This window comes from Onychomys torridus, chromosome 8 (genome assembly GCF_903995425.1).
Source record: "Onychomys torridus chromosome 8, mOncTor1.1, whole genome shotgun sequence".
NCBI lineage: Eukaryota > Metazoa > Chordata > Mammalia > Rodentia > Cricetidae > Onychomys > Onychomys torridus.
Genome location: NC_050450.1, coordinates 62251739 through 62395917, shown reverse-complemented (window position 1 = coordinate 62395917; position 144179 = coordinate 62251739). Strand labels below are relative to the sequence as shown.

General features: G+C 40.7%; 9 protein-coding genes and 1 pseudogene across 10 annotated transcripts; 8 read left to right on the top strand and 2 right to left on the bottom strand.

Moving 5' to 3' along the window:
* The first annotated feature begins 16272 nt into the window (after positions 1-16272).
* Positions 16273-17211, top strand: LOC118590317 (olfactory receptor 1D2). The gene has a single exon (XM_036198230.1). It carries the CDS (start codon positions 16273-16275, stop codon positions 17209-17211), a length of 939 nt encoding a protein of 312 aa, XP_036054123.1.
* An 11691-nt stretch (positions 17212-28902) lies between these two features.
* On the top strand, positions 28903-29889 carry LOC118590236 (putative olfactory receptor 3A4). The gene has a single exon (XM_036198125.1). It carries the CDS (start codon positions 28914-28916, stop codon positions 29847-29849), a length of 936 nt encoding a protein of 311 aa, XP_036054018.1. The 5' UTR covers positions 28903-28913; the 3' UTR covers positions 29850-29889.
* A 12542-nt stretch (positions 29890-42431) lies between these two features.
* On the top strand, positions 42432-43379 carry LOC118590263 (olfactory receptor 139-like). The gene has a single exon (XM_036198156.1). It carries the CDS (start codon positions 42432-42434, stop codon positions 43377-43379), a length of 948 nt encoding a protein of 315 aa, XP_036054049.1.
* A 10332-nt stretch (positions 43380-53711) lies between these two features.
* On the top strand, positions 53712-54423 carry LOC118588704 (annotated as a pseudogene).
* Positions 54424-61306: 6883 nt separating this feature from the next.
* LOC118590431 (olfactory receptor 139) lies at positions 61307-62254 on the top strand. The gene has a single exon (XM_036198427.1). The coding sequence runs from the start codon at positions 61307-61309 to the stop codon at positions 62252-62254; it is 948 nt and encodes a 315-aa protein (XP_036054320.1).
* Positions 62255-79436: 17182 nt separating this feature from the next.
* Positions 79437-80381, top strand: LOC118589431 (olfactory receptor 1L4-like). Its single transcript, XM_036196719.1, has one exon. The coding sequence runs from the start codon at positions 79437-79439 to the stop codon at positions 80379-80381; it is 945 nt and encodes a 314-aa protein (XP_036052612.1).
* Positions 80382-85656: 5275 nt separating this feature from the next.
* LOC118588703 (olfactory receptor-like protein DTMT) lies at positions 85657-86607 on the bottom strand. The gene has a single exon (XM_036195255.1). It carries the CDS (start codon positions 86605-86607, stop codon positions 85657-85659), a length of 951 nt encoding a protein of 316 aa, XP_036051148.1.
* A 15932-nt stretch (positions 86608-102539) lies between these two features.
* LOC118589436 (olfactory receptor 1-like) lies at positions 102540-108326 on the bottom strand. Of its 2 annotated transcripts, XM_036196728.1 has the most exons (2): positions 107402-108326; positions 102540-102559 (listed from the first exon to the last, which is right to left on the bottom strand). In XM_036196728.1, exons 1-2 carry the CDS (start codon positions 108324-108326, stop codon positions 102540-102542), a joined length of 945 nt encoding a protein of 314 aa, XP_036052621.1. The 2 variants fall into 2 exon arrangements, with proteins under 2 accessions (XP_036052621.1, XP_036052622.1); XM_036196729.1 differs by lacking the exon at positions 102540-102559 and having other exon boundaries at positions 107364-108326.
* A 12677-nt stretch (positions 108327-121003) lies between these two features.
* LOC118589475 (olfactory receptor 1468-like) lies at positions 121004-121942 on the top strand. The gene has a single exon (XM_036196790.1). It carries the CDS (start codon positions 121004-121006, stop codon positions 121940-121942), a length of 939 nt encoding a protein of 312 aa, XP_036052683.1.
* Positions 121943-130554: 8612 nt separating this feature from the next.
* LOC118589460 (olfactory receptor 1468-like) lies at positions 130555-131493 on the top strand. The gene has a single exon (XM_036196764.1). The coding sequence runs from the start codon at positions 130555-130557 to the stop codon at positions 131491-131493; it is 939 nt and encodes a 312-aa protein (XP_036052657.1).
* The last annotated feature ends 12686 nt before the right edge of the window (positions 131494-144179 follow it).

Genomic DNA, 144179 nt, shown 5'->3' with positions numbered 1-144179 from the left:
TGTAAAGACAGGAGCTTGGTCCTTTCAGCCAGAGGATTTGGTAGAGGTAAGAAGTCCCTCTAGTGGCTGGCTTCTTTACTGATCTTTCAGCATTTACCCTGATATCTGGCTCTGGGTTTTTATTATTAAGACCAATTAGCATTCATGCTACAGTGGTAACTATTGGTGCCTAGGTAGGATGAATAATGTTCCAGATATGAGTCCAAGACATCATTTTTATTAGTAATAGCAACCTGTGGTTAATAGCCTATTAAATAATGTTAAATCATACTTTCAGCTTCAACTTTTGAGGTAACTTCCTCATCATTCTATTCTATCTGCCATCTACTCTCATCACAAAGAAATACAAACATGTTCTGTGGGAAACTGACTTCTCCATATTGATACCATATTCTTGGCCCTTATCTTACTTTTCTATCACCATGACAAAGGCAACTTATATAAAAAAGCATTTAATTAGAGCCTTACAATTACTGAGGGTTAGAGTCCATGACCATCAGGGCATGAAACATGGCAGCAGGCAGGCAGACATGGTGCTGGAGCAGTAGCTGAGAACTTCTATCTGGTCCACAAGAGTGAGGAAGGAAAAGACAGAGCTAACTGGGAATGGTGTGTGCTTTTGAAACCTCAAAGCCTGCCCCTAGTGACATATCTCCTTCAGCAAAGGTCCTCCTTATCTTTCCCAAGAAGTTCCACCAACCAGGGACCAAACATTCAAACACATGAGCCTATGGGGGCCATTCTCATTCAAACTACCACATCTCCTGCTTTAGTATATGAATGCAGACGTTTTTCATTGTTCAGCAATATTTTTTTTTCCCCAAATATAAAGCCAAAAATACTATGGTGAAAATTGTCAATGGCAGCAGAGGTTAAAATATCAATACAATTCATGAGGAAACTAAATATGCTTTCCTAAATATTCTTGAGTAAAAGGGAAAAAAACTACTGCTACGTTACTTTATAAATGTCCTAATATGACAAGCCAGTGACGAGCCGGATGTTCAACTTAGGTTACTCTTGTACTGGTCATTGGATCTAATTATGCTTTGAATCTGAAATACACCATGCAGACTTATGTGCTTCAGCACATGGTCCCTAATTGATGGAGCTATTTTGGGAATTTGTGGAATCCTTGGAGTGGGAAGCTGGTTGACTTTGGAGGGTTGTAGCCTGATTCTACTACTGGCCTAAGCTTTCTGCTTCGTTAACTGTCAAGAAACATATCACAACCATGCTTCAAGCTTCCCCAGGCTTGGATGAAGTTATCACAGCCTCTATGCTCATGATGGAACTCTGAACAAAAATGAAGGAGGCCAGAGTCCCACACATCGCTGACCACTATGTATCTACTTCCCTAGAAAGTGTGCTCTGAGATAGCAGTGATATACAAATCCAAGTCCAAGATGAGTCTCTCAGATTTCCCTAACGATCAACTCCTAAGTGTTTCGACAATGAAATGTCAGAACTCTGTGAAGGACCACTGCTAGGCTCCCTAACGTCCTGACATGTGGCAGCAGGTGTGTTTTTAGCTCTTTCCTGAAACCGTGTGCTTGTGTGAGTGTCTATGCATACAGCACACAACACAGACAGTGTTACTTCCAGGGACAGATAGTGCTTAGGACTATAGGAAAAAACTACAAATGCCACTCTTGGTCCTGTGTGTATGGATAAATCCCAGGAAAAGTGTGGTCAGGTGGGGTTCTCTCACTCTGCCTTTGGTCCACCAGATATAGAGACTGCAGATTCTGGGGTGAGGCTGAAGCTTGTGTCCCAGTTTTCCTGTTGCCCCTCTGTGACTTTGGCCTTCATTTCACCTGATGAAGGACCTCTAATAAAAATGGCATGATAATTCGACTTATCTTATGGGGACTTTCTGGAGGTAAAAGGAGAGGATGATGGGGATGCAGTTGTTAGTACTCTGCTGCTTTAAGCCATGGCCACAGATGCGCCTTTCAGAGTCCTCTGCCTTATCTGATTGGATGTCATGAAGTGTCCTGGCAGCTGATCCAGAACCTACTAGCATTCCTTTTGGGGGCCAGCATGTGAGAAGTATGTTAGTGCTGTGTTTGAAGTGGGTTCTAGTTTGTGGCCCATGAACAGAAGGAACAGAAAGTGCTGTCCTGGGTGGAGCCTGAGGAGGAGAGAATCTCCCAAATGGCAGCCAAATGTATCTTAGTGTAAAGACTGGGAACCAGACAGCAGGTTTTAAAGTCTCCTGAGACATCACTCCCCAGGTCTTCATTCAGGTTTAACTCACAATAACTCTTGAGATTCATGGAACTCCTCTGCATGTGCCTTTAGGGGACATGTGGCTCTCAAGAGTGATTTGGAGTTTCCTGGAGAGAGTGTCTCTAGGGTTCAAGCTCTGGGTTGACCTATTCCAGCCTCTCTGTTGGGATTTCTCTACCTCTGCTGTTCAGACTCTATTAGGAGCCACTGCTTGGGGGTTGCAAAGACCCTGGTATAACTGAGATCTGGTATTTCTGTAAGCCTATGTATAGGTATTTCTGCTGTTTAGTGTTTCAAAGAAAGAGAATTACAGTCCATCTTTTCACTAGGATTTGACCAGAGAAGCTTTAGAGCGCAGCTATACTTTCTTTAATGTGGCATGCTGGTGGCAGATCTCCAGATTTTCTAGATTCTGAGAGATGGAAAGAGTCTACAGATATCCAGACCAGTTTATACATATGCCACCTTTATAGTAGCCCTAATGATAGTCCTATGATTTAATACCTCCTGTGGCAGAAAGAGCTCTACCTTCTGCAGAAGACAATGGGAAGACTGAAATTGCTACTTCCCAACTGAGACTGACATTGGATTATTGTTTACTTACTGGTGCATCACTAAAATGGGAGTGGTTGCTGATTATTACAAGATCATCCTTATAAAGTTAAGACAATGGGTTGAATTAATATCTGCAAATTTGGAAATCTGTGCCCGGCACAGGGTTAACACTGAGTGTAAGTTAACTGTCATTTTACCTTTTAACTAACTCTGCATTTAGAGACTTAGTTATTTCCTCTTTCAGTTCTACTCATGGGACAGATGTTCCTTCACATATGCTGTCAGACTCTGCACATGGTAGATGTTTGAACATTTTGTGAGTAGCATTTTCTTCTAGGTCCTTTTCAGGTTACACCATCCTACTGGCTTTTTTTTTTATTACTTGTCCTGTGTCCAGACAAGAGTTCTATACTCAGTACAAGCAATCTAGATATAGATTAAAGGGTAGCCAGAATAAGCATTTCCTTCCTTGTGATTACATTTAGTAGTGTTGACACCCTTCTCAGAATCTCTCACTTCTATGTTTTGTTTGCTGAGAGTAAAGGGTTGAGTGTGCAAGTGCATAGAAGATACCAGTAGGAAAACAGCATTTTAACCTTCAAATACTTACCGATATTTTCTGTAGACAATGACCACAACTTTCATTGGCTTACTAAAGACAATTTTTACTTTCTCCTGTAAAAAATGCTTAAAGAGACTAAATGAACTGTCTCTGTGCACAGTGCAGGCTTGGTTAATTTCATTCTTGTTGATCTCCTTTTCACAATGAGCAATGATTAGAAACTATATGTACAGAACAAGAAAACACGAAACTATGTCAAATATTTGGAAGTAAACTTTAATGGTAAGTCAAAGTGAACTGAAAACATGGAACTATTTTTAAGTGTTCCTAGGACAGACATTGCAAAAATGAAAGCAATTTATATGAGATTGAAGCCAGTCTGGAAACAGCAAACATAAATTAACACAAAGCAGGGAAGTTGTTTAAGTTGAAAAGTTAAGCAGCACTGATATTGCATAAAAATAAATTCATATGCAAAACAGAATTCAGAAGAGTTTCTGAAGGCAAGGGTTAAAAGACAAATAATTTGTCATTGTTTTTCTCTGCTGAGTAGTACTCCATTGTGTATATGTACCATATTTTCTTTATCCATTCTTCAGTTGAAGGGCATCTAGGTTGTTTCCAGGTTCTGGCTATTACAAACAATGCTGATATGAAAATAGCTGAGCAAATGCCCTTGTGGTATTATTGAGCATTCCTTGGGTATGTGCCCAAAAGTGCTACCTTGGGCTTACACAGGGACACTTTGCTCAGCCTGGAAGGAGGGGAGTGGACCTGCCTGTACTGAATCCACCAGGTTGAATTGAATCCCCATCAGAGTCTTGGCCCTGGAGGAGATGGGAATGGAGGGGAGGGGCTGGGGGGAAGGTGGTGGGGGTGGGAGGGGGGAGGACAGGGGAACCCATGGCTGATGTGTAAAATTAAAACACAAATATAATAAATAAAAAAGAATAATAACAATGTTAATTAAAATTACAATATTAAAACAAAAAAAGACAAATAATTTAAGAAAATGAGAAATGTTGGTGAAAACATGCAACTTTAACATCACAACAGGAGATAAATTGGGAGAAAAACAGTCAAGTAAAGAAACACAATTAAAATAGTATTACAAAGAACGAAAAAACCTAAGATTATAAATTGAAAACCTCACCATACCCTGCTGTTACTGGAGTGCTACTGGAAATCCCAGCTTCAGAGAACCTCAAAAGATGAGTCTTGGTCTCTTGTCTGGAGACAGTGGTTGTAAAGGCAGGAAAGTAGCTTTATCAACAGTGTGGCCACTGCAGGAAGAAGATGGTGAACTAGCATCTGTCCTCCATGTACTTAATGTCCAGCCATCTCAGTGGCATATGGAAAAAAAGAAACAAAGGCGGGATAGGGGGTTTCTGGACTAGCAGTTCTGGCCTTAATTTGGCCGTGGTCTGACTGATCATTACAGGACATTGTCATCTAGGGATGCCATGCAGAGCTTTGGCAGTAGCAGTAAGGTCTCTGGAGAGAAGAGAATAATTTGGCTTCCTATCTTAAGATATTCATCAATTGGGCTGTTGTTTCTGGGATTCAAAGTAGAATAGACTCAGAGGAGCTCAAAGAAACAAGGAAAGAAACAAGATGGAGTTGGAAACAAAACAGTTAACTAGGTCGGTGATCAGATTCTCTCCATGGGGAATACTAATGAAAATATATATCATAGGCAGTTGGAAGCCACCCAAGCACCTGCCCCGGGTCCCACAGTGGGTGTCATTATAATGAGAATATGTAATGGGGAGATGGGAAAGGTGGATAACTTGGTGGAGAGATGGGAAAAAAAAGTGAAGCAGAGCAGTTACTGCCCTGTGTAGAGAGGTACAACTAGAGACATAGTGGTGGTAAGGAACAGGTGGCTATGAGGAGCCTGCACAACCACCTGAAGACATGGTGATGTCCCAGCTTGGGCTGCTGCCGAGGGCCATGTCTGGGTCTGTGGTTGACCATAACTAGGGTCTGTATTGATGTCCATGGCCCATGTTGCCACCAAAAGCAATACAGATGGATCCATCTGGTTTTTGTCTATAAGAAACACAGTTCACCAGACCCAGAAAGACAAACATGGTATGTACTCACTCATAAGTGGATACTAGATGTAAAGCAAAAGTTAACCAGACTAGCATCCACAGTTTCGGAGAAGCTAGCTAACAAGGAGGACCCTAAGCGGGATACATGGATCACCCAGGGAGGAAGTAAATGAGATCTCCTGAGAAAATTGGGGAACTGGGGGGAAAATAGAGGAGAGGTGATGGGGGGTAAGAACATGAGGGAACTGGGTTGTTAAACTGGGGAAGGGATGGAGTGGAAGACCAATGAAAGAGATATCTTGACAGAGGGAGACATTACGGAGTTAGGGAGAAACCTGGTGCTAGAGAAATTCCCAGGAATCTGCAAGGATGATCCAGCTTACACTACTAGCAATAGCAGAGAGGATGCCTGAGCTTGCCTACTCTAGTAATTATATTGGTGAATACCCTAACTGTCATCATAGAACCTTCATCCAGTAACTTATGGAAGCAGATGCAGAGATCCACAGCCAAGCACCAGGCTGAGCTCTGGGAGTCCAGTTGAAGAGAGGGAAGAGGGATTCTATGAGCAAAGGGGGTCAAGATCATGATGGGGAAATCTACAGAGACAACTGAAGCAATCTCGTGGGAACTTATGAACTTTAGACAACAGCTGTGGAACCTGCACGGGACTGGACTAGGCTCTCTGCACACAGGAGAATGTTGTATAGCTTGGTCTGTTTGAGGGGCCCCTGGCAGTGGAATCTGGATCTATCCTGATGTACCCCTGGTGCATGAGCTGGCTTTTTGGAGCCCATTACTTATGGTGGGACACCTTGCTCAGCCTTGATGCATGGGGGAGGGACTTGGTCCTGTCTCAACTGAATATATTAGGCTTTGCTGACTCCCCATAGGAGGCCTTACCCTTTTGGAGGCAAGGATGGGTGGGTGGGCCTGGGAAGGCTGGTGTGGGAGCAGGAGGAGTGATGTGAGGGGGAATCTGTGGTTGGCATGTAAAATGAATAAAAAATTCTTAAAAGATTTATATTCAATATGCCTGAGACAGAGGAAAAAATCTTACAGTTTATTAGATTAATGCATCTTAACCTTGGTAAAAATGCAAATATTTAATTGAGTAACATTGTTGTGCATTTTGAAAAATTAAAACTGAAGGTATTTGCTGTGGAATAATCCTTTTCTACACTGTGAATATGTATTACTCTCATTTGCTAATAAAAAGCTAGTTGGCTGATAGCTGGGCAGAGAGAGATTGAGCACAAGGACCAGACTAGGAGAATTCTGGGAGGAGAAAGGCAGAGTCAGAGAGTTGTTGGCAAACACAGAGAAGCAAGATGAGAATATTGTATTAAGAAAAGGTACCAAGCCATGTGGTTAACCATAGATAAAATTTATGGATTAATTTAAGTGTAATAGTTAGCTAGTAACAAGCCTCAGCTATCAACAAATCATTCATCATCATCATCATCATCATCATCATCATCATCATATAGTTCACCATCAAAGAAAGGCAGAACCCTAAGGTAAATCACCGGGAAATGTATTTCAAGCACATGGAACCAAAAAAACAAGTATTCACCATGATTCATGATTCGCATATCTAAAAAAAGAAGACTTCAAACCAAAACTAACAGAAGAGATAAAGAATGTCACTTCAGATAAAAGAGTGATAAATAATTACAATTAGTGATGATAGTATAACACATGTAATATGATAGAAGAGTGGGGAATACTGAGAGTTAAAGGTTTAAGGGATGGAGAAGATGAAGGAGAAAGGGGGTGTGTTTTCATACATCTAAAACCTAGAATGTGTGAAAAACCCTTATTGAAGTCCACTAGTTTGAAAACTAATTACAAAATTATAATTTCTTTTTTAAAAATGAGTGTGAACAGAGGTACCATATATGGGAAGACAGTGTGGTTTCCAGAAGACATGGGTTATCAAACAAAAATCTCAGTACCAGGTAGAGGGTATCTCCTTACAAGTTCTTGGTCAGGGAAGCCTTGGAAGCAACCAAAATAACAGAAGATGCTAACATTGTTCTTTATTGCCTTTCATAACCAGATGGCAAGACTCTACTTCTGAAGGCACCATACACTTCACTTGCAGTACAGAAAAGAATCAATCTCAAACCAACTGAGAAATTTCCTCTCTGCTAACCAGATTTCATGGTGCTAGAAAGAGTTATTAAAGCATCCAGAAGTCAAAAAGAAATCAATGATTATTACCCAGTTCTGGCCCCTAATACCATACCATCTTTCAAGGCAAGGTATTTCTAAATGCTTAATAGGGCATAACTGTTATGGAGGAACCAACCACTTTCTGATTGGACTTGAGTCCTTCTCCACGTGAGGAAATTTCATTTCTGGCCCTGTAAACCTGGTCAAAACTCCATGGGTGGGGATATCAAAGGTCTTAGGTAAGAACCTACTATTGTTATTTTGCTAAATAATCATGTTGTTAAAGAACCTTCTAAATGTGTTTATATTTATAGATATGGGCTTCCTTCAGTCTTGGTAGAGAAGCTTTCTTTTACAGTGATCAGTGATTCATGGAGTGATACATAGCTGATCAAAGTGCTAAGAACAAGTGATTGTGGGTGATTAGCCCTACATAGAAAATCAGTATCAACAACCCTCTACAGCTCTCAGGAAACATCAGTAAAGAGTGTGTAAAAAGTATGAGAGGGGATATAGTACTATGCTATGTTATCTTCTAATCATGACATGGTTGTTGTACTCATCATCTTACGGCAGCTTTGGTTACCTGCATAGGACCTACACAAGATCAAGACAGTCAAAATTACAGCATGGATGGGGAGAGACTCACAACCCTTGCCTGAGGCTCTATTGGCTGTTGATAGTAGCTGGAGATGGATAGTCACTTTTCTGTGGGGACTTAACCACTGGTGGACAGCCCATGGTCTAGTGGATAGCCCATGAACTCACAGTTTTTGAATGATGAATGGGTCACAAATAAAAACAAGAATGAAATCAAACATTCTAGAACCAAATGAAAATGAAACACAACATCAAAACCTACAGAATACAGTGAAGGGAGTTTTAAGAGGAGAGTTTATGCACATGGGGCTGAGTCAAAACATATATTTACTAGGAAAGAGTCTTATTCAGTACTTTCTAGATTCTATCATCTTACATAATACTTAAATGACTTTTCTTGTACATTTCTCTTTGGGGGCATGAGTAAGGGTATAGTGATATTTTATTTGTATTGAAATGTAATTTTATTTGTATGTTAATAAAGTTGCCTTGAGGTCAGAGCAAGCCAGAGCAGAAGCAGGGCGGTAGTGGTGCACACCTTTAATCCCAGCACTTGGGAGGCAGAGCTAGGTAGATCTCTGTGTGTTCAAGGACACAGCCAGCATGGCAGACACACACCTTTAATCTCAATACCAACCATAGAAGACCTGGAGGTCTGTACAAACAGGCAGTGATGAGGAGGTCATGTGGCTGGGTTTACAACCAATGAGAAAACAGAACAGAAAGTCTATAAAAAAGATAGGACACACAGCAGTAGGTCTCTTGCGGAGAGGAAGGATAGCAGAAACAGTAAAGGGTAAGGTTTTCCGCTCTTGCTCTGACCTCGTGGTTTTTAACTCTGCAATTGGTTCTGTGTTTCTTATTTAAGAAGACGGTTACATCTACATAAGGGTGATCTAGAACACATAGCTAAGAATGGATTGTTGGAAGGAAGGCTATATGGACTTCAGATCTTACTAGTGGATACTGTGGGTATCGTTCTCTGGCTGTTTCACTCACCCCACCCTCAGCTTCTCTGAGAATAGCTTATAATTTCCATTTCTCAGGCCTGAGAAGCTGAACAACTCTCCTTGTGCTCATTGCGCCAAGATGTTGTCAAGCAATCCACAGCCAAAGACTAACATTGAGTTCCAAAGCTGGCTTCTTGCCTCCAGATGAGCCTGACTCTATGAGTGTGACCTTTGCCCCAGAGCAACTCTCAACACCAGGTGAAGCTGCAGTGCAGAGCCCACACCCTTCTTCATCTTCTGAGAGCATCCACTCTTCAGTACCCATGGTCTCCATCCCCAGGAAGCACTCTGCTTCTGTAATCATGACAATGTGTAGAAGGATAATTTAATTGGGCTTACAGGTACAAAGGATAAGAACCTACAAAAGGCAGAGCAGGAAGCAGTAGCCATAGCATCAGGAGCAGGAAGCTAAGGGCTCACTTTTGGACCACAACCGTGAGCAGAGAGACTGAACAAGAAATGGCACAAATCTAAACTCTCAAAGCCTGTCCCCAGTAGCATACTACCTCTAACAAGACAACAAATCCCAAAGCCCCCAAACAGCACCATCAATTGGAGATCAAATGTTCCAATGTCCAAGACTATGAAGAATACCTCCTTCAACACACCACAACCAGTATTGACAAAATCTGTCTATAATCTTTGAACCTGAGTACAGTTGAGCTGAGTCTAAGTTAAGACTAAGGATGAACAAACCATTCAAAGAGTTTAGGGAAGAGATTTGGGGCAGGAACAAACTCCAAGACAAAGTCCTCATTGTTTATAACCCACACATGGGGACACTCAGTGCTTGTCTGTCCATGCTTTCTTTGTTTGATTTAACATAGTCCAGTTCCATCTACATTGCTGTAAGTGGCTGGATTTTAGTTTTCTTTACAGCCTAACAGTATCCAACAGTGAATATGGATCACATCTTCATTATTGACTCATCAGCTGATGAACTCTTAGACTATTTCCAATTTTTGGCTGCTGTGATTGGTGCTTCAGCAAGTAAGGACGTGAACAGGAAGGACCAGAATGAACACACTGATTTTTTTTTTCTAATTGTTCATGACTGTTTGGTTTATAAAACTTTTTCAGGTTCATTGTATTCCCTAAGCATCTTTGCTTTCCAGTCTTGTCTGGCACTTACATCATCTTAATTCCCTATATGCCTTCCAGCACTGGTTCATGCTTTTGTGATCTTACTTTCTTACCTGTTTACTTCTCTTCTAATGCACTCTACATACTATGTTTAAGAGAACAATCAGAGGTCTAGGTGACTTTATCTCCTCTGTGTATAGTATTTTGCTACCATATTGTTTCTGAGGTCTCTCTATGTGATTTTGACAAGCCTTGTACATGATCCTCCGGCTTCAGCATCATCTGTGCTGAGATTGTAAGCATGCACCACCATATCCAGCAAAGACTCAGCAATTTCTATTCAAAGTGTTTAGAATCAAACCCAGGGCTCCATGCATGACAGGTAAGCACTCGACCACTGAGCTACAGTCATGCCCTTGATTTTTCAAAACTACCTTAACTTAGTACTTGAAGTCACTAGAGATTGAGGTTTTCCAAACCTCTAATGGCTCAAGCCAATTTTAGAACATGTGAACCATTTATTTCGGGCTTAGCCTTATTCCTAGGGAAACTTGAGGGTTTCTGTGTAATAATGATTTATTTCACTTCCTGTAAACAAGATTCATTTCCCAATTCCTTTGCTGCCAGATATTAACATTGGAGCAATTAATTATCCATGTTCATCTCAAGTAGCTATCTTGGGATTGTCTCCCCAAGGCCTCCCCAAAACTAATAAATAACCCTTTTCAGCCCCTTTCTTCGTGAACCTGAGATTCAAGCATCAGTCCTTGCATCTGCTGGACCAACCACAGCACAAAGAGCCTTAAATTCTGCCTCCTGATTTGTAGGACTGAAGACCCAAGGAATGAGCCACTACTCCCCAGTTGTAGCCAAGAAGACAAACCACAAAGTCCTGTTTTAAAAAGTAACAGACTGAATTTTCATTCTATATATGAAAAGGGAAGGCAGCAGAACCAGAGCCACACAGAGCAACAGGTAAGATCTAGAAAGCTCTCTCTCTCTCTCTCTCTCTCTCTCTCTCTCTCTCTCTCTCTCTCTCTCTGTGTCTCTCTCTCACACACACATACATACACCATCTTCTCAGTCACACTGTCCCTCACATTACAGCACTATCACATCCCTGCATGCAGCTCTCCATCCACAGGAGGGCTGCACAGATGAGGCAGGGAAACCCCTAACTGTGTTTCCCTGCTCACCATCATGCTGCTGAGGAGAACAGAGGATGGGCCAAAACCTGTTTCCTTCTGGAGCCTGGAGTTCTTTTTCAGCTCACCCTACAGTTTTTCCACACACAGCCGAGCACACAATAGAAGAGTTTAAATCTGTGAGGCCATCTAACCACACCCACATCAGGATCTAAAACTTTTGTAGACTCAGAGTGATGTTTTTCAAATTACAGGAGTCAGAAGCACCACGTGCTTTCTTAAAAGGACTTGGTTCCCAGCACAGAAACAGTACTTCAAGGAAGGGGCTCCTTTCATTGACCAGTTTCCAAATTGTCTCCTTCTTCCTGCTTGTAGTCTCATACAAAGCAAACAGACAGCACAGAATGCCAACAACCCGACCCCTGTCTCCTGGCTAGTGTCTGCCATCAGTCACCAAGTGACCTTAGGCAGTCACAGCTCAATGACACTGTCAGGCACAGTGAGACCTACTTGAGCAGCCCTACAGGCTGCAGAAAGCTGTGGCAGTGTCTGAGCAGATCCAGAAGACCACCCTTGCCCATCCACAGTTGGGTACCTCTTCTATAAAGAACCCTGAACATCACTTACTTCATTTCAATCATCCTGCAGGCTTATGAGGCTTCTCTGGGTGCCTTCCAGGATGAGGAATCTCCTGACTCCCCAGGTCTCTGCTGGCACCAGCACTTGCTTGGGTACCCACCTCCTTCTGACTCCTTACCTCCTGACCTGAACAATCTCTCCTGTTCTGGGGAAGCTCAGGAGAGTTCACCCCCATACTCCTCTCTCCTGCACTGGTGTAACTCAGGGTCTGACCCAGACTGGTCACCACTTCAGCATCCCAGGCCCTTCTGTGAAGACACAGCATGAGCTGGGGTTGCTTCTGTCTAAGCAGGGAGCAGAGCCAGCAGAGCCTCAGCTGGAGAGGGCCCTGGAAACCCTCTTGCTCTCCCTTTCTCCTGCCCACTGCAGAGTTCCCTACAAAAATTGGGTGGAAAATATCAGAGTGTTGAACTGTTTAAGAATAGATATCCCTTAGCCCTTTCCATAGAAGCCCCTCCAGTTCATAATCGTGTTAGGGTTGGAGAAATGTGTCAAGTATGGCAGGCATCTCAGCTCTTTGTCCAGAACTCTAGGTGAGGTACTCACTACTACCCTGATTTATGTATGAGGGATCAGTTGGGGTAGAGGATTCGGAGGCAGAGGTGACACACATCAAATTCTAGCCCCACCAGTTATGAGTTGAGAAAATCCAGAAAAAACCCATTGGCCTTCTAAACAGTTCTGCCCCCTCATCTATGGGACAGAGGAAATGTCTGTTGCAAACTGAGTGACTTAGCATCATCTAGCCAAATGGAAAGGGGCAATTTGTGTGTTAACAAACTAGGGACTTTAACAGCAACTGTGGTGTTACTCTGGAAGCTCCCTTAGTGAGTTTAACCCTTTCCCTCCGCTCCCTCAGTTTCTGATTTTGTTTTTGTTTTTCAGTAAATTCTGAAGAGATTTTTTTCTCTATACCACATACTTCTGGCTTTTGTTTGATCTTGGCTTTTGTTTTTGTCTGCTCTCTTGTTAGTTTGTTGTTTGGATCAGGGTCTCACTGTGTAACTCTGCAACTCACCATGTAGACCAAGCTGGACTCAAACACTCTCTGTCTTCTGAGTGCTGCAATTGAGAACTAAGCAAGCCACTAGGTCTGGTTCTGTGTTTAGTTTTGTTAACTTTGTTTTGTTGACTGTCTCTGTTGCTGGTTTTTGGTTTTGTTTCAGGAGAGAGGTGTTTTGGTTTGGTTGGTTTGCTTTTTGAGAAATGATCTTTTTACGTAGCCCTAGTTGGTCTAGAACTTGCTATGTCAACCAGACAGGTCTCAAAGTGCAATGAACCTATTGCTCTGTCTCCTCAGTGCCAGGTCGCACATACTGCTTTGTTTTGGCAGGCTGGAGATCAGATCCAGAGAGTCCCATATGCTGGGCAAGCATTGCTCCCACTGTGGATTCCTATCCCCAGCCCTTGCCTGCTTTTCTTCCTACCTCTTCACTTCTGTTGGAATGAGGACATTTTAGTAACTCACTGTAGTACTTCAGGGTCTCAGTCTCCTCTTCTGGGTTTGTTATTGTCATTTCCTTATTTGTTTAATGTCCAAAGTTACCAGGAACGGACACTAGTGACACCAGAAGGGCTTTATTCTCCTTCCCTGACCACACTCATCATCAATCTCCACTCATTGCAGCTGACAGGTTTTTTTGTTTGTTTTAGTTTTTTTTTAAAAGAATCCTCTAGACACTGCAAAGCAAACCAGTCCCATCCAATTCAGTCCCTTGAAGAGATGTTTGTTGCCATAGATGGTCTTGTCCCGGCTGTGGTAGATTTTCGTGGTCTCTTCTGTTCTCTATCTTCTTGCAGTCTGGACTGTGTCATCACAACTCTGTGAGTCTCCTGGCAGCTGCCTTTCTCCACATCCTCTACTGTTCTGGGCACCATGGGGTTTCAATGTCTCCATGTCCTATTGCAAATGAAGCTAGTTCCTTTGGGAAGGGATCAAGGACTCTCTATTTTGGGTCTGTTTTTGGAAAAGTCTCCCAGATAAAGCACTGGAACCAGCTGTGAAAGAAGCAGTCTTCCCTCCTAGGGAACCTCCCCAGGGCAAAGCATAGAGGATACGGAGACAGCAATCTTAGGCCCAGTCAGTTTTCCTTCCTTCTACAAAACCAGGAGTTCAAGCCTAGTCAAGCCTGGACAGACCCCTCAATCCTCAGCCCTCCACACTGAGCTAGAGCCTCCATCCCACAGGGGACATAACAGAAGGCAGCTGCCTCTCTTCTACTGCAAGACTGAGGCTTAGCTCCAGTTGGAGGTAACTGAAGGGGAGGGAAGAAACACACACACACACACACACACACACACAGACACATACAGACACACACAGAGACATACACACACACATACAGACACACACAGACGCAGACACACAGACACTCACAGAGACATACACAGACACACAGACATACACAGACATACACCCACACAAAGACATACACAGACACACAGACATACACAGACACACACCCACACACACCCACACAAAGACATACACAGACACACAGACATACACAGACAGACAGACAGACAGACACACAGACAGACAGACACACACACACACACACACACACACACACACACACACACACACACACTGAGGCTATGGGAGAAGGATCTGTGTATCCCAGGTTGCTGTAACTCAAGTGGACTCTCTTCCATGGCTCTTCCACACTCTCATCTTCGTCCTTATTTCCCGTCTATCTACTGAAACAGCTGCTTAGGATCATTTCCAGGCTCTTTCCATCATTTATTTACATTTTTTAACCAATCTCCCTGAACAGTGTTCCACATCATCCTGTCAGAAGTCAATTGCACACTCCCATCTGTTTTCAACTTTATTGATCCTGCTTGTTCATGCAGAGGTTAGATTTATTGAGAATGGAGATGGCCCTTTGGCAGATGCAGTACATCCCTGCCATTGGTATCATTCATTTGTAGTTTAATTTTTATCTTTTCCATAAAGAAAGACTTTTGCATTAAAGCAACATTAATCTAATTACTTAGAATATTTTTGTTTTAAACTATTGAGTCCATTCAAATGAGTAGTTTAAACTGTCTTTTTATTCCAAGGAAAAGATCAGTATTTGCCATGAATTCTGTACAGCAGGTAAGCTAGACTCACCAAAATTATATGCTAATTAAATGGTATTATAGTTATAGTATGAATTATACACAATAAAGGAAAGAGGCTTGGGATACATCTCAGGGTAGAACATTTGTCTAGCATACATGAATGAGGAGCTAGGCTAAAACTCCAATGCCAAAACACAAATAAATGAATAAATAAATACAGAAAAAAATGAAATACACTTGTTCTAAGATAAGAGAAGATAAGAAAAGAGATAATTTTTGGACAGGAAAGACTGCACATCATCAAAATAAATAAAGGAGAAATACTACCTGATAGAAATAGTTTTTTTTAAGAATAAGAAAGGGTCAGGTGTGGTGGCTCACACTTTTAATACCAGCACTTAGGAGGCAAAAGCAGGCAGATCTCTGAGTTCAAGACCAGCCTGGTCTGTAAAATGAGTTTCAGGCTAGTCAGTGTTATATAGTGAGATTCTGCCTCCAAAAAAAAAAAAAAAAAGAAGAAGAAGAAGAAGAAAGAAAGAAAGACAGAATGAATGATTTGAGGTATAAAAATTAAGTTACTTGATATTTAAAAAAGGCATTAACTTATAATATTAACTTAAGGAATGTTTCCCCAGCACATTAAGTGAATAAGGATGATGGGATAAAAAATGAAAATGTGAACACTGAACACACTAAGGCAGTTGTGTTTGCTTGGGGATATTTGGGGGAGATTTTCCCTCTCAGTACACTTTTCTGCATTTTGTGTGTGTGTGTGTGTGTGTGTGTGTGTGTGTGTGTGTGTGTGTGTGTGTGTGTGATTATACAGTTGGAAATGTAGGTCATCAGGAAACACTTGCCTAGCACACACAAAGGACTGGATTCAATCTAGGTGGGAGTTTAGTTTTAGGGATGGGGTTGGCAAAACCTTGTTACGTTGTTAAAGCTGACTTTAGCCTCCTAGGCTCAGGTTATTATCCACAGCAGCCTCTTGAGCAGCCAAGATTATGGGCAAGTGGATTACACCTAGCTCTAAGTTACTTTTAATACTAGGAAAGCAGTTGGCTTTGTTTATGCTCCTTCTCCATCTAATTAAGAACACTTGGAGAGCATTTCTTGGTGCTCACATTGCAGAAAATTGGGAAATGAATGGAGGCAACCAGAGCAGAGACTCTGAGTTCCTACTCCTGGGGCTCTCAGAGGTTCCTGAGCATCAGCGCATCCTGTTTTGGACTTTTCTGTCCATGTACCTGGTCACAGTGGTGGGGAACGTGCTCATCATCCTGGCCATCGGCTCCGACTCCCACCTGCATACTCCTATGTATTTCTTCCTGGCCAACCTCTCCTTCACTGACCTCTTCTTCGTCACCAACACAATCCCCAAGATGCTGGTGAACCTTCAGTCCCAGAACAAAGCCATCTCCTACACAGGATGTCTGACTCAGCTCTACTTCCTGGTGTCTTTGGTAGCCTTGGACAACCTCATTTTGGCCGTAATGGCATATGACCGTTATGTGGCCATCTGTCGTCCCCTCCATTACTCTACAGCCATGAGCCCTAAGCTCTGCATCTTGCTCCTTATCTTGTGCTGGGCCCTATCTGTCCTCTATGGCCTCATCCACACCATCCTCATGACCAAAGTAACCTTCTGTGGATCTCGGAAAATCCACTACATCTTCTGTGAAATGTATGTCCTGCTCAGGCTTGCATGTTCCGACACACACATCAATCACATGGTGCTGATCGCCACAGGCTGCTTCATATTCCTTGCTCCTTTTGGATTCATGATCATATCCTATATCTGGATTGCCAGAGCCATCATCAGAATTCCCTCCGCCTCTAGCAAGTACAAAGCCTTTTCCACCTGTGCGTCCCATCTGGCTGTAGTGGCCCTCTTCTATGGGACACTTTGTATGGTGTATCTGCAGCCCCTACACACCTACTCCATGAAAGACTCAGTAGCCACAGTGATGTATGCAGTGGTGACACCCATGATGAACCCTTTCATCTACAGCCTGAGGAACAAAGACATGCATGGGGCTCTGGGAAGACTTCTAAGGAAGCCGATTCAGAGGTTAACATGAGAGTTGTTTTGAGAAAAGAGAAATAAAGTGGAATGCATATATCCTTCAATATGTGCAAAGTGTCATCCTATGGGTTAGCAGGAGTGTTTGGACACAGATCCAGCTCTGAATGAACCTATGTGATGTTGGAAAGACATGTAAGTACATCCCTGCATCCGTTGCATCTCAACAGTTTTGGCAATAAATAAGGTCCCACTAATACCAGTACTAGAATATTGCAGGGTTGAATTTTCATGTGCCTGACCATAGGACCACATTCTCAGCCTGTCAAGATATAACCAGTTATGATGTAGAGACATCTCTCATGTTGTTTTGAATACATTAAATGCACAAATAGCAAATGGTGACTGATTAGAAGGTTGGTCACACTGAGCTATGGTGATTTGGAAGAAATCCTTTAGAGATGAATCAACAGAACCAGTTGGGTTTCAGACTGTAGAGAGCAAAGTTCAGTTGATATGGGAGTCATTGATTCTATTGAGACTGACTGGCTGACTTGAGATCTTCAAACTGGGTTGCAAGTATGGATGTGGAGTTCATAGCAACTTGTGAGAAATAGGTAAAATTACATATAAAACCCAATTCATCAGTTGAAATGCAATTTTTACCATGCTGTTTAAAATAAAAATTTTCGGGCTGTAGAGATGACTTAGCTGTTAACAGCACTTGGTGTTCTTCCAGAGGAGTTGGTTTCGAGTTCTGCATGTCAGCTCACAGCTATCTGCAACTCCAGTTTCAGGGACTCCAACACCCTCCTTTGGCCTTGTGGGATCCAGGCACATGTAGGCTAGGCATTCATACATATAAATTAATAAATCAATCTTTTAAAAATAAATAAATAAATAAATAAATAAATAAATAAATAAATAAATAAAAGGAAGAAAGATGCTATAGCTGAGGATAAAGCTCAAGTTAAACACACTACCCCTTTGGCTCTTAGGGAGACATCCTTATCTCTTTGAAGGTCTTCCTTATGTCTTGGAAGTTGTGACACACATAAAGAAGCTAGAGATCTCTTCATGAGGCTATGAGATATTCTTAAAACATATGCCCCTGTACTCACTCAGGAACAAGGTAATCAAAACAAAGTAAATGTAAACAGTCAACAAGATGCTGTGGGTTAGGTGAGTTGGCTGCAGATCAGATTACAAGCCTCTTCCCACTACACATTCAGGTCATTATGTGGCATATACCGCAACAAAGTTCGATTAGCTGAAGTCACCTCTGCCTTACACAGGTTCTTATATTGATGGGCAAAGAGTGATGTAGAAAGATGACCAAAGAATTTGCTGTCAGGACCTCCCTTAGAAAAGCTAGCTCATCGGGAGCCATTGTGGTGTCATATGATCAAGGAACAAAAAATGCCAGGATTAGACAGATAAACAAGTTCCATAAAGATATAAAATATCAATATTGTTATATGCTGAAAATTGAATAATAACTGCAGCAGCTTTGGCCTGAATATTTTTCTTGGGCACTCTGACCATTAAGAGTTAATAATATGCCGGTGGTGGTGGTGGTGGTGGTGGTGGTGGCGGCGGCGGCAGCTGCAGCAGCTGCTGCACGCCGTTAATCCCAGCACTTGGGAGGCAGAGCCAGGTGGATCTCTGTGAGTTTGAGGCCAGCCTGGGCTACCAAGTGAGTTCCAGGAAAGGCGCAAAGCTACACAGAGAAACCCTGTCTCGAAAAACCAAAAAAAAAAAAAAAAAAAAAAGAGTTAATAATACACTGCTCGGGGCATGGCATTCTGCCTGTGCTGGCTTGGAGATTTTCTTTCTGTCTAGCATTCTTGAAGACACAAAGCTAGCAGCCTGAGTACGGGGTGTCTTATGCCTCTAGATTCTTAAAATTTGGGTTATGGGGTTGATGATTAAAACTTATTATAAAAGATAAGTCTCTTTATCAATGATGACTAAACTTGAGAAAAAATGATTGTAAAAGTTAACGCTGTGCTGTCACAGTTTATCAATGATGACTCAATGTATGACCCCAGATGTACAAGAGAAAAAGTATAACACATGTCCAAGAACAAAAATGGTATGATCTATGTTTTGAAACAACATGAATCCATTTATTAGTGAATTCTGTATGAATAAAAAAGCATTCTGGCTGCTAGTAAATAAGGTTACAAGATTGTACTACCATGGCCTGGGTTGATTCTTCCTTTGCCTACCCCTTGCCTCCTCTCTGGAACCTGTCAACTACTGGGGCAGGCTCCCTGAAGTCAATCTATAAAGACAAAGAGAAATGATTCCTTCTTTATATTACATTCACCAAAGTGATGCCATAGGGATCTCAAAAAACCAAGGAAATATGGCAACAGAATTAAATGAAGTTTCAGTAATCATCTTTATGCTTGTTTATCCCTTAAATGTCCCCTCAGAAGACCACATGCTAAAGACTTGGTCTCCAGTTCAGCAGTGTTCAGCCTGAGGGAGGTAGCAGGGTCAGGAGGATGCTGCTCTCAGGAGTAGATTCACCCATTCATGATGCCAATGAGGAAAGACTTTGTTACAAAACCAGGCTCCCCTGCTTTGAAGACACTCTGAGCTGAGCAGTTTACTCCTGTCTCCTCTTCTACTTAAGCAACTGGGCCAAGTGACCAGGGGCTGAGTCTGGGGCAGGTAAGCACCTGCACTGTTTAGAAACCTGGGATACTACTTAGCTTGGGCTATGCACATATCTCTCTGAGCACCTAGCAACCTGTTAGCAGTGTAGGAGCCCAACTGCTTTGAACTGCACCTGCACCTGCTTTAAGGATGGGAACAAGTCACTCCCCTTAACAGTCTCCTGACAATGGGCATTCAAACCCTTCCTAGAACACTGTCTAAGAACCAAGAGCCATGGGCTGATCTGACCTAAACTGGTTTTGGGTGCGTGCACAATTAGTCAAAGTGTGTCCTCAAAGGGAACATTTAAGGAGAATCCTCTATTTCCCATCTTATGTCCATGCACAACTGATTAAGACAAGAAGGAACACATGCAATGAGTCAAGGCTGACATAATCTAAGTATGGCAATCTAAAGAGCAAAGGAAGAGTATTTGGGAGCATTTTGAGGAAGAAACAGGAGGGAGAAGTGGTGTGATTGTATTATTATCTCAAAAAGAAAATAAAAGAATTTTTCAAACACTGTCTCTCAGCAACAAAATTCCTCCTCTTAAATTTTGTAAAAGGAAGCCCCAAACAATAGCCCTTGATGCCCTCACTCAGGTGGCCTGCTGTCACCTGGATGGTGTGTCCGGCCTGTTCTATCACTTTGCTTTGAATAACTTTGCTGCTTCTGCCAATATGTGTGAGCTCTTTAAATAAGGAGCCAAGACCTGGAAACACCTAGTGCTGACCACAACTTCTGTAACAACCCCCTGAAACCATGAGTCAATATAAATATGTTCTTCCTGTAAGTTATTTACCTCAGACATTTTGTCACAGTGGCACACACTGACTAGTGTCCTATCCCTGAGGAAACGGGAGAATAGTCATCTTCAAGAGGTTCAGTGACCTACACAAGGGCACGGATAAACAACTAAACAAAACCAAGAAACCGATACAGAAATAAAATGTGAAGTTCAACTAACAGAAGCTGTAAAAGAAGAACAGTAGTATTGGAGTTGAGTCACACAATAACTGAAATGAAATGAATCAATTAAGAGCTTCAAGAGTAGACCTGATCAAGCATAATGAAGAATCCCCTACGTGCAAGTGGGTCATTTAGAACTACACTATTAGATGAACGAAATGTAAAAGAATGAAAGGGAGTGAAGAATGTCTGTAGGACTTAGGGGCATCATTCAAGTGAGCCAATACTTATATCCTGGACTTTCTGTAAGAAGAGAAGTATGGCTGTACTTCACAGCATGAAGGTCCTTGTGCCCACAGATCTCCAGAGAAATGGGGAATGTTAAGCATACAGGATTGTCTTTCCGAGGGGAAAGATGAAAAATCTGTTCTTCTATTCAGAAAGTTGAGAATTGGAAGTGATTAACAGCCTGGTAATCTGTGTTATCTGTTAGACTAGGCCATATCAAACTCTTACTACCAAGACTGGAGGTGGCTCGTAATCTAAATGACTCTAATATCGAGAGCCTCCCCTAAGCTCCCACCACCAGGACCAGAGGTGGTTAACAGCCAAAATGACTTTTAAGCTATCTGTTTGACAGAGACCAGGCCAAACTCTTAGTCCCTTAAGTTAGAACAAGTAGCCTATCTCTAGAACCCACTTTCTTGGAGAGAATGACATGTCCCCTGAGTTGAGTTTCAATATAATTATGTTCTTTGTGCACTGTAGATTGTATTACACCAGGAAACTTTTTGTTTTTCAAATTGTACTGGGCTTAAATACACTGGGAATAAACTGCCTGTTATTAGACTATACAAAGTCTGATCCAGGTTGACAAAATCAATCTGCGCTGGGTTTTCATTTTTATCTCTTTGTTAAGTTCACTGGCAACACCTACATGGACCAGAACCAAAGCAAACCAAAATGAAATAATTATAAGAGCAAGAAAAGTTTCCCTTCACCCACATTTCATCATCTTCTCTTGAGTTGACATAACAACATAAAGAGAGGTGTCTCTAGAGCCCACAGTTTCTACAGTGAGAAAAGATAACTGAAGGCAAGCAAATAGTCTCCCTAGCACTCCCAGACACCTCTCAGGAACCATTCTTGAACTGCCTCATGGGGAACACTGTGGTGTAATTGGCACAGCAAGACTGCCTGGACCAGCTAGAAACAAAGACAGGAGGCGTTGTCTCATCCAGGGCTCAGATCTTGGTAGCAGCCATAATACAGACATTTGTATTATGACCATTTGAGATGCCCAGTTAGAGGTTTTTAATCCTGAGATTCACAAGAGAAAAACCAATTCCACAATTTTGAGCCAAATTTAAATCAAGCTTTAATTAAATACTGACCAGGATGGACTTTGGTCAGGACCACTCTCTGGAATTCCCAGTGAGTAACGACAAGGCACATGTTGTAGGGTCTTTTTAAGGAAAAAACCATTCAGCCACTGTATTTCCCCATGTGGCCTTATTATTTACCAAGAACTACAACTCTCAGAATTCTAGGAAGTTACCTGGTCCTTGAGCAGGAAGGGCTTACAGGTTGACTTTTGGTCTTACATTCCTCCCTTGACTTGTTTCCTGGGTCAAATACTTAATATTGTGATGGGATCTAATAACTATCAGTTTAATGGTATCCAGATAGGAATTACCATCTAGTTGAGGCATCAAGATATAAGAGCCAACAGTAATTAGCAGAAGCACATTGGCCAAAGACCCTGTGATGGCTGACATCAGAGTTACTATCTAGAAGGAGTCTTGAAATGGATGGGGTACCAGTCATTTATCTCATTTCAGGTTCCCTTTTTGTAATACTTTTTGAGTACAGCCAGCTTATAACTCCAAATGATTTGTATAGAAATAATTATTTTCTCTTAAATCCATATATATAAAGCAGGTCAAGTTTCCTATCATATTGTAGAACTATTTCAGTTAATGAATCTACCTGCTGATAAGTCTGGGCCCATTTTTCTAGTTTACCAATTGGCATTATAGGTAGCTATTTCATCCCCTATGCCAGGGAGTTTCCTTTTGATTTAGCATTTCAGCCTGTTGGGGGAGGGGTAAAGGACACTATACTCTCTTCTGCAACTACTTCCATCTGAAACTAGGGCATCATCTGGACATAGAAATGCTGAAAGGCTAGTCAAAGGCTGGGCAGTGGGGGAATTCATCAGAAGCATCCATTTCACTGACCCTACTGAAGAGGCAGGGAGTAATCATATTGGCTAGACTACTTTATGCCATTTTCCAGGAAAGTCCAGAGCTCAGCGGTTTGCAGTTCACAGGTGCATGGCCTGAAACTGGTCATAGGATTGTGGACTGGACACTGAAGCTCCAAAGTAAGAACTGTTAACTGGTTCAAATAGCAAATTGAAACTCCCATGGGAATATTATTTCTGACTTAGTTAACAATTGTTAGATGACTAATGCAGAGGTGCTTAAGCAAGGTGAGGAGGATCATCTGTATTGGAGGTTAAGGAGCTCAGGACACTGGCTGCCTCTTCCATCTTAGTAGTGTACAAGGCACTGAGCTGGGCAGCAGCTCAGTGGAAGAACAGTGGGACAGTGGCTGAGCTCCAATGGAGGCTCTCTGTTCTGACGGTTACTTCCTCATCAAGGAAACCATGACTTATCTGCAATTGATTCCATACTCCTATCCCACATCCTTTCCTATTACTATAAAGAGCAATATTTGAACATGTCAGGGAAAGAGGTCCAGCCCTATCTACTGATAAGATTGCCATTGTATGTTCCATCCAGTGATGCTCAATTTTAGCACCCCTCTATATAGTATAGATAGACAGGATGCAGGGAATCATTGGATATAGCTAATTTTTTATTTTTATTATTTAAGAAATCAAGATTGGAAAAAGCACAGGGACAAATAGCCAAACTAATGGAAACACATGAATTATGAACCAAAAGCTATGGAGCCCCCAACTGGATCAGGCCCTCTGGATAAGTGAGCCAATTGAATAGCTTGAACTGTTTGGGAGGCATCCAGACTGTGGGACCAGGACCTGTCCTTAGTGAATGAGCTGGCTGTTTGGAACCTTGGGCTTAGGCAGGGACACTTTGCTCAGCCTGGAAGGAGGGTACTGGACCTGCCTGTACTGAATCCACCAGGTTGAATTGAATCCCCAGGGGAGTCTTGGCCCCTGGAGGAGATGGGAATGGAGGGGAGGGGATGAGGGGAAGGCAGGGGGGATGGGGGAGGATGGGGGAACCCATGGCTGGTATGTAAAATTAAAACACAAATATAATTTAAAAAATAAATAAATAAAGGGACTTATAAAATGAAATCAGAATTTTGTAGGTCTAATGGACCTTATTTTTCATTCTGATGTTTGGAAAGGGAAATGAGACTCTAGTAGGAGTGATAGTAGTATTTTTATACAAAATGAAATATCTTCTTTAACTAATTGTATTATAAGACACCATTTTTATTTATTTGATCAAGAAATATCAGCTCTTAAAGTATAAAACATAATGAGTATTGATATTATTAGAGATTCATGTGTTTTGTATAGTTTGGATAATAGGAGTTCACCAAACCAAATCTTTGGGTATCTCTAATCATTGTCAGTAGAATTTAATTTACTTTGAGTTTTTAAGTATTTGAGTGTGTTATAGGGCATTTTAAAGCATTTAATTTGTTATCTCTTAATATTTTTAATTGAAAATAGATTCTTTTCTTATACAATCTATCCTGATTATAGTTTCCCCTCCCTTTATTCCTCCCAGTTTCTCCCCACCTCACCCACCACCCCTCTGGATCCACTCTATTTCTGTCTTTCATTAGAAAAGAACAGGATTCTAAGAGATAGAAACCAAACATGACAAAAATAAAATATAATAAGATGAAGCAAAAACTTACATATTAAAGTTGGACACAGCAGCCCAACAGGAGGAAAAGAGTGCCAAGAGCAGGCAATAGAGTCAGAGACCCACTTGTTCTCATAGCTATAGTATATAAGCAAAGGACCTGGTGTAGACCCATGTAGATCATGTGCCTGTTGCTTCAGTCTCTGTGAGCTCATATGTACCTTGCTTCATTGATTCACAGGGCTATGTTATCCTGGTGTCCTCCATCCCCTCTGACTCTTAGAGTCTTTCCACCCCCTCTTTTGCAGGATTCCCTGAACTGTTGAGTTGAGGAATCTGATGGAGACCCCCAGTTTTACTCTCTCTTTGCATAATGTCTGGCTTTGGGTCTCTGTATTCATTCCCATCTGCTGCCAGAGAAGCCTCTCTGATGAAGGCTGGATAGGGAATTGATCCTATTTGTCTTCCTGGGTCTGTAATCATTGTAAATAGAATTTAAGTTACTTTGAGTTACTAAGAATTTGAGTATATTATAGGGCATTTTAGAGCATTTAATTTGCTATATCTTAACATTTTATATATCAATGGAAACATAGTATAATTGGTTGAACTAAGTTAATGTTTTTTTTTTTGTAAGAAAATGTTTATTTACCATAAGCCATGGGACTCTCTCTCTCTCTGTCTGTCTCTCACTCTCTCTGTCTCTGTCTTCCCCCCTCTCTTAGAGAAATTATGCTCTGTAGTTCTTGAGGATCTTGTGGGATGTTCAAGTAGAAACATACCATAATCAACTAGGTGCTGGGGTTAGCAAGTGACCAGTAAGGAAAGAAATTAACAGTCCATGAGCAGCATGCATTGCTTTTAAATTGTTATGTCAGAAAGGAGGAGTGAACCTGGCTCAGCCACAGGGATCTATGGCCCATTTGTTGGGAGAGAGAAGACCTGCAATTGGTCTTTAAAGATGGAGTGTCCTGGGCTATAAGCATGTGAGAAATGCATTCCAGGGGACAGACACAGCTTTTGTTATGTAAAGAAGAGAAGAAAGTCAAGTGGTGGACTCTAGTTGTTTTCTTAGAAGGATAGATGCCAACAGGAATTTCAACTCACCCTCTGCTAACTCATTCTTAGCCCATGACAGTTTTAAACCAGTGGGAAAACTTTTTTAAGGAGCAAGGAACAGTTAAGAACTGTGTTTGATTGTAGCATGAATCTTAGATGGTCTTATTAATAAAAATCAAACCTGAGGCCAGTTATTGGGGTGAATGCTGGAAGATCAGAGAAACAGAACAAGCCACAGCTACCTCACCTTGCCAGTTACTCAGCTGATCCTGTTTCCTCAGACTGGAAACCTCTGAGTCCTCATATCGAATGGATCTCAGCTGAACTGCTGCTAGAAGCCTAAAAGCTTAACCAGCCAAATGCTTCTAGTTTCTGGTCTTCACACCTTATATATATCTTTCTGTTTTTGCCATCACTCCCTGGGATTAAAAGCTCATTTCTTGGGATTAAAGGTGAGTGTCACCACGACTGGCTGTTTCCAATGTGGCCTGGAACTCACAGAGATCCAGAGGGATTTCTGCCTCTGGAATGCTAGGATTAAAGGCGTGTGCTACCACTGCCTAACCTCTATGTTTAATATTGTGGCTGTTCTGTCTCTGACCCCAGATAAGTTTATTAGGGTGCACAATATTTTGGGGAACACAATACCACCACATTTGATAGACAATATATAGATAATTTTTTCCTTTTTCTTTCTTTCTTTCTTTCTTTTTTAAACCTTTTATTAGCATTTATTTTATGCTGAATATTTTCCCATGCCATAAGTTTTTGTTTCTTCAAGTTCGTCTAGCTTTGGAACAGTTTGTTCCTCTTTAATGAGGACAATCTCATGTGGCAGGGGGAGCTCATGTATGGGTTTATCCAGCAATGAGTTCTGTAAGTTTTTTGGCACATCATAGATGCTTTGTTCACCTGAATATGTTCAATGACTAGAGAATCTACATCTAAACCCTTCAGTTCAGCTTTTTAAAAATGTGCAACAAAAATTCAGCAGCTTTTTATTTTCTTTTGGCCACAGACTCTATACCCAGCCCCACTGTGTGGCTTGGTCACACCTACTGAGTCCACCATTATACTGCTGGAATGGCAACACATTGCTTCTTTAAAGTGACATCTTTCAGATACTTGGTGGCTTTTCAGATAAGTATACCCTTGATGGCCTATGGAGCTTCATGGGTGTTCTTCAATGAGCATGAAGATTTGACCTCTTGATGTGCATGATATTGTAGGGTTTTCTGGGTCAAGAGAGTAGTGAACCATCTTCACAGGTCACCTTAGGCCACTTAGAACTTTGTTTCTTAATTCATTCAGCATGTGCGTGCGCGTGTATGTGTGTGTGTGTGTGTGTGTGTGTGTGTGTGTGTGTGAGTGTGTATGGTAAGGCAGAATTTGACCAGTGCATGCTGGAAATATTGCACCAGGCCTCATTAACATGTTCAATTAATGCATACTATAAAGACTTTTTAAGAGCCATCTCAACTGTAGCAAAAGTGAGTTTACAAGCACATTTGTTAAATAAATGTGTGAACTTGGTCACCCCCATGAAGATCATGCTTGAAACACGGAGAAAGTCTAAAGCATTTCCAAAGATCTGGAGAGGCTCTTGTCTTGGGAAGGCAGGTGCTCATCGTGCCCTGACTCCCCCTGGAATGTTCTAATCTCAGAGGCCTCCACGGAGAGAAGATGGAGAAGAGCAAGCCCATTGGGAAGATGATGTCAGCCAAGCTGTTTGTCTCTTTGTTTCTCTGTCTTTGATAAACTTCCAGCTGTGGAGATTATTCGGTTTCCTCTCTGCCTGAGAAGTGCCTGTCCCTGTCACTGGGTGAGTGCCATTCCAAGAGCTCTCACTGCTTGCTCACAACCGGGCTTCCGTACAAGTGATTTCACTCTTGGGCTTTAGACTGACATCTCTCTTTTCCAAGGTGGCCCCTAGGAAGCTCAGGTACCTGACTGAGAGGGGATAAAGGATACAGGAGACACTACCTGCCAGGATAACCAGACTATTTCAAAAGCAGTTCATTAGGTAGTTGATGGAGAGGAATGATGGGTATGTGAGCTTTAGAGATACTGACTTGGAGGTAGTGGTCTGATCAAGCTCGTGCAAAAAAGGCCAGCACCTCTAATAGTGGTTGGCCTACTGGGACCTGAGGATCTTGTTCATCAGGAAGCATCTTCCTCTGATCATGACATTTGTCTTTGAGAAACTCCAGCTCCAGTCTTTCTGTCTGTCTGGACCCACGTGAGTGATGAATATCTTCACTTCAATGAGGCAGATCACTATGTGACATTGTGAGGCTCAGGGAGTACCGTGTATGTGACAGTATGTGTGGGAACCATCTATGGTTCCATGGCTCTATAGCAAGCTGTGGCCTTGTGATAGCATGCAGGTTAGATGGTGTGAAAATTAACTCAGGAGGAAGAAGGAAAACAGCTTTTTTGGCGGTAAAATTGGAGGGCCTGGGTATCTTGTTATTACTAACATCCCATTACAACTAGTCATCTGCCTGCAAGTTCCACATCTGTGGATTCAGCCACATATCAAGAGTATGTAGAAAAATTATGTCTGTTCTGATAAGTACAGGTGTCATCCCCCCGTATCAGCATCTTAAACAATATAAGATAAGAAAAACTCAGGTGGCATGGACACAGGGTGAGGGTGTTGGATGTCATCTAGAAATGACTTACAGTATTTGGGAGGATGTGCAGAGGCTATATGCAAATGCTATTCCATCTTACATAAGAGACATGAGCACCCTCAGATTTGGGTATCAGAGAAGCTATGGAACCAATCTGCATAAGATACTGAGGGCCACTGTAAGATGACATGTACAGGCTACAGTTTTGGGAAGAGGACCATGCCTCCTCTTTTCTGGAAGCTTCCCTTTCGTGCTCCAGGATCTTGTGTAGCCAAACTGTTCAGGCCAACATCTGAAGACTAGTTTCATTTATAGAACTTTGGCCTCAGGTAAATAATCTATCCCTCTAACTTTCAAATATCCCATTCCTCCCCTTTATTATTTCAGTGTGCATCTCTGAGTCTGCCTGATGCTCTTGCTTTTTACCAGTAAGTGTTGAGTGCATCACGCATTTATCCCTTACGTCTCTGTCTTTAACTTTCTTCCCCTTGTGTCTGCTGTGTCCTTGCATCCTGGCTGCACCTGGATATCACAATGCTTGTTGGTTATTACCAAAAAGCCACTGTCCTTTTATCGCCTTTGAACTTCATTCAGCTGATAACTGGGGGAAGAGAGTCATGGATCTGGGAGCCTCAGGAAATGATTCCTGTGTGACCACATTTGTTCTGCTGGGTCTCACAGAGACTCCCACTCTGTGGCCCATCCTCTTTGTCATCTTCCTTCTTGCTTATGTGGCTACTGTCGGTGGTAATGCCAGCATCCTGGCTGCTATCTTTATTGAACCCAAGCTCCACACCCCCATGTACTTCTTCCTGGGGAACTTATCTGTGTTGGATGTTGGATGCATCAGTGTCACTGTTCCTGCCATGTTGAAGCATTTCCTGTCCAATGACAGACACATTTCCTATGGGGCGTGCCTCTCACAGCTTTTCTTCTTCCACCTTCTGGCTGGGACAGACTGCTTCCTGCTGACTGTCATGGCCTATGACCGCTATGTGGCCATCTGCCACCCCCTCACCTACAGCACTCGTATGAGCTGGAGCATTCAGAAGGTCTCAGTGTGCCTGTCATGTGTATTTTCCTTTAGCAATGCATTGACTCAAACTGTTGCCTTGTCTACTCTTAAATTCTGTGGCCCCAACACAATCAATCACTTCTACTGTGACCTCCCTCAGCTCTTCCAGCTGTCCTGCTCCAGCATCCATCTCAACGAGCAGCTGCTCTTTGTAGCAGCAGCCTTCATGGGTGTGGTCCCCTTGGTCCTCATCACAGTGTCATATGGCCATGTGGCAGCTGCAGTTCTTCGTATCCGGTCTGCTGAGGGCAGGAAGAAAGCCTTCTCCACATGCAGCTCCCATCTCACTGTGGTGGGCATCTTCTATGGGACAGGTGTCTTCAGCTACATGAGGCTGGGTTCAGTGGAGGCCTCAGACAAGGACAAGGGCATTGGCATCCTCAACACTGTCATCAGTCCTATGCTGAACCCGCTCATCTACAGCCTTCGGAACCCCGATGTGCAGGGTGCCCTACGGAAGGTGCTCACAGGGAGGTAGCCTCCAACAGACACTCCTTTCTTTTGGCCTTAACCAATGCCACAGCTCCACTCACTGCTTCTAATCGATATAGCGATTAATGTAAATGGAATGAGGGTATGACAAAGTAGGGTACATTCTTTCTTCAGAAGGGAAGTTCCTAAAAATAGTAATATATATAATATCCTCACTGCCACAAACAAGGTACTAAGTGACTAATGCCAGTATGTAAGGTAGGTGCAGTTTGCAAATTGTAGATCAGGAAACTTAACTTCAGAGAGGTTGAGTAACTTCCTCAAATTCATAGAGCTAGTGAATGTCAGAGCAAGGTTTTGATCCTAGAGGCAAGCTATATAAGTAATTATTGCTTCTTAGGAGTAATACATTATTGCAAGGAGGAGGGGGTACCCTAAGGTGAGCAGGTGGAGTGAGTATTAAAAAGTAAGAAAAGAAACATCATTGTGATGAAAAAAAATAGACTATCTCAAGAATTAAAACTGTGAATTAAGAAATATTTATTTCTCGTGCCGGGTGGTGGTGGTGGTGGCGGCGGCGGCAGCGGCGGCGGCGCATGCCTTTAATCCCAGCACCTGGGAGGAAGAGGCAGGCGGATCTCTGTGAGTTCAAGGCCAGCCTGGTCTCTAAAGCGAGTTCCAGGAAAGGTGCAAAGCTACACAGAGAAACCCTGTCTTGAAAAAACAAAACAAAAAAAATTATTTCTTTACCAAATTTGATTTGTTCTAAAGAAGCTGGTGCAGATTGAGGGAATGTCAAGATATCAATTTATGAAACAAACAAATAACAATAAAACTGATTTTAAATCATAATTCATAGGGAACAGGCAACGTTTAGAAAAACCATAGAGATAGCAGAACATTTTCCAACTGGACCATCTACAGCTAAGGATAAGTGATTGTGGAAGGGTGCTCATTGGAGCATCCTGGGAAGCAGGCAGTCTGAGCCAATATAGTTCATTCATAGGCTTTTAATAACAAAAGAGGTTTATAAATCTGGGAAAACCTCCCTGACTGAATGTAAATTTTTGGTACCTCTGAGTTGAACATGAAGGTGACTCTTCCCTCCATGTCATCTTGAGGAGGAAAGTGCTTCATAGATGGTTGTTTCCACAAAAAAAATAAAGTGAATGCTTACTAAAAAGTTAGAGGGGCTAGAGAGATGGCTCAGTGGGTAAAGCACTTTCCATACAAGCATGAGAACTGGAGTTCAGACCCCGAGCACCCACACGAATAGCAAGCAGATGTGGTGGCCACCTGTAATTCTAGCTCTCAGAAGGTAGAGACGGGATCCTCAGAGCAGGCTGGGGTGGGGTCTTGATTTAACATCAACAAATAAAATGGAGAGTGATTGAGGAAGACATTAAGTGTCAACTTTGAACCTCTGAATGCACATGCATAACCACACACATGTGAGCATGCATACACATTCACACAAATACATGAGTAATAAATAAATAAAAAAAGAAAATACAGATGAGTAAAATAAAGGTCACCCTTAAGTCCACCATTTACAGATAACCATATGGACAGTTTATATATAATTATTAAAATAATTTTATGCATGATATATATTTGTAAAGATTAGAATTGTTTTATCCCTAAAACTCTATAACTTCACTAACATAGGTGAACTTGATAATATAGGTGAATATCTCTCCATGATGTTAAATGTAGATCATTGTAATCTTTTCCCATGGCCACATAGTATTCCTTTTAGTAGATGGGATAAAATTTATTTGATCATCTATTATTAGTGAGTCTGCTGGTTCAAATAATATGGGCTACTTGGCATGGTGGGATTTGTTGTCTGTGTGTGTTCATTTGTGCACACTCTTCCAATGGCTGAAGACAGAGAAACTCATGATGAGGGCCCCTGGGTCAAAGAATATGAACTCTAAGAAGACAGAAACCTGTGAGGAGGGGCTTTGGGTCAAAGGGTGTGAACTCTAGAACATTTAAAAACATTTGGTAGCCAGGTGGTGGTGACACATGTCTTTAATCCCAGCTCTCAGGAGGCAGAGCCAGGTGGATCTCTGTGAATTCAAGGCTAGGCTCATCTACAGAGCGAGATCTAGGACAGGCACCAAAACTACATAGAGAAATCCTGTCTCGAAAAACAAACAAACAAAAAAATTGGCTAGATTGATACTCAGAAATGATTGAACAAACTGATATTTCTAATTGATTATTTCTGTGTATTTAAATGCTAAATGTTATACGCAACCTTATTTGAAACTAAACACTGGCAAAATTAAATATGCTGTTTTAAAAATAGTATTAGAAAATATTTTTATATGAAAAATATAAAGATGCTCATCTTTATTCTTATACATTTGGAACTGTTTGTAACTTCTTAATGAAGAAGAAGGCTATTGAGTTACATGTTAAAGGCAAGCAGGTACCTGCCATCTTATTAGGAAGGAAGTCATTTCAGGTATCACGTGATTTTTGGGAGTCCAAGTAGGAACGAGATGGAGACATAGGGAAGATCCAGGGAATGGGAGTCTGAAAGTGAAGGTCACAGATGAGGACAGCTTTCCAGGGAAGACTGGTAGAAAGGATGGTAGATGGTGCAAGAAGGGGGCCAAAGGAGAAACATATTGTTATGAGAGACTTGGATCTTTAATAGTTTTACTTGAACATAAGTGAACTGTGTGTTAGAGTGCTGCCGGGCAAGCGCCAGCAGTGTGGATTGTGGTTTAGATGCTTAAGAATGAAGTGATTCTCCTTAGAGTGAGACACAAGACCACGACAACTGCAGCAGCAGTAAGAGAGAGGCTTCATTTTCTATATAGTAACACGTATGTCTACTAAGAAAAAGCAGCACTCAAGTGTTTACTGAGGGGAACAGGGTAGGTGTAACATATAGGCATTGACTTCCATCGCTGTTACCACTCCATCATTTTCCTTGTTAATAAACAATCTTGTTGAAAAGCTGATTCATTGGATTGTTTAAAATTTCTACTTACCCTCCCGAAACTCATAAAGAAAATTATAATAAAATAGTTTAATTGCAACAATAGTATTTATATGTTCATTATAAACCTAGGGATTAAACACTTACTGAGTCAAGGGAAATTTCAAGCACTGAAAACCAGGACTACTCAACAATAGGAAATGTAAGGTTTAAATCTATCATCTATCTATCTATCTATCTATCTATCATCTTTCCTTTATCCTGATTTATCAATAATATACATAACCATTTCCGTATCTATCATCTATTTGTCTATTCATTTCAGGTATTAATTAACCTGGCTAATGCTTACTAGTATCACAAATGTTCAGCACTATTCTATGTAGTAGTTCTCAATTCACAAACAACACTTTTTATCTTGAATTTTATTTGGACTTCAAGACAACACCGACAGCCTACAGGATAAGGGTTATAATTATGATTTATTTTATAGATAAAATACTTGAAGGGCAATAGAGCACAGTTTCCTGTCAGTGTTAGAACAAATCCTACAACTTAACATGAAATCTAGAAGACATTTACAAGATCTAGTAGAGTATTTTAAAGAATTTTGAATGAATTTCCATCACTTCAATATAACTTTGTAATACATTCAGCTAGAAAATACCATATTTTCCTTAATAAAACATTACATACCCATTTGGGACCTAAGACAAATCAAACACACCTAGTACCTTCTCAAAGTATCTCCTATGAACTCAAGGCTAGAGCAAAGTGATCATGATGGCCATTGTTTTCATATTTCAGTAGGTAGGGAAATTCTGCTACTTTAATAAGGCATTCTGAATTAGCTCACTCACTTCCTGACGGGAGTAGAGGCAAGCATGTTGGCAAAGCTGTACCCATGTTTCCATCCTAACACAGGCTAGAGAAAAACAATCGACAAGCTTTGTCTACTGCAGCACAAACCTCATACCAGGTCTTAAGCAGCAGCTGACTGTGACTGCAGCAAGGGACATGAGAGAGACCCCCAAAAGGAGCAGGCAGTGAAAGGGCTGATGGAGACTGATGGGAAGAGCAGGGTTGCTGAGGAAAACCTACCAGAAATCAGACTCCACACTGCTGTGATTTGGTGGTGGAAAGTTCCACAGAGTTAATGAGTGGGGCAAGTTTCCTAGGATTGCTCTGTGGGGATATAGTGGGACCATTAGGAGGTGGGGTCCACTGGGAGGGGACTGTGCTGCCTGGTTGCCTGATTTTCTTTTCTGCTTCCTAGCTGATGTGATGTAAGAGGTTTGGCTTTGTCATACTTTCCCCACCACTGACATCTAGCTTTGTACATGAATTATCTAGGTCATTTGTTATGATGCTGTGTGATGTGATGTTCACAAATGCAAGGTAAGAGTGGGTCACAAAAGGCTGGTTTTGTGTGTGGAGGGCTAAGTCACTGGCACAACAGAACACTCAAGTGAGCAAGGCTACCACCAGTAAATACAGGCACTGCTCATTTAGTGGTGGTGGTTGGGGGTGATACTTGAATAAGTACTTCACCAAAAAAAAAAAAAAAGATACATGGACCATGGTAAGTCCCTGAAAGGGAAGTCAGTATCTTTAGTCCTTATGGAAATACAATTAAAACCACAATGAAGCCTACCTGTACACTCAACAGAAGGTTTAAAATAAAAAAGATAAGATGTAAAGTTTTGGTGAAGCTGTGGAACAAGTGGAAACCTGGTTCTTTCTTTTCATGTTTAAGATTTATTTTTTATTATTTTTGTTTTTTATAAATTTATATCTTCTAAAATAAAAATATAATTACATCATATTCTCTCTTCCCTTTCCTCATTTCAATACCTCCTAGTTCTCTCTCCTCACTCCCTTTCAAATTAATGACCTCTTTTTTTGATTATTATATATGTGTATAAATACATAGTAACCTGCTAAGTCCATTTCATGTTAATCTCATATAAATGATTTCAGGGCAGACCACTTGGTATTGGATAACTTATTAGGGGCTCATCCTCAGGGAAGGTTGTTTCTCCCACTACAGTAGTCATTAGTTGTCTGTAGTTCTTTGTCTAGAAGTGGGCTTGTTGTTTTTTGCGGCACACTTACCCTGAGGGATGCCCGCAAGGAAAAGACACAAACCGGGCAAACCCACTGGGTCTCCTACCCAGATCCTCATCTCTTCCAGACAGCCTGTTAATTCTACTCCGTCATCTCAGGTCGGTTCTGTGGAAATTCGCAGGCCATTCCTTACCTCAGTCATGTGATAGTTCCTGCCCACCCTCACCCCTTTCTCCAAAATGGCAGGGACCCTTTAAGGTAATTCTTGTAACTCCAACAGCTGCTAAGTTCAAGGGCTTTCCTCACTGGATTCACCTTTCCCATCTGAAGTCCTTTCACTTCACCTCCATTCCAGAAAAATCTCTCTTCATACACAGTCACACAGACAGGGCCCTGCTCTCTTAAGTTCCAGAGGACACCAGGATCCACTGACCTGCCACCAACTTCAGAACAGTGAGGTCCCATTAGACTTTTTAACTGCAAGTATAGGGATGTTAAAAGGAGAAGAGGTTGGCAGAGCAGCTTTTTTCTGAGAAGGTCAGAAATGAAAGACTTAAGTCCTCTTTAGCTCTGGAGTGAGAGAGGATATTGAACTTTGGTAATATACCTGTTAGAGTCCTGCAACTTGATAATGATAGGGCGGTGGTGCCTAGCGATAGAAGGGTTCTGTGTGTCCCAGACTTTGGGGTCCACCTGAGAGGCTGTCAAGGGAAATGAACTGTTAGAGTTAGAGTGGATAGCTAGGAGGAGGAAGAAAGGAGCTGCTGGTGAGTCTGGAGTGAGGTGAATGTGGGGAGCAAATGAAAAAGACGCTCCCAGTTTGGCTAAGAAATCTCTTCCCATTAGAGGTACAGGACAGGTTGGCACCACTAAAAATGTGTGTGTAAGAGCAATGTCCCTGAAAATACAATTAAGTGGTGGGGTCTGGTGAGGTAGGTAAGGCTGCCCTCCTACCCCAAAAATAGGGAGGTAAGAAGGAGTAGTCAGGCCCCCAAACTCCCTCAGGATTGAGTAAGTGGCTCCAGTGTCCATAAGGAAAGAGATGGGCCATCCAGCTACTGTTGTGATTACCCTGGGTTCCTGGTGTGAGATGGGCATGGTTGGGCTGGGAACCAGGCAGCTTCATTCATCCTCAACCAAAGCCAAGCCCAGGAGGTCAACCAGGGGGTGATCCTGATTTGATGGCCCCATGCCACCAAATACATGAGAGCAGTCAATGGACCAATGCCCTTCTAGGTGGCACCTTGCACAAGGCCCTGGTGGTGGCCTGCAGGGGGCCAGGTTGAGAGCAGTGCAAGCTGGAGCCCAGTGACTTTCTTGCCCACACTTGAAGCAGGGGCCTGGTGGCCTTTGGGGAGCCATTCAGACAGCATGTGCCAGCATCTGGCATTTCTGTTTTTGGGCCTTCTCATCTCTCCCACACTATACCTTAAATGCCACTGCTAACAGTTCAGCCTGTGAGGTCAAGGGGCCTCTCTCCAAACGTTTAAGCTTAGCCCTAATGTCAGGGAAACTCTGTGAGACAAAGTAGTTCATAAGTAACTGCCTGCCCTCCAGACTTTTCAGGGTCTAAGCTGATACATTGAAGAAGGGCCTTTGTAAGCCGTCCTATGAAATTAGATGGATTTTCATCCTTATCTTGAATTATAGTTTTTAACTTTTCATAGTTTACTGGCTTTAGGGCAGCCTTACAGAGGGTATTATATTGGGTATTATAATCCCAATGTAGGTCCCTGTCGGGAACCGCTTCAGCTCATGGTGGGTGGACGGGTTAATCTGGTGTGTCTCATCTGCATGTGTTCTTGCCTGTTCCCAAACTGTGCCTGAGCTCCTCAGGAAGTAGGTTATTAGAAAGTGTCATATATACATCATGAAAGGTGAAACTATAAGATTGAGTAATATATTGAAACTGTCTAATAAAGGAAGTAGAATTAGAGGTATAGGAACCCAGTTTTTGTACTATCTGAGAGAGTTCTGAAAGAGAGAATGGGACATGAAGTTTTACCAGTCCATCCACCTGGGCTACCTCTCTCAAGGGGAGAATGGTTTGAGGGTTGGCATGGCTGGGGTCAGATCCCTTAGCAGTCTGAGAGCAGGTAGTGGGAAAGTTGAGCCAGAGGAGGAGCAGGGGCAGCCCTGGGGCGGGGTAGGAGCAAAAGCAGCAGCAGAAGCTGGAGCGGAAGTCAGAAAGGCAGAGGTTTGTTGGTGGGGTCTAGAGTCAGAGGTTTCTCAGGTTCAGGATTAATAGCTAGAAGCATGTGAGCAGGAGGGAAGAAATCAAGAAGGGAAGGTTCGCTGGCAGAAGTTAGACAGTTCCTGTAAAATATCCGGGTCTAAGGAGCTGCGAGACAGCCAGCGTTTGTTATTAGCTAAAGCATACTTGGGCCATTTCTTAGTACAGAGGTAGACAAGCTTAGGGATCTTTAAGTAAGGCATTAAGCAGAGAGGTTTCAGAGCTTCCAGAAGACATCCTGGGGGCAGAGGGTGGGGGAGTGGGTGGGTGGGTGAGGTGGGACTGAAGGGACTGGAAAACTTATTTCCCGTGTCTGTAACAGAGAGGAAAAAATAAAAGGAATAAACACAATGACCCAAGGTCAAAGTTCTGGGCGTCCCCAGGGCTAACAGTGGGTCTATAAACAGGCACAGGCCACTACCACGCTTTGCCAAGCAAGGGTGGGGGCCTAGGCTCCTGCAGGTGGGGATTCCCTGGGAGTCCTACAGCGTTTATCACCTCCTCAGGCCAGTGAAATGTGTAAGCCATACTCCACAGGAGGACTCAGCGGGACTGACAGCGAGAAATAAATCTCAAAGAGCAGACATGGGAAATGCATAGGAACCTGAGCCAGCATTAGGGATTGGCTGTAGCCAGTGAAGGCCATGGCTGGGGGCGCCCCCAGTGCCAGAGACAGCAGTGGGGTGCCGGACAATCAACATTCCCCTGGGTCCAAGAGGCTGTTTACGCTGGCTGGAAGGGATTATCTCACCAATCAGAGGGCCAGTGTTGTGTGCAGAAGTCCCATGGCCAGGCAAATGGAAGGCGGGTTGTCATGGTCAGGACAGAACCACAGGTTCCCAGGCTCAGAGTGCCAGGAGGGCATTTGAGGAACAGCACCAAGAAAGTTGATTTTTGCGGGCACACTTACCCTGAGGGATACCTGTGAGGAAAAGACACAAATCCAGCAAACCCACTAACAAGAGTTAATATCAAAGAAAAAGGGAAACAAAAGATGTGCTCAGGCCTGTGGAAAACTCGTGAAAAGAAAGGGCAGGGTATGTGGGGCCCACCTTTCAAGGGCTAGCCTGCACGTGCTCACTTAGGTCCACGCGGCTATTCCATACATGCGAATAGATTACATGGTCACACTGTGCATGAACTACGTCACCACATAGCCCATGGGTTGACATAGGACGTATGATCCAGAAATGACTGTCCTACCAGAGCGTGCATGATCGCTGGGGCGTGACTATCAGTGGTCCTGTAAGATTTTCCCCTTTTATGTTATCCTGTCTACTGCTATTGTCATTATTGAGGTCTTATTTAGGTAGGCATGTTATTAGAGTATCACGGGTGAAGCTTCTTTGTGTTTTGTAGGAGATATAATCTGAAAGCAGATTTCCTGGTCCTCTGGGTCTTACTCTTTCAGCCACCTTTTCTGAGATGTTCCCTGAGCTTCAGCAGAAGTTGTGTTACAGGACTAGAAACTCTACAATCACTTCTTGTTCTCTGTATTTTGATCAGTTGTGATTTTCTGTAATGGTCTCCATATGTTGTAAAGAGAAGTTCCTTGGATGAGGTGTGAGAGCTACATTTATCTGTGGGAATAAGGATAAGCATTTAGGAATTAGTTAGGAGCCATTCTGGCTTAGTAAATTGAAAGGTTTTCTAAGATTCATGACCTCAGTAGCGCTGGGTAGTTGGGTAGGTTCAAGTACCAGGCAAGATTTCCCTCCTATTGATCAGGCTTTCAGTCCAATTAGACAGTTGTTGTTTACTGCCAAGATATGAATACCACTGTTGCATGATTAGGGATATCTTGCCATGCTGTGTTTCATAGGTACTGCATCTGAGTCAAATGATTGGTTGTTTCCCTCCCTTAGAATCTTGTATAGTATCTTCTGGTGCTATAAGAGTTAGTTCATTTTTGGTGGTAATTCAAAATGGCATCACCAATTTGAACAGCATCTGGGTAAGTGAGTGAGTGTGTGTGTGAGTGTGTGTGTGTGTGTGTGTGTGTGTGTGTGTGTGTGTTGCATTCATGTACACAGGTGTCTTCCTTGATTGTCCTCTATTTCACTGAGGCAGAGTCTCTCAATGAATCTGGAACTCCTTGATTTGGCAAATGTAGTGAGCCGATGTGCTCTGGGAATTGCTGTCTCTGCCTTCTGAGCACTAGCATTCAGGCAGGCCACCATACCATTCTATCTTTATGTGGATGCTGGGGATTCAAATTCAGATCCTTATGCTTGCATAGTAAGTGCTTTATCCATGGAGTCCTGACAATTTCTTATAAAGTTAAATATACATTCATGTACAGCCAACTCAAACAAATCTCAAAAGGATTATACACGTTGAATTAATTAATTTATAAAAAAAAACCTACATAGGAAGTAGGAAGAAGATTCAGTGGCTAAAGAGACTGCCACACAACCATGAGGAGTTGAGTTCAAATGCCCAAGAACCCACCTAAGTGCTACTGGGCATAGTAGCACTTTTTTGTAACCCAGTGTTCCTATAATAAGAAGAGAGGCAGAGATGGGAGAGTGTTTGGAAGTCCTTGGCCAGATAGCCTAGTGTATGCAGCTAGAAACAACAAGAGAACTTGACTCAAACAAGATGAAAGGCAAGGGTGACATTTGAAGTTGTCATCTGATCTCTGCATGTGCACTGGTAAATATCTGCACTCACACACATGGAAATGTGTATATTGCATGAATCTATTTATGTCACTGAAAAAGAACAAGCTGTAGGGACAGAAGTCAGATAAAATGTTGCTGAGGTCTGTGGTATGGTGAAGGTGTTAATTACAAAGGGCCACTAGTGGGCTGTAAGGAATCCCTGAAACGTCCTCCATACTGAGGAAGTGCTACATGCATTACTGCATATTCTATCAAAAACATAAAATGTATAATTAAACTTCAATAACATTAATCCATCTTTCCAAAATTATAACTCAAATATGTAAAAACTAAATGAGATATTATTTATCTGTGACTATCTGAGGCCCAGGCTGAGCTCCAACCCAGGTTCTACTTGGTGGTCTCAGTAAATCATCAAATCTGTTTAGGTCATATTCTCTCATCTACAACATGATGACACATTTCCTCCTTTTTGAAATGACTAGGAGGTTATGATGATGTCATGAATAGGATACTTGTTTAGGTGGTAGAGAGAAACCCTTGTGGACTGAGGTTGTTTATTTTCCTCTGTCTCCTTTGAAATCCTTAGGGAATTGTATTATTAGGGTCTCTGCCTGTTGATTAGCTCCCAATTGGAGACAACACCCAGACACATTCTTAGCTCACTGTTTATAAGCTTTCTTGTGTTCAATAACTTAGCAGTTATTCAACTCTCTGTAAGATCCACACCAGGTGCTACTGGGAGGTAGGTGCCTTATGGTCCTCTCAATCACTCCAGTCATCCTATTTTCCTTCCTTCTCAAGTAAGGACATGTGAGAGGACATCCATGAACTTCAGGTGGCCTTTTACTGTCTATATGTGAGAAAAGTATCAAGTGATGATAAATCCAGGAGTGGCAGTGATATATAACGGTGAGCTTTTGCACTCCAAGTGACTGGGAGGTGAAGGAAAATCTATAGATATACATACCTGTCTGTCTGTATGGCAGGGGCCTTTGATGTCAGTAGCAGCTGGGAGAAAAAGAGTAAAGTTTCTATTCAGAATAAACTCTGACATGTATGATCTTGAACAAGTAAGTTTTTTGAACTTATCTTTCTCACAGACAACCAGTGGTTTTTGTAGACAAGAACAGGGTGGAGGTGATGGGAATGGTGGAGGTTCAGGAGTGCCACACTTTCCTATGGCAACCCATTAGCATAATCTTTTTATATGGATTTGTTGGTTTTGCACAGTTCATCTTATGCTGCTGGTTGAGCCCTGGAATGATCATGTTAATTGTCTATGATGCCAAAGGAGAGAAAACTCAACTGAAGACTGGGATGTATAAAGAGAATTTCCTTGAAGACATGGAGCAATAAATAGCCAAAGGTGGAGTCACAATGAGTTGGGTTTGTCATGTAGAAACAAACAGTGTTTGTGATAGAAAAAAGTGAAAGTACAGTGACAGAGAAAGAGGGGCCCAGCATAGGCAAAGTCCAGGAGCAGGAACATACAAAGGAACCTCTCCAGAACTACCTACTGTAGGCACAACTGAAGGACTTTCGATTTCTGATTTCTCTCAACTGTCCATCACTTTGGGGATTATCATTATATATGGTAGCACAGAAACCAGTGGAATATCCCCTTGGACTTCAGTTCTCCCTTTGCCTTTGAAACCCTCCTGCTCTTTCTTCACACAGGTGCGTTGTAATGGTGCACCTGCTGATACTCAGTATCAACTCCATCTTTTTAATTGTTCAGTCAAGGACTTTAGGACCACCCTTTCACCTTCTCTGCCTCACAAGTCATACCCAATCTGTTAGTTTCATCATTAGAATACAACTGCTAACATTCAACAAATAATTATTAATGAAAGGTAAGTGGGTGGGACCCTGACTTCTTTGAATAGTTGTATGGATGTAATACCGGAAGTCTTAGAAAGTCATTCCTCTTTCTATTTTACACTCCACGACCCACAAATCTTCAGTGGAACACATGCCCAGGTAATAAAATGTAAACTTGTGGACTTGGTGGTAGATGGTCCTGAGTTTGTGCCAGCTGTCACTGGTTGGGTGGGTTTGAGTTAGGACCTAAGAGTGCTTATTTAATCTTTCTAAGCATCAGTGACCTGATTAAACAGAAACACAGTAGTTATTTCATTGAATTTAATGAAATTAAATAAAACAGCTATAGACAGTACATCAAAATGTTAATATTTTCTGAAATGTAAGATCACAACTACAGACGTTTTTCTCTCTGCATTTCTGTACTTTGGATCACTTCTTGCTCTTCTTCATCCTCCTCAAACTCTCTAGACCTATTTTGAGTTAATGAGAAGTTTCTTATTACTCTTTTATCTTATATTTCTATTACCCCTATGGTGTACTTTCAAATACCTCATAAAATCATGTATTTACTGAGCCAGTGAGAGATGCTAGTCAGTTGCCATATACTGATACAAATGTAATACAGTAACAGTACTGATACAGTACTGAAATACTTGCATACCATGTTGTTAAATAGCCTCTCAGCCAGCCCTTTCCCCAGCTGGCTCTGGCTCTGGCTGTCTCCCTGATCTAGGATCTAAAAGGTTGATAGGAGCCTTCAGAAGAGTGGCCAACTCTAGAAAGGTACCCATTTTAATACATAGGTGTTCTGCACATACCATACCAGCACCCTGTAGATACAATTGATTGCACGCTCATATGTGCTTTCACTATTTGTAACTCTTCCTCTCCCTGCCCTCCAGCTCTCAGCAGCGGCCTATGGAGCCAGGTGCCTGGGGAAACAGGACAACTGTCACTGAATTCATCCTTCTTGGCCTAACAGGAAATGTAAGACTACAACTTGTCCTTTTTGTTGTCTTCTTCTTTGCCTATATTGTCACAGTTGGGGGTAACTTTAGCATCTTGGCAGCCATCTTTGTGGAACCCAAACTCCAGACTCCTATGTATTACTTCCTGGGGAATCTATCTCTGTTGGACATGGGGTATATCAGTGTCACTGTTCCTCCAATGCTAGCATGTCTCCTGGCTCACCAATGTAGAGTTCCCTACACTGCCTGCATGGGACAGCTCTTCATTTTCCATCTGCTGGCAGGCGTGGAATGTCATCTCTTGACAGCCATGGCCTATGATCGCTACCTGGCCATCTGCCAGCCCCTCACCTACAGCATCCGTATGAGCCGTGAAGTTCAGGGCACACTGGTGGGCATTTGCTGCACCATCTCCTTCATTAATGCCCTGACTCACACAGTGGCTGTGGCTGTGCTGGATTTCTGTGGCCCTAATATGGTCAACCACTTCTGCTGTGATGTACCACCTCTTCTCCAGCTCTCCTGCTCCAGCATCTACCTCAATGGGCAGCTGCTTTTTGTTGGAGCCACTTTCATGGGTGTAGTCCCCATGATCCTTATCTCAGTGTCCTATGCCCATGTGGCAGCTGCAGTACTAAGGATCCGCTCTGCAGAGGGGAGGAAGAAGGCATTTTCCACGTGTGGTTCCCACCTCACTGTAGTCTGTATTTTTTATGGAATGGGCTTCTTCAGTTACATGCGTCTGGGTTCTGTCTCAGCCTCAGACAAGGACAAGGGCATTGGGATCCTCAACACTGTCATTAGCCCCCTGCTTAACCCAGTCATCTACAGCCTTCGGAACCCAGATGTACAGGGTGCTCTGAAGAGGGTGCTGACAGGAAAGAGGCATCCATTGTGAGAAGACAGGACAAGGCTATCAAAATGTCCTGCCATCCCTCATGTGTTACTAGCATTCTCATCCTGGAAACTCAATATGCACAGTTGGAGTAACTCTTCTGAGTTGGGTTTAAAGATGGGAAGAAATTAGACAATAGAGATTAAGGTAGAATATAGTTTGGACTGGGACAAAGTTAGATAAATGTGCATGTAAGTTATTGCTAGAAACTCTGTTAAATACAGAGGGAAGAAAATTATAACAAATCATGAAACAGGAGGTGAACTATTGTGTATTTTTAATGTAATGACCATTCAAATATCTAGTACTTAAAATGTTAATAAATGAAAAGAATTGTTTGGTCTCCCTAACAGTTAGTCTATATTTGTGCTCATGTATTTTTTTTTAAAAGAAACACATGTTAATGAATAGGTTAAGGGTGAAGTCCAATTGGTGTTTGATATCTTAGAAGCAGCCAGAGTATCCTGCCATTGCAGAATGACATTATTAGAGGCTTTCTCACAACCACACTCACTTCCTAACTAACTCATGAGTGAGAGCAACACTCTTACTTGCCAGTGGGTGAGCACATTGTCACAGCTCCTCTACTGAAGAGTGACACATTTTCATTTTATGAAAAGCAGCGTTAAGAAGTGATCGTGTGTATTTTTAGTAACAAAATGCCTTGACGTGTGTTGGACATTCTCAATAATCTGTCTGCATAGATAGTTTGTGAATATGGGGTGATTATTAAAACTTGAAGAAGACATTGACTGCCTTCTGTTGGTCACTGAGCACTGGAACTTGGGACTCTTCCAGTTGGTTGTAACCAAGGAAGTGCTGCCAGTGGACCTGGATTGTAGTGTGTCATTTCTCACACTTACTCTGTCAGCCACTTTCTGGCTAAGAAGCCAAGTGTGACTAATCTTACTGCCCTTTTTCTAGCTGTCTGAGGAAGGGCATCTGAGAATATATCCCAATCAAATAGCTTTCAATCCAACTGTATCTACTATCATTCTCCAAAGCCAAATATCTAATGGATTCTGCTGAGTATTTGGCTGGACTTATTTACACTCACACTTCTAGTAAGCCTTTGAGAATTGAATTGCACACAATGTATTTTGATCATATTCACCTTTCTCCCAACTCCTTCCATGTCCATTCTATCTAGCCTTATCTCTCTAGCGACCCAACTTGTATGGAGTTTTCTTCTTTCATTTTCTCCTTATCAAGTCCAGTTTATGTTGTTCAACTAGTCTTGGGAGTGGCTCTGGAGTGTGGCTGACCTACCAAGGGTCTAGTGATAACAGATAGCTGACCCTGCCTCTCCCAGCCACTATCAAATGCCAATAGCCCCTTAGGTGAGATTTTTTTTGCCTGCTCCATGCCACTTCCACATCCAGGCTGGGATTTTGTATAACTTGAGCTTGTGTGGGTCTTGTTCATGCTATCACATGACATAAGGCCTCCTCCATAAGATACAACACATCCCTACCATCATTAATTTGGCCAAGCACCTTGTTAGACAGGTCATAGGCCCTAGGGAGAACCTAATCCTACCATTATGCTAAGTGGACATAGTGTTAGGAGCTGGAGAGATGGCTCAGTGGTTAAGAGTACTTGATATTCTGCAGAGGGCTCAGGTCTATTTCCAGCACCCACACAGTGGCCAACAACTATTGATAATTCCAGTTCCAGAGGATCTGAAACCCTCCATGGGCCTTCCCAGTCTGTCTTGAGATGTCTTGTGAGGGCTTTTGCAATAGCTCCCCAACCCTGACTCACTGCTGTTACTCACATAGTGATATATGATATATGCCCCGCCATATTTCATCCTCTGAAAGCTATTGGTTTATTTCTATCATTTAAAATGTAGACCTTTCTAAGATATGCAAGGTCTCTTTCCTTCAGTGCTTCTCCGTTCAGTCTTTATGTCTCAACCACAATCTCCCAGAAGTGACTTTTGTGACCCCTTTGCTTGGAGCAGGCTCACACAGTAAGATACCATGGCAATAATTTTTATATTTATTGTAGCACCTTTTTGCTTTCTCCAATGTGATGATATGGTACTGATAGGATCAAGATCTAAATTCTATGTCACAGTGTGTCCTCCAAACACCCTGAAGAATGCTGGTAGAGAGTTGAAGTTCATGCAGTTTGTAGAGGAACCAACAATAGAATGCATGATTAATGAAAGTTGTCTTTTACCTAGGGTGCCAGTGAAATGAAACGCACTTGATGTTTTCAGAGTACCCTACAGGGTCCAATATCAGGAGAAAATAAAGATGTAAAGGAATGAAAATTTGTATTACATTTATTTATATGTGTGTGCACATGTCCACATGTGCCATGACTTATGTATGGGGGTCAGAAGATAACTTGTAACAGTTGCTTCTCTCCTTGTACCACATGATTCCTAAGGATCAAACTCAGGTCATCGCGTAGGAGGCAAGTGCTTTATGCACTGAGCCAACTTTTTAAAAAAATGTTTTTAAAATTTCATATATGTGTACCATATCTACACCACTCCCCACCTTCCCTCTATCTAATCCCTTCTGTGTGTTGGCCCTCTCTGCTCCCTCTCAAATTCATGACTTAATTTTCTTTAATTATTATTGTTACACACATGCTCATAAATAAATAAATACATAAATGCAACCTTCTGAGTCCATTTAGTATTGCTCATATGTTTGTTTTTAGGGTTGACCACTTGGTATTGGATAACCAATTAGGGGCCCATTCTTCTCTTCCTCTCTCAGCAGTCATTAATTGCCTGTAGCTCCTCATCTGAGGGGAGGGCCTTGTGAGATTTCCTCTATCTGTGTTGGTATGTTAACTGGTGATATCAGTATGCAGGTCTTGTTTAGGTGATCGTATTACTGAAAGTTCATGAGTGCAGCTTCTCTGTCATATATAGAAGACACAATTTTGCAGCGGAGGTTGTGGTCCAAATAAGCCAACTTGAAGGTTCTGAAAGGGACATTTTTAGAAAGAAATTTCTTCTGAAGCTGTAAAAGTAACTATTAAATTTGGTATAATAGGGACAAGATTCTTGACTTTGGCATACCTGATAATTTTTTAAAATGTATTTTAGTGTATTATTTGAGAATTTCATACAAGTATATGTGTATTTTGATGATATCCACTTACACTCCCCAACTCTTCCTCTGCCACATTTCACATCTGATGATATCCACTTACCCTTCCAACTTCAGGTGTTCTCTTTCTACACACACACACACACACACACACACACACACACACACACACACCCCTGAGTTAAACTAGTGCCTCCTATATGCTCATGGGTGTAGGACCACACATTGGCAGATGATAAATCTACTAGGAGTCACATCCCAGTAGAAATGGACTCTATCTACCTTAGCAGACTTCAACTACCTCAGCTAGGGATGGAGCTTCATGATCTCTGTCTTCTCATGCTGGAATTTCAACTCTACTTTTTATGCAGGTCTTGTGTAGACAACCACAGCTGCTGTATGTTCACGCGTGCAATTACCCTGTCATGTCAAGAAGACATTATTTCGCAATAGTCTTCCCCAACCTTAGGCTCTTGAATCTTTCCACCTCTTCTGAGAGCTGTACTAATCTATGGGTATAATGATAAGCATTGAGAAGGCAGTTTGATACCATGTCTCAAAATAATAATAGTAGGTTTCCTCTAAAGCTGATGACATATCCAACCATGAGATTTTGGCTATGTATATAGTACCAGCCATGAGTTCCATTCTATCAAGTAGGCCTTGAATCAACATGAAAGTGTTTGGTGACCTTCTAAAGGTAGAGATCATATCTTTTTATTTTTTACTAATGAGACAGTAATTAAGAATGGTCATAATAGTAAGGTGGAATAACAATATTCATTTTAGTGAAATGGGATAATAATGATGAATGTTTATTATAGTAAGGTGTGATAATAATGAGTCATTATAATAGGTATATAATAATAAGGGAATGAGGATAACAGTGTTGTGGGGACATGATAATATATGAATGACAGTAATACTGAGATAGGATGATAAAAAAGAATAATCACAAGTTATGGTAAGTTGTTTGTCTTTAATTCTCACTCTAATATAGTCTTAAATTTTGCTATGTTAACAAGAGACAATAATGACTTGAAATAGATATTCTAAGTAAATGATTTGAATAAAACCTACTTTGTTTAAAAGAAGAGTTTTACATGTTGAGTTGAGAAGATTATAGGGCATATTGCTATGTTCAGAAAGTGACAGAAATATAACACACACACAAGTGAAAAATATCCTGAAGGAATGTCTCCTGGTCCAACATGACTGCCTGTTTCCCTGCATCTAGTAAACCACTGAAGAACTAAAACAATTAACAGTTGTACTTTTGAGAGGTACAATGAGTCTCAGAAACACAAAAGGCAGTAAATAAGAATGACGAAAACCATCCACATGATATATGGGGACCTCTATTCTAATCCAGCCTCTGCTGTGGTATCTTTAAGCCTTAGTCTATCCCAAGAATTTTAGGCTCATTTATTTATATTACCTACTACATGGTAAGTACTTAGACCCACAAAGGATACCAAAGGCAGGAAGAAATATATAACTGTAAGAAACTGAATACAGAGGAAATGATATTAAGAATAGTGTGTAAACCCAGAAACTGTTCACACACAATGGATCTCTGATGCATAGAGGCTGGTTTTGGGGGAATAATCATGTTTAAAATGCTCAGATTGGAGGTGCTTATGGTCAACCAGGCAGACATGCAGAGGCCTAGGAGGTAGCAATAACTGCAACAAAGAAGCAAATGTAGGAAGGCATTGAAATATCAGTGCCTAGCTTTGTTCTTAGAATTTGTGTTTACAGGATGAGGGTAAATAAAGCTCCTAGGGTCCTAAGAGTTCAGACCCTTATTTGGTACTTACATTTGGTCATTCATTTTAAAATATAAATATTTAGGAAGGAAAGTCATTGTGAATATAGTGTCTTCCATGTGGCAGAGAGTTAGCTGGGAGACTCAGATCCCTGATGTCCTAACTCAGCACTGGATGAGAAGTTGGGAAAAGTGGATACTAGGTGAACACTGCTCTTTGCTGCTTGTATGACAACACTGAACATGTCAGTTTTGTAGGCTTTAGTTTTCTCAACTATGAAGCAGGATTCATAGTGAGTCCTTCAACTGATTGTTCAGAGGATTCTATGACTTGAGTGGCAGAATTATTGAGTTGATGTTTGGGGTAGTGTAGATGTGAAGATTCCATTGGGTTTGAGTTGAGAGAGTAACTATTTATTTATGTGTGTATGTATGTATGTACGTATGTATGTATGTATGTATGTATCTATCTATCTATCTATCTATCTATCTATTTATTTATTTTAGAATCTGTGATTCTTTCTCTAATGAGGGTCAGGGCGGAGACTTACCCATGAAACATCCCTCTAGATACCCACTCCAGCTCTCCCAGATGGTGCTATGGTCTTTGTACCATACTTAACTTGGTTTCCTTGAATGAACTAGTAGAAGACACAGGTCTGTAGAAATTTGCCACCCATAGAACATAGACACAGGAGGGAGAATTACTAATCTCCTGAGTTTCCAACTCTAGCATGTTGTGACGTGTTAGACAGGAAGAGACTAATTGAAAAGCTTCACTAACTTCTTCAACTATGCAGGGACTCAGGAGGCATTTAACTAGTAATAGTTCCCCTGAGACAGACAGACAGAGCCAGGACTGGGGATTGAAGTCCTAAAAGTTTACAAGCAGAATCCTCTAATTAGCTCCCTAGTGAGAGTTCAGGATACTATACACTAGGGCTTGAGGGAAGAAGACCCGGGAATTGTGATGTCTTCAGCTAACAAGGCCAGAGGGAAGGAATATCCAGACAAAATTTACTTTCTTTTTGGTCCTTAAACTGCAGGAAACCAGCTCCTCAGAGAGTAGAGAGGCCAATTAGCCACAATTGGTTATGGTAGTTGTTAGCAAGACTCATTAGCCATGTTGTGGGTGGTGGGCAGAGATGTCAGATGCATGTGTGAAAATGTAACAACAGATCCTATTTTGTATTGATGTGTTAATCAGATATATTACAAATAATTTAAGAAATGAAGCTATCTGGACTTAGTAAACCTCCTTGCAAACATAAGCCACCATGTTTCTTTCATTTTGTCTTGTTACTGGTGTTGCATCCTCCTTAATTCACACACACTAATGTTTCTGTTTGCTATGTCTTCTTGCTGTCATAGTCTGTCTTTTCCATATGAATGTGTGTCTTGTTTCACAGTTTGTAGTGGTTACATCATCTGATAGCTGCATCATGATTTCCTTTCTCAGGCACACCTCAATCCTAGCTGTGGTTTGATGGGCCTTTGCACAACTCTAATCTACAGGTGAAGAAGGAACATGTAGTGTTTCTCTTTCTGAACTCAGATTACCCCACTTAATAGATATTTTTCAATTTATCTATTGTCCTTTGAAAATATTTCAATTATTTATGAATTGTGACAAGTTTTTAATTAGACAGATTGTAGCATTTGACTTATCTATCACTCTAATGATAACCTTATGAGATTGCCAGGTGGCAGTGGCACATGCCTTTAATCCCAGCACTCAGGAGGGAGAGCCAGGTGGATCTCTTTGAGTTCGAGGCCAGCCTGGGCTATAGAGCAAGATCCAGGACAGGCGCATCAAAACTACACAGAGAAACCCTGTCTTGAAAAACAAAAACAAACAAATAAAAAAAATGTGTATTCTAGCTGGAGAGATGGCTCAGCAGTGAAGAGATTGTCAATTAGAGTCTTTACAACAGAGTGAGAACCACTTTTCTCTTGCTGCTTTAGCTTATGCTTCTTCCGAGTAAGACTAAGAGATTCTTCTTATATTAGCACAAATATCAACACTGCACCCATTACAGGCACTGAAAATATTTTTCTCTCCTCTCTTTAATGATAAGGGTGCTTTAAAAATTATGGTGTGTGTGTGTGTGTGTGTGTGTGTGTGTGTGTGTGTGTGTGTGTGTACATGCAGAGGTCAGGGGCAAACTTGTGGAGTTGGTTCTCTCCTTCCATCTTTACTGTGTTCTTAGGATCAAACTCAGGTCACCAGGCTTACGCAGCAAGCATCTCTACCTTCTGAGCCATCTTGCCTGCCCAATGGTGCTGTTTGTGAGGAATTCTTTATGTGTCTAAACAAGTAAATATTTCTGTTATAACTTCTGCCTTTGCTGGAATACTTGAAATTACCTTCCTTATTTCAAGTTTGTAAATAACCAACACGTTCACTCCTGCTTTCATGACTTTTAATATATTCTATGGCCTAGAAGCATACCTGGTGATTTGAAATGGCCCTTTACCAAGCATTGAGGGTGTATGCACACTTATGTCTGCTTCTGAACTCCATGTTCTGTGCCACCATCTACTGCTTTACACTAGCACCCACATCTCATTCTGGAAAGCCTCTGTCATGACTCTCATCTCTCAGATAGTCTCACATTTTCTTCTCCACTTTAACTACAGCTTCAGTTTGCTAATTGAAAATTTCTCCCATTGTAATTTTATTTAGAACTATGCTAAATTTATAGTTTGACTTTTGGGGGGGGAGTTGACAGTGTAGCAATATTGATATTTCCAGATGAGGGCCATGGGACAGTCTATCTATATATTCAGGTGTCACTTTTAGGGAAGTGGCATTGTCTTTTTAATTTAAACTCTTTTTATTTTGATTATAATCTTTTCCTTCCCCAACTCCTCCCAGCCTCTATCCACCTCCTTCCCTTCCCAACTCCATGTTCTTTCTCTTTCAGAAAAATAACAAAATCTGAAAATCAAAACAGACAAACTAAGAGAAATAAAAGAAAATCAATAAATCTAAAATACCAAAACACACACACACACACACACACACACACACACACACACACACACGCATGCACACACAAAACTGTTGAGTATGTTTTGTGTTGGCCAACTACTCCTGGGCCTGGGGCCTCCCTTGGGGTGTTACTGCTATCCTCAGTTACACTGCATTAGAGAAAACTGATTTTTCCCTTTCTCATCAGGTATCAATTGTAGATAGATAGTTTCTTGGGCTTTTACTCTTTGTCCTCTTCCCCGTCTCAGCACTGGGACCTCATCTGGCTTTAAACTGTACAGGTTTTGTTGCATGCTTGCCACAGTCTCTGTAAGTTCATATGTGCACCAGCCCTGCTGTACGTGGAACACGCTTTCTTTTGAGCCATCCACCATCTCTTGCTCTTACAATCTTTCTGCTTCCTCTTTTAATCCCTGAGCCTTGAAAGTAGGGGTTTGATGAAGACATCCCAATTTACAGTCATTTTAAGAGAGATTCTTATTCTGCCTAGGCTGGCCTTGAGCTCCCAACCCTCTTGTTCCTTCCTACTAAGTGTTAGAATTACAGGAATGCACCTCACCTGGCTTTAAAAGTCCCCCCTTTTTTATATATGTTCTCACTATGTACCCTCAGTTGCTTCAAACTTGCTACATAGACCTGCTTGGCCTTGAACACATGGAGATCCATCAACCCCTGACTCCTGTGTGCCGGGAGTCAAGGCATGCACCACCATACCAGGTAAGTCTCCACTTTTTAATAAACTTTATTTATCAATATTAATATTACCTTGCTATTGTGAAATGGAAGTTTTAGTACAAAATATTAGTATTTTAGACTCTTTTTCATACTTTTATTTATTTACTTTATTAATTTTTGTATGATTCATTGTCACCTAACAAACAGTAGAGACCTAAAACACAGAAACAGAGGACATATTTTTTAATTCACATAATGAAAACTGATGAAATATGAAAAGTATCAAGATTAACATAAAAATGAAACTCAGTAGGAATAGTTAAATCAAAATGTGGAAAACAGAATACCACAACATTTTCAAAAGCATTACTAAGAAGAAGTGTAACTGGAAATAAATTTGAATAGCAAGTTCTAACAAAACATAATCATGAATTTTTAATTTAAAATTTCTCATACAGTCAAATGCTAGACTAATAAAGTTTCCCCCCCCTCATGGACCCCATTTTATTTCATGATAGTTTCCCTCCCTCTCTCCCATAGATATCTATACATAAAGAATTGGAAGTTAGGATCTGCATGTGGTAGAGAACACAGGATTACAGAATGATTGTCTTCTTGAGTCTTGGTTACCTTGCTTAGTATACTATTTTCGATTTCCATCTATTTTCCTGCAAATTCCATAATTCCACTGCTATTTATGGCCAGATCAATAGATGGAAATAACAACAAATAATAGTAAAACCAGGTCAGATACTGTGGGATGGTCTTTCTGTATACTGTGAATATGTGTTGCTATGATCGGCTAATAAAGAAACTGCTCTGGCCTATGGCAAGTCAGGTTATAGCTAGGTGGGAAATCCAAAAGAGAGACAAGAATAAGAAAGGCAGAGGCAGGAGAGATGCCAGCCACTGCCCAAGGAGCAGCAAGATACTACAGATTGGTAAGCCACAACCACATGGCAACTTATAGATTAATATAAATGGGTTAAGTTATAAGAGCTAGCTACCAAGAAGCTTGAGTCATAGGCCGTCCAGTTCATAATTAATATAAACATCTGAGTGATTATTTTATAAGCACCTACAGGACTGTGGGGCTGGGCAGGGCTAGGTGGGACTGGGCTGGACCAGAGAAACCTTCTGGCTAGAGTTGGAAGTTAACTATATAGGGAAAAAAGAACAATACAAAGAATCAGTGAAATGAAAAATTAGTTCCTTTGAAAGGACAAATAAGAATGACTAAACTTTAGTCAAATTAACTAGAAGAAAGACCAAAGTTAATAAAATTAGAGGTGAAAAGGAGATAGTATAATAGACACAGAATTCAAAGGATAATTGGGGCAGCCTTTAAAAACATATTACAGTAGGCTAGAAAATGGACAAATTTCTACACATGTTGGCCTACAAATATTAAACAAAAAGGGTACTTAAAATCTTATATAATTGTAAAGAAAACAATGAAATTAAATAAGTAATGTTTTCCAGCTTAAAAAAGCATAGTTCAAGATAGAGTCAATGTTGACGCCAACAAGACCTTGAACAAACTGACAATAATGCCCATAAATATCCCATTCCTTCCCTTTATTATTTCAGTGTGCATCTCTGAGTCTGCCTGATGCTCTTGCTTTTTACCAGTAAGTGTTGAGTGCATCACACATTTATCCCTTACGTCTCTGTCTTTAACTTTCTTCCCCTTGTGTCTGCTGTGTCCTTGCATCCTGGCTGCACCTGGACATGACAATGCTTGCTGGTTTTTACCACGAAGCCACTGTCCTTTTATCGCCTTTGAACTTCATTCAGCTGATAACTGGGGGAAGAGAGTCATGGATCTGGGAGCCTCGGGAAATGATTCCTGTGTAACCACATTTGTCCTGCTGGGTCTCACAGAGACTCCCACTCTGTGGCCCATCCTCTTTGTCATCTTCCTTCTTGCTTATGTGGCTACTGTCAGTGGTAATGCCAGCATCCTGGCTGCTATCTTTATTGAACCCAAGCTCCACACCCCCATGTACTTCTTCCTGGGGGAACTTACCTGTGTTGGATGTTGGATGCATCAGTGTCACTGTTCCTGCCATGTTGAAGCATTTCCTGTCCAATGACAGACACATTTCCTATGGGGCGTGCCTCTCACAGCTTTTCTTCTTCCACCTTCTGGCTGGGACAGACTGCTTCCTGCTGACTGTCATGGCCTATGACCGCTATGTGGCCATCTGCCACCCCCTCACCTACAGCACTCGTATGAGCTGGAGCATTCAGAAGGTCTCAGTGTGCCTGTCATGTGTATTTTTCTTTAGCAATGCATTGACACAAACTGTTGCCTTGTCTACTCTTAACTTCTGTGGCCCCAACACAATCAATCACTTCTACTGTGACCTCCCTCAGCTCTTCCAGCTGTCCTGCTCCAGCATCCATCTCAACGAGCAGCTGCTCTTTGTAGCAGCATTATTCTATGTAGTAGTTCCCAATATACAAACAACACTTTATATCTTGAATCTTATTTGGACTTCAAGACAACACTATCAGCCTACAGGATAATAATTGTAATTGTAACCAATTTTATAGATGAAATACTTGAAGGACAATAGAACACAGTTTCCTTTCAGAACAAATCCTAGAACTTAACATGTATGAAGTCTGGAAGACATTTGCAAGGTCTAGTAGAGGATTTTAAAGAATTTTGAATGAATTTCTATCACTTCATTCACTTCCTGATGGGAGTAGAGGCAAGAAAGATGGGAAAGCCCTACCCATGTTTCCATCCCAACACAGGCTAGAGAAAGACAATGGACCAGCTTTGTCTACTGCAGCACAAACCTCATACCAGGTCTTAAGCAGCAGCTGACTGTGACTGCAGCAAGGGACATGAGAGAGACCCCCAAAAGGAGCAGGCAGTGAAAGGGCTGATGGAGACTGATGGGAAGAGCAGGGTTGCTGAGGAAAACCTACCAGAAATCAGACTCCACACTGCTGTGATTTGGTGGTGGAAAGTTCCACAGAGTTAATGTGTGGGGCAAGTTTCCTAGGATTGCTCTGTGGGGATATAGTGGGACCTTTAGGAGGTGGGGTCCACTGGGAGGGGACTGTGCTGCCTGGTTGCCTTATTTACTTTTCTGCTTCCTAGCTGATGTGATGTAAGAGGTTTGGCTTTGTCATACTTTCCCCACCACTGACATCTAGCTTTGTACATGAATTATCTAGGTCATTTGTTATGATGCTGTGTGATGTGATGTTCACAAATGCAAGGTAAGAGTGGGTCACAAAAGGCTGGTTTTGTGTGTGGAGGGCTAAGTCACTGGCACAACAGAACACTCAAGTGAGCAAGGCTACCACCAGTAAATACAGGCACTGCTCATTTAGTGGTGGTGGTTGGTGGGTGATACTTGAATAAGTACTTCACTAAAAAAAGATACATGGACCATGGTAAGTCCCTAAAAGGGAAGTTAGTATCTTTAGTCCTTATGGAAATACAATTAAAACCACAATGAAGCCTAACTGTACACTCAACAGAAGGTTTCAAATAAAAAAGATAAGATGTAAAGTTTTGGTGAAGCCGTGGAACAATTGGAAGCCTGGTTCTTTCTTTTCATGTTTAAGATTAATTTTTTATTATTTTTGTTTTTTTTTAATAAATTTATATTTTCTAACGTGAAAATATAACTACATCATTTCCCCCTTCCCTTTCCTCATTTTAACATCTCCTAGTTCCCTCTCCTTGTTCCCTCAAATTAATGACCTCTCTTTTTGATTATTATATATGTGTATAAATACACAGTAACCTGCTAAGTCCATTTCATGTTAATTTTATGTAAATGATTTCAATGCAGACCACTTGGTGTAGGTCTGACCAACAGGTAGTGTGGTGGCAGGACCAGTCCAGCCAGTCTCTCCCTTGGGGCTGAGCAGGATGGTGAGTGTTGATGGCCCATACCTGTCCACTGGAGAGAAGCACACTGGGCTGGGAGTCTTGTCAAGCAGGAACTGGCTTTATTGAGTCAGGAGTGAACTTATATAGGTTGGGGTGACAGGGGGATGGGTGAGGATCATGGGCCAATGAGAAGATGCCATGGGCCAATGAGAAGATGCTATCTCAGCAGTTGCTAGGCAGAAGCTATTCTAGGTCAGGTAGTGCTGAGTCACTCCTATGCAGAAGTCATGCCTGAGGACAGGTCACCAAACTCCAGCTAAGCTCAGAAAGTTACAGTGAGCCTCATGCCCAGGCCTTATGGGCCCCAATAACTTATTAAGGGGCTTATTCTAGGGACGGCTGTTTCTCCCACTGCAAGTAGTCATTAGTTGTCTGTAGTTCTTTGTCTAGAGGTGGGGTCCTGTGAGAATTCCCCCTTTTATGTTAGCCTTTCTACTGCTATTGTCATTATTGAGGTCTTATTTAGGTAGGCATGCTATTGGGGTATCATGGATGAAGCCTCTCTGCATTTTGTAGGAGATATAATCTGACAACAGATTTCCTGGTCCTCTGGGTCTTGCTCTTTCAGCCTCCTTTTCTGAGATGTTCCCTGAGCTTCAGCAGCAGAAGTTGTGTTACAGGACTAGAAACTCTGCAATCACTTGTTCTCTGTATTTTGGTCAGTTGTGATTTTCTGTAATGGTCTCCATATGTTGTAAAGAGAAGTTCCTTGGATGAGGTGTGAGAGCTACATTTATCTGCGGGAATAAGGATAAGTATTTAGGAATTAGTTAGGAGCCATTCTGGCTTAGTAAATTGAAAGGTTTTCTAAGATTCATGACCTCAGTAGCGCTGGGTAGTTGGGTAGGTTCAAGTACAGGCAAGATTTCCCTCCTATTGAGCAGGCTTTCAGTCCAATTAGACAGTTGTTGTTTACTGCCAAGATATGAATACCACTGTTGCATGATTAGGGATATCTTGTCATGCTTCTCATGCTTGTGGTTCATAGGTACTGCATCTGAGTCCAACGATTGGTTGTTTCCCTCCCTCCCTTGGAATCTTGTATAGCATCTTCTGGTGCTATGAAAGTTAGTTCATTTTTGGTGGTAATTCAAAATGGCATCACCAATTTGAACAGCATCTGGGTAGGTGTGTGTGTGTGTGTGTGTGTGTGTGTGTGTGTGTGTGTGTGTGTGTATTGCATTCATGTACACAGATGTCCTCCTTGATTGTCCTCTGTTTTATTGAGGCAGTCTCTCAATGAATCTCTAACTCCTTGATTTGGCAAGATGTGCTCTGGGAATCGCTGTCTGTGCTTCCTGAGCACTAACATTCAGGCAGGCCACCATACCATTCTTTCTTTATGTGGATGCTGGGGATTCAAATTCAGATCCTTATACTTGCATAGTAAGTGCTTTATCCATGGGGTCCTGACAATTTCTTATAAAGTTAAATATACATTCATGTACAGCCAACTCAGACAAATCTCAAAAGGATTATACACGTTGAATTAATTAATTTATAAAAAAAAAAACCTCCATAGGAAGTAGGAAGAAGATTCAGTGGCTAAAGAGACTGCCACACAACCATGAGGAGTTGAGTTCAAATGCCCAAGAACCCACCTAAGTGCTACTGGGCATAGTAGCACTTTTTTGTAATCCCAGTGTTCCTATAATAAGAAGAGAGGCAGAGAAGGGAGAGTGTTTGGAAGTCCATGGCCAGATAGCCTAGTGTATGCAGCTAGAAACAACAAGAGAACTTGACTCAAACAAGATGAAAGGCAAGGGTGACATTTGAAGTTGTCCTCTGATCTTTGCGTGTGCACTGGTAAATATCTGCACTCACACACATGGAGATGTGTATATTGCATGAATCTATTTATGTCACTGAAAAAGACCAAGCTGTAGGGACAGAAGTCAGATAAGATTTTGCTGAGGTCTGTGGTATGGTGAAGGTGTTAATTACAAAGGGCCACTAGTGGGCTGTAAGGAATTCCTGAAACGTCCTCCATACTGAGGAAGTGCTAGACACATGACTGCAGATTCTATCAAACTAAAAAACCACATAATTAAACTTAAATAACATTAATCCATATTTCCAAACTTTTACATCAAATATGTGAAAACTAAATGAGATATTATTTGTCTGTGACTATCTGAGGCCCAGGATGAGCTCCAACTAAGAATTTACTTGGTGGCCTCAGTAAGTCATCAAATCCCTTTAGATCATATTCTCCTGTCTACAACATACTGACATCTTTCCTCCTTTTTGAAATGATTGTGATGATGTTGGGAATAGAATGCTTGTTTAGGTGGTGGAGAGAAACCCTTGTGGACTGAGGTTGTTTATTTTCCTCTGTATCCTTTGAAATCCTTGAGGAATTGTATTATTAGGGTATGTTGATTAGCTCCCAAATGGAGAGAACATTTTTGGCTCACTTTTTATAAGCTTTCTTATGTTCAATAACTTAGCAGTTATTCAACTCTCTGTAAGATCCACACCAGGTGCTACCAGGAGGTAAGTGCCTCATGGTCTTCTCCATCACTCCAGTCATCCTATTTTCCTTCCTCCTCAAGTAAGGACATGTGAGAGGACATCCATGAGCTTCAGGTGGCCTTTTACTGTCTATATGTGAGAAAAGTATCAAGTGATGATAAATCCAGGAAGTGGCAGTGATATATAACGATGAGCTTTTACACTCCAAGTGACTGGGAGGTGAAGGAAAATCTATAGATATACATACCTGTCTGTCTGTATGGCAGGGGCCTTGAATGTCAGTAGGAGCTGGGAGAAAAATAGTAAAGTCTCTATTTAGAACAAACTCTGATGTGTGTTTGTTGAACAAATAAGTTTTTTGAGCTTCATCTTTCTCATAGATAGCCAATGGTTTTCATACAAAAGAACAGTGTGGAGGTTCAAGAGTGCCACATTCTCCTATGGCAACACATTAGCATATTTTCTATATGTGGATGTTTTGGGTTTTGCACAGGTCATCCTGTGCTGCTGGTTGAGCCCTGGAATGATCATGTTAATTGTCTATGATGCCAAAGGAGAGAAAACTTAACTGAAAACTGGGCTGTATACAGAAAATTGTCTAGAAGACATGGAGCAATAGTCAAATGTTGAGTCCCAAGTTGTGTCGTTTTTATTCGTTGAAGGGACAGTGTTTTTGAAAGAAAAAAGTGAAAGCACAATTACAGAGAAAGGGAGGAACCAGCATAGGCAATGACCCAAAAGTAGGAACATGCAAATGAAATTCTCCAGAACTACCTACTATAGGCACAACTGAAGGACTTTTGATTTCTTATTTCTCTCAACTGTCCATCACTTTTGGGATTAACATCATATATGGTAGCATAGAAACCAGTGGAATGTATTCGTGGACTTCAATTCTCCCTTTGCCTTTGAAAACCTCCTGCTCTTTCCTCACACAGGTGCATTGTAATGGTGCACCTGTTGTTACTCAGTATCAACTTCATCTTTTTAATTGTTCAGTCAAGGACTTTAGGACCACCCTTTCACCTTCTCTGTCTCACAAGTCATACCCAATCTGTTAGTTCCACCATTAGAATGCAACTGCTAACCTTCAACAAATAATTATTAATGAAGGATAAGTGGATGGAACCCTGACTTCTTTGAATAGTTGTATGGATGTAATAGGGAAAGTCTTAGAATATCTTTCCTGTAGGGAAAAGGGGCTGGCTAAAGAAAGCCACCCTGACCCTGGAGCCTAGAACTAGGGAAAGATGTCTCAGATCAGGGCAGAAAGAAATACAGTTTGGCTCAGTCAGATCAGAGCCATCTCTGCCCCTGGCCAACTGACTTGTGAAACCAATCACACAGCAGGACAGTAGAACCTTGGGCCCCAAGTTAATCCCTGGTTGACTCCAGTCCCAAGACATCCTGTGTAAACTACTCTGGCTGGTCAGTTAGAAAAAAGTCTGTTCTCTTTACCCTGGTAGAGGTAGCTACTCTTCTGGACTCCTCCTTCCCAAATAAATCTCTTTCTCAAAAGAGTTTTGGGTTTGAAGATCTTCATTCACTGGCATAGAGAATATCTTTGCTGAGATGTCCCTCAGTGGACAGAGCAAAAGAGAGTTGAAAAGTAACACTCTTCTCTGGAGCCGGAGGAGATTGCTACATTTCTGCAGGGGTTTCCTCTTTTGTAGAGTGAAGCAAAATAAGCAACATCTTAGGCTGGATAAGCAGAGCTCTGCTAGAAAGCTCCCTTAAGTGGGGGCTGAGCAAAGCTTAGCTATAGCAGTTCTCTAGGAGAGGAGCAGGACTGCTATATCCTGCAGGGAGACCATCCCCCACCACACCAGGTATAACCTGACTTTCCTGAACAGTCAGGATAGCCTCCCCTGCTGAAGCAGTTCCAGGCCTGACTTTCCCAAGAAGTCAGAAAAATTTCCCTTCCATAGTTGGGCTGCCTTTTTGCAGTTCCAGCAGTGAGAGCTGTGCTAAACAGCTCCAGGTGCCCGGAACACCTTCAGGGCAGAGCTGTTGTTCTCAGCAGAGAAATGTCTGGGATACCTCGCCCTCCAGGGCTGAACTGTCTTCTTGGAGTTCTAGCCATCAGAGCTGTTCTAAGCAACTCAAGGTGTTGCCTGTCTCCCCAGGTAGTCACAACACCTTTCCCCAGAGTTGTTGCAACAAATTTACTTGCATTATTGGTGTCAAAACCCAGGAACAAATCCACAAAGTTGCAACCAATTTACTTACAATTCCTCTTTCTATTACACACTGCATGACTCACAAAGCTTCAATAGAACACTGCTCAGGTGGTAGATGGTCCTGAGTTTGTGCTAGCCTTCAGGGGTGGGGTGGGTTGGGGTTAGGACCTAAAATACATATTTAATCTTTCTAAGCATCAGTGTCCTGATTTCCAAGAGACACAGTATTTATTTTGTAGAATTTAATGAAATTAAATAATAGCTGTAGACAGTACATCAAAATGTTAATATTTTCTTAAATGCAGATCACAGCTTCAGTCTTTTGCCTCAGTGCATTTCTGTACTTTGGATCACTTCTTGCTCTTCCCCATCCTCCTTAAACTCTTTAGACCTATTTTGAGTTAATAAGAAGTTTCTTATTATTATTTATCTTATATTGCTATTACCCCTATGGTGTACTTTCTAGTACCTCATATAATCATGTATTTACTGAGCTAGAGAGAGATGCTAGTCAGTTGCCATATACTGCTACAAATGTAATAGAAACAGTACTGAAATACTTGCATACCATGTTGTTAAATAGCCTCTCAGCCAGCCCTTTCCCCAACTGACTCTGGCTCTCTCCCTGATCTGGGATCTAAAAGGTTCAGTATTTGGTCATTAGGAGCCTTCAGAAGACTGGCCAACTCTTGGCAGGTACCCATTTTAATACATAGGGGTTCTGCACATACCATACCAGCACCCTGTAGATACAATTGATTGCATACTCATATGTGCTTTCACTATTTGTAATATCTAACTCTTCCTCTCCCTGACCCCCAGCTCTCAGCAGCGGCTTATGGAGCCAGGTGCCTGGGGAAACAGGACAACCGTCACTGAATTCATCCTTCTTGGCCTAACAGGAAATGTAAGACTACAACCTGTCCTTTTTGTTGTCTTCTTCTTTGCCTATATTGTCACAGTTGGGGGTAACTTTAGCATCTTGGCAGCCATCTTTGTGGAACCCAAACTCCACACTCCTATGTATTACTTTCTGGGGAATCTATCTCTGTTGGACATCGGGTGCATCAGTGTCACTGTTCCTCCAATGCTGGCATGTCTCCTGGCTCACCAATGTAGAGTTCCCTACACTGCCTGTATTTCACAGCTCTTCTTCTTCCACCTACTGGCAGGTGTTGACTGTCATCTCTTGACAGCCATGGCCTATGATCGCTACCTGGCCATCTGCCAGCCCCTCACCTACAGCATCCGTATGAGCCGTGAAGTTCAGGGCACACTGGTGGGCATTTGCTGTGCTATCTCCTTCATTAATGCCCTGACTCACACAGTGGCTGTGTCCGTGCTGGACTTCTGTGGCCCTAATGTGGTCAACCACTTCTACTGTGACCTACCACCCCTTTTCCAGCTCTCCTGCTCCAGCATCTACCTCAATGGGCAGCTGCTTTTTGTTGGAGCCACTTTCATGGGTGTAGTCCCCATGATCCTTATCTCAGTGTCCTATGCCCACGTGGCAGCTGCAGTACTAAGGATCCGCTCTGCAGAGGGGAGGAAGAAGGCATTTTCCACATGTGGCTCCCATCTCACTGTGGTCTGTATCTTTTATGGAACTGGCTTCTTCAGTTACATGCGTCTGGGTTCTGTCTCAGCCTCAGACAAGGACAAGGGCATTGGGATCCTCAATACTATCCTCAGCCCCATGCTTAACCCAGTCATCTACAGCCTTCGGAACCCAGATGTACAGGGTGCTCTGAAGAGGGTGCTGACAGGAAAGAGGCATCCATTGTGAGAAGACAGGACAAGGCTATCAAAATGTCCTGCCATCCCTCATGTGTTACTAGCATTCTCATCCTGGAAGCTCAATATGCACAGTTGGAGTAACTCTTCAGGGATAGGGCTATTGATGGGAAGAAATTAGACAATAGAGATTAAGGTAGAATATAGTTTGGACTGGGACAAAGTTAGATAAACGTGCATGTAAGTTATTGCTAGAAACTCTGTTAAATACAGAGGGAAGAAAATTATAACAAATCATGAAACAGGAGGTGAACTATTGTGTATTTTTAATGTAATGACTGTTCAAATATCTAGTACTTAAAATGTTAATAAATGAAAAGAATTGTTTGGTCTCCCTAACAGTTAGTCTATATTTGTGCTCATGTATTATTTTTTTTAAAGAAAAACATGTTAATAAATAGGTTAAGGGTGAAGTCCAATTGGTGTTTGATATCTTAGAAGCAGCCAGAGCATCCTGCCATTGCAGAGGGACATTGTTAGATCCTTTCTCCCAACCACACTCACTTCCTAACTAACTCATGTGGCTGTATTACTGATGAGCTACTCCTGGCCTCAGAGAGTAGCACCTAGCCCTAATCCATCCTTTGTTTAACTAACACTTTTTGTTTCTCTTATGACCCTGTGTGAATCTTGTTTGAGAGTCTTCCAAGGATCAAAGGTCTATGCAAAACTTGGTTCAGGAAAACCAGAAGACCATAGTACCCGAGAAATGGAGGAATTTGCAGTTGTCATTTTATCTTTCGGAGTTCCTTTCGGGTTGCTTTGAAGATACAGAAATTAATTAGCTAAACTATAAATAGAGAAAAAATAAAAATACCCTATGTGAAGAGAAAGTGCTTCAGTCCTTTGGGGATGGACACCCTGCAGCCCTAAAAGGCTAGATTCATTCTTAAGATGCCTCTGAATCTTCTTTCCAGGGATTCACATGAACCCACACACCCATGCTGCGACAATCCGCGACAGGCTAGCTTAGATTTTTTTACTTTGTGTGGTTCTTTATAGGCCAGAAATCTAGAATTAGGTCACTGAGATGTGATACTGTAAGAGGATATAGTATAATGTAGATAATATCCAAGTAGAAAGGGGTTGATTACATTGGGGGTTGGATGGTTAGGTTGGGGGTTGTGGAAGAAGGCACAGGGAGCGCTAACCAAAATGAAGGGGGCATGAAAAAGCCACATTGAAACCTGCTATTTTGTAACCAAACTAAGAATTATAATTTTTTTTTTTTTAAAAAAAAGGATTTTAAGGGAGATACACCAAATGGTTGGGAAAAGCTCCTTCTAGAAGTTATGGGTTATTAAACAAAAACCCAGTGTCAGATGTAATATACCTCTTTATGAGTTGTTGGTCAGATAAACCCTAGATGTCTCCAAAACAATGCAGTATTTTTCCATTCTTCTTTACTGTACACCAGAATTAGGTGATATGACATTGTAAAGACACCATATTGTTGCAGGACATTTGATCATGCTATGAAACTCCAAGATTGTGTTAATAAAATTAACCTTGGATCAGGGGGCAGAGCTAGTGACTAGTTGACAGGAATTAGCCATCAAGAGGACAGAGGACCCAGCACTATGGATAGATAGACACAGGAAGGAGCAGGGAGGGACTTAGGCTTTCACTGTCCTTTTGATTTGGGATGGTGTGGAGAGGCTCTCTTGATGGGTCTATGGCAGAAAAGGAAGGTCAGCTTGTTGCTTCTCAGCTTCTCTGATCTAATAGGTTTTCATCCCAACGTCTGACTCCTAAATCTTTATTGATGAATAGAACAATTTAGGTAAAAACAACATTTGGCAGATGCAGCCACAGCAGAGCTGATGCCAGCAGGACTACTAGGCTGGGCAGCAGGGTGCTGACTGCAGGCCACAGGGTGCAGACTGTAGTGAAAATATCAGTAGGTTTAGGTGCAGCCACTAAACAGACAGAAAAACAATGCCATATACTTGGTTTACCTGACATATAGTAATCAAGCTGGAGCTGAATGGAAAGCCTCCACTATGTTGGCTAATTTTCATGTTACCAGAAGGTTCTATGTAGCCTACTGGGATAGAAAAGGCATCCATAATATTATCTAGTTGTGAACACTATGAACTATGTAACTAACCTGCTAAGCAAAGTATACCCACTTGTGCAGTAGCGGAATGACTATTGTGAGGATAACCAATTCTTCTATGCATCTCAGATTGCCACTATAGGAGAGAATTCAGGCCTGGTACTAGAAAGCATTCAAAAGCCTCTGGTGGAGGAAGTCAAACATACTAGGGGGAAACTTATTTTTATTGTTTAGCTAAATTGACATAATATTTGAGCCATTTTCTAAATATATATGTTTATATTCAATTACTAATCTTAGATTTAACAGAGAGGCCTCTCTTTCCAGTGAAAAATAGTAGGAAAAGACTTGTGCTAAGAATAAGTGATGGCTGAGCATATGTTCTTACACAAGACATACCACCCCTTCCAAAGCTCATGGGACATTGTAAAAGAGGGAGCAGGAAGTATGTAAACATCAGGTGATAGGGAGAAAAGACTGCAAAATGAGGTATTCTGGGAAATATACAGCAGTTGAAATCATGAACTCTCAACATCTTCAGATGACTACACTAGTTCTTCATAAGAATGGAGCCATCAGTAGCTAGGAATGGTTGGAGGAAGGAACCAGAGCAGCCTACCCCTCACTGATACACTGTTTGTACTGATAGATTCAGGGAAAGGGCGAGTCATTGCCTTCAGCTGGGTATTAGGGTTCACTAGTGACCCTAATGGGATACAATGAAGAATCTCAGTGTCACGCAGATGGCCCTGGTTAAGCTAAATGGTTCAACCAAATCAAAAGTCATAAATCTGAGAAAGGGTCATCAGAGCGCAGGACGATGCTGATAGAGATTGGAATGAGACATGAGAGGGTGGGAGAAAGTAATCAACGTGCATTATATACACATATGAAGTTGTTAAAGAATTAAATTACTAAAAAGGTCAAAAAGTAAAATGATGGCATCATTTTAGTACCTGATCAAGTGTAGATGACACAAATCTGTCTTATATCCCACACGATAGAGGCATGTACTTCTATGGTCAAAACAAACTGCAGATAGTGTTGTTATCATTCACTAGGCCACTGAAGGAGAGGGTTAAGTTATCAGAAATATTACAAGTGATAGATAAAGCTTTATCATTCTGGAAGGATGCAGGTACCTAAGAGAGTACCAATGTTGGGATACTTCCCTGTGCAAAGCTTACAATAGAGATAAATGTACAACTCAAGTAAAGTAGAAGAATATAATCTGACACTTGACTTCTATGAGTTATTGTTTCAGTTAACATTCCACCATAGTCAGCAGATTTTCATAGGAGAGTTTGCTTTGGTTATACCATACTTGTGCATGTCATGAATCATGAGCAACACATACTCAAGTACTAATTTTGACAGAGGCTTTGCCATCTTGAAGTGGAGTCCAACATCTCTGCAGTCACCACAAGGAGGAAGAGATAGATTGAGGATCTAATTAGGCCCTGGACTGAGTCACACCAGAAAAGATACTTAATATTTGTTGTTTTGTTTTGTTTTTCAGAGCTGAGGACCGAACCCAGGGCCTTGCGCTTGCTAGGCAAGCACTCTGCCACTGAGCTAAATCCCCAACCCTGATACTTAATATTTGTGATCATAGTCTCAACCTAAGTTCAAAGAAGGCTGAGAGATATAGAGGACGAGCTACCACAGTTTCTCTAATTGCAAGTACAGAAATGAGCTAATTCACTTGTTGCATGAATTCTAAATGGTCTTATAATAAAAACGCAGAGCTAGCTATTGAGATAAATGCTGAAAAGTCAAAGGAAACAAGCCACAACCACTTCTCACCTCGCCAACTCCTCAGCTGATCCTGTCTCCACGACTCCTTAGACTGAATGCCTTTGAGTCCGCAGCCAAAAGGCCTCTAGTTCTTGTCTCTTCACACATTATATGTCTTTCTCCACTCAGCCATTTCACTTCCTATCTCAACCTTTCTAATGCTGGGATTAATGGCATGTGTGTTTCCCAAATACTGGGGTTAAAGGTGTGTGCCACCACTGCCTGGCTCTGTTTCTCTCCTACACTGGATCTATCTCATGTAGCCTAATGTGGCCTTGAACTCACAAAGATCCAGATGAATCTCTGCCTCCTGAGTGCTAGAATTAAAGGTGTGTGCCACCACTGCCTGACCTCTATGTTTAACTCTGTGGCTGGCGCTGTCCTCTGATCTTCAGGCAAGCTTTATTTCTTAGATTACAAATACCACTACACCCACTTGTGCAAAGAAAATGAAGATAAATTGTAAAGTCATGAGGAAGACCATTATGAGAGTCAAAGTCTCTCCGATTGTACTAGACCATTCTTCTTATCACTACTGTGGCAGCATAACAGACAAAATGTAACTTCAGGAAGAAAGGCTTCACTCTCTAAGTACAGTGTGTCTCTGGATTGTTAATCATACGTTCGTAACTAGTGTCAAAGGGAGCATTTTACAAAACTATGGTACGTTTTCACATCTCTCCTTTAGTTGTTTCCAAGCTTGTGTGGCAGATATTCAAAACATCCCATCAGATCTTTCTTTTCCCCATTCACTCCCTGGTGCTTTGACTCCTGAATGGAAACACAGAGTACTGAAAAAAGGGTACAGGTTATTCATCACAGTGCTGTGCTGAATACCCTTTGCTCAAGCTGGCTCTCTAGTCTTCTCTTTGGTGCTGTGGTCTTCTCTTTGTGAATACTCTAGTCCTTTCCATTTTAATTTTAAGTGGTGTGAGTTCTTAAAATAAGAATTACTCCTTCCTGTTTATGCTTTATGGCTCTTCAAGAAGACTCACTTTCCTCTTTTCCTAAGATTATATTTGAAAGTGTTTTGACTAACAACAAAATTAATAATTTACACCAATTAAGAATATTCCCACAATTTTTGATGAATTGATGTTATGATGCTGGCATAGAAACAGACAGGTAAACCAACAGAACAGAGTAGAATAGAGGTCCAAAAATAAACGAACAAAGCTATGGCCACCCACCTAATTTTTGATAAGTGAGGCACAATGCTCAGTGAGGCAACATGCTGCAGGAAAAAGGTATCTTATTCATAGACAAGTGCTGGCAAAACTGGATATCCACATGCAGGAGAATACAATTAACTCTTGCCTTTCACTTTGTACAAAAATTAATTCAAAATGGATCAAATATCTACATTTAAAACTGGATAAACTGAAAGTTCTAGGGAAAAACAAAGGGAGTACTCCTCAAGACACTGGGTGGAGCTTTCTTAATTGAATTCCATAACCAAGAACCAGACCCAAGTATCATCAGGACTACATGCAATTAAAAAGTTTCTGCACAGCAAGAGAAACTAACAGCAGAAGAAAGACAACCCACAGGATGGGAGAAAATTGTCACCTGCTACATTCAGACAAATTCAGAGCGAGAATTTACAAAGAATTGCAGAAATTAAATACCAATGAAATAAAGCTGACAGTCAACAAGTAGGCTAATGAAACAAACTGATACTTTTGAAAAGAAGAAAAATAAATGGCTAATAATTATTTATTTTAATTTTCAACATCCCTAGTTACCAGAAAAATGCAGGTTAAAATCACCCTCGTCAGAGTGACCATCATTAAGACATCTGACAAAGCATCATAGAACCTACATCCAGTGACTGATGGAAGCAGATGCAGAGACCCACAGCCAAGCACTTGTACAAGATCCTGGAGTTCAGCTGAAGAGAGGGGGGAAGGATTATAAGAGCAAGGAGGGGTCAGAATCATGATGAAAAAAAACCACAGAGACAGCTGACCCAAGCTAGTGGGAGCTCATGGACTCTGGAATGACAGCCGGGGAGCCTGCATGGGACCAAACTAGGTCCTCTGAATGTCGATGAAAGTTGCATGGCTTGATGTGTTTGTGGGTTCCCTGGCAATGGGATCAGGACTTATCCAGGGCACACGAACTGGCTTTTTAGAACCCATTCCTTATGGTGTGATGCCTTACTTAATCTTGATGCAAGGAGGAGGGGTTAGGTCTGGCCCCAACTTGTTGTACTAGCCTGTGTGGACTACCCAAGAGAGGCCTTACCCTCTTTGAAGAGGGGATGGGGCTGGAATGGTGATAGGTGAGGCGGGGAGCGGGAGAAGAGGAAGGAGGTGGAATAGAGGTTGGTATGTAAAAGGAAATAATTTTTTAAAATAAAAGATATCTGACAATAAAAGTTGGAAAGGGTATGGGGCAAAGAACTCTTATACACTGTGGTGAGAGTGCAAATGTAGTAACTAGAGAAATTAGATGTTTCTGAAAAAAGTCTATAGTAGAACTACCATCCGACCCAGCTATTCCACTTCGGGGCATATACCCAGACGTTTACAATAGCAAGCAAATGGTGCCAGCCTAGATGTCCATCAATAGATGGATGGATAATGAAAATGTGGTACATGTATAAAATGAAATGTTCTTCAGCTATAAAGAGAAATGAAACTATGAAATTTGCAGGAAAATAGATGAACTTAGAAAGTATAATATTAAGCAGGTTGTGGTGATATTGTGTTCCCCAAAATATTGTGCACCCTAATAAAACTTATCTGGGGTCAGAGAACAAAACAGCCACTAGATAAACATAGAGGCTGGAAAAAACGGTGGCACACACACCTTTAATCCTAGCATTCTGGAGGCAGAGATCCATCCGGATCTCTGTGAGTTCAAAGCCACACTGGAAACAGCCAGGCATGGTGACTCATGCCTTTAATCCCAGGAAGTGATGGCAGGAAGTAGAAAGGTATATAAGGTGTGAAAACCAGGAACTAGTGCTGGTTAAGCTTTTAGGCTTTTAGCAGCAGTTCAGCTGAGATTCATTCTGGATGAAGACTAAGAGGCTTCTAGTTTGAGGAAACAGGATCGATGGAGAAGTTGGCAAGGTGAGGTTAGCTGTGGCCTGTTCTGTTTCTCTGATCTTCCAGCGTTCACCCCAATACTTGGCTCCAGGTTTGTTTTTATTAATAAGCCCTTTTAAGATTCATGCTACAGCAGGTGGCCCAATCTCAGAAAGAAAAGAGACCACATGTTTTTTCCCCTTATGTAGATCCTAGTCTATAATATTATTTCTTCATGGACCATCTACTAAGAAGTTTTGATGTGTATGTTTTAATGTTTACTATGCCTGGTATTATGCCTTATGCTGTGAGTTTCAGAGAGATCTCAATATGCATTCCCCACTGTGTAGTCATGGGTGTCTCTTACACAACTTTGCATCTTAGGAAACAGATTTACATGCTTTAAAGTGTCGGTTTTAACACGTTTATCTTCTGGACTAGAAGAAATAAAGATTGCCTCACAAGAGGATGTGATTTTCATGCAGAACTTTGAACAAATTTTCAAATTACAAAGTTCTCATAGCTTTAAATCTTAATGTATCTTTATTACTTTCTCAAGACAATTTTGTATTTTTCATACCAGACTATGTTCTTAATTTAGAAATAGGTCACAGTGTAAAACAGTTGTGTGTTTACTCTTGTGCCAGTTTTAGTAAAAATCCTTCTAGCATAGGAAATTAGTCAATACAAAGTCTTGCCCTGACTCCAGGCAATCACATTTATGTACAAACTAATTAGAATGTGAAAAGCATTTAAAATTGACAATGAAAATGTAACTGGAGTTCCCAGTTCCTGGAGTGAATGTCTAGTTGTGTAGGAAGGCCTGACCTTCCCATTCTTCCACGAGATAATGGTATGCTCTTTCTAAGTACAACCAAACCTGGCCAGACCTTCTGTCTCTGGTCATTTATAAATAAAACAGATGTTTTCAACATCTTTATGCTAAAGAGAAATCAGTGCAAGCTTATGTGATTTTCTTTTTACAAAACACCAATACTAATGATTATCTGTAGAGTATAATTTCTCACTTTGGTACTTTAGAAGGAAATATATAAGCAATTATCTGGGGCTGGAGAGATGGCTTACTGGTTAAAAGTACTTTCAAGGGGCCTAGATTCGATTCCCAGAACCCAGATGATGGCTTACAGTAACTCTGGTTCCATGGGGTATGATACCATCTTCTGGCTGCTGCAGACACTGCATGCACAAAATACCATGCACAAAAAATACATAGACATAAGAAAAATAACAGGGACAAATAGCCCACCTAATGGAAACACATGAACTATGAACCAAAAGCTGAGGAGCCCCTAACTGGATCAGGCCCTCTGGATAAGTGAGACAGTTGATTAGCTTGAACTGTTTGGGAGGCACCCAGGCAGTGGGACCCGGACCTGTCCTTAGTGCATGAGCTGGCTGTTTGGAACCTGGGGCTTATGTAGGGACACTTTGCTCAGCCTAGAAGGAGGGGACTGGACCTGCCTGGACCTGCCTGGACCTGCCTGGACTGAATCTGCCAGGTTGAGCTGAATCCCAAGGGGAGTCTTTGCCCTGGAGGAGATGGGAATGGGAGGTGGGCTGGGGGGAAGACGGGGGCAGGGGCGGGAGAGGAGAGGACAGGGGAACCCATGGCTGATATGTAAAATTAAATTATAAAATAAAAAATAAAAATAAAGAAAAATAAATAAAAGCAATTATCCCAAGGCTTTGGCTTATTACATTGCAACTTGTGTTCACATGCTTTAGTTAATTTACAAGTCAATTAAAACTGATCTGAACTTCAAGGTATTAATCTTATTCATTTGTTTGAGAATTTTAACTATGCTAATATGAAATAGAACTTACCTTCAATGGTTGATACTGAAGAAAAAATGCAAACATTAAATGCCTTTTTTATAATTTACTAAGTTTTTGGGAGCAAGGTCCAACACAACCCCAGATCCTGACTTATTGGCTATACCATCCAGAAGTTAGGTAGGTGAAGCCAGGTGAGCATACATATAACCTCACATTCTCCCAAAGAAATTCACTTGCTGATCACATGAAATGAAAATATAGTTCTGCTTCCCAAAGTACCACAGTTAAGAAAAGAATAATTAATGCTTTAAAAATACTTTCACAGCAGTGTGGAGGCACATTCAGCCAGTGGGAATTAATGAATGTTTGTTTACTGATGGATTTCTTGTCTGCATCTGTTGTGACTCAGAGAAATAGCCACTGACTCTTTCCTTATGTAAAAACTTTTGACTCATTATTTTTAGATTTATTCTGTGTCATTTAACTGTGTATTCAAATTTGTTGACTACATGTGAGAAGTAAAGGAATATAGGTATTTTGTGTAACTTATTTAGTAGATACTATATTGAGTTAAAATTCAATAAATTGTGTTTCAAAATTGCATTTCACTTAGTGTTTTAGTGTTAAATTTTATTTCCATCAAAACACCACAAGTACTTAGTTTAAGGAATAAAATACAACAAAGAGCGGCCTCCTGGCCCACACTTCTCCAACACCTATCCCTAAGTATAGTCACTCTTAATTTTTTGAGTTATTCCCTTTGGTGCTCATATCTGTTTCTGAAGGGTGGGATTATGCTATTATTTCTTGACTTTTGAACTGTAAAGATTAATTATTTTCTTCACTATATGGGAGATGATTTAGTGTTCTTAACACTTCCATTATATAGTCTCCAAATCACGTAGGTATCTCTTTCCCTCTCTGTTTTTTCTTTATAAAGTTTAAATTATCACATAAAGTAATGTTTTCTGATGGCGTTTTCATAGATGGTTTGGTAGAGCCTCCTCTCACCTCTGCTCCTCTGCCTTATTTGCAGGTAAGACAATACAGAAAAAACAGCAGACTCTTCAGGATATCACTAAAATTATGGGCAGAATAATGCCAGACAGTCACAGACTGAAACCTTCTTCCATATTAGAAATGTGCACCAGCAGCTTTCTTTCCTCATAGGTTCCTATGTCTTCTTCATAGACTGTGTCCTTAGATACTTCCCACATGCCCCAAACCTCAGTCTTTAAAAAAAATAAACTTATAAATATACACACATACACACAGACACACACACACATATATATATATGTGTGTGTGTGTGTGTGTGTGTGTGTGTGTGTGTGTGATATATGTAGTGTACAGGTTGACACAGAGGCCAGAGGCTTTGAACCCTTTGAAGCTGAAGTTATATGTGGTTGTGAGCCACCCAGTATGGGTGCTGGGAACTGAACTCAGATCCTCTGCAAGAGCTGCAGATGCTCTTACCCATTGGCAGTCTCTTCAGCTTAGCTTTGGAACTTTTTAAATTTATTTTTTGATAATTTCATAGATGAGTACTATGTTATATTATCCCCTTCCCTCTCTTCTCTCTAATTCCCCCTACAACCCTTCTAACATTCATGGCCTCTTATTCTTTTATTATTATTGTTTTACACACACACACACACACACACACACACACACACACACACACACACACCCCATTCTGAGTTCATCTAGTGTTGCTCAGTAGTGGCACTTATATCCTGAAGGTACACATAATCATCAAACTGGACTTCAGGTCCACTTAATAGGAGAAATTCTTGCCTGGTACTGGACACCTACCCATTCCTTATGGCTGGTAAGGTCATGAACCCTAGAAGGGAACACACTACTGTCATTTCCCTAAACCAGTGTAATTTCTAACTGTATTCCAAATATTTATCCTTAAACTTACAGAGAAGTATGGCTCTCACTCCTAATCAAAGAGGCTTCGTTTTTACAGCAGATGGAAACCATCCCAGGCCCCCTTAAAACACTACATTTATGTATATTTAAACATTTTAAATCTTCCCATTACTCTACTTGATTTAAAGCCCAATTTCTCCCAGAAGTGGTCCCTGAGCACTCAAGACACAAGTGCAGCTTCTGTTCTAAGCCCCGGGGGTGTTTGCTGTCCAGCATTGTACCCTACTGTGCCCAAGTCTTCTCTCCCCAAACTGAATGTTAATGTCAGGGCAACATGTCACAATTTCACATCCTCAGACATGAAGAGGTCATCACACACCATCATTTCACCCTTCTCATTCACCAATAAGGACGCTGAGACCAGAGGGGAAAGCTAATTTTCCCAAGGTCGAAGTAGTTGTGAAATTAATGTCTCACTTATTTCCATACTTCTTTGGCATCCCAGGTTATTAGTAGAGCAGGCCATTACTCATGTCAGATGCATGAAGTCATGCTGGAGAAGTTTACAGGTGGGATAGCTAGGTAGATAGATAGACAGGTAATGTAGACAATGTCCTCAGGAGGCACTGGGCCACTGGGAAATCAAGTGGCTCCTCCAGATCCAGAAGGGCTCTTTGGTGAGGCCAGTGAGGAGCTTGGGACACTCAGAAGGCTTTGGAACAAAGCAAAGAGACCATCTTGCCATTGCTCTGCCTGGCTCCAGCAGGACAAGGTTGTGATACCAGCATCTCCAGTCTCACCATGGAGTGAGGGCACTGCAAAGCTCAAGACCATGGTGAACAGCTTCACAGGGACTCACTGCCCTGATCCAGATCCTGCTGCGTTGGCAACTCTGCCAGTAACTCCAGCCTCTCCTTCTGTCCTCCACTTCTAGGTGAGAAGGACCACCAGGGTGGAGAGAAGTACCATCATCTGGGGCTTGGGAAGTACTTCCAGTTCTATACTGAGAGACTGGTATCTAGGTGGTCACTTGGGCACTGTCCTGATTTCCTCACAGCAGGGTCAGGAGAGTCTCCTCCCCAGGCAAGGTCACACAGCAAATTTTCAGGTTTAGAGATGCTTGAAAAAGCCAGGAAGAGGAGGCCAGTGTCCTTTGTTTGTTGATTTTTTACCAGCCCTGTCCCCCCTTTGGCCATCTTTTTGAGAAAGGGGCAGGTCAGAGCATAAGCCACGGAGCATGGGACCAGCACAGCCACCATCATGTCAAGGGGCCTCTATCTCAATTCTGGATTCTCAGACACTTTGATCTCTTCTCCCACTCCATTTCCACAGCAGTATAGGAGAGGGGGCATTAGGCTGAATGAAGTTCAGAGTTCCTTGAAAAAGATTACAGAGGACACAGTGCTCCCATAGTGTTTCCCAGATAACTAATCTGTTGGGATCCCTTCATCCCTAGCCAGAATGCCATTCCCTTCACCATTGGTTGTGGAGACAAATCTATTTCTCCAGAGCATATCTCTGTACCTGCCCTGATGCAAGCAGACCAACCTCAGTCTGTGCTTTGCAGGGCTGAGCCCAGGCACACTCACAGGTGAAATGTTGGGCAGGGAGGGGAACAGGGTAGAAAGGTAGCATGGTAAATGTGGACAAATCAAGCACCCAGTGCCGAAGGATACATAAGCACCTGCCAATGCATGGCAGACACCATGGGGGTGGGTGGAATGATTGATTGGCAGGGTTCAAAGTCTGTGACTAGAATTTTGTCTGGTCCTCAGATTGCTGAGCAACTTCAGGTGCAGTATTCTCTGGACATTGGTCTCCAAGTGTCTGCCTGGCATGTAGTAGATACAGTAGTTGAGACTGTTGAACAAAGGGTTGAGAAGAAATGAGTGAAGAGTTCACCAGAAAGAGAGACAGTTGTCTTTGGAATAGAAAGGGCTTCTCTTGGGTAGAAGTTAAATTTGCCATTGAAATGAAAGCTACATGGACCCTGTTGAGAGAAAAATTGTGGTTGTTTGGGGAAAAAATGAGATTCAAGGAAGTAGACAGAAACACTCAGGCTGGGAGTTTCCCATGCTATTATAGTAGACAGACCTACAGCCACAGAGAGCAAGGACAGAGTTTGCAAGTGGGTATGTATATCTAGTCATGTGCTGGGTCACACTGTGTGTGGAGAGTCATTGAAATCTTCATGTTTCTGTCATTTATTCCTGTGTTCAGGTGCATGTGACACATGTGACTATGTTTTGTGAAGTGTGTAGACTGTCTATGTCTCTGTGTGAGTAGTTAATGCCTGTGTCTCTGTGTGAGTGTATCTCTGGTATGCATGTCTGCATGTCTGGATATGTCAGGACATACCTGTATCATTGTGAGAGTATGCATCATTAAGCTCTGGGTCTTTCTGTACCTGAGTTGCTGGTGTATAGTTGATTCTGCATGAGGTTTATGACAGCAGGTGCCTGGGAGATAGGCTTACTGGTCCTACATCTTATGCACCTATGCTTCATTCTGCTCTCTTAAATAAGTCCTTTCCAACCATTTCAAAACAGTACCTGCATTACCTGGGCTACTGAAGGAGTGGCTAGTATCCTAGAACCCAGGCCTGGGCCAGGTATTCAGGAACAGCCAACATATCTCACATAATCAAAAATAGTTGGAAGCTGGAGAGGTGACATTTACTAGGCACCTACTATCTGCTAAATGTTTATGAGGCGGCAGAAATATATATATTAGATGGAGTCTTACTATGTTGCACAGGCTTGTCACAAACTCCTGGACTAAAGTGATTCTCCTAACTCAGCATGGGCTACTATTCCCAGCTCTTAATTATTCCCCTTTAAGAGGGAAGAAAAAAAGCAGCTCAGAGACCAAGTAAATTCCTTAAACTTCCCCTTATAATTTCCTATTAAAAACTCTTCCACCCTTATCTGTCTGGTGAATGGTTTCAAGCTGGCCCTGCTCAAATGCTACCTCCTCTGTGGAGCCTTCCCAGATTTCCAAGAGAATTAGGGAAAAGCCCTGGAAAGTTCATATGAGAAAAGACAATTGACATTTGTGTTTAGAAGGCTCATAATCTAGAGGAAGATAAACAGAACCACAGAAAAAAATCATCAGCAACTGAGATCCGAGTATAAATAAGAGCTAGAAGAAAAGGGAGAGAGGCAGAGGAGGGAGCTACAGACGTCCAGAGAGAGTGTGGGGCTTCTAGAGGGTGGAGAGGAACTAGGTTTGGGTGTTGGAGTAGGGTAGGAAAGGTGTTTTAGGTAGGGAAAGAGTATTCTGGGAAGGCTTATGAGAAAAATGTAGGTAGCATTGAAAAGGCCAACCAGGCTGACCTCTAGGGAATGAGAAACTTCTGGAAGCAGTTGATGGCAAGACTGGATGGGAATTCTAGGAGCCATGTTGGAAAGCTTTATGCAGCATCCTGAGCCATCCATAATGTCTCCAGTGAGTGACACAGGAGCTGGCCAGGTAAGAAAGCTGGGCGACAGGAACACCCAGGGCCCTTACTGCTCTGGATCTCCCACTCTCTAGTGCACTGGAAACTCACTGGAGTCTCTGGGACTTCATATCAGGATGGAAGACAATATATCTACCCCTAGGACTGGGGAGCTGTGCCAAGGAGGAAGACCATCCTTCAGACGCTTCAGACAGTGTTGAGATCTGGCATGCAGCCTGCAGGTGAGAGAACCAAACATATCCCTGCTGTTTCATGCCTTGTGTCTTATCTTTCTCTCTGCCTCATCTCTGCAAGGTGTTGGGGGAAAGGGCACGCCTGAGCTTCTGTTCTCCCACAAATCATTTTTGTGTGCCTTTGCATTCTCTTTCTCTTATTGCCGACACCCTTCTCACTCCTGTGAGTCTGTGTTTCTAGTTGTCTGCTCATACTTCCAAACTAAATCCAAACTTACATCTCCTTTGAAATCTCCCCTAAATCAGCCAGGCAGAGGAACGCAGCCCTGCTTTGATACAGCTTTTAAGGTGGGGTTTACTACCTTCTACATTGCTTGAGGTTAAGGTCACTCACAGGCTAATTCAGTTGTGGTGCCTGTGATCAATCTGGTGCTTGATCTGGATAAAGGACTAAGAAGCAGGCAGGTACTATATGGTTGAGCCACTATGCTGCCCCAGGAAACTCCACAGGGCTCAACCCCAGCTGGAACACTGTGGCTGCTTCTCTTAAGGAGATGCCCAAAGCAAAGAATGACCAGAATGAAAAGGACATGGAAATTGGATCCTTTAAGAGTGGATCTTGGGCACTATGGCTATTTGAGTTGAAGAAAGATGACTTATGAGACATAGAAGAGACTGTTTTTACTGCTAGGAAAAAATCTGTGGAGAAAGCCAGCTTGATACATACCCTCCCCAGAGGCTGAAATTGAAACCATTTATAGAAGTTACAGTAGTAGTTACATAGGTTCAGATGAATTAATGAAACTACGATAGTTAAAAAACTATATCCCTCCAGTATCAGACTGATCTATCTCAAGAAGCCACCAGAGGCCATCAGGTACAGGGGAAAGAGAGCTACTACCAGTTAGCATCCACTCTCTGCTTAATCCTCACAGTGCACTGTCTCATTTAATATTGACACCAAGCATCTAAGAGAGGCACCAGTATGCTCATTTTATAGACCAGGAGAGTGGAGACTAAATGAAAGCAGCTCCATGATTACACAGCCATTCAGGATAAGCCCAGGCATCCCTGGTTTGAAAGCCATGGTTTTTCTACAGCACCATGTACACACCTAAGGGAGAGGTTGGGGAGAAAGGCCTGGTGCTATGGAAGGACAGAGTGCAGGGTGCCAAGGTACTGAACTGGTTTTCAGGATCCCAGAAAGCAAGGATGGCTCACATGTAACAATGACAGAGGAAGAAAAATGGAAAGGTAGGAAGTGTCTAAAGCCTGTTCTGGCAGTTGATTTGACTGGTCATCATTCCTTCTTCAGTGCCCACTGTCCTCTGTGTTCATTCACTGATCCACAGAAAGCTTCATTTGGGATGCTTTTATTGGATAAATTGTGCACAGATCCCTGGACCGGACAGTTCAATGTGGTTCTTTCCTGACAGTTCCTTGTCCCAGTATCCTCCAGGATCACACAAAAAGCTTGATCCTTTCTCTTGGCAGATGGTGTGCAGGTCAGTTCAGTCACAGGACAATTTTAGCACCTTTAGAGCAATGCGGGGAAAGTGTGTGGGTTTTAGAGAAGATGTTGAGTGGGGACAAATGAGAGTGTATTTTTGAGTTTACAGAAAATTTTAAGCTTTCTGTCCAGTTGACTTTATGAGTTGAGTTCAGAGCAAGGGCAGGCTTCAGCCCAGTGTCATCAGAGTGTTTCATCCTCTTCTTCCTCTACCAACAGCCCAGGTACCCTCTTCCCACCGTCTGGAATTCTCCTCACTCTCATGCAACAACAGTTTTGTTGAATAAATTCCTGCCCATTCCCAAAGACCCAATTCAGGTCATTTTCCTTTGAACTCTTCCCAGTCTCTCCAGGAAGAATTATATCCTACTCAGTTCACAAAATTAGAAAAGTGCTAACCTCTCTGCTACTAAGAAAACTGTTGGAGGGTAAGAAGCTAAGGCTCATCCATCTTCCCATCTCCAGCACCCAGCACAATCTCAGTGTCAGCAAACCACACCCCATGGGCCAAATACAGTCTGACTCCATTTGTATACATGCAGTTTTATTGAGACACAGTCATAAGCATCATAACAGCAGAACTAAGGTGTTGTATGAGAGACCATACTGTCGAGAACAGGAGAATATCTACCTTCCGATCCTTTATGGGCAGTGCTCGCCAGTTCCTGAGATAGTGCCTACATAATGAAATGAACAGCAAAATACAGTTAAGATGGCTTAGGATGAGTTTTAGATTGGTGTCCAGATGGCCTGATCCTAACTGCCTCTGTCTAATTGATTGACTAAGGATATAAGGGTAGTAATGATGATGCTAGACCAAAGTATAAAAGTTGTGAGCATTAATTATCTGCTGGGCACCTACTAAGAATTTTAAACTCATCTCTTTATCCTCCTAATCAACCCCAGGAATGGACAACTGTATTTTTCTCATTAAGAAGAAATTGAGGCTCAGAGAGGTCACAGTGCCTTTGGCTGCACAGAGAGGCACCTCTAGGGCTGGGAAACAGGTCTGACTTGTTCTATAGGTTAGGAATCCTCATCCTTTGCCCTAGAAAGCACACTTCCAAAATTAAGTTTCCCCATAAAATTAAGATTATTGGGCAAGTAATGTGGTTTTCAATCTACTTTATCAAGCAGAAACATGTAAATACATAGCATTAAAAATCACCTGGAGATGGCTCAACAGTTAAAAGCACTGGCTGCTCTTCCAGAAGACCATGGTTCAGTTCCCAGCACCCATATGGCAACTCACAACCATCCATAACTCCACTTCCAGGGTATCAGATTCCCTCTCCTGGCATGTGTGTGGTACACACAAATGTACAGGCCAAATAGCAAATAGATTTAAAATATTGTTTTTACTTTAAAAATTAATTTTAAGGTTCAGGAAATCCACTTGGGGCTCCCAGAACTTAGGTTCCTGTCCTGTCTTTCCCTTCAGCGTTCCCACAGGTACCCAACCTCCATGGCTGTGGCCAACCTCACATACCAACCACAGTTCCAGCTCCTTGGCTTGATGGATGGCAGAGATGCCCACCCGCTGCTGTTTCTGCTTTTTCTTAGCATCTACCTGCTCAATGCCCTGGGCAATCTGAGCATGGTAGTGCTGGTGAGGTCCGACGGGGCTCTGTGCTCCCCCATGTATTACTTCTTGGGTCACTTGAGCCTTGTGGATGTCTGCTTTACCACAGTCACTGTCCCCAGACTGCTGGCCACTCTACTCCACCCTGTCCAGACCGTGTCCTTCGAGGCTTGCTTTGCCCAGATGTACTTCTTTGTAGCTCTAGGCATCACTGAAAGCTACCTCCTGGCAGCCATGTCCTACGACCGTGCAGTGGCTGTGTGCAGGCCGCTGCACTATGGTTCAGTCATGACCCCCTGGCGCTGCCTTGCATTGGTGGCTGCGTCCTGGGCTGTGGCCCATCTGCACTCCCTGCTGCACACACTGCTCATCTCCGCGCTCTCCTACCCCCGCTCTGCCCCAGTGCGCCACTTCTTTTGCGACATGACAGTGATGCTGAGCTTAGCGACCTCAGACACGTCAGCTGCTGAGACTGCCATCTTCTCAGAGGGCCTGGCAGTGGTGCTGACTCCTCTGCTCTTAGTGTCCCTCTCCTATGCCCGCATCCTTGTGGCAGTTTTGGGAGTGAGGACCACAGGAGGTCGGCGCCGAGCCTTCTCCACCTGTGGGGCACACCTAGTGGTGGTATCTCTTTTCTTTGGCTCCGTCCTCTCCGTCTACTTCCGGCCATCATCTGCCTACTCAGCGCGCTACGACCGCCTGGCCAGTGTGGTCTACGCGGTGGTCACGCCAACCTTGAACCCTTTTATCTACAGTCTTCGTAACAAAGAGGTCAAGGGCGCCCTCAAAAGGGGGTTAAGATGGAGAGCTGCACTCCAAGATGAGTAATGGAAGGTCTGCGTTAATTATCATGTCAAAAATAGTACTAATCCCAAATCAATACGGTCTCATTCCCTCTATCTCCAAAATCAATATATCCTCATTCATTCTTCCCTTCCTTCAAGTTCTATTAATTTTGCTCCTACACAGACTTATACTTGGTTAATTAAACATTAGATCCCAAGCAAATGTGACCATGCATTTGTACAGTGGTTTGTAACACAGAGTTAAATGAAGGACAGTCAACCAGATACCTTTTTCTATTATCTGGATGCTTAAAATAGAGTCTAGTTTCAAATCTGGAAAAATAATAAGAACAGAAAGTAAGGATAAGGTCATCTTGTCATCTATGCAGTGTAAACACAGAGTGCAGGCGATACTGTGTGACAATGGAGAGAAACCGGAGAAGGTGGAGACATGAGGGTGGGTTTAAGGAGGTTTTGCTGTTTGTGTTCTAATGTCAGTCACAGTCGTGACAGCTCTTCTGGGACACTTCTACGTGTTCTAAAAGTGATTTAAACTTAATTTTTTCTTCATAGACACTCTCTTCTCTATTTGCATTGTGAACATTTAAAGAGACAAAATTATCCTTCACCCACTCAAATAAACCTCCAGTACCATCCCAGCTCCTCCAGTACCATCCCAGCTCCTCTGTACCATCCCAGCTCCTCTGTACCATCCCACCTCCTCTGTACCATCCCAGCTCCTCTGTACCATCCCAGCTCCTCCAGTACCATCCCAGCTCCTCCAGTACCATCCCAGCTCCTCCAGTACCATCCCAGCTCCTCCAGTACCATCCCAGCTCCTCCAGTACCATCCCAGCTCCTCTGTACCATCCCAGCTCCTCTGTACCATCCCAGCTCCTCTGTACCATCCCAGCTCCTCTGTACCATCCCAGCTCTTCCAGTACCATCCAGCTCCTCCAGTACCATCCCAGCTCTTCCAGTACCATCCCAGCTCCTCTGTATCATCCCAGCTCCTCTGTATACTATTCTGCAATTTCCTTTTATTTCTAGAAATAATACATCTAGAAGAGCTTGTCATATCAATACGAATCACTCGCCTAACTTTGTGATGTGAACACTCAGTTACATCTTCCACTGATTATTTAATCAGTCCTTGTCAATACTTCAACAATCTAAAATATGTTTTCCAACCTTTTCACTATTACAGGATAGAATGGACATTTAGCGATGAACTGTTGGTGGCAAATGCTGTCCTAAGTGCACCATGCATATGGCTCTCACTGAGTGAGAGTCTGTGAGGAATTCACATTGTCCATCACAGGAAACAGACTGAGTGGAAACTAGTGGCTGTCTCAAAGTCTGAAGACTGAGAACACTTTCTGTGATGAATTTAGTGGATTCAGCCTTTTCCTCCTTATTGAACAACTTTTAGTTGCTAACATATACATTCCTTGAACACATTTCTGTCTACATTTGCTTGCTTTAGTTATTATTATTATTTTAGTTTTTCTTTTGTGTTAATTATGTATTTATTATACACATTAATGGGATCCAGTGTGCTAGTTCAACGTATATGTACCACACACATTGGTAGAAGCCAGCTTCCCTCTGTACGCTCTCCTCCTGTCCCACTTCTAGTTTTTACATTGTCTCTTGTCCTGCTCATCTGGCTTCCTTTTTAATTATATTTCTTTATGCTTTTATTCTTTTTTGTGTTGTTTTACTTGTCAAAGTTTATCTGCTGTATTAATCATCCCAAAGAATGGCCATTTAGTTTAATTGATATCAACTCTATTGTGTCTTGATTTTCAACTCTATTGATGCTCTTCACTTCCACATTTATTAATTACTACATCTTATTTTCAAGTTAATTTTGTGTTTCTTTTCTAGATTCTTTAAGGCTTAGATATCATCTTGACTTCCAGAAAGGTTGTCTCATATCATAGTCATTGTTGACGGGCCTGACATCTCTTCTGTTAGCATGAACACTCTGTGGTTGTCCTTGGAGAATGGAGTTGATGACCCCCTCAGAACTCAGGAATCCTGTATATCTATTGCACTTCAGCCTTAACCACTACTATAGGTTCTCTTGTTATGACAGTCCCTGGAAAATCAGGCTCTCAACTCCTACTACTGTATGGGCTCCATTGTTTCATGTAAGAACCTTTTATATCTTCATGCCTTCAGGTGGTCAAGAACATTCACATTTGTGCATGGAGTACTTTAGACACTATTGCCTAACCCATTGCTTCCATGATGTTGCTCTTCTAAAAACCTTCCTTGGCACAGGGTACCACTGAACACATAGAGTGAACTTGTCATCCTCTTTCAATATCCAAACTTTTTTTGGATGTCCTTTTTTTTCTCATCCAAAGTATTTTTATTTTTTCCATTTTTCAAATTAAAATATAATTATATCATATCATTTCTTCCTCTCCTCTTTCCAATCCCTCCCATATCTTCTATACCCTTTCTCTCAAATTTATAGCCTCTTTTTATTTATTGTTGTTACATATATCTGCACATAAATATGGAAATACAACCTGCTGGACCATTTGGTGGTGTTGTGTGTACATGATTTGAAGGATGGCCATATGGTGTTGGATGACCAATTAGAGAACATCTCCTAGGGGAAGACTAAGGGCTTTCCACACAGGCATTTTATTTATTTTTATTGAAAAAAAACTTTTATACAATATATTCTGATCATGGTTTCCCCTTCCCTAACTCCTCCCCAGTCATCCAAATCCACAGCCTTTTTTTCTCTCTCATTAGAAAAACGACAGGCATTGAAAAAAATAAAGTAAAATGAAATAAAACTAGGATAGGACAAAACAAAGAGAAAACAGTAAAACCACATACAGACTCACAGACACACACATTTGTACACAGAGAAACTCTATAAAAACATAAAACCAGAAACCATATATAAGTATAAAGCCTGAATACAACAAAATGAAACAAAAAAACAAAAAAACATCCAAAAATACCCATTGAGTTTATTTTCTGTTGGCCACCCACTGCTGGTCATGTGACTTAGCTTTAAGTTACATAGCTATTTTAGATGTGTATCTATCAAAGTGTACCTTCTGTACTTTGACAGAAATACAGTGGCATCTGGAGATGACAGACTAAGGAAATAAATTTGAGATGAACACTTAGCACAATGCAAAGGTAGTATCTTTCAGTACTTGAAGTTAGTGACAGCTGATTTGCCAGTGATGGAGCAAATAGAAAGAGGATAATTATTCTTAAGCCAAATTTCAAGTGAATCAGAAATAGATATATAGAACTAAGACTTCACACGAGAGTGTGAAAATCGTACTATATAATATTTTAATAGAAAACTCCTTTCCAAGGACTACTAGAGAAAAACACCTTGGAAAATAAGAGAAACTTCTTTTTCTACCCCAAATTTAAAAGTAAGAGAAAAGTAGACAACCAATGGAGAGAAATGCCATCAACCAGATAAAGTGACAACATCCTTAATAGGAAAAAGAAAGGAAAACAACTTAAGGCAAAGGTGTTGCCCAAATAACACATGAAAGGAACAGTAGCTGATAAACATAAAGAAAGGGTTTACTCCACCAATACACACAGTAATTCAGCTTAAAACAGTAAAATCTCACATTTTTAGCTACGAGAGTGATAAACATCTGAAAGCAAAATTCAAGCACCAGGGACACTGAAGAAGCAGTAATGCTCCCATTTTCTCTGGGGAGCTTAGAGTAGAAGAATGCCTTCCACAGTTTGGCAGTTTCCACCCAATTATAAAATGTTCATAACCTTTGAGCTAATATACTCATTTCTGAGAATGTATCCATAGGAAAGTAGGACACCATTGCAAAATATTATGGTCAAGACATAAAATTGAAGCAGTGTTATTTAAATCAAGAATAAACTGAAAACAACCCAATGTCCACCAAAAGCAAATTATTAATGTACATTGTTCTAAAAGTGTTACAAGTCATGTCAAGTGTGGTGATGGTGCACACTGATAGTCTCAACACTTAAGAGGTTGAGGCAGAAGGATCACAGCAAATTTAAGGCCAGCCTGAGCAACATGGAGAGACCCTGCTTCAAATTAAAATGGAAAACAGAAAAGCAATACAAGTCCTTATGTGAAATGCTGAGTCCATAGCACATTTAAGTGAAGACAATTAGACAAGTTTAGGTCACTTATTTATTATATACACTGCTAGGCTGTGCATAGACAGTATCTAGAATAACAACTTTAACTGCTTTGATAGAGAAGGTTCCAGAACCACAGGAAACCTTCAAATTTTGTTACTTAGACACCTTCAAGTAGGTATCTATTATTTTAGTAGTGAGTTTTTGGAAAAGCAAATCAAGTCAACATTGACATTGTTAGGAAGATTTTTTTCAAAGGTAGTTTTTTTAGGCATGTTTTAGGAAATATGAAAATACATTCAAGTCAAGTCAAGAAATCATCTAGAATAAATACACAAAGCAATGAACAAGGCTTTATTAATTTTAGGAATTTGCAATCACCTATATTCAAGACATATATACCTGTTCTTTTTTTAAAAGAAAAGGAAGCATCACATTATTTCAACATATAAGGGAGGAACAACTTACCTAGGGATAACAAATATATTTTAGACCTATCACTATTTACATTTACTTAGACTATACCCTGGGCCACCCTTTAACTCTCTGTAAATTAAGCAACATATAATAGGACTGGATGGCTCATTCCAGATTACACAACTTTAATTTAAATGAATTAACATCCAATATGTAGACATCATCAGTAGAAGTAGTTCACCATTAGCTGACAAATTATTGGTGCTATAAATTCCAAAAGATGATAATTTTAGACTATGACCTTGAAATAAATTAACATGTGAGAAAGGAACTATGAAGCAAGTTGAAGGAAGAAAAATGACTCCACAGAACAGATGCATTTTGAGGGCATGTGCATATAAAGTTGGAAATAGTCTTCATTGAATAGATACATTTGTCAGATGCAGAGTACCAAAGTGGCTGAGGAGTTGGAGTTGTTTTCACAAAATTTAGAAATTGCTGTATATTCTTTGAACACTATACACTAATATTACTGTTTATTTAGATTTAAATGATAATCAAGGAGCATGCAGTGTGTCAGGTCTTAGGTATGCCACACATGAAGTATAGTGCGAAATTCAAGATGCATGATAGACTCCAACTACTGGAACCCTGCATGTGTTACTATTTGAAACTGTGCCTACTATTTGAAAACATACTTTTAATTTTTTTCATTTTTCTTTTCCCCTCTCTTCCATCCTCCCACCCCCTCATATTTTTAATCTTTAGAGTCATTGTCCCAGAGAAAAGTTAGCCATCTTCTTTGAAAACACCCTTCTTAAAGCTCCCTTTATATCCTGATTTCTGAAGCTGTAGATGAAGGGGTTCAGCATAGGGGTCACCACTGTGTACATCACAGCCATGACAGTCTCCTTAACGGTTGAGTTATTAGCTGATGGACATAAGTAGAGACCAATTATTGTCCCATAGAAGAGAGACACCACTGAGAGATGGGAACCACAGGTGGAGAAGGCCTTTCGGATGCTTCTAGAAGAGGGGACCTTGAGGATGGAGGATACTATTCGTGCGTAGGATAAAAATATCAACAGGAATGGCACGATAATGACAAGTCCTCCCAAGATAAATATCATCATTTCATTGATCTGAATGTCAGAGCAGGCCAATTTCAGAAGAGCTGACATGTCACAGAAAAAGTGAGGGATCACGTGGTCATCACAGAAAGAAAGCCGTGCCATGAGCAGAGTGTGTGACAAAGAGATGATTGTGGTCAGTAGCCATGAGAGTGCCACCAGGCAGAGACACAGCTTGGTGCTCATGATGCTAGCATAGTGCAGGGGGAAGCAGATGGCCACATAGCGGTCATAGGCCATGGCCACAAGGAGGAAGCTCTCAAGATCTGCAAAAAGTAGGAAAAAGTACATTTGTGCCAGGCAGCCTGCATAAGGGATGGATGGTACTTGGCTCTGCATATTCTGTAGTAATTTGGGAATGGTGACAGAGGAGAAGCAGAGGTCAGAAAAGGACAAATTACTGAGAAACAGGTACATGGGAGTGTGGAGATGAGAGTCCAGTTGAATGAGGGCAATGATGAGGAGGTTTCCCAGGATGGTGGTGAGGTACATGACCAGGAACAGGGCATAGAACAGGTCTTGCTGGAGTGGTTCAATGGGCAAGCCCAGAAGGAGGAACTCCAAGACAACAGATTGATTTCCTCTTTCCATGTTGACTTCTTAACCTTTTCAAACTTAAGAATGATTTGTATAAATATACAAAAATATACACAATGCAGAACTTTAAGGAAGACATTTTAAAAACTAAATCTAACACCTCTGAGTCATAGAAGATTACTTCATTACTTTGTATTCTTCCAAGTACCTAATAAATTGTAAATTCAACAATACTGATTTTTATAAGAACATTCTTCTGACAATATACTTGTTATCTCAGCTACTTGGAAAGCTGAAACAGGAGGATCTGGAGGCCTAGAAACTTAATGAAACCCTCCTCAATCTAAAATTTAAAAGGACTATGGCTGGACACGGTCAAAAAGACAAAGCGACAGCCTACAGAATGGGAAAAGGTCTTCACCAACCCAACATCTGACAGAGGGCTGATATCCAGAATATATAAAGAACTCAAGAAATTATACATCAAAATGCCCAACAGTCCAAGTCCAATTAAGAAATGGGCTATAGAACTAAACAGAGAATTCTCAGCAGAGGAAGTTCAAATGGCTGAAAGACATTTAAGGAATTGCTCAACATCCCTAATTATCTGGGAAATTTAAATCAAAACAACTCTGAGATACCACCTTACCCCTGTCAGAATGGCTAAGATAAAAAACAGAGAAGACAGCTTATGCTGGAGAGGATGTGGAGCAAGGGAAACTCTCGTCCACTGCTGGTGGGAATGCAAGCTTGTACAGCCACTTTGGAAATCAATATGGTGCTTCCTTAGAAAATTGGGAATCCATCTCCCCCAAGACCCAGCTATAGCACTCTTGGGCATATACCCAAGGAACGCTCAATCATACCACAAGGGCATTTGCTCAGCTATGTTCATATCAGCATTGTTTGTAATAGCCAGAATCTGGAAACAACCTAGATGCCCTTCAACTGAAGAATGGATAAAGAAAATATGGTACATATACACAATGGAGTACTACTCAGCAGAGAAAAATAATGACATCATTAGGTTTTCAGGCAAATGGATAGATCTAGAAAAAATCATCCTGAGTGAGGTAACCCAGACTCAGAAGGACAAACATGGTATGTACTCACTCATAGGAGGATTCTAGATGTAAAACAAAGATGACTAGACTGCTACACAACTCCAGGGAGGCTACCTAGAAAACAGGACCCTAGGAAAGTCACAGGGATCACCCAATGACAGGGAAATGGATGAAATCTACATGAACAACCGGGACGACAGTGGGAGTAATGAAGGGCAAGATTTGAAGAAGAAAAGAAAGCTTAGGGGAACAGGAGATCCCAGCTAGATCAAGAACAGAAAGGGAGAACAAGGAATAACAGACCATGATAAATGCTGACCACATGAGAACAGGAATAGGCAGAGTGCTGGAGAGGTCCCCAGAAATCCACAATGATACATCCTCTGTAGACTGCTGGCAATGGTCGAGAGAAAGCCTGATCTGACCTAGTCTGGTGAACAGATGGCCAAACAGCCTAACAGTCGTGCTGGAACTCTCATGCAATACCTAATGGAAGTGGATGCAGAGATACTTGGCCAGGCCCCAGATGGAGCTCCAGGAGTCCAATTGTTGAGAGAGACTGTAAGAGTGTGAATTGTTAAGACCAAGATTGGAAAAGCACAGGGACAAATAGCCAAACGAATGGAAGCACACGAATTATGATCAGGACCTCTGGATAAGTGAGTCAATTGAATAGCTTGAACTGTTTGGGAGGCATCCAGGATGTGGGACCAGGACCTGTCCTTAGTGCATGAGCTGGCTGTTTGGAACCTTGGACTTACACAGGGACACTTTGCTCAGCCTGGAAGGAGGGGACTGGAGCTGCCTGTACTAAATCCACCAGGTTTAAATGAATGCCCAGGGGAGTCTTTTCCCTGGAGGAGATGGGAATGGAGGGGAGGAACTGGGGGGGAGGTGGAGGCGGGTTGGGGGAGTACAGGGGAACCCATGGCTGATGTGTAAAATTAAAACACAAATATAGTAAATAACAAAAAAAAAAAAAAGAGTTTCCAGTGCTGTGTAAAATACTGTGACCAAAAGCAACTTGGGAAGGAAAAGATTTGTTTTGTTTTATACTTCCACATCACCTGGAGGCAGGAACTGATGCACAAGCCATGGAGGAATGCTGCTTACTGGATTACTTCATCTGCTTTCTTATAGTAGCTAAAACCACCACCCACAAAGAACTGTGACTTCTATATCAATCATCAATCAAAAAATGTTCCACAGACTTGCCTAGAGGCCAGTCTAGTAGAGGCATTTTCTTAATTGAGGTTCTTTCCTCCCAAATGATTCCAGCTGGTGTCAGGTTGACATAAAACTAGCCAACACAGGCTGTGAGTGTAGTTCATCAATAGAATACTTGCTTAGCATGTGCAGTGTACTGTGTTAAATCTTCAGCACTGGATTAAAAAAAAAGTTTTGTAATTGTGCCATGAGCGGAATTGGATGAGAAAGTAGATAAAAATAATATGCAAATCAGAAAACTATTCACCGCTGTTATCCCTCTGGAGTGATGTCACAGTGATGGTGGTGGCAAAATGTTGACAATGGCACTGTGAGTGAGTCTAGAGCAACAATTGTCAAAGCTTGCTCTTTCCCAATACTAGGATATGCATATAAAACACATGACCTTCTTTGCTTTTCACAGCAATCTTATGAGATAGATACAGTTACTCACATTTTAAAGATAAATAAGCAGACATTTATACTCGTTGAGTAATTCACCCAAGATCTCACACCTATTAAACAACAGTCCTGGGTGTTAAGTTCAGATAGTCTCACTTCAGAGCCTTGTTTTCAGCCAGGAGAATGTCTGAGAATGTCTACACATAGCAGGTTGGTATACGCTGCCCAGGGAAAACCTTATAGGTGAGAATAGAGACAACATGATTGGGGGAAGTATAGGTTGTGTTTGTGGTTTTCATTCACACATCTGATGGTTAAAGGAAACTGCATAAGGAATATCCAGCAACACAACCAATTTCACTTGTTCAGAGAACACAAGTGCAAATGATGTGCCATTTTGGTAGAAAAGCACAAAAGAACTAGACTCCATGGAGTATACAATATGAATAGACCAACTCAAGGATCAAGGAATTGGACAAATCCCCAAATTGTCATAATGTGTGGACATGTAGAGAACATCTGTGAGACATTAACCCTTGATGATGATTCTTTTCTCTCTCCCTTTACCTCCCCTACTGAGGTAGCCTGTCATCTCTCTATTCATCGCTTCAGGATACAGACAGGGTAGAAAAACAGAGTCCTTAAGTTTTCTTAGTTTTTGTTTCTCAAACCCTGAAACCCTGAATAAGTGAAAATTTTACTGGAAGGTAAAACAAACAAACAAACAAAAAAAAACAACAACAAACATTTCCTGGCAAAAGTAGAAGGTGAAAAGAAGCATCTTCTAAGGAAGCAAGAAAGAGTCCCTGGCACAAGGGGGCAGATTGAGGGTGAGTCAATGGTCTGTGTGTGATTTCCCTAGTGGGGGGAGTTGGCAATGTCATTAGAAGACATGAAGATAAAACACAAGCTTGATTAACAGGGGGAATAAAGCCTTTCAAAACTACTGTGTTTAATGAACCACAAATCTGACAAATTTAATGAATTGATTTTCATAGGGAGAAAAAAATGTAAGTAATATGTATTGAAGAAACCAGAAGGCAAACAATGTTTCATGTACATCTCTCATTATGTCATGTCCCAATGGGTGCCACTCACTTTCCTTTCCAACAAATTAGAAATGGCATGAAATTATTGAAGGAAAAAAATTATCTCTAATAAAAGTTATTAGGTTGCTAGTAACGGTGGCACATGCCTTTAATCCCAGCACTTGGAAGGCAGAGGTAAGTGGATCTCTGTGAGTTTGAGGCCAGCCTGGTCTAAAAAGCAAGTTCCAGGACAGCCAGGGCTGCACAGAAAAACCCAGTCTCAAAAAACAACAAACAAACCCAAACAATTCCTAGGTCAACAGTAAATGTGTGAAAATTTGCCCAACATTATTATTCATCAGGGAAATGCAAATTAAAATCACTGGAAGATACTATATCTCATCAGAAGAGCTGGAAAAAAATTAAAAATGACGAACGTTAGCAAGAATTTAAAACACTTTCATACCAGTAAAATCTTTTTTTCAGGTTTAGAGACAGGGTTTCTCTGTGGAGCTTTGCGTCTTTCCTGGAACTCACTCTGTAGACCAGGCTGGCCTCGAACTCACCGAGATCCACCTGGCTCTCTGTCTCCCAAGTGCTGGGGCTAAAGGCATGCACTACCACGGCTATTTTTTCTATATAGGACTGGAGAGATGGCTCAGTGGTTAAAAGCACTAGCTACACTTCTAGAGGACACCAGTTCAGTTCCCAGCACTGATATGGCATCTTGCAATTATCTGTAACTAGAGTTCTAGGACATCCAACATGCTCTTCTGGCTTATATGGACACTGTATCCATGTGGTACATAGAATCACATGGAGGCAAAACATCCATACACATACAAATTAATTAAAAATTTAAATATATATTACATTATAATATATAAATATACATTCTATTTGTATCTTATTTTTAGTGACAATGTGAAATACTAAAGACACTTTATTAATTGCAATTCTTAAAATCCAACATCCAGATACCTCTACTTTTACCTGGTTGAGAACACTAATGAGATAAATTAGCAAGTGAGCATTGTGTGTTAAAACAATGGGAACTTGAGCAAAGGTTTTATAGTCACAAAGTTTCTACCTCATAAATTTAAAAATTATTTCTTATGGGAGGCTCAGAGACAGTGGTGCCCTTTGTTAAATCCAATAGCTGGTCAGATCTGGCTAATTTAATATGAAACAGCATCCTTACATGGGTATCTCAGACATCATCCATGGCATTTTATGAGAGTTTTTCAAATATACACTAGAAAAATCTGTCCTATCAATAGTCAATATAATATACATTAGTGTGTTTTCTAAACTGTCAAAATGGGGCTGGAGTATAGCTTAATGGTAGAAAACTTCTCTAGGGTGTGTGAGACCTGAATTTTGCTCACCAGCATCACATACAAACCCATTTTGGGTGGTGTACATGTGTTGGAGAGATGTTAGAAGATTTCAGTTAGGAGGAATGAGTTAGAGAAATCTGCTATAAAGAGTGACTATAGCCAGCAATATATCGTGTTCTTTAAAACTATTCAAAATAGGTATAAAAAACGTTCTCATTACAAAAATGATAACGATGTCAATCAAGGTATATGCTAATTAGCTAGAGTTGTCCACTCTGAAGTGTATATAGCCTCCAGAGCATCATGTTGTCCATGATAAGTGCAAATAGTTATAACCATTAGTTTTATAGCAATGAAATAAATGCATCAGAAAAATTTGGAAGCAATCACAATGGAAAACACTAATTAAACAAGGATGAAATTGGCCATTGGTAATATGAGCAAACCCCAAATGTGAACCATATGCAGAATTTCAATTTATTTTTAGAAATACAAACATATTTTCTCTGGACTTCATAATTATCTTTGTGAAATTCATCCATTTTTGGATACACTTTTAGTTCTTAGTGATATGTTATTTCACTCTATAATATTTTCATTGGTCATATTGTTTTTAGTTAATTTTAATTAGCATGTTTAAAATGCAAAACAAATGAAATAAATTACATTAATGTTTTGTGTAAGCCCATACACAAAAACCATCCATTTCAACCTATAATCAATATTCACATCTGTTTCTAATTCTTCTTTTCAAAATTCAGTGTGCATTGTATACTTATGGCACATCTTCTTCTGAATTAGTCTCTTTTACGTGATCAATAGCAATATGTGCCTTATGGTTACCTTATTAGGACACTATCTGTGGAATAGCTCTCTGTGGAAAACTGATATCTAATTCACATGACATATGAAATGATTTTAAGTATAGCAGTGCTAGAGCACTGAGAAGTTGCCACTGACATGCTACATAGTTGTAGAACTTTTGGACGGTACTGAACTCTTGAGGAGACAATCATAAGGATAACCAGTCCACACACAACAAAGGAGAGTCCCATGATGAAAACAAATGATGTTTTCCCTAAAACTACTAGAAGTTCCTTCAGAAAACAAAAATTGAATCATGGGCCACTGGGAGGTAGAACAGACATCAAACCGAGTCTGAAGGCTGCAGCAGAGTTCTAGAGATGGAGACATGGAACATTAAATCATAGCCCAAACATGGACATCTGGCAATGTGCAACCCAGTGGACAAACTGGAGACTTGGCTGAGTCAGGCACCTAAGGAAGCCAGTTGGGCCAGACTAAAGGAGACAAAACTTTGGCAAAGGCCAGGCCATCATGGACAAAACAATATGAGATTTCTTGATGCAACTATCTATATATAACACTTGTTCTACTTTTTAAAAAGCCATGGTCACTGCATGTCCTCCCTGGAGACTGAGGTGGTGGTGGACCATGGAGTCGTTAACTATAAGCAAATCAAAGGGCCACACAGCCTTGTCCCCTTGACAGTTATCCAGAGCTTCTTTTCCACCAGCTTCACCCGGGAACAGGTAGCATGCAAAACCTGCTATCACCACCTGCCTTCTTGCTGGTGTGCATCTACCTCTCCTACCCCCAAAAGAAGACCCCTATTTATCTATATGCCCACCATCTCATAGTTCTTTAGCCACTTGCCAAAGAAGCTGTGAGGAAGGAAATGACTAGTCTACTCCAGCCCAAGTGCCACTTAGACACACAGGGTCTACTCAAACTGCAGAAAGACATTAAGGACTCAGCTCATGGTAATTTAGGTAGGAGAATCTCCTTTACCATTTATAGACACTAAACTTTCCAAATCTTTGTGTCTGATTCTTTATTAGGATATATTTGCTTTTATTTTGTGTGTGGATGTTTTACCTGCATTTATGTCCATGACCACATGCACACTAGTGCCCTTGGAGGCCAAAGGGAGCATTAGTTCCCCTGAAACTGGAGTTACAGATGTTTGTGAGCTACCACGTAGGTGCTGGGAATCAAACTTGGGTCCTCTAGAAGAATATCAAATGTTCTTAACTACTGAGCCATCTTTCAGCCCTGTATCCAATTCTTGACAATGAAACCACTGGACAAATGGTTGCTCCACATCTTTACCTCTTAAGAATGTATCACCAGGAAGGGTCTGAGATGCCTTCAGTTGATAAAGTACTTGCCGCACAAGGATGAGGCCCTGAGTTTGAATTCCAAACATAGGCATAAAAAGCTGTGTGTGGCCACACATCTGTAAAACCAGATCATTAGGGTGGAGACTAGGGATCTCAGAGCTTGGTGATCACTAGCCTAGCTGAAACAGAGAGCTTCCATGTCAGTGAAAAGACTGGACCAGAAAATACCATGGAGAGCAATTGAGGAGGGCACCTCAAGCCCCTACATTCATACACATAGGCATACACTCCCATAAATATGCATACCTACACATGAGCGGGTACACTTATATATACCACACACAAATAAACACTTAAAACATAAATATAAAATAATTCATGATAAGGAAATATTAGAGGAGTAGGAGTAAGGAGTAAGGGAATACAATGGAGAGAGACATCCTATGTTATCAAGGATCATGTTATGATATACACAGCACTTCAGTGATGGGTTCTTTAAATCCACTCTGCTTCTACCAACATCATTCTGATGAAAAAATATCAAAACTTACCTCACAATGCCATCCTGTCTACAGAGACACTATGTTGTTGCATTTGGAAGATTCACTGCCATCACTACTAGGTTCTGTAACATGGACACAGTAGTTTTCTAAATGAGTTCTCATCCATACCCACTGAATGAGCTCCAAACCTTGGTATTAGAGAGAAGATGTGAGAATCCAAATGACAGTGAGAATTTGAGATTATTCCTAAACATACTAAAATTAGGAGGGGGCTGGAGAGATGGCTCGGTGGTTAAGAGCACTGGCTGTTCTTCCAGAGGACCTGGGTTCAATCCCCAGCAACCACATGGCAGCTTACAACTGTCTGTAACTCCAGTTTCAGGGGATCTAGCATTCTCACACAAGCATAGATGCAGGCAAAACATCAATGCACATAAGCTAAAAATAAATAAATTTTGAAAAAAATAAAATTAAGAGGGCTTAATGGATAGTGATTAAAAACTAGCTTTGTGTAAAGGACCTCCCAGGATGATCTCCTACAAACTTTCTTCCTAGACCTCAATTTTAAGTTTTCAGAGACCCTTAAGAGTCAGGCTCCATTAACTACTGGGTTATGATCTTAGAATATTGAGGGAGTTTACTGGCTTACACTCAAATTTCAATGACTTTTACAGATCATTTTTCAGAACTGTGGGTTTAGAACATCTAATTTGCAAAGAATAAATTATTGAAAATCTGTCATAGATTGCTTTCTATAAAAATCTCTGATAATGCCCAATAACACATGAAAAAAATATAATACGGATAGTGGTGGAAAATAAGGCTGGTGGCTTCTAAATTATCCTACAGAATTGTCCTTTAGAATGATTGACATGATATCTATGAAAGGGGATTTTAGAATGGCTACCTCTTCTGAATCCCATGCCAGCTTACCCAACTGGTCTGATTGTGGGTCCATCCAGACCCTGCTCTGTCTCCTACTTCCACATGGTGCATTTCCAGCTGGAGTTTCTACAATTGTCTTCTCATTCCTCACTTCTACAGGGCCCAGACTCTTGGGATCCCCAAATCCCATGGAAACTCATTAGGTAACACATTGAGTATTTCCCCACTCTCTTACTGCTGTACCATTCTAAACCATATATCTGAATAAATTATATTTACAGCAAGGGTTCCAGATTCATTAAAAGCCTGATATCTTCATGAAAGCTTCACTTAGACATCATGGTCATTGTTGATAATTCTCTTTTTTAACTTTTGCAGTACATGGACACATAGATATTGAAAGCAATATGGCTTTCAAATCTTAAGCATCACACTAAAAGCTACTGAAATGTATAAATGAGCAAATTGTGTGCTAGGTGAATAATTTATCAATAAAAATTCATTTAAAAAGTTATTAGAATTAGCCGGGCAGTGGTGGCACATGTCTTTAATCCCAGCACTTGGGAGGCAGAGGCAGGTGGGTCTTTGAGAGTTCAAGGCTAGCCTGGTCTACAAAGCGAGTTCCAGGAAGGCACAAAGCTACACAGAGAAACCTTGTCTCAAAAAACAAAAACAAAAACAAAAGTTATTAGAATCAAACACAATACCACTTGATACTTCGCCTTGTGTTATTCAGTGGACACACACACACACACACACACACACACACACACACACACATATTATCATCTGCAAATAGTGAAAGTTTGACTTCTTCCATTCCAATTTTTATCCCCCTGATCTCTTTTGTTGTCTTATTGCTCTGGCTAGAACTTTGAGTACTATATTGAATAGATATGAGAAGAGTGGACAGCCTTGTCTTGTTCCCAATTTTAGTGGAATTGCTTCAAGTTCCTCTCCATTTAATTTGATGTTGGCTGTTGGCTTGCTGTAAATTTCCTTTATTATGTTTTGGTATCTTCCTTGTATTCCTGATCTCTTCAAGACCTTTATCATGAAGGGGTGTTGGATTTTGTCAAAGGCTTTTCAGCATCAAATGAGCTGATAATGTGTTTTTTTCCTTTCAGTTTGTTTATGATAGATTACAATGACAGATTTTTGTATGTTGAACCATCTCTGCATTTCTGGGATGAAGCCTACTTGATCATGATGGATGATTTTTTTTTTTTGATGTGTTCTTGGAGTAGGTTTGCCAATATTTTATCAAGTATTTTTGCATCAAAGTTCATGAGGGAGATGGTCTGTAATTCTCTTTTTTTGTTGCATCTTTGTGTTGTTTGGGTGTCAGGGTAACTGTAGCTTCATAGAAAGAGTTTGGCAATGTTCCCTCTGTTTCTATTGTGTGGAGCAATTTGAGGAGTATTGGTATTAGCTCTTCTTTGAAATTCTGGTAGAATTCTGCACTGAAACCCTGTGGTACAGGGCTTTTCATGGTTGGGAGATTTTAATGATTGCTTTTATTTCCATAGGAGTTATAGGTTTATTTAAATTGGTCTTGATTTAATTTGATTATATGGTACCTATCCATAAAATTATCCATTTCTTTTAGATTTTCCAATTTTGTGGATCACATGTTTTGGAAGCATGACCTAATGATATTCTGGATTTCTTTGTTGTCAGTTGTTATGTCTCCCTTTTCATTTCTGATTTTGTTAATTTGGATATTCTCTGTCTTTTAAATAGTTTAGATAAGGGTATGCCTGTCTTGTTGATTTTCTAAAAGAACCAAGTCTTTGTATTGATTCTTTGTATTGCTCTCTTTGTTTCTATTTTATTGACTTTAGCTCTAAATTTGATTATTTCCTGGCATCTTCTCCTCCTGGATGAGTGTGCTTCTTTTTCTTCTAGATCTTTCAGGTGTGTTGTTAAGTTGCTAGTGTGAGATTTCTCCAAATTCTTTATGTAGGTATTTAGAGCTATGAACTTTCCTCTTAGTACTGCTTTCATAGTGTTTCATAAGTTTAAATATGTTGTACATTCATTTAAATTGAATTCTAGGAAGTTTTTCATTTCTTTCTTATTTCTTCCTTGATCCAGTGGTGATTCAGTTGAGCATTATTCAGTTTCCATGAGTTTGTAGGATTTGTGTAATTTGTGTTGTTGTTGAATTCTAACTTTAAGCCATGGTGGTCCAATAAAATACAGGAGGTTATTCCAATTTTTTGTATGTGTTGAGATTTGTTTTGTCATGGAGTATGTGGTCAGTTTTAGAGAAGGTTCAAAGGGTTGCTGAGAAGAAGGTATATTCTCTTGTATTTGGGTGGAATATTCTGTAGATGTCTATTAAGTCCATTTGAGTCATAATGCCTGTTAGTTTCCTTATTTCTCTGTTAATTTCTATCTGGTAGACCTGTTCATTGGTGAGAGTGGGGTGTTAAAGTCTCCCACTATTAATGTGTAGGGTTTGATGTGCAATTTAAGCTTTAGTAATGTTTCTTTTACATATGTGGGTACCCTTGTATTTGGGGCATAAATGTTCAGAATTGAGACTTCATCTTGATGGATTTTTCCTGTGATGAATATGTAATGTCCTTATCAATCTCTTTTGATTAATTTTAGTTTGAAGTCTATTTTGTTAGATATTAGGATAGCTATACCAGCTTGCTTCTTAAGTCCGTTTGTGGAAAATATTTTCCTGTCCCTTTACTCTGAGGTAGCATCTGTCTTTGAGGTTGAGGTGTGTTTCTTGTATTCAGCAGAATGATGAATCCGGTTTTTGTATCCATCTGTTAGTCTCTGTCTTTTTATAGGCCAATTGAGTCCATTGATATTAAGGGATATTAATGACCAGTAATTGTTAATTCCTGTTATTTTTTGGTGGTAGTGTTGTGTGTTTCCCTCCTTTGGTATTTGTTAATGTGGGATTATCTATTGCATGTGTTTTCATGGGTGCATTTAACTTCCTTAGGTTGTATTTTTTCTCCTAGTCCTTTCTGTAGGCTGGATTTGTAGATAGGTATTGTTTAAACCTGGTTTTATCATGGAATATTTTGTTTACTCTGTCTATGATGATTGAGAGTTTTGCTAGGTATATTAGTCTGGGCTGGCATCCATGGTCTCTTAGTGTCTGCATAATTTCTGTCCAGGTCCTTCTGGCTTTTAGAGTGTCTACTGAGAATTTGAGTGCTATTCTGATGGGTCTGCCTTTATATGTTACTTGGCATTTTTTCTTTGCAGCTTATAATATTTTTCTTTATTCTGTATATTTAATGGTTTGATTATTATGTGGTAACGGGATTTTTTTAGTTCAGTCTATTTAGTGTTCTGTAAATTTCTTGTATTTTCATAGGAATTTCCTTCTTTAGGTTGGGAAAGTTTTCTTCTGTGATATTGTTGAATATATTCTTTGTGCCTTCAAGCTGGTATTCTCCTTCTATCCCTATTATTCTTAGGTTTGTTCTTTTCATGGTGTCTCATATTTCCTGGACATTTTGTGTTATGACTTTGTTGGCTTTAATATTTTCTTGACTGATGAATCTATTTCCTCTATTGTATCTTCAACACCAGAGATTCTCTCTTCTATCCCTTGTATTCTTTTGGTTATGTTTGTATCTGTAGTTCCTGTTCTTTTACTCAGATTTTCTATTTCTAGCATTCCCTCAGTTTTTGTCTCTTTTATTGCCTCTATTTCAGTTTTCAAGTCTTGAACTGTTTCTTTAATCTGTTTGATTGCTTTTTCTTGACTGTCTTTAAGGGATTTATTGATTTCTTCCAATTTTTGTTTGTCTTTTCCTCAATATTTTTAAGGGAATTTTTCATTTCCTCTTTAAAGGCCTCTATAATCTTCATAAAGTCATTTTAAGATCGATTTCTTCTGCTTCTTCTATGTTGGGATGTTCAGGTCTTGCTAATGGAGAACCACTAGGTTCTGGTGGTGCCATATTATTGAATGTATTCTTGCACTGGAGTCTACTAATCTCTTCCTCCAATGGGTGCCAATGGTGTCTGTGTCTTAGGGAGCCACTCTTGGTCAAATTGGCATTCTTGGTCCAATCAGAGTTGGTGGAGTCTGTGTCTCAGGGAGCAGCTGTGGTCTCAGGACATGAGTGGGTTTGGGGGATGGAGTGGGGCTTGTAGGTCATGGGGTCTGGTGGGGAGTGGTAGTCAGGCCTGCCTACAGCAGACCTGCCTGCCTTCTGGCCTGCAACTAGGGCTGCAATTGGTGGGGGTATGGGGACACAAATATTGCCCCTGGGCCTAAAGTCTAGAGTCTGTGTTTATCAGCTCCGAGAACAAAGACTCACCTCTTGGTCCAACTGGAGCTGGTGGAGTCTGTGTCTTAGGGAGCAGCAGTGGTCTTGGGGGATGTGTAGGTATGGGTGGTGGAGTGGGGCTCATTGGTTACAAGGTCTGGTGGGGGGTGGTAGTCAGGCCTGCCTTCAGGAGTTTTGCCTGCTGGCCTGTAACTGAGGCTGGAATGGGGGGGGCATATGGGGGCATGGGTTGTGCCTCTGGGCCTAAAGCCTAGAGCTTGGAATGATTGGCTAGGAGAACAAAGACTCACCTCTTGTCTAATTAGAGCTGGCAGAACATTCTCTATGACTCTTTGTGATGAATGGATGGAAGACATTTGAGACCAGAGGCAAGAAGCCTGTGGGGAGCCAATCAGGGTAAAATTGATGCTGCTGGTGGTTTTAACTTCTTTCTTTTTTTGCACTTATTTATTAATTAACTTTTTTTATTTATTTTACAATCCAATTGCAGTTACCTCTCCCTCCTTTCCTTCCATTTCCTCCTCCCCCACCTCTCCTCTACCCCCTGTCCACTCCTTCTCCATCTCTATTCAAAAAGGGGCAGGCTTCCTATGGGTGCCAACAAAGCATGGCACATCAAGTTGAGGCAAGGCCAAGCCCCTCCTCCTGCATCAAGGCTGAGTGAGGTATCCCAGCATGGGGAATAGGTCCCCCAAAGCCAGCTCATGCTCCAGGGACACGTCCACTGCTAGGAGCCCCACAAACAGACCAAGCTACACAACTGTCACCCATATGCAGAGTGCCTAAGTCAGTCCCATACAGACTCCCCAACTGTCAGCCCAGGGTCCGTGAGCTCCAGCTAAGGCCAGTTGTTTCTGTGTGTTCTTATGTCATTAAACTTCTACACTTACAGAGAAGATAACCTACTGTTAGTATTGATAACACACTACCACATCAGCCTTGGCAGTGAAGATAAAGGAACTGATCTGAGAACTTGTTAGGAGCTAGTATTCAGAACTTGGTGGTGATGATCTGAATATATATAGAGAGAATGAAAGGAGGCAGTTGAGCACAGCTGTGTTGATGCACTCTATTCACCTGTATACTTTTCAGTCATCACACTCAAGTTCACTCATCCTGTGTTTAGACTCTGTAATAGTCAACCTCATTAGAAGAAATTTCCTTTAATAAGCCCTGCACAACATAAGCGCATGATCTGTGAACCAATGGTGGAGGAACCCCCATGGAACTGGACCAGGACCTCTGGATAAATGAGACACTTGATTAGCTTGAACTGTTTGGGAGGCTTCCAGGCAGTGGAGCCTGGACCTGTCCTTGGTGCATGGGCTGACTTTTTGGAGTCTGGGGCCTATGCTGAGACACTTTGCTCAGCCTTGGTGGAAGGAGGAGGGGACTGGACCTGCCTTGGCTGAGTATGCCAGGCTGGGCTGACTCCCCAGGGGAGACCTTGCCTTGGAGGAGGTGGGAGTGGGGGGTGGATTGGGGGGAGGGCTGGGTGGTGGGAGGAGGGAGGACGGGGGAATCCATGGCTAATATGTGAAATTAAGTTAATTATAAAATAAAAAAATAAGCCTTGCACATAACCTTAGCCAATTTATACCAACTTCAGAAGTAGAATTTTCTGTAAAACTAAGACTATATGAAACTAAATTCAACAGTATATTCAAAGAGTTCAAGCTTGTGTCTCATATCCTTTGGGGATCTTCTCCCCAAAGACACATCAAGTTGAGCATATATTTCTCTGGGTATGAAAATGTTCATTCCATGATTTATTCAAAATATAGTCTATGTCAAAGACATCGACATAAATCAAGTTACACTGAACTTGATAGAAGAGAAAGTAGGAAGTAGCCTTGAACACACTGGCACAGGAGACCATTTCCTAAATATAACACCAGTAGCACAGACACTGAGAGCAAAAATTAATAAATGAGACCTCCTGAAACTGAGACGTTTTCTAGCTCTCTTTAAAGCAGTAGCAACAGGCCTCAGGTGGAGCTCCAGGAGTCCAATTGTCAAGAAAGAGGAGGGACTATAAGAGTGTGAATTGTTGAGACCAAGATTGGAAAAGCACAGGGACAAATAGCCAAACTAATGGAAACACATGAATTATGAACCAAAAGCTGTGGAGCCCCCAACTGGTTCAGGCCCTCTGGATAAGTGAGACAACTGAATAGCTTGAACTGTTTGGGAGGCATCCAGGCAGTGGGACCCAGACCTGTCCTTAGTGCATGAGCTGGCTGTTTGGAACTTTGGACTTACACGGAGACACTTTGCTCAGCCTGGAAGAAGGAGACTGGACCTGCCTGTACTGAATCCACCAGGTTGAATTGAATCCCCAGGGGAGTCTTTGCCCTGGAGGAGATGGGAATGGAGGGGAGGTGCTCGGGGGGAAGGTGGGTGCGTGGGTGTGAGGGGGGAGGACAGGGGAACCCAAGGCTGATATGTAAAATTAATGCACAAATATAATAAAAAATAAAAAAATAGAGCAGTAGCAACACATTTTTGTTACAAAGTTGGGCTATTTGTCATTTCTTGAGGCAAAATTTTCCAATGATGTGTTTTCATTGGTTCATTAATTTAAGAGAAGGTACACTGATAGTGAAACTTTCACAATCTTTGGGATACAAAAATAAGCACAGCAGCAGTCTTTTAAAGGCAGCACTGTAATAGGACGCTCTTCAGGAATAGCAATGGATGTTGGAAGGCCTGGTTGTAAAGGTCCATTAATTCCATGGTGGCCTTTACTTAACGAAGATCTTGCAGCAGATGTCATTTTCCTGACTGTTATTTAATCACAAAATAGGAGAATTCCATGGACTGTTCCATTCTTCTGTATGCCCTTTGTCCAGCTGTTCCTTGGCAGGTAGTATCTTTTCCTTAGTAAAGGGCCACTGATCCACCCAGATGGGATCCTCAGAAAACCAGGTAATAGAATCAGCATGATATTTCTCAGCAGCCCCTAGGAAAAATACCCCAAACCTTGTCTATTATTTTGGAATGGGATTTAAAGCTTCACTTATTCACTGCAACTCTTCTCAGACCCTTTCCAGGAATTCATTCTTGTGAGAGCATTATCGGTTCAGCAGGGCTAATAGGTAAAAGAGATACATGCCTAGGCTTTGAAGGACATCTCTTCCCTACAAATTAACTCTCAGCTCTTGAAGTACATAAGGCTAGAAGAAACCTGATTGACTATCTCTTTTTTGAAAGGAATGGAGGAAGAAGTTGATCTTGGAAAGAAGGAAGGTTGTGGAGGAACTGGGAGGGGCACAGGGAGGGGAAACTGTGGTCCTGATGTATTATATGAGAGAAGAATAAAAACGAAAAAGTTTTTTTGAACTTTCTTGAGGCCCATTGAAAACGCCCACTCCAGAGAGCTTGAGTGCTTTGGAGGGGCCAGTGGGAGGGCCAAGGTTGATAGGACAGAACTGAAACATTGGCACCTGTATCTAACAATCCTTCAAATTTCTTACCGTCTATCCAGAAAGGCATGGTGGCCCACTCTTTAGTAATTGATCTCATCCAGTACACATCCGAGGACCTGAAGCATTCTGTTCCCTGTTCCTGAGCAAACTTTACCTGATTAAACACTTACACTTGAACCAATAACAGTTGAGCAATATATTGTCTTTTTTTCTGTAGTTTGGATGCTAGTAGGAGTAGATGTCATAACACCTTGCCCAGTTTCCATGAGGCAAAGGCTGTCCTTCACTATCCCTCTTAGTTTTACATTTGCTTGCCCAATGATTTCCTAGTTCACAGTGAGGGCATAAACCTGGGGCTTTGGTCCCCATGACTTGAGGTGCACTCTGCCTTCTTTGTGGACACTGCCTTCTAAAGTGTCCAGATGGACCACATTTAAAACATCAATGACCATTACCTTCATTTCTTTGTCCTTGTTGGATGACTGCCAATAATTGAGGCAGCATTTGCCCTTGGAGGTCCACAGTAAGAAATAACTATTGAGTATATGAAGTTCCAATGCCACCACAGAGGCAGATATAATTATTAATATCTCCCTTCTTTCAAAAGGGATGGATGGCAGTCTGGCATGCAGCATTAGCAATCTCATATGCCAGTTGCTTGACAATAATCATTCCTGCCTCTCCATCAATCACCAGGTGACTGATAGCCTTCAAAAGATGAGAAACAAAATCTTGACATGCCCCATGAAGCCCTTGCCTAATTTCAAAAAATTCCTTTGTATTTCTCCCAGAATCTGGTAACTTGTACTATGCTTGCAATGAAAATGAATTTATTTGTCCATAAGCCTCAGGAGGATATATAAGTCATTGAGCATCATGGCTTCTTCTGCTACATTTTAAAAGGCATAGGCATATATTATTTTGTTGATTTTTAAATTCTTTTTAAAAATGTGTTTTTTTTTTTCATTTTGTGTTCATTGGTATTTTGCCTACATATATGTCTGTCTGTGTGAGAGTGTTGGATCCCCTGAGAGTGGAGTTATAGACAGTTGTGAGTTGTCATGTGGGTACTGAGAACTGAATTCTGGTCCTTTGGAAGAGCAGCCAGTGCTCTTAATTGCTGAGCCATCTCTCCAGCCCATATTTTGTTGATCTCTAGTAGCTTGGTGTTGACATCTTTCTGAATCGTCCTCCACAGTAAATATTTACTCCAGTTAGACAAACTTTGGCTAAGATCTTCCAAATGGAAGGAACAAAAGGATCCCCAGAAATAGAATCACAGAGAGATAATGTAGAAGGAGCAGTTGGCTCATGGCCATATCATAATTCACAATGTACTTAGCCCAATTTTTACAGTTTCAACACTGCTTAAAAGTCAAAAGTAATGTCTGAGACCCAAAGGAATCTCATAAGTGTAACCCCCTCTAAAACAAAAAATTCCATACCTCCAATATATAATTGAACAGAAAGTTCATTAACATTTCAAAGGAGTAGAATGGGAGCATAGTTAAGAAATAATGGATATAAACAAGACCAAAACCAACAAGGGCAAAATTCAAATTCTGTAGCTCCATTTCCAGTGTCTAGGAATTTATGTTCAAAGGGTTTAAGTGGTTCTGTCTCTCCAGCTTTTCTGCCTGCAGCATACAGCTCTCTCTTGGGTCCTTTCCACTCTCTGTATGGAGCTGTCCTTGGCCAATGTCTCATAGTTCTGGCATCTTTAGCAAATGGGGGGTCTCCACTAAATCCCAGGACTGGTTTTCACAGTTTTACCCAATGGCCTCATACAGTTTCTTGTCCTCTCAGAGCCTTCATTCACTTGCTGCCTGTCCTTGGTGGCTCTCCGAAAGCATGGAGGAATAATCCACAAGCCCTTCACTCTCAAATCTTTCATGTCTCTAATGACAGCATTGTGTAGATGGAACTGCTAACTTTAGCTGTCAGCTTGGGCTGGAGACTGAGCTCTTTGAATCACTCCTATGCTCTCTTTACACATTGGCAGCTTAGCTGGGCTCAGTCCTGCCCTAGAGTCACTCTTTCCTTTGTTCAGGTAGAGAGAAGGCCTCTTCTTAACTGTAACAATAACCCCTTTAACCACTACAGCCTCTTTGCCAGCATATGCCTTGGCTGTAACATTTAGTTTCCTAGGTATCTTTTTCTCTCCACAATGGACATTTGTAGTTCTTTTTGACCTAATTGCTCTTTTTCATGCAGACTTATATAAGTGTTACCAGTAAGAACCATTCCACAGACTTGACATTATTCAGCCTTGAATTTTTCTCCACAAAAGAAATTAGTCCATCAATTTAAAAATTAGCCCAACCAAGTTCTCTGGAAAAGGGAGAAGTGAGTCAGCTTCTCTGCTAAAATATCATACAATTTGTCCCCTAGCCCAGTTGTTAATATCGTTCCTTTGGAAACTCCTTGAACTGGATCTTCATAGTCTGCATTGCTCTCAGCAGGGCTATGTTACAAGCTCTTACTGAAATATTCTTCTACTGAAATGTTCTTGTAAGCTCTACTTACAACATTCAACCACTTTCCTAGTCCAAAGTTGCAAACTCTTCCACATTTCTAAAACAAAACAAAAAACAAATAACAAAACCAAACAAACAACAGTTGAAAACAACATAGTCTGTTTTTTCAAAGCAACAGCCCACTCTTTGATATCAATCTACATATTCATTACTTTTCTGTTGTTGTGATAAGGTACCATGTCTAAGGTAAATTTCCATATATATATGGATGTGGTTGCTCAGGAAACTGAGTAGAAAGTGACATCATAAATCAAGATATGTAATAAAAGGCAAAGGTCTTAGGAAGAAGAGGAAGAGTTCAAGGTTCTTCACATTGAAGTTTAACTGCCATAGGACCCCAACCGGATCTGTGTACTGGGCATATGAAAAGAGGAACAGTGAGCTCTGAGGAAGGCCTAGGATTCTCATAGATCTGTAGGAGTTTGGTGATATATTGTGTATCCTAATAAACTTGCCTGAGGATCAGAGGACAGAATGAGTCATTAGATTAGACAGACATAGAGGTCAGGCAATGGTGGCACACACCTTTTAATCCTATCACTCAGAGGCAAAGATCTGTTTAGATCTCAGTGAGTTCAAGGCCACACTGGGCTACAAGAGATTGATCCAGTATAGAAGAGAAGCAGAGCCAGGCAGTGAGGCACACACCTTTAATCCCAGCACTTGAGATCTCTTGCCTTTGCTTGGGAAGCACACACACCTTTAATCCCAGGAAGTAATATGGCAGGGCAGGGAAAGGTATATAAGTCATGAGGAATCAGGAGCTCACTCTCTTTAGGCTGAGGATTTCCCTATAGGTATGAACTAGTGTTTGGCTGCTCTGCTTCTCTGATCTTTCAGCTTTCACTGTGATATCTGGCTCTGGGATTTTTTTTTAATTAAAAGACTTTATAAGATTTAAACAACATAGGAGTTAATGGAGGACATAAGGTGATGCAGAGGTAGGATTAGCTTCTATAAGAATACTCAACAGAGGAAAGGAATCCATCATAGCTGGAAGCCTACTCCATATCATAGTGATGCTAAGGGTCCAAAAGGACCAGTTGCTCTCTTCTTTCTGAAGTTGGAGAAAAGGAAAAGAAACTGTAGAATCATGTAGTCTTCCATCATACAGGGGCTTAACTCTTTTCACCCTGTGTGGTATGGGAGATTGTTGAGCTCCACTTTCCATTTGCAAAACAAATCAGGTTACTGCCTCTACTTCCCTTTTTACAGGGAAGGAAATAAACATAGCTATAAAGTTTTTAAATCCAAAATTCCCAAAGTGCAGATAAACACAAATATAATGTCCTTACAACTGAACTTTCTACCAGTCTCTATCTTCTTGCTTCATTACTGGAGAAAAATTACATCCCTTGGGTGTAATTCTCAAGAAAACACAAAATACAATGCTGTACTGACAGCGTTGAAAAATCTATTTACAGCCAGCCTGTCCCAGAAAAGATTACATACTCAGGAATTTAAAATGGGGACCATGCTTAAATACCATATTGTGTGAAAATTTCTTGTAAGATGATATATTTGGGAAATAATAGCACATATCTGGAAGGGTAAAATGTATGGATGTTTCTGAACATTGAACTCAGATTATGAAACATATTTTTAAAATGATTACATAGAGAAAGTAGAGTTCTGAAGAAAATTATAAGATCCATGACACATTTTTTGTTTTTAATTTTTTTAATTCACTTTACATACCAACCACATATCTCCCTCTCATCCCTCCTTCCACTTCCCCCACCCGCACTGATGTAAGAAGTGGGGATGTCACTTTAGAAAACTCTTAGCTCTTATACTATAGTTTTATAAATCACAAGGACATCAACTCACAGTGGGGTCCCTAGTTAAATAGACATTTTTGAATAATTAAATAATAACATTCACATTTTTGAACATTGAATAATTACACAGAATGCTCCATTAATAAAATAGCCCAAAGTGGGGAAAAGTCAAGCATTGGTAATGTTAATATCAATATATCTACCTGATATTGTTATGAAAACACCCTAAAGGGTGATTACCATCATCAGAAGAGACTTTTCTTTTGAAATACTCTTTTTAGGGCCCCTTTCATGTCTCTGTTCCTCAGGCTGTAGATGAAGGGGTTCAGCATGGGAGTCACCACTGTGTACATCAAAGACATGACAGTCTCCTTCACAGTAGAGTTATTAGCAGATGGACATAAGTAAAGGCCAATAATTGTCCCAAAGAACAGTGACACCACAGACAAGTGAGAACCACAAGTGGAGAAGACCTTGTGGATGCCTCGAGTTGAAGAGCCCTTGAGGACAGAGGAGACAATGCGTGCATAAGATGCTATGATGAGTAGGAAAGGAAGTACAACAACAAGTCCTCCTATGATCAATACCACAAACTCATTAATGCGAATATCAGAGCAGGCCAGCTTCAGCAGTGCAGATAGATCACAGAAAAAATGGGGAATCACATTGTTTTCACAGAAAGACAATCTAGTTAAGAGCAAAGTGTGTAACATGGCATGTGATGTGGTCAGCACCCAGGACAGCACCACTAGACTCACACAGAGCTTGGGGCTCATGATGCTGGTGTAATGAAGGGGGAAACAGATGGCCACATAGCGGTCATAGGCCATGGCTACAAGGAGGAAGCTCTCAAGATCTCCAAAAAACAAAAAGAAATACATTTGTGTCAGGCAGCCTGCATAGGGGATGCATGGGTCCTGGCTCTGCATGTTCTGCAGCAATTTGGGCATTGTGACAGAGGAGAAGCAGAGGTCAGAGAAGGACAAGTTGCTGAGAAACAAGTACATGGGAGTGTGGAGATGGGAGTCCAGTAGAATGAGGGTGATGATGATGAGGTTCCCCAGGACAGTGGTGAGATACATGGCCAGGAACAGGGCATAGAACAGGTGCTGGTGCTCTGGGGGGATGGGCAGGCCCAGGAGGAGGAACTGGGAGATGACAGTTTGGTTGTCTTCAGGCATGACCTTTCTGCAATATCTGTTTGGAAAATAGTGGGTCCCTCAAAATTTCAAATAAAATGAACATATGTCTATGACATGTCATTTATAAGAATTAATCTCATAGTCATCAAAATATTATCATCATACCAAAACTGCAAAAATTTCTATAGACATAAAAGACTAAGTCTTTTGTAGATTTTTGTATGTTTCTATATTAAATCCTTTAAATTATACTCTTTTATTTGTTTGTTTGTTCTTTCATTTGTTTGTTTTACAACCTGACCTCGGTTTCCCTTTTCTCCTCTCCTCCCCGTCCCTTCTCACTCCCTCTCCTACCCACCCCCTATCCAGTCCTCATCTGTTTCTAACCAGAAATGGGCAGGCCTCACATGGATATTGACAGAACGTGGCATATCAAGTTCTAGTAAGACTAAGCACTAAATTCTACTGTTACATGAGATACAAAATATATTAACTTTTCTCTTGTTTGCCAATTGGTTATGTTTCCTTAGTGGTTATGATTTACTTCAGCTCTTTCAAATTCTTTCTTTGTTTCTTTGTTTGTTTTCTTTCTTTCTTTCTTTCTTTCTTTCTTTTTTGTTTTTTTGAGACAGGGTTTCTCTGTGTAGCTTTGCACCTTTCCTGGGACTCGCTTTGTAGCCCAGGCTGGCCTTGAACTCACAGAAATCCACCAGGCTCTGCCTCCCGAGTGCTGGGATTAAAGGCGTGCACCACCGCTGCCCGCCTGCCTCAAATAATTTTCTTTTCCTCTTTATATGTAAAGTAGAAATCCAATCATCTTTCCTTGCTAATGAGTGAATTGTTGGTGGATTCTCGTTGTTCTCAGAAAGGCAAACATGGTATGAACTCACTCATAGTAGGATACTAGATGTAAAACAAAGATGACTAGACTGCTACTCACAACTCCAGGGAGGGTACCTAGAAAATGGGACCCTAAGAAAAACACAGGGATTGCCCAATGACAGAGAAATGGATGGGATGTGCGTGGGGGTAATGAAGGGCAAGTTTCGAGGGAAAGAGAGCCTAGGGGAGCGGAAGATCCCAAATGGATCAAGAACAGAAAGGGAGAACAAGGAATAAGGGACCATGGTAAATGAAGACCACATGAGAATAGGAAGAAGCAAAATGCTAGAGAGGTCCCCAAAAATCCACAATGATACCTCCACTGTAGACTACTGGTGATGGTCAAGAGAAAGCCTGAACTGACCTAGTCTGGTGATTGGATGGCCAAACACCCTAACTGTCGTGCTAGACCTCTTATCCAATGACTGATGGAAGTGGATGCAGAGATCCACGGACAAGCCCCAGGTGGAGCTCCAGGAGTCCAACTGGCAAGAAAGAGGAGGTATTGTATGGGCTAGAATTGTTGAAACCAAGATTGGAAAAAGCACAGGGACAAATAGCCAAACTAATAGAAACCCATGAACTATGAACCAAAAGCTGAGGAGCCCCCAACTGGATCAGGCCCTTTGGATAAGTGAGACAGTTGATTAGCTTGAACTGTTTGGGAGGCACCCAGGCAGTGGGACCCGGACCTGTCCTTAGTGCATGAGCTGGCTGTTTGGAACCTGGGGCTTATGCAGGGACACTTTGCTCAGACTAGGAGGAGGGGACTGGACCTGCCTGGACTGAATCTGCCAGGTTGAGCTGAATCCCCAGGGGAGTCTTTGCCCTGGAGGGAATGGGAATAGGGGGTGGGCTGGGAGGAAAGCAGGGGTGAGGGCGGAGGACAGGGGAACCCATGGCTGATATGTAAAATTAAATTAAATTATAAAATAAAAAAAAACAAAAAGAAAAAAGAAAAAAATGAAAGCTAAATTTCTTTCAGGGGCACAGTTGACATTGTAGTACCCAATCTTCCCTACCTCCACAGTCCCATTCATTTATACAGTGATGCTTGCACTTCATTTTCCAGTAATGCTGGGTCTGAGGCTATACCTTCCAGCACTCTGCCTTTTACATCTGCTGTCCCTTCTGCCTAGCAGTTCCTTCCCATTTCTTCCACTCACCTGGATTACCAATTTTCTTTCAGGTACAGTATGTGTGGCTTTCTAAGATAAATCTCCTAAGTCTATCTAGAGTAGGTGAGACCTGTTGCCATTTTCCCATTATATCTGGTAGTCATCCTACAGCACTCGATGCCTTGATGAGCTGTTTATAACTGACTCACCCCAGGTTGTAAACTCCGTTGAGGAAAGGCATGTCTGCCTTTATCCTGCAGTAGGGACACTGCATTCACCTCATATCCTTTTAATGTTATCAGTTTCCTTTTTCACTAGGAAATGCACTCATGCACTTTTAAAACCACCAATTCCTATCAAACTATAATAACTACTGCTGCTCTTCTGTGAAAAAAATTTACGAACCTTAACCCTTTACCCATAATTTTGACATCCTGTTAAATGGTTCAAGTATGTAATTTTGCAGACATGGACAATGTCATGTAACTTTGTGTATGAGACTTATTCAACTTACCAATTAAAATGATAATCTAAATGTCTTCATTCTGTATGATGTCATCGATATCTGTATCCTAAGAAGAAATATGGTTGCACTTTTAGTAAATGTGAAAATATTTCTACCCTTATCCTCTGTGAGCTCTTTCACCAATACACAGGCCCCCAAGTGCTTGATAATTTTATGTGTCAACTCAAATTCATATTAGTTTTGCACACATTTTGCAATTTGGTTAACATTTATTTACCTCAGTACACTCTGAGAGTGAATCAAATCACCTGGCATAATGTGGTGTGCTTCATACAATCAACTGAAAGCATTAACAGAAGGATCCGCAATCTCCTAAGGAAAAGAGGACCCTGCTGCAGAGTGCCTTTAGTTTCAAGACTGTAATTCCAGGACTTGTGCAGACATCAGCTCACTTCCCTGACTTCCTAATTCCAGGCTGGCCAGTCTCTGTAGTCCAGGGAGATGACTTGTTAAAATGAATCCTTATTTACTCTTCATCTCTCTATCACCCTCAACCCCTATTTCTATGCACTCTTATATGCGGGTATGTTATGGCTTCTTTGGATTTCTGGAATATTCTTATTTCAATAAACCCCATTTTGCCTTAAACCTGACAAATGGGACATAGAGACTTCCAGGAAGACCATATACTGAGGTCTCCCACCTAAAATGTTTAATTCATCTTCATTAATAACTTTTATATTTCAAGGTTATCTGTTGGCATTAAGGGGGGAAATATCTACTGCAAACTTACACACAGAGTTAGAAGTTTGCCTCCCTTGTACCTGACAAGACCCCATCTCTGGTGTCTAGACTGACTAGGAATCACAGATGAGATATTTCATATGTAGATGCTGTGTGGAGGAGACAGCAGTTTCATGTTTCCTGACCCATGAAACCCCAAGTTCCCTGGCTACAGTTAACCTAAGAAACACCTAAGATGGTGTTTCTAAAATTTAAAGTGTGTGAAAACCACCAGGGTATCTTATTCAAATATTTCCTGTTTTCCTTCAGTTCTAATTTTCTTTTCTTTTCTTTGTTTTGTTTTTCAAGACAGGGTTTCCCTGTGTAGTTTTGCGCCTTTCCTGAAACTCACTCTGTAGCCCAGGCTGGCCTCGAACTCACAGAGATCCGCCTGCCTCTGCCTCCCAAGTGCTGGATTAAAGGCATGTGCCATCACCGCTTGGCCCTAATTTTCATTTTTAATCAACAGCCACAGAAAGTCAGTTGCTGTGGTTAATGGACTGTGCTACCTTTAATTTTATCCATGATTAGGTTATTCAGAAAAATTAAAGTACCATTCTTAGGAGGAGATCTATCTCTTCAGTTATTTTAAAAATAAAACAAAGTTTAAGAATGACTCCATCAAGCCTGTATGGATCACAGAGCTGACATTACACTGGTGTGATAGAATCTTGTGAAAATGTAGTATGGAGTGATATTGATAAATATTATCATCAACAAAGTACCTGGAAAACAATAGAACAATAGTGAAAATGCTTGTGGAGGGCTAGAAGGACATGAAAGGTAGCAAGGCACAGAACAGAGAAGTTGTCACAGGTAAAATTCAACACTGTAGGAAATTATACAACCTGGAAAACTAGACCTTTGGGTTAGAAGGACATTAAAAGTTGGTTAGTCGCTATTCTTCCCAACTCACCAAGAATGTCTTCAAGTGACTCTAAGACTCAAGCCTGAGCCAATCTCTTTATTAGTTGCAGGCTAATGAAGCTATGCTTCTATGGTCATGATCTGTGTACCATCCCTGCTCATATCTCCCATTCTACTCATTCCTGGGCCTAAGGGAACTCATTCCCAGAGGAGTCCGGATCCTAAAATCACTCAATAAAGACAAATTAATTAGTCATGAACTTTCTAGGACCAATTAAGAGTCTGTAATAGTGACTGATACAGCCCTGATCACATTTGGTTTTGTTTGGGGGAAGGTGAAATTGGCATGAAACTCACAGATAGACATGTAGTCATTGGTTCTATTGGGAGGAACCATTCATACCTAGAGCCTAATTTATGGAGGGTTAAAAGGTACAGTTAGGAGACTCCTAAAGTAATTAAGCACCATAATGTACATGATTTAAAATATATTAGACTTATAATAATTCACACTAGAATCAGCCAAATTTTATGGCAGCATACTACTACAAGAAGTGCATGCTTTGGAAATATTCCCATGTGACCCAATCTCAATACAACCCAACTTGATATATACAGGCCCCAGGGAGAGATACATATACTACTAATGAAGATTAATTGTATATGGGCTGATTTTATATCTAAGCCAATAAATAAGAAAAATAACTCCCTCACATCATGTTCAATTATTTGTTGGGGCAATATCTTTTAAAAGCCATTGGCTCCTTACCTCTCTAGGTGAAATTTAACAGCATATCCCATTATTATAGTCATACCATTGGCCACAGAACCATAGATGACATTTGTAATTTCTGATTTCAGTACCTGTTCCTTGCACTTGGCTCTCATCATCTGGCTCAGATGCTGTAAATCATGATACTTTGAAAACTTTCATTCCCAGGGATTCTACGTATTTGTTGATCTTACAATCATTAGATCACTATAGATTGTATTAACATTTAGCTTTGTACATGGGAATACTGTGATGTAGCCATAAATTCTTCAGTATTCTAAGCTCAGGTCTCTGTTCCAGTTGTGTATATAACTCAAGATCTTCTTTAGTAATAAGTATCATTCATCTAACACAGAATGATAACTCTGCTCTTTATTTAGTATTTTACACAAATATTAAGCTTTGGTTATGAAATGTTTCCTTAAACTTGTGTTTTGAAGGTCTAGTTCCAAAAACAATGTTCATAAGGCTTTGCAGATGTGATAGGATCTTTATAACCCTGACCTAGTCAATGGATCCATCCAGTGATGGGGTCATAATATGATGTCATTATGCAGATATCAAAGAAAATAGAGTGTGGTCTTATTTGGAGGAAGTGATCACAAGCATGCTTTTTCTGTTGCTCCATCTTTCTTTCTTTGCTTTCTGGTTACCATAAGGTGAACAACTTTCTTCTCCCATATCTTTCTATTGATGTGTCACCTCCATGTGAGATCACAGATGCTAAGCCAAGTGGCCATGGACAGAAATATCTGAAATCATGAATAGAACAACCCTTTCCTCCTTTAAGTTTATTTCAGCCCTTTAGACACACTGACAAAAGGCGCAGACATGGTTGAATAGTATCCTCAACTTCTATGTCAGTGAAACTGTTGCCACATTCCCCAACAGAGGAATACACCCTTTAGGAAGCATATACACTTTATTTGCTACTGGAGGTCCTCTGTCACAAACCTTATTTCAGCCACAGCAGCAGAGCTAGTACTATACTTTAACTAGGTGAACTTGACAGCACCTCATCTCCATCTTTCTGAAGACGCTTTTCAGTTTTTGCACTGAGACCTCTCAGGATCACAGAGAAAGATGTCATAGATTTCCTCAACATTTATGCAAATACTAAGTTCTATTGTCCTCCTTGAAAGAATTATTGTAAACAATGGGACAGGTAGACTGGGGTTCTTTTTCTGTATATAGAATTTTTTGCACCAAAATTAGAAGACGTTATGTCTGTACCATCAGTCTTTAGAGAGCAACTAATAGCCTTGGAAATATCCTGGGTTGTTTTGAGGTTTCCCTGGTACCCCTTTAGCCAATAACTATTAGATGTAACTATTTCCAGTTGCTGGAGGTTTCTCTACAAACTGATGGTAATGACCTGTTGCTGATAACAACACCAATATATCTCATGGAGAAACAAACTGGTGCCTAACTAGAACCTTTACCCATGCTGAATATGTTCATGGTACTAGAAGGTAGCCTGCAAACTACCAGAGAGGAAGGTAAACAACAACAACTCAGCTCTAAAGCCTTTGATGTGCAATGGTGATCTGCCTTCATGATATGTTGCTGCAATAGTGGCACAAACGTTGTGAGAGTATCTAACCATTGTTTGATTTTTTTTTTTTTGACTAAACAAAACAAAAACTATCATGTTGAGGCTGGACAATGCTACCCAACAGTAAGAAAAGAGCCCCAAGAGCAGGCACAAGAGTCAGAGACCCACTCATTCACACTTTCAGGAGTCCCATAAAAATACTAAGCTGAAAGCTATAATGTATACACAGAGGACCTGGTGCAGACCTCTGTTTGCCCAGTGATGGTTGCTTCAGCCTCTGTGAGCTCATATGAGTGTTGCTCAGTTGATTGAGAGGGCCTTATTCTCCTGGTATCCTCTATCCCCTCTGGTTCTTACATTCTTTCTGCTTCCTCATCAGCGGATTCTCTGATCTTTGAGAGGAGGTACTTGATGGAGACATCCCATTTATAGCTGTGTGTTCCAAGGATTCTCCCTCTAAGTAATGTCTGACTATGAGTCTCATCATAGGTTCCCATCTGCTGCAGGAAGGAGCTTCTCTGATGATGACTGAATAAGACACTGATCTATAAGTGTAGATGGATTTCATTAGGAGTCATTTTATTTGACTATGCAAAACTTGGTTGTGGGAGGACTCAGAAAATATGTCACCCCATGCAGTATGATGAAAACTCAGAGATGTCCTGTGACTGGGAATTGCTTTGGCATTTGTCTCTTTGGGAAGCTTCAGATAAGAGGTTTTGGTATGCAGAAATTGATCTGCAAAGGTGTAAATTGTATAACAATAAAAAAACCTTTTTCAAAGCTACTGTCCGTCAGTTCACCAGAAGCTGATTGCCCTGCAGCTGCAAAGGCTAAAAGTCATCCTAGAGTGACTGATTTTTCCACGGACCCATGTGAACTGAACACCTGACATAACACTTTAATTTAAAATCTAAAATAGATTTTACACATACAGTACTAGATGATGTAATACCAACCTTCACCGCTGTGTTTCCTGCCTGTGGATTCAATATGACCAGTTACCCAATATTTCTGCTGCCATGCCTTCCTGCTGTGGTGGGCCTAACCTCTCAAGACATGAGCCAAAATAAACTGTTTCTGTGACAGCTTCAGATAGGTATATAGTGCATTTTAGAGACTTCCACCTTTGATTCTTCCTTAATAAAGACATTCAGGTGAAGTCTGAATGTATTAAATGGAAAATGTCAGAGATTACTAGTTCTCAGATTTAACAATATGTCACCCCATGCAGTATGATGAAAACTGAGTGCCCTCAGTCTCTGTCCTACAAGAGATCTGAATAATCATCTCATCTAGCATTTCCACATTCTGTCAGCTACCCTCCTTGTGAGGTCCTCTTCTGCCATCTTGAGAATCAAATCCACTCTTGTACTGTGAAGCCTTATACAGGAAGTGACAGGTAAATCTTCAAACAAAGCTTAGAGAGCAGCCTACAGCTGTACTACACTGCCTGTGTCTTTCACTTTACTTCCTGCTGCATAGGCATTATAATAGTCCTCATGACCAAAAGGAGAAAGGTGAGGGTAATGCAGTGAAATATTTTTTGAGAGAGAAATGTAGAGTCATCAGATGGCTTTAATTATGGTAAATTATTATAACCATTGTTTTTATTTACTGTTAGTCTTTAGTGTGCCTAATTTGCAAGTGAAATTTTACCATACACAAACATTTATGGAAGAAAACCTCACAATATAGAATTTTTGTATCAACTTTGTTTGCAGGCATCTTCTGAGGCATTGGAACATATTCCCCTGTGTGAGGGAGAAGTTAGTGTATGTCAGAAAGTTAATAACAAACTATTTAGTGATTAAGAAATGTTTCAATATGTACTTCCAGATTTGTATTGTGTGATGTTGCTAGCTTAGTACTTCTAGAACCCTTTTTCAAGGTTCTGGAATTCTGCATGAACTATTATGTTGCCTATTAATAGCTTTACCACATACTCCCCAATGTATAAATAGTTTGGTTATTTTTCTTGTTCTTCTTTGCTACACCATAATAAAAGAGCTAGAATTCCAAGACCTAAATATACTTTGAACTTGACATAGAGAAATTGTTGGAAAAACAGCAAACTTAGAATTTAAAGGGAAATTTATGCCTTGGAATACAAACACTGGAAAAGAAAAAGATCTAAAGTTAATTGTGCTAGGAACTTAGAAAAAGAAGAATGCCTTGAAATTAAAGGAAGTGGAGAAAAGTAAACTTACACACATAAGCCCACACACAGACATACAGGGCGAGACAGAAGCAGGGACAGAGAGACAGGGAGAAAGAGAGAGACAGGGAAAGATTCAGTTTACATTGAAAACCAAAGGCCAAAATAATTAAATGAAGCCAAAAGATGGCCCTTTAAATAGAGTGATTAAAAAAAAAAGCCACTAGCCAAGCTAAAAACCAAAGTGGACATAAGTCCCAAAGATGAGAAATGAAAGAGGAGGCACAGTATACATGTCCAAAAAAGTCAGAGAGTAACAAAGAATATTATAAACAACTCCATCCCCAGAAATGATAATCTAGATCAAAGCAGCCAATTGCTTTAACCACAGAGCATTTGCAATTATTTTAGTGGTTTTCAAATAGCCCACCATTAGCTTACTTAAAAATCTAAGCTGTAATTACACATAAATCCTGAACTTTCCCTTAACACGCAAAGGGTAAGAATGCATCTGACTTTCTCTTCATTTCCACATTCCACTAAGTATGTTCAGGAGTGATCAGTGGCCATCATCAGTTCCCACATCAGGGAAAGAATTGGTCCTAGATAGGTCCTGGGCAATTATTGTATCTTTAATGAGTCATACAGGATCTGGACTCCTCTGGGATGCAGAGCCTTTGGGTCCAGAGATGCTAGAAGGGGACATGTAGGAAAGTGTTGACTACAGAGACCGTTCTTTCCTGTCTTATAATGAATAAAGGTGACCAGGGTCTGAAGCAGGGACCTTAATATATCTTCAGTCATCCTAGATAAATTGTCAGGAGGTATCTTACTGTCCAACTGTGGATCTTGCATTTCCAGATTTGTGATGGTATGACTGAAGTTTTCAGGTATGATAACATTCTTTGCCATTTATGCACTTTGTAACACTTTGTAGAAATACCTTGTTCCATATTACATTGATAATAATTTTGGTAATTATGGGGTTATTACAACTACTTACTAGGCAAATCTTTTTTCATTTCAACCTAATAACAGCTCTTTGTGGGGAGGGCAATGCAGGAGTTCTTAAGCATTCTTTTAGTGTATCTTTAGCTTTGGAACATTAGTAAACTTTGAACAAATCTCCTCTCCTAAAGAACTTTCTCCTTACTGCAACACATTAACTACATTATTGGCATCACATGAGTGTCCATTTATAAAGATGACTATCAGTTTCAAAACCAGAGTCAGTGTTTTCAGAGAATCTCAGTTGAGTTGCATATGTAGTAACTGGCAGAATCATATCCATAGGAGATTCTCATCCACTATTCAGATCAATAACTGAAGAAGTGAAGTCCATTGGTCAGCAGCAGCAAACTTCACAGGTGACCTCTGCTTTGTAATCTCTGCATGTAAGCCTCCATAAGACATGGGCTCCACTCATTCACAGAATAAGAATAATTCTGAGAAACTAGGTGCACGATTTCACCTGTATTGTTCTTCCCTTTGTCACCAAACATAACATGCAAGTGTTAAACTGTTAGTGTAGCTGCCCAAGCGACCATCAGCAGGATGGAGACTCCAGCAGCTGGACTCTGTCAGACAGTGTCAGTAAAAGGATTTCCCATTTCTTTGTGTATTGTTCATTTTCTTCTATTTTTTTCAGTTAGAGGTGGAACTCAGGGCCTTGGGCATGCTAGAGAGCTACTGTTCCACTGAACTAAATGCCCAACCCCTGTCCCCACATGTCTTGATGCTTCTCATGACTTCTTTGCCAACTTTGATATAGACTGGGGTTCATTAGACAGAATTATCTAGAAGAAAACAGAACAGGACAAATATCTGTTTTAAAGATACAGCCCACATAACTGGGAATTGGTAAGTCTAGTAGCTGCAGACCAGATTCCCCAGAAGAGTGGAGGTTACAGTGTCAAATCCAAGGCAGTCTGGATGATGTTTCTCAAGAAACTGTAGATTTTCTCTTTTTTCTTCCAACTGCTCATGTGAGGCATGTTACATTATGAAGGATTAAAGTTACTTTCTCTGATAATGTTACTTACTAATTTAAGTGTTAATAACATTGCAAACCCCTTCATAGAAATATCTGTAACAATACTTGGACCAAAATTGCTATCAAGTCCTATACCACTTCCTACAATAATTAACTATCATGTTAGGTAGTTAGATATGAATATCTGAAGATAAACTTAAGTGAAGGATTAAACATGACTACTGTTTCATATTTGTTTGTTTTTCTGGTCTTTATAAATTACCCATAATAATTATTTTCCTCAACATCTGTTGAGTAATATGAATTGAAGGATGAAAGTTTTGAATCATGAATATTTTTGAAAAGAGCAAAACATCTTCACCACCCTAAAACTTTCCATAAATACAATGATGTCTCTGAAGCTAACCACGAGTGTCAAGTTTCCATGGTAAAAAGTCAAGTTTAATGACTTTATATTCTTGGGAGACTGAAGAAGAACAATTATTTGGATTCAATGTGCATTTCTGCCTTAGATTTGAAATATTCTTGTCTCAGTCTACAGTACTACCTGGAAATCTCTGTGAACACTGGGTCACATTCATGCAGGGGTGGCTTTATTTCAGTATGAGGGGAGGCATGACCTTTCTTGCATGAAATCTATACTTTGGCAATAATAAATGTGATTAGGGCCATTGGTAGCTGTGAGATGAGTACCAGATGCTGGAGCACCATGGTAGAAGGTATTACTGTGTGTAGGAACACAGAAAGTGTTGACTTAGCAAATAGCATGTCATATTGTGGAAAGATGGGTTGGACAAGCCACACCACAAAGGAGAGGACATGATAGACTAGGAGAATACCAAATAAGAAATTATGGAGGCACAAACTTCAATGTGAAATACAGAATTGCTGAAGAGAAGAATACAGGCACTGGGTAAGGCCATATTGGACTGTAGAAGTTGGTACAAGTCAGGTAAGCTAGTACTGATTGTGCAAATGAAAGGAATTTTGTCCTTAAGAACAAGATAGTCATCTGAAGAATGAATCAGGAAAGAGAGGACTGTATTTCCATCTCAGGATGCCGGTGTGGGTTAAACATACTGAAGATAATACTGTTGAGACATGGGACATGGGTTAGAATTTAATGTTGACTTCAATATGTCAGACAAGAAATGGTGGCCTCCAACTCTAAGAATGTGATTGGATGGTTTTAAATGGCTGGATAAAAGGAAGGTGAAGATGAGCACCTAAATGATGTGATAGATAGAGTACAAGGTAAGGAAAAATGATGTGCAATAAAATGTATATAATGCCATTTGAATTCCTTTTATTACATTATGAGAAACAAGAGATATGGGAGAAAGATGTTGGGAGAAGAAGGAGTAAACTACTCTTGGGATGGATTGAGTCTTCAATGCTTGTGGACAAAAACCAAGAAAGATGATTAGTCAGCAATGAGGTAGTGACTTCTGTAGATTAAAGAGACTGCTATACCTGACTTTTAAATGGTACTCTGGCACATTAAAGTATTTGTGTTTATCTCGGGACTTATATAGAATTATGAGGATTGGGTGTACAAAAATCCTTCAAGAATATTCACAGAATTAAACTATAAAACTGTGAACCACAGTTGCCTAGTATAAGTAGGTAGGCAGGAAATAGATAAGTCAATACATTTTTGTGTATCAGAAGCAATTAGGAGTCATTCATTAGGCAATACTAGACTATTAGAACATGCCAAAGCAATGTTAAGAAAAGCCATTCATGGTAATAATGAGTGAATATATTTGTATGTAGAGATTACAGTTATTTTGATGAGAGTAAGATTAACTACTGTAGAACTTGCAACATGCCATGTGTGTAATAGAAATGGATTGGTGGGATTGTCAGCAGAGTATAAAGGACTGGGGTTGTATGAATCTGTTACCAGGGACAACTGGAGAAATTAAGGTATCAAGGTTATTCTATACTTGAGTGAAGTAAAAATTATAAAAATTAAAGAATATAAAAAGTGAAGAAAAATTCTTTCTAAAGTAAGGAAATGAGAAAAAGATTAGAATTGGTCTATGAACTCACACACGTTCAACCATTGGGAGTTTATAAAACTGTTAATTATTTTTCTGAAAGTCATTGGAGGCAGATCATGACTGGAAACAACCAAAGTGTCATCTCCCAGTTCCTCCTCCTGGGCCTGCCCATCCCCCAAGAGCACCAGCAGCTGTTCTATGCCCTGTTCCTGGCCATGTACCTCACCACTGTCCTGGGGAACCTCATCATCATCATCCTCATTCTACTGGACTCCCATCTCCACACTCCCATGTACTTGTTTCTCAGCAACTTGTCCTTCTCTGACCTCTGCTTCTCCTCTGTCACAATGCCCAAATTGCTGCAGAACATGCAGAGCCAGGACCCATCCATCCCCTATGTGGGTTGTCTGACACAAATGTACTTTTTTATGGTCTTTGGAGATATGGAGAGCTTGCTTCTTGTGGCCATGGCCTATGACCGCTATGTAGCCATCTGTTTCCCTCTTCATTATATCAGCATCATGAGCCCCAAGGTCTGTGCCAGTCTCTTGATGCCATTATGGATGTTGGCCATATTCAATGCCATGATGCACACCCTACTCATGACTAGATTGTCTTTCTGTGAGAACAATGTGATCCCCCTCTTTTTCTGTGACATAACTGCACTTCTGAAGCTTGCCTGCTCAGACATTTATATTATTGAGTTAATGATATTTATTATGGGAGGGCCCATCATTATTGTACCATTCCTACTCATTGTTATGTCCTATGCAAGAATTGTCTCCTCCATTCTCAAGGTTTCTTCTCCCCAGGGCATCCATAAGATATTCTCCACCTGTGGATCCCACTTGTCTGTGGTGTCTCTGTTCTATGGGACAGTTATTGGTGTTTACTTTTGTCCATCAGCTAATAATTCTAATGTGAAGGAGACTGTCATGGCTATGATGTACACAGTGGTGACTCCCATGCTGAACCCCTTCATCTACAGCCTGAGGAACAGAGACATGAAGGGGGCTCTAATAAGAATTATCTGCAATAGGAAAATCTCTTTTTAATTGTAACACATGGAATTTTAACCTATTTTATGTAATAAATGTATTGATATTAGTATGTTATATCAGATGTTGTCCCTTAAGACCTAGATGAAAGGTCAATACACTGTTCAATACACAAAAGAGGGGAAGTTTAGTAGAGTAGTCAATTGAGGAAAGGTTGTCATTGATATCTGGCTACATCTGCGTCCTCACCAGCATTTGTTGCAGTTATTTTCTTGGACACTAGGGCACAAATGCTATGAAGGAGGGAAGGGGAAAAACAGGGGGAAGATTTTAACTAGGGAGGGAGGAGGGCAATACAGAGAAAGAGGGATGAAGTAGAGGTCAATAAAATTGACCATTCAGGATGCTTGAAAAGGCCATAGGCAAACACATTATTTCATAATCATACTTATAAATACATATATAGTATATATGAGTATATATGATGGAATTATGAAACATGGTATGAATACCCCCCACAAGAGCCGTAGACTACTTAACAAAAATCCTGGTGCCAGTTATGGGAAATCTCCCTTCCACTTGTTGGTCAACTGAGTCCAAGAGACTCCAAAAACAATACAGGCTATTACCCCTGCTCTTGGTTTCCTCATAGAACGTGAAGGTACAATCCTATTGCTGAAGACACCATACATTTCAGACATAGGACTTGAGCTAAATCTGACTCAGAAGCCCCTGTATTGGGGACTAGCCCTCAGTATTGGAAGGTGCTATGCAGGAAACAAGGGGAGAAAAACAATCAATAGTCATACCCCACTGTAAAGTTTATAAACCACAACAATGACAAGTGGGGGAAGGTATCCCCAGTGGTGCAATAGTCACATTTATGTCTTGGGAGTAACCAACATCTGGCTAATTATACTTTCATCTCAAACAATAGGAAGGAACTCATGCCTTGTCCTGCTAACCTAGACAGTCATAGGCCCTAGAGGAGAACCTACTAATGACATTTTCTTAAACTAACATAGTTTCTACTTGTATTTCTATTTGTATACTCAGAGAAAAGTATAGCTCTCATTACTCAAAAAAGGACCTTTTTTGGCAACAGATAAAAACTCTTACAGAGATCCCAAACTGGCCAAGAGTCAGAGAACATGTGACTGTTGTGTGTCCAGCCCCAATTGTTGTATCCTCAATGCAATCACTGTACTCAAGCCTAGGACACCATCTTGGAAGAGGGAATAAAAATTGTAAAAACCAGAGAACCAGTGCTGTACTGCAAGCTAGTGTCTTCTAGACATGACAGGGAAGCAGCACCCATAAACCCTCAACTCCCTTGATGCATCTGAGATACAATAGAAATCATGGCAATTTAGGAAAATGGCAATAAATGGCTCCTGTGACAGGGAGAATCAGTTTTCTCCAAGGCCTAGTCCCCCATGGATTATCCTATGTCAGTGGTTATCACAAAAAGCATGTACATACTAGCAAGACTAATTAAAGAAGATTTGGTCATGAGTTTGAAAGGGAGACATGGAATGAGTTAGAGAGGAGAGGTTGAAGGATATCTCACTGAAAACAATATAAAGATTCATTGCAATTCTGGCAAAATCTGCTTACAGTCTGCACTGAAATAGAAAAGATTAACATTCATATAGGAGCAGAGAAGATCTTGGATATCCAAGTAAATCAGTGAATTGTTCAAAATAGTAAATATGATTGAAGATATCACCATGCCTTTTTTCTGTTTTATATTAGAGTCGTGACAGCAATAACAGCATCAACAGACCAGGACAGAGGTCCAGGTGTAAACCCCTGAAGCCACAGCCAACTAATATTTGACAAAGATTCCAAAAATGCAAAGGGAGAGAGAATAGCCTGTAACAAATGGTCTGATAAAGTGGATATCCATGTGTGGAAGAGTAAAAATAGCTCCCATTTCTCCATGTGCACACAAATCAACTCCAAATGGACCAAAGACTGGAGCAATAGCCCTGAAACTCTGAACGTGATAGGTCAGAGACAAGGAGGAGAAATGGTCCAAGAAATGAGAACAGGTAAAGACCCTCTCAAGGGGGCTCTAGGTGCTCAGCAAATCATGACAACTTTCAATAAACATGATATTCTGAATTTAAAAAAGCTTCAGCACAACAAAGAAAGAGAAACATGACTGAATAAACATCCTTAGAGTGTGAGGAAATCATTGGCTGTGTCATATCTGGTAGAAGATAAATATCCAGAATTCAAAAGAACTGAAAAAATCCAAATAATAAGAAAACAAGAAACTCAATAAAAATGGCCAAAAGGAACTACTTGGAGGGTTCTTGAAAGGAGTCATGCAAATGGCCAATATACACTTTTTAAAGTATTCAACATCCCTCACAGATAGGGCATCAAAATGAAAACTACCTTGAGATCTCATTCCACTCCAGTAAGAAAGGGGAATCTGTGACTGGTATGTAAAATGAATAAAAATAATTCTTAATAAAAAAGAAAAAATATTTAATTAACACACAAAAAAATCTAGAAAAAGGAAATCTAACCTAAAAAAAAAGAAAGAAAAGAAATGTCATCAAACACTGGCAAGGAGCCCTTATGAGGAGCTCTTATTCACTGTTGACTGAAATGTTAACAGTTGGAGTTGATGTGTAAATCAGTATGGGAGTTTCTTAATAAAATCCAAAATGCAATTACCATATTATCTAGCAATCCTGAACATATGCTCTAAGTACTTACATCCTCTCCAGAGATACATGCATGCCCATGTCTTTTTTGATATTCTGCTTCCCATAGCAATGACATTGAATCATCTTAGATGCCTAGAATTGATGAATGAAAAGTGAAAATAGGGACCTTTATTCAATAAAACTTTATTCATGTACAGAATTGTATTGTAGATGTATCTGTGGGGCCAACTACTCATGGCTTGTGAAATCATAGATCTTGGAGAAGAAACTGTAACCACAATTTTACTAAACCAGCATAATTCAAACCACTAATTCAAAAAAAGATTTTACTTTTACTTTACGTGGACAAGTGGTTTGGCCTATCATATGTAAATAGTGCAAGCCTGGTGCCTATAGAGGCCAGAAGAGTATAATGGACCTCCTGGTATTAGAATTACAAATGGGTTTGAGCTGCCACATTGCTGCTGGGAAAGGAATCTGTATCCTCTGCAGGTACTCTTAACCACTGAGTCATATCTCCAGCCCCATTAATAATTGTTATATATTTGTACTTGTGTGGGATTGTATACAGAGGGAAGAACATTAAAAATGTGACTTGTGAGAGGGGGAAAATGGGAGCTATAAGATAGAAGTGTAGAAGGAAAATAGAATACATGTGATATGAAAGCATAAGAGAGAATACTGAATTGCAGTGAGATTAATACAGATATGGGGGCAGAGAGATGGGGTAAAGAAGGCGTTGAGTGGGTAGCTAACAAAACTAAGTATAATGAAAATGCCACAAAGAATCCAACTGTCTTGTAGGCTAATTCAAATAAGAATAGCTTTTAATTTAAAATAAACTAAAAATTAAATAACAAAAAACTTTTAATGTAGAATTAATATATAACTAAGGTACATGATTGATTCAAACAAATGATTGTACACTAACATTTAAAGAAGTGCTACCAATCATTGTTCCAAGTAGAGAAACCCATCAATCAATGATTAAGTAAATAGCCAATGTACATCTGTACAATGATACATTTTTGACAAGTAAAAATCAATTATTGGCATGTAGAACTACACAAACATACCTTGAAAACATGATAATAAGAAGAAGCCAACCATTAAGTCCCTATATTCACATGAAATATCAAGAATAGGAAGATCCGTAAGAACATTAAGTAGAGTAGGGTTGCATGTGGATGGTTGGAATTGAGAGTATGTGTGAATGGACAGAGGACTTCTTTGGGGCATTATGGGTTCTAAAGTGCATAGTAGATTGCTTTGAGTTAACTGAAAATACTAAGGCTATTTAATTATACTTGCATAAGTGAACTGAACATCACCGTCATTAGAGATGACTGAATTGGAACTTGAGCTCATCATCCAACCACTTTAGCTTCTCATGTCAACCAAAACACTGTGAGTGGAGACATCATACTTCTTTGAGTAACTGAAACCAACTGATTAGCAAGCAAAATGTGGTTATTCTATACAACCAGAGCAGGTAACACTATGTCTATAATCCTGGATATATCTTTTGATCCTGGTACTGTTTCCCTAGTCATAAAACAAAAGTTAATAATCTCTAAGAACCCAATAAAGGTTAGAACAATAAGGAGCAAGATTTCCCAGGGCACAAAGTTTATGTTTCATTATTATGTACAGAACTTCATCCAACCAATGATTGCCAAGTGCAGGACTATTTTGAAGGACGGAATTATATATGCTACCAATGGCCTCATGATCAATGCTGAACTCATAGAATAAGGCATTAGGAGGTGATCTCACATACATAGAGAGGAGTTGGGGTAATTGTTGTAGTAGGCACAATTAAGTTTTTCATAGAGAGGTAAGAAGGCAACATGGATAAACAGCCATAGAAACAAGGACTGCTTTTCTATTGGCTCGAGGAAGCATTAAACTTACCATCTGCTTGCCATATGCCTACCCTTTCACATATTGACACACAGAAAAGTTGGCTGATAAGGTTTAAATTTTTCTAGAAGATTGTGTATGTAAGTCCTATTGCAGGTAGTCAGTCATGTTGAATTGAGGTGCTGTCCTTGAAGCCTTCCCAGTATGCATGGTTTTCTATAGTCTCCTTCTTACAATCTACTATTTGATGTGCTGGAGAGATGGTTTAGCCAGTAAAGGCTAGGCTCACAACCAAAAATATAAAAACTATTGATGGCTTCTTCTGTAAATTTTTATTGTGTGAGACACTTTAAGTCATTAACAATCAGAATAATTCCTGATTATTTGGAGTGATTTTTGAGGTCACCATTCTTCACTTTCCCTGTAGATGTAAGGGTCTTATTAAATAAGAAACACAGAGCCAAATGCAGAGTTACAAGCCCAAGAGGTCAGAGTAGTGGGTAAGAGCTGAGACTTAAAACTGCCTTCTCACCCTTCCTGCCACTGCTGTCCTTCCCCTCAGAAAGAGGCCTACTTCCTGTGTGTCTGTCTTTTTATTGACTTTCTGTTCTGCCTTCTTATTGGTTGTAAACCCAACCACATGGCCTCCTTGTCACTGCCTGTCTATACAGACCTCTAGGTCTCTATGGTTGGTATTGAGAGTAAAGGCATATGTCTCCATGCTGGCTGTATCCTTGAACACACAGAGATCTGCCTGTCATGTGTTCAGGATTAAAGGTGTGCACCACCACTGCCCTGCTTCTGCTATGGCTTGCTCTGACCTTCAGGCAACTTTATTTATTAAACATACAAATAAAATCACATTTCAGCACAAATAAAATATCACCACATTTCCCCACTAACAAAGTTGGCTCCAGTCAAGCAGAAGCCCTGTTTATTCATTACCTAAGCAGGCAATGAGTATGCATGCATATTTACATGGTTATTGACTCTGTTGTCATTATTTCTTTGTTGTTGTTCTTTAAATTATGCCTTCCCCTAAGTTTAGGAAGCAGTGTGACTATAATTGATCTCCACTAGAGATCCCTGAAATAAATTGGTCTTAGAAAGGTCCTAGGTAATTATTATGTCTTTAATGAGTTATACAGGATCTAGACTCCTCTGGGGGTACAGAGCCCCTAAGGCTCAGGGATGGCAGCAGAGGGATGTGAGTACGGATGGTGAAAGAAGGTGGTGAGTAGAGAGTCCAGCAGATAGTTCCTGTGCCTGTAAATAAAATAAAGGTGAGCAGGATCTTGAACCAGAAACTTTGACTCAGCCTCAACAGGAAAATAATCTGGTGTCATGTTGTCAATTTAAATGAATTTCCAGTGTTATGCAGGACAGTTTTCAAGGTATTTTAGCATTCTTCTTTTCTGTGTCTCTCAAGACATCACCAATTGTCCAAGTATTTGTCATGGTCACCATATTACCACTTTTATATTGATGGGTTCATAACAATTACTGATTATGTTCATTTTCTCTCAATATCACACCATTTCAACATAAGAGCAGTGCTCTGAGATGGAGTTCACTGCTGTAGTGCTGAATGGTTGTTTACTATACTTTCCCTAATGGAGTCTTAGCAAACTCTGAATAATGTCCTACTGAAGATGATGATCAATTCTATCTGCACAAGTTCACAAATCTGTGTTTTAGTGGTAACATCTATGATTGCATCTAAGTACAGTCCATTGAGGAAAACATTAATATTATATAGGTGTTCATGTAAAATGTACAATGAAATCTACTCAATCAAAATTATTACTTCTATAATGAGTGTCAGAGATCTAATGATATATTTCTGCAATGTTAGGGCAAATCATTTGTATCACACCTCAGTAAGAATGATGACTCCAAATCATATACATACGCTTTAATCCACAAAATGTCATTGATTTTGATGCAGAAAACAAATAGGATGACACGTTTATGAATTATAAAAAAGAAGAAACAATGAAGTTACTTTGGAATCCTCACTTAAGTTACTCCTGAGATGACTATACTCTGTGTGATGGTTAATTCACAGTGGGTGAAGCCCTGATACCAATTTGGAACAAATTTTAGTTTCTATGCAGATATTCTATAAATGACATTAAAGTCTGTAGTTACTTTGAGTAAAATAATTAACACTTCATAACATGATGAGCTTCGTGCAATCAGATGAAGGAATTAGAGGAGAAAAAGGAGAATTCACAGTAGAAAGAAGTTTTCATCTTTTCCCTTACATACATGTCAGTAACCTTCCTATTCTCAGAGACTACAAGAATTCTAGACTGTTCTTCAAATGTTAGTATTGTCAGCCCCTAACACTATGCTGTCTGTATCCTAAGTCACATGCATGGGCACACACACACACACACACACACACACACACACACACCACACCACACACATCTTATTCTGTGATTCTGTACAACACTGGCTAATGAGTCTATCACACATCTCAAAGCTGACAAAAGAAGAAAAACATCAAGAAAATTTAAGCAACTTCCTCTGAAATGCTACACCCGAGCATGACTGCTTGTATCTTCACAGACGGACAGCGTTTAATGCAGCTGAATTCAGAGTTTACACACTTAGACATTGTGGATTAGAGTTATTCTATAAATGACATAGAGTGATAACTAGTCCAGTGTTTCCATTTAAATGGAGATTTTCCTACTATTGAAGTTGAAGAAATTTGTATCAATTTGAGAAGCAGGTAACAAATTTTTATGTCCAAATTCATGCATATGACAGATATTGGCCCCAGCTGCATATTAAGATATTATATACAACCACACGGAATAAAGTCACATACAACCTCTCTTGCATGTAGTTTACAATTGATGGGAAGATAGCTTAAATCAGTGATCAAAGGGTTAAGCACATGGGACATGTATAGGAAGCAAGGAAATATGGCTGAAGTTCTCATTTAATATAGAGAGACAGGGTAACTTTATTGTGTATGTGATAAGCAATATCTTACATATAAGGATGAAACAGATGAAGAGGAAACAGAAGGGAGGAAGTGATAGGAAAGTGGAAGAGACACTAAAATGTGGGAGGTGAAGAGTTTTAACCCCAGCATTGATGAAGAGAGAAATGCAATTGGAACATGTGAAACTGTAGGGGAATATACCGTTGGCATGCATGAGATAATAAAACAACTTTTGTGTCCCTGATAGGAGCTTTGTCCTTATCCTCAGAGCAACAGTGGTACTGAAGAATAAATCAGACAAGAGATGTTGGAAATCTTTGTTAGAATGCCACAGTGTAAATGAAGCAAGTTGAAGGAGAAGAAAAGGGTCAGGAGACGTGAGAACATGGATGTGCACCGAGTCTGCTTCTGAATTCCAGTAAAGATGTGATCCTGATGTATAGATGTAACCTCACAGAAAGAGATGGATGGAATAGGAGGAGAATGAATAGCAGACTCTGTTTATGTGTGACAACAATTCAAGGTAAGAAAAATGGATGGATCAAAATTCACAGATTTCTGACTCAGACATGAATTTCTTTTACTATACTATGGGATACTGGAGAAATAGGAGACTGAGAAATGCTTTGGGAGACATCAAAGTGAAGACTTGAATTTCACTTGAGGTTTTTGAGCTCCTGATACCTGTCATACATGCAATGGGAGGAAGATGATTAGTCAACAGTGGAGTAGAAATCTGTATGTTACAGAAACATGCATGTCTTGATTTTAAATGATAATGTAAGGCATTGGAGTATGTGAGGTTTTCTTGAAAATTATATAAAATTATGATGCCAAAGCTTATCCAAAGTCTTCAAGAATAAATATAAAACATAAGAAAGAGAAAATCACAAATGGACAAACAACATTTGAGCAGGCAGCAGGAGAGGGAAACAGTCCATTTTTTAAATCTCAGAAGAAAGGTATAGAACTATATGTTAGGATGGGAGATAGAATGATGTCAAAGAGAAATTGAGAAAAATCATTAATGATTGTAATGATTACAGGCATTTGGAGTTTGAGATTATAATTACTATAATGATTATATAATCCATTGTGGTAGAATGTATATATTTCAATGGGTTCCTGATATTTTCTCATTAGGATACTGGAAACATAAAATGATAATGAGCAACCAAACTGTTATCTCCAAGTTTCTCCTCCTGGGCCTGCCCATCCCCCCAGAGCACCAGCACCTGTTCTATGTCCTGTTCCTGGCCATGTACCTCACCACTGTCCTGGGGAACCTCATCATCATCATCCTCATTCTACTGGACTCCCATCTCCACACACCCATGTACTTGTTTCTCAGCAACTTGTCCTTTTCTGACCTCTGCTTCTCCTCGGTCACAATGCCCAAATTGCTGCAGAACATGCAGAGCCAGGACCCATCCATCCCCTATGTGTGTTGTCTGACACAAATGTACTTTTTAATGGTTTTTGCAGACATGGAGAACTTCCTTATTCTGGTCATGGCCTATGACCGCTATGTAGCCATCTGTTACCCCCTTCATTACATCAGCATCATGAGCCCCAAGCTCTGTGTGTGTCTGGTAGTGCTGACCTGGGTATTTACCATGCTTTATTCCCTGTTACACACTCTACTATTGGCTAGATTGTCATTCTGTGGGGACAACGTGATCCCCCACTTTTTCTGTGACATATCTGCCTTGTTCAAGTTGGCCTGCTCTGACACATATATTAATGAACTATTGATAATTATCTTGGGAGGGCTCATTATTGGCATCCCATTCTTACTTATTGTTATGTCCTATGTACGAATTGTTGGCTCCATCCTAAAGGTTTCCTCTGCTCAGGTTATCCACAAGATCTTCTCCACCTGTGGCTCCCACCTGTCTGTAGTCTCACTGTTCTATGGGACAATTATTGGGCTCTACTTATGTCCAACAGGTAATAACTCTACTGTGAAGGAAATTGCCATGGCCTTGATGTACACAGTGGTGACTCCCATGCTGAACCCCTTTATCTACAGCTTGAGGAACAGAGACATGAAAGATGCCCTGAGAAGGGTCCTTTGCAAGAAGAAAATCTCTTTATAAGTCAACACTGGGACTTTTACTTTTATTTATCTAGTAAATATATTGATATTAATATTACAGAATGTATCCCTACAATAGGACCCATATTCAAGAACATACTGCATAATATTTCCTTTTGCAAAATGCAGTTTTTCAAAGTAGTTCAGTTAGGGATTAGGACCTTAAGGACTCAATGATGCCACCCTCTGCCTTGTATGTGTGATTCTGGAAGAGCATTAGTAAGAGCCACTCTTTTATCAGATCTCCACTCCTACATTCCTTTGTAAAATTGAAAATAGATTCTTCTCTCATACAATGCATCCCAACCACCATCTCCTCTCTCTGCCCCTCATAGCTTATAGCTCCCTTTCCCCCTAATCTGCTCCTCCTCCATTTCCTCTTCATAAGAAAGCAGGCCTCCAAGAGAAGACAGTGACATGTGACAAAACATGATACAATAATACAAGGCAAAAGCCCTCATATCGAGGCTGGAGAAGGCAACCCAATAAGAGGAATGGAGTCTCAAGAGCAGGAAAAAGAGTTAGAGATATGTCTGCTTCAAAGATAACAGCCCTAACATGTAGAGAGCCGCGTGTAGCCGCACCCTAAAGATGGCTCTGGCTTCTACCCTCTGTCTTCCCGATGGCAAACACTCTTTAGGGTAAACAGCTCCTTATTTGGCTATGGCTGGATTCGTGTGTTGCTGGCATATGCGTGAACCTGTGGACAGTGCCCACGTGGCTGCTTGGGGTTGGCAGCCCAGCCCTACTTAGGTGCTGGGAGAGGCTTGCCCCAGCGAGAGAGACACAATGTAACTAATCAAAGGTCTGATTAAACTGTAATGAAAAGGATCCAGGTGTCGCGTCTTCCTTGCTGGTCGAGGCGGGCGCGACAAGTGGTGGCCCGTACGGGGACAATTACCACGGCTCTCTCCGGATTCAGAACTCATTTACAGTCAGGCGGTATACCGGTAAGTCCTCAGAAAAAACTGGGGATCCCGCGACAAAAGCGGGTAACGCTCACCTGTAGAAGGGAGAGCGGGAGAGCAGAGCCGCGACAAGAGCGGACGGATAATTCAATTGGGCCGCGACAAGAGCGGACAGATAATTAGATAAAACAAGCAGGAGCCCGGAGGGCTGGAGCAATTCTACAAAGGCTCTAAAAAACCTCCGAGAAACTTTTCAAATTGAAAAAAAAAAAAAAAAAGTATACTAACATGGACGCCTCCTCCTCGCACCCAATTTTTTTGGCTCTTAACGAGCTGCTTCTCTCTAAGAAACTAAAAATTAAAAAACACACCTTAAAACGATTTTTACAACAATATGATGTAATTGCTTCTTGGTTTTGCAATTTCAGGAAGCCTCACAGTGCCTTCCTGAGAAAAATTAAAAAGAGACCTAGATTTGGATTACAAATACAGATCACAATATCATAGCTAACAAAGATTGGCCTTGAGGTTGGCCTATACAGGCTTCCTCACAAACATTACAGGGACTGGGTTATGCCAGTGTTCCAAATGTTAGTACAAATTTGTTAAATTGACAAGATTCCAAAGGTCACTCTGGCGTTATGCAACCCTATGTCCTTGAGCTTCCAATGTCCCTCTGGGGGAGGGATCTTATAAAATCCATGGGCTTTCAGTTAAGTAATGAATACTCCAAAAAATCTAAAAATATTATAAAAAACATGGGATGTCATCCTGATTTTGGCCTGGAAAAATTTTTACAAGGCAAAAAGGAGCCAATACAAACAGTACCTAGGAAACCCAAACAAGGGTTGGGTTTTTCCTAGGGGCCGCTGAGGAGGGCATTCCCATATCCTGGGTAACGGAGGAGCCAGTTTGGGTTCCTCAATGGCCACTCTCCTCTGAGAAATTACATGCTACATATCAATTAATAAAAAAACAATTAAAAAAAGGACACATTAAACCCTCTCTTTCTCCCTGGAATACACCCATATTTGTCATCAAAAAAAATCAAAAAAATAAAGATTGTTACATAATCTTAAAGCTATAAATAAACAAATAAAAATTATGGGACCTGTACAACATGGTCTTCCATTGCTGTCAGCCTTGCCTAAAAATTGGCCTATTATTATGGTAGATATTAAGGATTGCTTCTTTTCCATTCCACTAAATAACAAAGACAATAAGAGATTCGCTTTCACTTTACCTTCCACTAATCATGAGGAACCTGATAAAAGATATCAATGGGTTATATTGCCACAAGGCATGGCCAACAGTCCTACAATATGTCAATTATTTATAACAAATGCTTTAAAACCTTTGAGAACACGTTTTCCAGGCTTAAAATGCCTCCATTATATGGATGATATACTGTTAACAACTAAAAAAGAGAACATTCTTCAAAAAACATATAGCTCACTTGTAAAATTGCTAAAGCAAAAGGGACTCTGTATTGCCCCTAAAAAGGTACAACAAAACAAAGTTATCAATTATCTTGGCTCTAAAATAACTAATCATTATATCATGCCACAAAAGATAAAATTAAAAAAGGATCATCTTTATACATTAAATGATTTTCAAAAATTATTAAAAAATATAAATTAGATAAAAAAAATTTAAAAATGGCCAATTATGAGTTAAAACCATTATATGATATTTTAATTAAAAATACAGCCTTGGATTCACCGAGACAATTAACCAATACAGCCCGAGAAGCCTTAACAAAATTAAAAGATAAACTACAAAAAACTTTTCTTCAAAGAATACAAAATAATGAGGATATTACCCTGTACATTCTGCCTACCCAGTTACAACCTACGGAAATTTTATGACAAAAAGGACCCTTGTTATAGATTTATACTAAAATCTCACCTACAAAATCAATTAAATATTATCCTGTTACAATAACATTACTTGTACAACAGGGTATTCAACAATGTTTACAATATTTTGGGACATCACCACAAACGCTAGTTGTTCCTTATGATTCTACTCAAATCAAGGTATTATGTGCTGCCATAGATGATTGGACAATACTGCGTTGTACCTATCCAAAACACATAGATTGCCATTATCCTAAACATCCACTATTAACTTTCTTTAAAAAACATCCTGTAGTTTTCCCTAAAATAACTGCTTCAAAGCCCATTCCAGGAACAAATGTTATATTTACAGATGGGTCTAAGACAGACTGTGATACTTATATGATAAATTCTAATAAACCTATAAAGCATCAATTCTTGCCAGGTACACCTCAACAGGTGGAACTTTCAATAGTTCTTAAAGTTTTCAAGACTTGTCCATTTACATTTAATTTAATGTCAGATTCTAGTTATGTTGTTAATGCTTTAAAAAGCCTTAAATGTGCAGGGCCCATCAAATCTTCTAGCCCTGTTAGCTCATTGTTTAGACAATTACAAAAACTGATCTAACAACGTAAAAATCCCTTTTTTATACAACACATCCGTACACATACTAATCTGCCAGGTCCATTGACTAAAGACAATAATATAATAGATCAATATACTAAACAAAAATAAATGTTTATGGCTTCTGCCATACAACAAACACATACTTTCCACAAAAAATTTCATATTAATACAAGGACATTACAACAAAAGTTTTCTATCTCACGTACAGAGACACAAAAGATGGTACTAGATTGTTCCCAATATGTCATTTTTCATCATCCTTCTAACTTAGGAGTTAACCCTCATGGTTTGCTCCCCCTAAAAATATGACAAATAGATGTTACACATATCTCTAAATTTAAACATGTCAAATATGTACATATATCTGTTAATACCTGTTCTAAAATCATTCATGCCACCCCAATGACAAAAAAAAAAGCCTCTCATGTCATTACTCATTGCTTAAAAGCTTGGACAACATGGGATAAGCCTCAACAATTAAAGACAGACAATGGTCCTACATATACTGGACAAAAATTCACTTCCTTCTGTCAACAGATAAATGTACAACTTATACATGGCCTACCATATAATCCACAAGGTCAAGACATTATAAAACATGCTCATCGCTCCTTAAAAAAGTTGCTTCAAAAACAAAAAGGGGGAATAGGCTATGGCCGTACCCCTAAGGACAGACTTTCTCTTGCATTATTTACTCTGAATTTTTTGAATTTGGATGCTTCCAATTGTCATGCTACAGATTTATCTAAAAGGTTGTCTAGTTATCTTTTAGGCAATTGGACTGGAGAGTTCGATAACCTGATGGACCAGCTGAGAGTGGCTATCGTCACGGTGAATTCGACTCGAGTGGATACCGGACTGGTGGAGGGATTGTCTTCCTGGATTGCTACAGCCATGGATCACATAAAGGAGTGGGCGGGAATAGGAGCCCTAGTAGGTTTACTGGTGCTCACCTCCCTAGTATGCCTGTGGTGCATTTGTCGCATTAGGATCTCACAGCATCGCCATGCAGCCATGATTGTCCAAGCCTTTATGGCCATTGATGCAAGACAGTCTCCCCAAGCCTGGTTGGCTACTTTAAAAGATATTTAGGCACAGGATGCGAGGCCTGCGCACTGCACTTGAGGTTATGATACGCTGACCTCAAGAAGAGCAAGTCTGATTACATGTGGGTTGGTACCCTAACTCCCACCTCTGTGAAAAGGGTATCGGACGGGTCTAGTGTTCTCTGGGTGGACGACGCCTGGACAAACATTAGTACATGTTCCATTTTAACAGAGATCAGACCTCTACTCTTGCCTGTTGCTTTGTAAAACAAAAAGGGGGAAACTGTAGAGAGCCGCGTGTAGCCGCACCCTAAAGATGGCTCTGGCTTCTACCCTCTGCCTTCCCGATGGCAAACACTCTTTAGGGTAAACAGCTCCTTATTTGGCTATGGCTGGATTCGTGTGTTGCTGGCATATGCGTGAACCTGTGGACAGTGCCCACGTGGCTGCTTGGGGTTGGCAGCCCAGCCCTACTTAGGTGCTGGGAGAGGCTTGCCCCAGCGAGAGAGACACAATGTAACTAATCAAAGGTCTGATTAAACTGTAATGAAAAAGATCCAGGTGTCGCGTCTTCCTTGCTGGTCGAGGCGGGCGCCACACTAACATATACTCAGAGGACCTGGTACAGACCAATTCGGGCTCTGTGCTTGCCATTTTAATCTCTGTGAGCCCATGTGAGCCCTACTTAGTTGATTGAGTGGGCCTTGTTCTTCTTGGGTCCTTTATCCCCACTGACTCTTACAATATTCCCTCCCCCTCTCTCATGGGGTTTTAGACTCTCTCTTTGTGTAATGTCTTACTATGGTTCTCTGCACCTGCTCCCATCTGCTGCCTGAGGAAGCCTCTCTGATGACAATTATACAATCAAACAATATATGTGTATAACAGAATATCATTAGAAATTTTTGGGGAGGCAGGTGTTTGGTTCTACCCTAGTCCTCTGGGCTATCCAGTATTCCATTACTGGCTATCCAGACAGTGTAGTGTATGGGCTCCATTTCATGGAGTGGATTTCAAGTAAAACCAAACACTGGTTGGCCACTCTCACAAGTTCTGCACCTCCATTGCCTCAGCTCATTTTGGAGGCAGGAGAGATTGTAGGTGGATGGTTTTGTGACTGGGCTTGTATCAACATTTCCCTTTTCGTAGCCTGCTGAGTACCTTTCCATGAAAAGAGACAAGAATGTAAGGGTGAAGGTCCCAAGCCCAAATCAGCTTGACCTCTTTATGTTCAATGAGACGTGTAGAAGTTGCCCTCAGCAATGGGACCCCACTGTCAGTGGTCAGAGAGCTAACTTGTCTCAGCATCAGGCTGGGTTGTTTAGAGATTACCAGGACATCCTTGTCCAATAGTTCAACTGAATATAACCCAGTCCCGGCACTGGAAGCCTTGCCTGGCTACAAAAGATGGCCAGTTAAGATTCTGCATTCTCCAGTAGAGTCCTTACTAGGGTCAACCTCAAAGATTACAGGAAGTTTCTGCTGAACTAGTTTCCACATTGCCTCCTCCCAAGTGTCCCTAATTCCATCTGTCTGTCCCAGCACTCTCCTCCTCCATTCATCCCCCATCCCTTTGGTTCCTAACCCCACCCACCACAGTCTACCTGCAGAATCCAGTTTATTTCCTGCTCAAAGGGAGATCCATGTCCCACCCTCAAAGCCCTCCTCTTTAACTCACTTCTCTGGGTGCTTAGATTGTAGCTTGACTATCATTTACTTAACAGCTAATATCCACTCATAAGTGAATACATAGGATGTTTATCTTTCTGGATCTCGGTTATCTCACCCAGGATGACTTCCTCCAGTTGCATTCATTTGCATGCAAAATTAATGTCATTTTTTTTAAACATTTGAGTAATACTCTATTGTGTAAATGTATCTCATTTTCATTATCCATTCTTCAGTTTAGGGACATCTAAGTTGTTTCCAATCCCTGGCTATTATGAATAAAACCACAGTGAACACAGCTGAGCAAGTTTACTTGTGGTAGGCTGGAGCATCCTTTGGTTATATGCCTGATAATGACATACCTGGGTCTTGAGGTAGATTGATTCCCCATTTCCCAAGATTTTATTATTTTATCCAAATGTATGTGTTGACTGGCAGATAATATTTAAATACGAATAAGCAATATATCATGATCCTAGGCAAATGCTCTATAACATCCCAATATCTCAAACACAACTTTTTCCTAGTGTCTCCTTCTGTTATTCCTACACCAATTTTTACATCAGTTCATTTCTTAAACTTCCTTTTTCATTTTATTTCTAGGTTGACTTTCTGGACTGTCCTGACCCTGAAAAAGTTTTGTGATCCTCTTGCCTAATGGTGTCATTAGTGACATTTCCCCCTGAAATTATTGGCCAGCAGCAATTTCAAGTTTATTTCCCCCCAATCATGAAAAGAAACTGGATTAGAACCAAATTCGTTTTTGACATTGCCTCTAATTTTATACTTTTGCCTGCAAAATCCCCTGAATTTTGATATTATATTAAAATTTTATATTATATATTGAAAACTAGGCTGTTCAACCACTGTCATGTCACATTAACTGTTATATGCTCTAGTGTGCCATGAACTAGGTCTCTACCTTGACACATTCATTCTATCCATTCAATCCCTCTAAGTTATGGTGTAAATTCTCTTCCTCTATTCTAGATCCCATTCACTTTATCATCTTCATTTGAAGACCATCTTCTCCAAAACTCTCTGCTGTTTTGCATGTCTGTCAAGTGCACATATTCATGTAAGGCTCTGTGAGCATGTCTAACTTAACACACATGAACTTGAATGCTAAGTTCTATTACATCTTCTCTTTGTCCTTTCATGTTTTGATTTATGATATCATTTCCTACCCAGTGACCTGAGAAGCCTCTTCTTTATGTGCATAACTATCCACAAACATAGACAGTTATCCATACAACATTTATGTTGTTCCTTTCCACTGAATATTCTTCCTGGAATATTATTCTCTATGTGGTTGTAAAGGATGCACCAGTTCTTCTTATAGTTAAACTGAAATCTCAGCGGTATGGTACAACATAATTATCAGTGATAAAGGGGATCATATACAAATTAAATCACTTTCCTCTACATGAGAAAAACTTAATTTTCGAACACATAATAGGACATATAATCAATAACAATGAAAACTGTATCAAGACTGGAAATTCATACTAGAGAAAAAAGATAATCTCTTCAACAAACAGTGCTAGGAATATTGGATATCCACATGTAGAAGAATGAGACTAAATCATTATTTCTGCTTTGTGTGAAATCAATACATTCAACACGCATAAAAACAGGCATATTGATCAGTAGGATCAAACTGAAGACTCAGACGTAGTCCATACACTTGTAGACACTTGGTTTCTTAAGAGGAAGTAAAAAAATACACACTGTTGAAAAGACAGCATTTTCAAAAATACCCCAAGGCTCAGGGATCTACTTGAAAGAAGAGGTGAAAGGTTGTAAGAGTCACAGTTGATGGGTGATTCTAAGGAAACAGTGTCTTCTAGACACAACAGTATTGTTGCACACATGAGCTCACAAAGACTGTGGCAGCATGCACAGGCCCTGTACAAGTTCAAACCAAATGTGGTGTCAGCACTGAGAGAAGGAACTGTCTCCCCCATAACAAAGAAGATATGTAAAATTGATGCCTCATATACAGAAGCTTTTTTAATTTCACAAAGCCCCATTTGTCAGCTTTTAGCATTAACTCTTGAGCTAATAGAGTTCTATTCAGGAAGTCTTTGCCTGTATTTATATGCTGTTACATTAAGAAAAGTGATTTTTTTTTCCAATTTGTATCCCCTTAATCTCTTTATGTTGTCTTATAGCTCTGGCTAGAACTTCAAGTACTATATTGAATAAGTAAGGGGAGAGGGGACAGCCTTGCCTTGTTCCTGATTTTAGTGGTATTGCTTTGAGTTTCTCTCCATTTAATTTGATGTTGGCTGTTGGCTTGCTGTAGATTGCCTTTATTATGTTTAGGTATGTTCCCTGTATTCCTGATCACTCAAAGACCTTTATCATGAAGGGGTGTTGGATTTTGTCAAATGCCTTTTCTGCATCTAGTGAGATGATCATGTGGTTTTTTCTTTGAGTTTGTTTATATGGTGTATTACATTGACGGACTTTCGTATGTTGAACTACCCTTGCATCCCTGGGATGAAGCCTACTTGATCATGGTGGATAATTGTTTTGATGTGTTCTTGGAGTCTGTTTGCCAGAATTTTATTGAGTACATTTGCATCAATGTTCATGAGGGAGATCGGTCTGTAGTTCTCTTTCTTTGTTGCATCTTTGTTTGGTTTAGGAATCAGGGTAATTGTAGCCTCATAGAAGGAGTTTGGTAATATTCCTTCTGCTTCTCTTGTGTGGAACAATTTAAAGAGTATTGGTATTAAGTCTTCTTTGAAGATCTGGTAGAATTCTGCAGTGAAACCATCAGGTCCAGGGTTTTTTTTTTTTGGTTGGGAGACTTTTAATGACTGATTCTATTTCCTTAGGGGTTATTGGACTATTTAAATGGTTTATCTGGTCTTGATTTAACTTAGGTATGTGGTACTATCCAGAAAATTATCCATTTCTTTTAGATTTTCCAGTTTGGTGGAGTAGGGGTTTTTGAAGTATGACTTGATGATTCTCTGGATTTCCTCATTGTCTTGTTATGTCTCCCTTTTCATTTCTGATTTTGTTAATTTGGATGCTCTCTCTCTGTCTTTTGTTTAGTTTGGATAAGGGCATGTCTATCTTGTTGATCTTCTCAAAGAACCAACTCTTTGTTTCATTAATCCTTTGTATTGTTCTCTTTATTTCTATTTTATTGATTTCAGCTCACAGTTTGATAATTTCCTGGCGTCTGTTCCTCCTGGGAGACTTTGCTTCTTCCTGTTCAAGGGCTTTCAGGTGTGCTGTCAAGTCACTAGCATGAGATTTCTCCACCTTCTTTATGTGAGCATTCAGCGCTATGAATTTCCCTCTTAGCACTGTTTCATAGTATCCCATAAGTTTGGGTATGTGGTGTATTCATTTTCATTGATCTCTAGGAAGTCTTTAATTTCTTTCTTTATTTCTTCCTTAACCCATTGGTGATTCAGTTGAGCATTATTCAGTCTCTATGAGATTGTAGGATTTCTGTAGTTTTTTCTGTTGTTGAAATCTAACTTTAAACCATGGTGGTCATATTAGCATTGTTTGTAATAGCCAGAACCTGGAAACAACCTAGATGCCCTTCAACTGAAGAATGGATAAAGAAAATATGGTACATATACACAAAGGAGTACTACTCAGCAGAGAAAAACAATGACATCATGAGGTTTGCAGGCAAATGGATGGATCTAGAAAAAAATCATCCTGAGTGAGGTAACCCAGACTCAGAAGGACAAACACGGTATGTACTCACTCATAGGAGGATACTAGATGTAAAACAAAGATGACTAGACTGCTACACAACTCCAGGGAGGCTACCTAGAAAACAGGACCCTTGAAAAGACACAGGGACTACCCTATGACAGGGAAATGGATGAGATCTACATGAACAACCTGGACGACAGTGGGAGTAATGAAGGGCAAGATTTGAAGAAGAAGAAAAGAAAGCTTAGGGGAACAGGAGATCCCAGCTAGATCAAGAACAGAAAGGGAGAACAAGGAATAACAGAGCGTGATAAATGAAGACCACATGAGAATAGGAATAGGCAGAGTGCTTGAGAGGTCACCAGAAATCCACAATGGTATATCCTCTGTAGACTGCTGGCAATGGTCGAGAGAAAGCCTGATCTGACCTAGTCTGGTGATCAGATGACTAAACACCTTAACAGTTGTCTTGGAACTCTCATCCAATAACTGATGGAAGTGGATGCAGAGATCCTCATCCAGGCCCCAGGTGTAGCTCCAAGTGTCCAACTGTCGAGAAAGAGGAGGGACTGCAAGAACGTGAATTGTTGAATCCAAGATTGCAAAAGGCACAGGGACAAATAGCCAATCGAAAGAAAGCTCATGAATTATGAACTAATGGCTGTGGAGCCCCCAGCTGGATCAGGCCCTCTGGATATGTGAGACCATTGACTAGCTTGATCTGTTTGGGAGGCACCCAGTCTGTGGGACCAGGACCTGTCCTTAGTGCATGAGCTGGCTGTTTGGAACCTTGGGCTTACACAGAGACTCTGTGCTCACCCTGGAAGGAGGGGACTGGAGCTGCCTGTACTGAATCCACCAGGTTTAAATGAGTCCCCAGGGGTGTCTTGATCCTGAAGGACATGGGAATGGAGGGGAGGGGCTGGAGAGAAGGTGGGGGTGGGCGCGGGAGGGGGGAGGACAGGGGAACACATGGCTGATGTATAAAATTAAAACACATAATAATAGTAAAATAAAAATAATCACTTTTAATAAAAAAAAGTGCAGCATTGAATAACAGAGGAAATATTTTAGAGATGAAAGATGTATGGTTAGAATCTTGGCATTAATCTTACTGAGATAGTATGAATGAGAATGGGGTTCATTCTAAAGGATTCATGAAAACTGAGGGGAGTGTCCACATGGTATTATTTCATCCTCTGCATCCAGCTGCTCTAGAAGCTTCTATGCCTCCTCATAGAAATCAGTACCTGCTGTTATATTTTCGTCTAACATTTTTTTCTGCCATAGGAAAATAGTACTTTTCAACTGGATATGTGTCACTGTTGGGAGGAATAGAGACAAGAAATGCTACCCATTGTTCTACAATGTACAGAGCAACTACATGAACAAATAATTATCTGCTCCAAAATATTTATATTCCTATTGTTGATAAACACTGACCCAACTAAAGCTGTAAAATCCACTAATATGTAAAAAGGCTATGCACTATGTGATGATTAATCTTCATTGTCAACTAGGCTGGATTTAGAACCAATATTGAAACACATTTCTGAATTTGTCTATTGGGATATGTTCAGAAAAGTTTAACTGATGGGGAAATGCCCACCCAAATGTTAGACAATACTGTCTTATGGGCTATGGTGTTAGACTGAATAAAAGTGGGCAGTGAGTTGACTACTAACATTCATCCTTTCTGCTTCCTGATGGTGCATGCAATATGGTGACTTGTTTGATACTCCTGCTGACATGCTTTCCCTGTCCTGATGAACTATATCTCAAAATAAACCTTTTCTTCCTTGTTAAAAAAAAGAAAAGTGAAATTTGCAGATAAATAGTTGAGATTGGACAAATTACAATAAGTAAACCAGATTCAGAAAATAATCACTGTATGCTCTCTCTTATATAGAGAGCCTTGCTTGAAATCTTTAGATTTGTATGTTTAACTTATATTACCTATAGAAGCCCAGAAAATAGAAAATGACCATTGGGATGGGAAGAACCTTAATGGAGGGTTATGGTAGAACACAGGTAGTATATAGATGGAAAGGTAATAATGGGGTGGCATTAAGTGTAGAAAGGGTTAAGATTATAAGCCAGTGGGCTGTGTGGAGAGAGGGATAATGAACACTAAGGATGTATGAAAATATGGTGAGTTATTATTTTAACTTTCCTAATACATACTTAGGTACATAACATATTTATATACTTTTATTATATATGTGGGAAAGACAGAATGATTGGAATTACCCAACACGTGAGGATAATGCTACTCCCAGAAGGTATAAACTATTAGACTAAAAATCCACATGGGATACTTTCCTTCTAGTTGTTGATCAGAAGTTAACAGAGACTCTCCAAACCAGATTATTCTTATTACTCTTGTTTTACCACCAAAATTTGATTCTAAAACCTTATGGCTGAAGATGATATATGACCTGGTCACAGAAAATAGAGAAACAAAACTGGTTCTGACCTGGAAGATTCCTCCATGTGGGCTAAAAAGGTGACCTGTTAGCTATTGGGGAAGAAAAGTCATACACGTCTTACCCAGCTATAAAACCTGAAAGCTACAATAATGATGCATCTAGTAAGATATGGCATTGGTGCAATAGTAGCCAGAAGATTACAGAAGTAACCAACAGCTTTTTGGTTGCATTTAAGGCCCACTGAATGGGAAGAAACACATGCACGGTACTGTAACCCTGACCAAGATCCCATGGCTGTGGAATTATAGGTGTAAGTCAGAACCTACTACTATTATTTTGCTAAATGGACATAGTAACAAACTGTGTCATAAATACTTACCATTATACTCATAGATTAGTGCAGCTCTCAATCCTTAACATAGACACTTCTTTTTTTCAATGGACAAAGGTTTAAATGGAGATTTACAACTGCCAT

Excerpts from the sequence above, each read along its gene's own strand:
- LOC118590317 (XM_036198230.1), top strand. The coding sequence starts at position 16,273 with ATGAATGGAGGCAACCAGAGCAGAGACTCTGAGTTCCTACTCCTGGGG.
- LOC118590236 (XM_036198125.1), top strand. The coding sequence starts at position 28,914 with ATGGATCTGGGAGCCTCAGGAAATGATTCCTGTGTGACCACATTTGTT.
- LOC118590263 (XM_036198156.1), top strand. The coding sequence starts at position 42,432 with ATGGAGCCAGGTGCCTGGGGAAACAGGACAACTGTCACTGAATTCATC.
- LOC118590431 (XM_036198427.1), top strand. The coding sequence starts at position 61,307 with ATGGAGCCAGGTGCCTGGGGAAACAGGACAACCGTCACTGAATTCATC.
- LOC118589431 (XM_036196719.1), top strand. The coding sequence starts at position 79,437 with ATGGCTGTGGCCAACCTCACATACCAACCACAGTTCCAGCTCCTTGGC.
- LOC118588703 (XM_036195255.1), bottom strand. The coding sequence starts at position 86,607 with ATGGAAAGAGGAAATCAATCTGTTGTCTTGGAGTTCCTCCTTCTGGGC.
- LOC118589436 (XM_036196728.1), bottom strand. The coding sequence starts at position 108,326 with ATGCCTGAAGACAACCAAACTGTCATCTCCCAGTTCCTCCTCCTGGGC. Across the intron at positions 102,560-107,401 it reads AAGAGTATTTCAAAAGAAAA|AGCTGAGAGTTAATTTGTAG; the intron begins GTCTCTTCTGAT and ends ATGTACTTCAAG.
- LOC118589475 (XM_036196790.1), top strand. The coding sequence starts at position 121,004 with ATGACTGGAAACAACCAAAGTGTCATCTCCCAGTTCCTCCTCCTGGGC.
- LOC118589460 (XM_036196764.1), top strand. The coding sequence starts at position 130,555 with ATGATAATGAGCAACCAAACTGTTATCTCCAAGTTTCTCCTCCTGGGC.